Raw genomic sequence first — 142,967 nt, forward strand, 5'->3', positions numbered from 1 at the left:
GTTACTTCGTTAGTGTTATAAGAGTTACTTGATCAATGTTACAGGGTTTATTTCGTTAGTGTTATAGAGTTACCCGATCAATGTTAATGAGGTTACTCGGTCAGTATTACAGGAGTCACTCGGTCAGTGTTATAAGGGTTACTTTACTCTATTACAAGTCGTCACATATTGTGGCCAGCCGCACACAAGACGAGCTGATTTTTTCGAACATAATCGGATTGTTAGGAAAATAAAAAAATTGTATTTGAAGTCACGTGCAATGCACACTCTACATAAATAAATTCGTACACCATATTAGTAAAGTGATCTGAGTGTCTGCTCTGCAACACTATAATTTCCCGCCTACCTCAAGATTAACACTTCCATTTTTCCCGCTTTTCCCACAAAAACCTCAGAAACCCTAAAAAATGGGGCAAAAACACCAACAATCCACCGATTCAACTTCCGATTCCAAGAAGAAACGCCGAGTTGCAATCGCTCCAATCGGTAAGCTCAATCGCATTTCTGTCTCCTTAATTTCCCCTCTTTTTTCCGATACCATTTTTTTTTTTTTTTTGTAATTTTCACTAATTTTTTTTCTCTATTTTGTATTTTTTTTTATTCAAGATACTGGCGTTGAAGCAAATGAGTGCATTCAAATCTTCATGGGTATGTTTAATTTTCTTCTTTTAGATAAATTTAGCTCCTTTATTAATTTTATTGAACTGGGTTTTCTGTCAATTTTATGGAAAAAAATTGTATGAGGAGTTGAGTGGAACTGTAATACGGCTGCTATAGTGGATTGAAAATGAGTTGTTTTGACGAATTTTTAAGGAATTAGCTGTGTTATTTACCTAGTTAGGTCTTGGAATTGTGTTTTTGCTTATGAGAAATTTAAGGCTTTGGAGGTTATTTTAGGGTTTTAGAGAACAGTGTCTGTTAGTTACAGGTAATCTTCTTGAAAACTTTACGCTATGTTGATGTGTTAGTCTTCATTTTTGAGGAGTGTTGGAGTGTACTGAGAATTTATCGTCTATTTCGTAGGCGTATCCCTTAGGTCGGAATTTTTGACCAAGAAAGACCCTAGAGGGTTGGATATGCACTCTGATCTCCATTGTTGGGCTTTCGTTAGTTTCTTATCAACATTTGATGATAACAGAGTACTCTATGATGTGTGCTCTACAATTGCCTCTTATTTTGGGACTAGTGGGTGGATCTAAGCCTCGTGGTTATAGCCTCCAAAAACAAGAACTATTTACTGTGCTTTTAGGCTAGGTATTTTAAATCTCAATTCTCAATCTCCGAATATGTAGGTTTCATATTAAATTTTAAGTCTGGGTTAAAATCTTTTCGAGTCTGAGTTGTAGGGAAAGATCACAAATAATCTTGCAGCGGAAATAATATTTACTTTCCCTTTGTGTATAAACAAAATAGGTAACAATTATATCTCTATAACATAATAGATTAACTCACAAAGTGTTTATAAACTATAAACTAATGTTCGATAGATACTCTCAAATTTAAATTGTGTTTCTATTTATCAAAAATAATGTGATACAAATTTTATCTTAATTTACAATTAACAAATAATCTGATTACATATTTATAATCAGCCTATATCTAAATAACTAATGATGCAAATTATCGTTATATAATTTGCCATTGATTATTTCTTATTTTGCTACTACTCCTTTTTCTCTCCTTTTATTCCTCTTATTCTTTTTTTCTTCTTTCTTGTAAATTCTCCTTTATTTATTTTTAGCAAACTCTAATAATAAAGAGGAATATTATCCAACAAATCTCCCCCTTCTGACTTATTAGGAGATTATTGATAAACCTACTTCATCTCGACAAACATCAAGCTTTTGCATGGTCAATGTTTTTGTCATCATATTTGAACCATTGTGGTCGGTATGGATCTTTTCCAAATAACAGCTTGGCTTCAACGACTTCTCGTATCCAATGAAACCTTATGCCTATATGTTTGGAACGGGCATGGAAGATAAGATTTTTCGGCAGATGAATAGCACTTTGGCTATCACAGTAAAGTGTATACTTATCTTGTTTAATCCCTAACTCTTGTAGGAAATTCTTCATTCATGATAGCTCTTTACAAGCTTCTGTCACAGCAATATACTCGGCTTCCGTTGTTGATAATGCAACACATTTTTATAAACTTGACTGTCATGATATAGCTCCCCTTCAAAAGTCATATAGCCTGATACTGACTTTCGCGAATCAACATCATTTGCGATATTTGCATCTCCTTGACCAAAACATAAGCACATTTTTTATGTGCCCCGTAGATACCTTAGAATCCATTTTACACCTTCCCACCTACTGACAACACCTATCGAATAGGTCTCGTACAGACCATAGCATACATCAAACTACGAACTGCGGACGAATAAGGAAATTTATTCATCTCTTCTCTTTCTTTCTCACTTATAGGACATTGTTGAGAACTCAACTTAAAATGACTTGCAAGTGGAGAACTTACTAGTTTAGCCTTATGCATGTTAAACCTCTCAAGTAACTTCTCAATATATCTTTCCTGTGACAGCCATAACTTCTTATTTTTCCTGTCACATGAGATTTTTATACCTAGTATCTGTTTTGCTGGTCCTAAGTCTTTCATGGCAAAGAAGTTATTCATCACCCTTTTCAAGTTAGCGATTTTAGTGGTGTCGCGGCCAATAATTAGCATATCATTAACATGGAGGAGCAAAATAATAAAATCTCCCTCATGAAATCTTTTCATGAACACGCAATGATCTGATGTCGTCTTGTAATACTTATGATCCTTCATAAAGGATTCAAATTTTCGATACCATTGACGCGGAGCTTGTTTTAAACCATACAAGCTCTTATTCAAACGACATACCATGTGCTCACATCTAGTTGTTTAATTTTTAAATCCATGCATGCTGCCTTGCTGAGAATAACTCTTATTGACGACATTTTCACCACCGGTGAGAATATTTCTTTAAAGTCAATACTTTTCTTCTGACTAAACCCCTTCAACTAGTCTTGCTTTGTATCTTGGTTGCGGATTATTTTCTTATGAACACCCACTTATTCTTGAGTGGTCGTCGACCTTTTGGTAACCGTACCAAATCAAATGTATGATTCTCATGCAAGGATTTTATCTCGTCTTGCATGGCTTTAATCCACTCTTTTTGGTGAATATCTCTTAGAGCGCTCTCCACCTTCAGTAAGCCAACTAAAAGTCACCATTAGCAAATTTTGGTGGAAGTCGTCTATCTCTATTAGACCTTCTTAACTCTAATGGTGATGTCGGTTGACTTTCTTGTTGTGTCATTTGTTCCACATTCTCATTATTATCATCCTCGTCATCATCGTCGATGTTGTGAGGATGATTTTCTTGGTTTACATCTCCTTCGTGATTATCAACTACACTTGAGGAAGGAACTGGATTCATAATTATAGGCAATTCTTCTTGGGATGTTGTAGACTTTCCCAATTTTTGTATGTCTTTAATGGTTTGATTTTCGAAGAAGACCACATCTCTAATTTTGACAATTTTTCTTTCACAAGGACTCCATAACCTATAACCAAACTCATCTTCCGGATAGCCAAGAAAAATACATTGTTTTGTCTTGCTATCAAGTTTTGATCTCTCATCCCTCGGGATATGAACAAAGGAGAAAGATTGATCAAATGGGTTACCTTGCGTGAGATAACATCGAACGAACTTTTTCACCGATCGTACGATTCATTCTTTTTGCAATGCTATTTTGGGATAGTTTTCTCAAGCTTTATCCCATACTTCTTGCAGTATTCTTTAAATGGACCTCTATACTCACCACCATTATCAGATCGTACACATTTTAATTTCATGCTCATTTCTCTTTCTACTTTTGCATGAAACTCCTTGAATGCATTAAGGACTTGGTCTTTACTTTTCAAAAGATAGCCCCATACTTTCTGGAATGGTCATCAATAAATGTGACAAAATAAGATGCCCCACCAAAAGATTTTTCTGTCATAGAACATACATCTGTGTGAATCAAATCTAGAATACGTGGTCTTCTAGATGGTGGATTTCTTCGAAATGAAACTCTGTGTTGTTTTTCAGCTAAACAATCAACACAAGATTTCAAATGAACATCCTTCAAAGGAAGAAGTTTCTTTCGAGTGAGGATTTGCAATCCCTTCTCACTCATATGCCCGAGCCGCTTATGCCATAACTCGGTAGAACATTCTTCGACTACATTCAAATGTGTGTTGAGCTTCTCATTTGTGACATAAAGGGTTTGTTGCTTCTTTCCATGAGCAATGATTATCGAGCCTCTCGACAACTTGCACTTTCCATTAGAAAAGTGATTCGCATACCCTTTATTGTCAAGTTTGCCGGCTGAGATCAAATTCAGCCTTATATCTAGAACATGTCTAGCATCATGTAAAGTTAGCTTGCATCCTGCATTGATTTTCAAGCAAACATCTCCAATACCAATTATTTTGGAGGATCCATTATTTCCCATCCTCACAAAGCCAAGATCGCAGCTAGTGTACGATGTGAAGTAATCTTTATTTGCAGTTAGATGATCACCCAACTACAATCTTCATTTGTAAGGTTATATCATGAGTCATCACCTACAAAATAAACTTTGTCACCAACTGCTGTAGCCGTGACATTTTTCTTGTCTTCATTATCACTACTCTTGTCATTCTTTGATCGCATGTCCCTCTTCCATATTCGACATTCACTTTGCTTATGTCCTGCCTTGTGACAATAAAAGCAAGTGAACCTCTTCTTAGATTTCGATCTGTCTCTCGATTTATCTTGACTTTGGGAGCCTCTAAACATCGATCTCCCTCGACTTTCAACAATGTGTGCTTCAGTTTGATTATCTGTGGAGGCAAATTCTTTCCTTTTAGCTTCTTCATTGAACAAGCTATCTTTCACCATGTTAAGGGTGAGTTTACCATTCGGAGCCGAATTGCTCAATGAGATAACAAGAGTTTCCCAGCTACCGGGTAATGAGCTAAGGAGTAATAAGGCTTTGGCTTCATCATTTGTTAGCTGATTAATAATGCCTTGAAATTCATTCATGTGTTCTGCCATACTTTTACCTTCTTTGTATAGAAGACGAACCAACCTTCTTACCAATGTAGCTTTATTTAAAGTTGTCTTCCTCTCATACATTGACTCAAGCTTTGGAATATAGGCATTGGTATCATTAGCAACTTGTTGAAAAATACTTTGATCAATATGTTGTCGTATCAGCCCGACTGTCTTTCGATTCTCCAATTTCCATACAACTTCGGTTTTACTTTCCGGTTTATTTTCTTCCTCGATGGGTTTATACAAATCCTTACAATAAAAGATATCCTCCATTCGAGACTTCCACATGGAATAATTGGACGATGTCAATTTAATCATTCCCGATAAGCTTACCATCGAATCTTCCATTTTGTTTTATACAACGTGTATATATGTAAACGGCTCTGATACCAGACTGTTGGGAAAGATCATAAATAATCTTGTAGCGGAAATAATATTTACTTTCCCTTTGTGTACAAACAAAATAGGTAACAATTATATCTCTATAACATAATAGATTAACTCACAAAGTGTTTATAAACTATATACTAATATTCGATGGTATACTCTCAAATTTAAATTGTGTTTCTATTTATCAAAAATAATGTGATACAAATTCTATCTCAATTTACAATTAACAAATAATCTGATTACATATTTATAATCAGCCTATATCTAAATAACTAATGATGCAAATTATCGTTATATAATTTGCCATTGATTATTTCTTAATTTGCTACCACTCTCCTTCTTTTTCTCCTTTTATTCGTCTCATTCTTTTTCTCTTCTTTCTTGTAAATTCTCCTTTATTTATTTTTAGCAAACTCTAATAATGAGGAATATTATCCAACATGAGGACACAATTTTTACCAATAGTGGGAGTGAACTCAGCACTTTTAAGGCCTATGGCTATGGTACCAAAATAATTATAGTGACAATTGCTTGATTATGCTACTTATAAGAACTTATTTTACTCAAAAAGATATTTCAGCCTCGAGAAACCAAAGGCACATTTGATTGTGTAGGTTGCTACCAAAATGACATGAGGCTACAAGAAAAAGAGTGCCAACTTTATTTAGAAGAACGTTAAGTGTTTGTAGGTGTGAGTTAGCTTGTATTGTACGGTTATCTCTGTGTTTTTTTCCTTTTTCGTATTTGTATGGGCTGAAATCTTGTCTAGAGAATGCTTATTTTAAAACTTCCTGAATGGATTTTGGTCCATATGCATACTTACTAAAGAAGTAAAAAAGTTGATCAAACATACGTCTCTTTTTTGAAGGATTATCTTTCTTTCTAAATTTTATAAACTGTTCTGTCATTCCGTGTATTAATGATATAAACAAATTGATTGTGTCTTCTTGTTCCAATATGCCCTTTGCTCTAGATTATCTGTTTTTGTTCTCAAGATTACAAAATTTTAAAATGTCATACATGGGTGCTAGTTTCCTATGCCTTTCACCTAGATGGGTAAATTGTAATTGTCTTCCTCCTTTGTTGAGTAGGGAATATCCACATATCTTAACTTTAACTAGATCCAAACTCCTTTAGTAAGAAGAGCTTGCCATACTCTGTATCTATTCTTATTAACTTATTAAAAAATTATTTTTGGAAGCATGAATTTTAGATGTAGATTTTTGATTTATAGTGATTTTCCTCTTCTCGTGTAATGCCCTTAATCTAATTTTTGAAGTTTTTATCTGCAAATCAAATACATAGGAGTCAATCTGTAGAATGCTATCATCCTGATGAAAAGGGTTTGGAAAAGGAGTTCATCCTTTTTGCTTTCCCCCCTCCTACTTAGGCTCACTGTGCCTCTTTTGTCCTTTTGAATGAGTGATTTTTTCACCTACTGTTACTAGTTAGCTTCACATACTATTCATATCATCCTAAGTGAATTAGATTCTTTTGATTAGCTTTGTCTGACATATAGCACAACTAGAAGGTGTAAAGTAGTCAACTTGAGGCCTCATTTTCTGTTTTTGCGGAAAGGGTCACATGTAATATAGTCGTAGAGTGTGTAAAGAGGAGTGTAGGAAGAATGATTGGAAGACTTTTGTTAATGATATTCACTGGAGTTTTGTACAGGGTTTTACTTTATCTCTTTCTTTCTGTAGAAGAAAAATCAATTGATAAATTTCAGAAGCACTTTAGCTAATTTTCTATTAGGAAGAATGCCTTAGTTACATTACATGTTTAACCCCAAATTTAGAACCAGATTCACTGGATATTAATGTACTGACTATTATCTTCTTAAGATTGGAGATTTGGAGCATGATAGGTTATCATTCAAAAAGCAAATCATATACCCTTTATATTTTCGACTATAGCCATGTCTTAGTTTTGATTAGGAAATGGAGGCAATAAGAGAACAAACTTCTTGAGTGTTAGGCCAGAAATAAGTCAGCAAATGAGGATTCCTCCGACGTAAAAATTGCCAAGTACTACAATTGTCTAACTAAAAAACTGTTGTTAACAACCGTCTTTGCCTGCACTTTCTTTGGAAAACTTTGATGAAATCACAACTGCTGTTACTTGCATTTATTGTCTCTTCATTATCAGTCACTGACAAAATGAGATTTTGAAAAACTAATGAGAAGCTGGGTTACTGTAATTTAATAAAGCTTTGGAACATTTCATCATAATTATGATAGCATCATTAACCAAATATTTTGATGTACTATGTTGAACTATTAAAAGTTTAAAACACCAAATTAACTATTAATGGTGAGATTGGTGACATCTCTAGAATTTGAGACTTTTTATTATGAATACCTACACTCTCTTATTCAGGATTTGTGAGTCTATGACATGCTTTGATTGAACTGGCTGTTTCCTTTGTTTTGTGAATTCTAGTTGGCAGCAAAGACGAGGCAGAAGCTGGGACTGGCTATCAGATTGATCCTCTTGATCTGAATCACTTTTTTGATGATGATGGGAAAATTTACGGCTACCAAAGTTTAAAGGTGAGAGCTTTTAACCTAACCTGCTCATGGTTTAGCATTATTTGCAATGTTTTGCATTTTTTCTGATAAATTTTGTACAACCTTTTATTGTAGATTACAATTTGGGTTAGCAGTGTGTCATTTCATGTGTATACAGATATCACTTTTGAGAGCTCATCTGATGTAAGTCCTGTAAAATCTTTTTAGTTAGACTAGGCTTTGAAACTCTTTTGTTGTAGCACATGTAAAATTTTATACTCTCTTATGTATCTTGGTTTGCTGTTGCTTTGCTCATAGAGAGGGAAAGGCATTACAGACCTAAAAGCTGCTCTTCAGGTATTATTCACTGTATTTATTGAGAAGCAATGGCACTTGTGTAACTATGTGGTTTAATATGTTGATTCTCTTTCACAGGATATGTTTGCAGAAAATATTGTTGAGAAAAAGGACGACTTTTTTCAAACTTTCACAATAGAAAAGCATTACATCAGGTATCTATTAAGAAGCACTGTTCATTTGCGTTGAAATATGGAAATCTTCTCCAAGACTGTTTTCCATTATCTGATTGGGAAACACAGTTCTTTAATGGTCCATCTCATGTTGTTATGATCTCAGTTCAGTTATCTCCAAGGGAGAAGTACTGCTTCAAAATACCACTGATGGCAATGGTCATTCCCATGCAGATACTACTGATACACAGGTTCTTTCTTGTTCAAATTCCCCTATGTTTGCATAAAGGATCAGTTTGATACACTTTTTGCGTTTAGCGGTTATCAGCAGAATGTTTTGAACTTATAACCATAAATAAAGGCTAGAGTAGTCTCAATGCTGTTCACAATGTATTTGACTAATAAATGGTAAAAGCACAGGGGAGTTGGGAATGTTTACTGAGTTTTCAAACCAGGCCTTGGTAGGTAGGACTTGATTTGTACAATGTAACCTGGGTAAGTTATCTTAGTATCATCTCAAGTTTTTTGTTTTTTTGTGTAGCTCTCTGTCAATCCCATGTTTTTTTAACACCTTTTGGATTCCCTCACTTGTCTCCAGTCAGATCCTATGTCTCATTGTGGTTGACTTGCATTTCCTTTATCCTGCCCTAACAGCCTTCTCAATGTTGTATAATATTATAATTTACCTTCTCTTAGGTGATTCGCTTTGTCATGGGTGACATGACTGCTGGGCTTCTTTATAGCCGATTAGTGCCTCTTGTTCTTCTACTTGTCGATGGTAATTTTATCTTTCGTCTTGCTCTGCTGTCTTTATGAATTTTGATTGATTTGTTATCTTATGTTGGAGTATAATCTGTTATGTTTGTATGGGCAACAGGTAGCAATCCTATTGATGTTACGGATTCATGTTGGGAGATGTATGTCATTGTTCAGAAGATAGCTGACCCAGAGGGAGACCAAAGTAGATTGCTTGGTTTTGCAGCTGCTTATCGTTTTTACCATTACCCTGATACTTTACGGCTTCGACTTAGTCAGGTCTCTCTTTTATTTTGTACATCATTAACTGGCTAGAGCTAGACAAATTCAAATCTGCCAATACTGACTCAACATGTTATATTATTGTCCCAGGTACTTGTATTGCCTCCTTATCAACAGAAAGGGTATGGACGTCGCCTCTTGGAGATACTCAACAATGCTGCTATGTCTGAGAGTGTCTATGACTTGACAGTTGAAGAACCAGTGGATTCCTTACAACGTATTCAGTACTACATTGATGTACCACGCCTGCTCACTTGCAGTGCTGTGCAGTCTGCAGTTGATACTGCTGCTACACATCTAAAAGAAGCCAATTTGTCAAAGAGAACAGAGTCTTCTCAGCTCCTTCCACCATTAACAGCTGTTAATGAAGTGAGGAAGAGCTTAAAAATCAATAAGAAGCAATTTTTGAAATGCTGGGAGATTCTTCTGTATATTGCCCTAAATCCAGTTGACAAATACATGGAGAACTACAGGATCTACATCACAGATCAAGTGAAAGCTAGTGTGATTGGTAAGGATACAGGGACTAAAGGGAAGCAGGTAATTGACACCCCAAATGACTTTGGAGAAGATGCATTTGTTATGTACAAGCCTCAAGATTGTGAAGATGGTCACGTTGATGTTGATGTCCTTGATGAGGATCAAAAGAAACAGCAAGAGCAGCAGCTGCTTCAAATAGTTGATGAGAGGGTAAAAGAGATCCAATTGGTGGCTCAAAAGGTGTCAACTACTCAAGCATGAAGGTCTTATGTTCCTAGGCATTAAGTGAGTTTAAGGTGTTTGCTTTCCTCTGATTTAGCTAGAGTGTGGCAGAGACATTTCTTCTTTTGTTTCTCTCCTTTTAGTCAGCTGTATGATTGTACTAGATAGTCATTTTCAGTGATGTAGGATAATCCAGTTGTTTTACATGTTTATACTAACATGAGAAGGGAGCTGAGTCCATTGAGGGAAATTCTGACTTCCTAGTGCATGAAAATTACATATGAAGTGGAGTATTTTGGAAATTGAGTAAGGGCTCACACTTTGTTCACTTCATTTAACTGGTACAAATGTTATGTTCTATACAATTTGAGGGGGTTATTTGCCCATCAGTGGGATAAGTTTTGGGAAGTAGCATACATTTTGCAGCCCTTAATTATTATTACAGGTAGACTAACTCGTGTAGTAGTTAAGGTAAGTGTAAATTTGATCATCTATGGTTAGTTCGACAGTCCAATTTGATACAGGGATGCAAAATAATGCAGTGCTTGTAGAAGGCATCGATACATTACTCGCCAGTTGTCAGCAATTGTTTCCAGACGGACTCAGGCAAAGGCAGAAAACTAACTCAATTAGCCGTAGAAATTAATAGAGGGATTTATACCATCACTTAACAATTTACTCCATAGATGCTAAGTCTCATCCACAGGAAAGTGATGCTATTACTTTTACCAATTCAGAAGTGAATTTGTTGAGGCAAATTCAGAAGTGAATTTTCTGAATTTTCCCATCCAAAAGTAATGATAATTGAAGCATGATAACAGATGTTGAGCAATGATTCAGACATTTATGTTTCCAGGAAAATGGAAGCCTCATAGCAAAAGTATATGGATTAGTTAGTGATGGATTCAACGCCATTTGCAGATGGAGTAAGAATAACTAGAAGCTTTGCAGCAATTGATTTTTATTCAGAATATAAGTCATCCATTAGGCCTTTTTTTCTGCATTGAGATCCCTAGTGCCATTTTAGCAATGTAGACAAATTGAGAACGCATACAAGAGCGAGCAGGTTCAGGCGTTCAGCTTGAACACACTACTTTGTACTCCGTACAAGATTTATAAACATATAGGCATCATAACAAAACTAGCAAACAATCATTCTACGTCCAAGCCAAACAAATTGCATTCGGAAATTTGGACTGAATCTTGTAAGGTAAAACCATACAAGGCGTTGCTTCTCTGTTATGCAGACTACAAGGCTTCCACAGTGCAAAGTAAAAACCTAAACTTCTAACAAGCAGAATGACTATAATAGCTTCTAGCAGATACATGATCAATGATTGTATCTTCTTGGCAATAACATCGTCTTAAAACCGAAGTACTGTGCCTTTTATTGATTAACTTCATAATAACCATCTCAAATCCTTACATTATATAATGTTCATAAACTTTTGCATACATGAAAGTAAGTATCATCAAACAGAAGGCAATGCCGAAAATCGTGTTTTAAACATCCGGCAAGCAAGTATGAACGAACAAACGCAAAAATTCAAGGTATCATAACATCGAAATGATGAATATTTGTCAATCACAAGTTTGATTCGATTGATATAACCATTCTTTCCAATTTCAGTTCAATATCATAACATCGAAATGATGAATATTTGTCAATTACAAGTTTGATTCGATTGATATAACCATTCTTTCCAATTTCAGTTCAATATCATAGCAAGGACTTTCATCAAACATTTGATATGCACATCACAAACACATCAATTACCAGTTTACTACCATCAATTTCTCGTCAAATTGAACAGTACATAGCATTAGAATTCTCAATTAACAATCCTAAAAACACCAAATTTTAAAAATTGATGACGAATACGCAGTACCCAGAAACCCTAACCCTAAAATCCAAGCAACCCAGAAACCAAAATCACTCAAACTTCTTAACCATAGCAAGATCAGTAAGCATCTTCTCAATAGCTTCATCATCAAGATCCCTTCCTTTATCTTTAAGCGAAGGTACCATAGCAATGGCTTCTTCAACAGTTTCTGGGCAAAGGTTACCAAGAACAGCGAGCTCGAATTCGGCTAGTTGATGACGACTAAGAATCTCTCTAACCTGTCTTACAGCATCTGGGTTTTTGTAACGACTGAATCGCTTTACATATTGCAGAGATTTCTCGAAAACTTGGGGCATCTGATTCAAGGGATCATCTGAAACTTGCTGTAATTGTTCTAATCTGTGTTCAAGAATCATGGCTACTTCTCCATTCATCAAACACTTTGCTTTGACGAAATCTTCGCCCAATTTTAGCTCTGATGCATTCTCTTCTTCTTCTCCTGACATTTTGTAGGTTAGTGGAAAAAGAGAGGGTCTGCGAGAGGCAAGAAGATGTTAAATTGGTATAGCGCTTTCTCGCTCCGCACCCTTGTATTTATAGGGGTAGTGGAGTTTTTTTTTTTTTTTGGAATTGATTTTGGTAAGTTTATGCAGGATTAAACAATGGCAAAATTACAAGCATTGACACCAATTTTGGGGTGTTACAATTATTGACACCAACTTTGATTTAAAAAAACGTAAATAACATTAATAATACCTGAGTGGGGTCCACTTGCCATAAATTTATCATTTACCATATAAGTATCGTTTTTAATAATTTAAAACAGATTATTAAAACAGTAATTAAGTTTCATGTGTTAATTATGGTTTTATAAAAAAAGCCCCAAATTAAAATAACAAAACCCCAATTTTTTCTCTCTACTCTCTTCTTCAGCCATTCATCTTCTTTGTTGATTATTCTTCCTTTTGCTCTTCATTACTTATTTTTCCCATCCTTCATCATCATCTTTTGGTATAGATTTGAACTCAATGGTAGATTATTGTAAATTAGTATGCTATTTTTACCAAATTTGAAAGACAAACAATTTTTTTTGAAGCTGATAATTAGGCTCTGCTTGGAGCGCCTAAGTGGTAAGCTTTAAGAATTGGTTTTGTCTTTTTAGTTTACATTATTTAATTCATTAAACATTGATGAAAGTTTGGTCCTTTTAAGTGCAATTGTGAATCCGACCTAAGTTTGCAGCCATTTTTTTAAAAAAATTATGAATTATGTTTTGTTTGAATGGATTTTTATGTGTTGTTGGGTTGTGAAAATTTGTATTATGTGTTGTTAGATTTGATTTTGTTTCAATTTTGTATTGAATTATGCCTTCGTAGGTTGAAATAGGGAAAATATGAGAGCCTAAATGGATGTCAATAACTCATAATATGACCCACCTCGGCTCGGCTCTAATGGTACAAGAAAAAAATATACAGGTAGGAAACAGGCTGTAGCTCCTATACTTGTGTCATTGGGTGGGCGTGAACATGGTAGTGGACAAACGATAGACAAAGGGAATGGAATGGTTGAGGAAGACACCCACTATGAAACTGAATTGGATAGGGATTATTTGTCCACTTGTGACATATATGAGCATATAATAGAGAATCCATACAACGAGACTGAAATAGATATACATTTTGATTGGACTTCATCAGATGAAGGATGGTTACAATATAAGAGCAAACTTAGGGAGTATACACTTGCTAATCCAATAGCACATTATCAGTATGATGATCAAAACTCAAATTCTGAATATGAAAACTCTGAAGGTGAATATGAAACACCATACGAGAGTAATTCAGACCCTGATGACATACCCAAACAACAAAATTTACTCAAAGTTGATAGAATACCGAGTTTAGAAGCCTTGTATGGAGGGTTGGAATGAAGTTTAACTCACCTGAGCTCTTTAGAGAAATGGTAAAGAGATATGTTGTAATAGCTGGGTACAATATAAAGTGGACTAGAAATCTTAAGATGAAGAAATTGCAAGGCAGGGTGTTCATGGAGTATTTATGCTAGTTGGAATGGAGATAAGTCATCTTTTGTGGTGAAATCTGTTAATCCTAATCATTCATGCAATAGGCAAGATTTTGAAATTATCCAATGTAGGCCCAAATGGCTTGCTAGAGAATTCATGATGCAATACAAGATTGATCCTAATTGGTCCAAGAAAGCATTAACTAAAGTTGTCATGGAGAAATTTGGAGTGAAATTGGAAAGTTGGGCATGTTATAGAGTTAAAAAAGAGGCTCATAAGCTTCTACATGTTTTACATACTTACACTTCTGTTTTTTTGGTAATTACATACCAGGTTGGGCAACATGGAGTCGTTGATATGTCTTAAGCATCATCATCAGCACCATAAAAGTAACAACAATTTTTGGGAGAAATCATATTTCAATACATTAATTAAATATACTACTTAGCATAGTTACATCTTAACAACTTGGCATTCTGCCAAAAAATATTCAATAAAAATTAGAGCCAAAAGCAGTAGGTTGCTTAAAAAGTCACCTTTTCGGGATTTTTTTACGGCAACTCTTGAAGGTTTGCTACTTCAAAAACTTGACCCCTCTAACAAATTCTTAGAATGATGTGATTGATGACTTGCATACGGATGTTAAATTGGACACTACCATGGAATCACCTCCAAATAGTTTTAATTGTGGCTGTTAATTTGTAAAAGCAACAAAATTCACATGTTTAAACTCCTCACCATTTTTAATTTTTTCAATGTTGTCTCATAAAAAGTTAGGGTTCTTATGGAAAAAAAGAAGATGAAGATAGGAGAGCATAAGCAAAGAAAATGACTGAAGAAAGGAGGAGAGAGAAAAAATTGGGGTTTTGTTATTTTAATTTGGAGCTTTTTTTTTTAAACAATAATTAACGCATTACAATTAATTACTGATTTATTAATCTATTTCAAAATACTAAAAAAGATAGAAATACAGTAAGTAATAAGTATCTAGCAAGTGGACCCCACTTAGGCATTATTAATGTTTTTATGTTTTTTTTCAATTAAATTTGGTGTCAATATAACTAGTGGTACAAGTTAGCGTCAATAATTGTAACATCCCCCAAAGTTGGTGTCAATGGTTGTAATTTTTCCATTAAACAATTGGTAATTCCTCAAAAAAAAAAAAAAAATAAATAAATAAAACCACAATTGGTAAATAGGTTTTAAGGGCTTATTCTATTTGTATTATTATAAGTTAAGTTAAGTTAAGTTCAGAAAAAATAAGGTATTAATAAGGGTTGTTCAAGTACAAATTACAACTAAAATAAGTTTAGTTACGTTCAAATAAGTTCAGATAAGTTTAAATAAGTGAAAATCAAGTGAATAAAACACACCCTAAGAGATTATTAAGTTTCTGACCAAAAACAAAATCAAGTTAAATTGATTGAGAATTTGAGATGAAAAGTACCGGACCAAAAAAATTAAGAGCTAAGGTTTGGTCAAGGTTCTCCGTTTCTCACCATTATTTTTTAAAAAAAACTTACTTTTTTCTCTTTTTAATGTATTATATGTACTTTCTCTTTTTATTTTTTAATTACCGTAAAATTTGGTTTAAATAAACCTAGGCAGCCTCAATTAATTGTTGTTGTCACATTTTTTTTTTAACTTCGCCACTTCAATGGAGGAGGAAAGTAAAACCCTCGCAAATCTATCTATATTTTTTTTAAAACTCACATGTGATTGATATGTATCATCTCTTCCTTAGTATGAGGTGGTGCCACATGAACAATAACATGGCATAAATATTGTTATAAAAATTGATTGGGTTAATTAAAGATTTGATACATACACTTTAATTTTCATGAATGCTCATCACAACAAGAAATAATTTGCAAGCCATTTATTATTAACTAAAAATGTAAATAATTATTAAAAAAAAAAAACCCAAAAGGAATACAAAATTACTACGGAATACTCCTTATTCAAAATCAATTCTAATTCTCATCAAATAATCCCATTCTTTTCATCTCTTCATATTCTATTCATTTCACTTTAAATTACATTCATTTCACTTTAATTACATTCACTTCTCTTCAAATCCCATTCATTTAACTTTATATTGTATTCTTTTATCTTTAAATTACATTCATTTCTCTTTAATTTACATTCATTCACTTTTTAGTCATCAATAATTCACTTTAGTTTGTAACCAAAATTACATGTAACTAAACCCCCAAAGATTTCCAATTGTAGTTTTCAATTAGCTAGCCATCTATCCTTATAATATTCTTGTAACTCTAATAAACTCTTCATCTCCAAAGGCTTGCTATTTTTTCCTTACACAACTTGTTAATCACTTACTTTTTACCCTTTAATATCTAATTGGCTATGGGAACTTGGCCTTCAATAGTAGATATATTTTAATTTGGTTTTATACCTTTTTTTGTATGGTGTATTACAAGTTTGAGTAATTTGCGGTTATTGTCGACAGTTCATCACTATCATTAAATTGTCAAGGGAAACAAAATTGGTAAGTTGCCTAATTTTGTATTCTATTATTTAAGATGGTTTGATTGTGGTTTGCTGTTGTGCATGATATTCAAATTTTTATTCATGAAAATTTTTTTGTTGAACACTATTAACTCTTTTGGTAAAACTATATATTTAATTTAGTAAAAAGATAGAAATATCATCTAAATTATGTTACAAAGTTAATGTCTATAAAAGATTCAACAATTACTTTTAAATTGAATATTTCACACACGGTACAATCTTAGAAAAAAATTTAAATAATTTACGGTTGTTCAATGACCTTTAAGTTTGTTACAAGGGAACAATCTTAACTCTATCTTTCAAATCCAAAAAAATAAAATTGCTTACTCAAATTAAGAATCCGGGGCAACGCTCGGGGCCACAGACTAGTTAAAACAATAAAACACAAAAAACTAAGCAAACACTTTAATTTATTACTTCCCTTTGTAACCCTCCTTGTAACTCCCTTAACCTTTTTCTTTTTCCGAAACCTGTAACTTTCTTAACCTTGTTACATTCCTTTGTAACTTTTCTCATAATGGTGGCTTGGCTTCCTACTGTCATTGAAAAGGTACAAGTTTCATGTATAAATATTAAATATGTTGTATGGTAAATGGAAATAAATGGATATATAGAATAGGCGATCAATATTCACAATACATTTTTCATCTTTCATTCTTTCTTTTCCTCTATTTTATAACAAAAACTGCAATTTGATAAACAAATCTTGTTTATAAAAAAGATTAACCGGGGTAGTTAAGTAGCCCCTTTATTGATGGGCTACCAATCTGGGGCGAGGCAGCCCTAGTTTATCTATGTGATCAACATACTATGTGTATCAAATGGCATGAAGTAGCAACGTAATGTTTAGAGTGATAATCTGCAAATTACAATTTTAACTCAAGCTTATATTTCCTCAATTTCTTTTTAGTTGCATCACTTTTCTAAATGAAAGTTTCAAAGTAGTTGCATCACTTTTCTTTTTACGAGTAATCAATAAAGCCTCTTTATAATACAGTGAAATAAAAACGGAGGATGTAGAGTGAGCAGACAAAAACCTCTCTTTAGGCCTTGTTTAGTTCAACTTATTTTTACTTATTTTAGAAAATATAAGTTTCGATTAGATCAGATAAGAAAAAATAAGTTCAGATCAGACGTGGACAAAACAAGCCTAGAGATATCAAATGTTTTTGAGAAAGAAAGGTCATCTTAGTGAGAAGAACTGAAAAGTGGCAACCAACCATGGATGCTCTGCTAGCATCTTACGGCGACTCAGACTCAGACTCAGACTCGAACTCGTCAACACCAGTCTCAATTCCGCCTCAGAATCCACCGCCGTCGCAATCGCCATCGCCGTCACCGCTTCCTCCGCCTCCACTAGCTCTCCTCACCCCACCAAATTCTCTCCTTGGTAAGCAAAACCCCTCCTTTCTCCCACTCTCCAAACCATTCTATTCTTTCATGTATGCTGCTAATTCAAATTGGGTCAAATATAACGTATGCACACCAAGTGTTTGATGTTTTGTTTGCTATGTTTTAAAGGTATAATTGATAACTTGCAAACGGGTCAACCCGCAAGGGTTCGGAGCTTTCCCCATGTAGAAGGCAACTATGCTGTACATGTTTACATCCCAGGTGCACTCGATAGCTTGCATATGATCTGCATTCGTTAATTTTGTGTTTTATCTGTATTGATTGATTGTTTGTGAAATGGGATGTTAAATGCTTGATACTACATTGAAACTACTGCTTAAGATTACATGTATTTATAATTGAGTTTTTTTAATGTGGGGTTGTGAAATTACTGCATTATTTCCGCAGAAGAATGCAAATTTATCCCATAGAATGGTTACCCTGGTTAGGTAATCGAGACCATATGGGGATAACTTTTTTTTTTTTTTTTTTTTTTTATTTTTTTATCATGATAATTAGTTCTGAGGGGTTGGAACTTGGAAGGGAGTGGATAGGATCATTCTTGATTATATTGGCTAAATATTTACAAGTTATGTGATAGTTATTCCTAATTGTGAAGTGGTTGAAGATAAAATTTATTCTTTGTGAAATATGTGAGTAATGGCCTATTCTGTTCACCTTATTTTCACTTATTTCAGATCTAAGTTCAGTTAAGTTTAGATAAATTCGAGATAAGTGTAGGAAAAATAAGTTCAAGTTCATATAAGTTCACCTCATGAAAAATAAGGGTTACCCAAGTTCAAATTACAACTAAAATAAGTTCAGATAAAGTATGCTTGTTAATTTGATATATATGCTCGAATTATAAAACAGATGATGAGTATCTTGGACTATGTAAGGCTAACTTATTATAGCCACGAAATGCAAAAGGGACTTAAATATGTGAACAAATTTAACGTTGACCAAGAAAGCTATGCCGAACATATGTTTTATAAACTTGGTCACAAACACATGAAAAGAAGGGGCTTTGTCCCTCTCTTTCACAAAAAAAAAAAAAAAAAAAAAAAAGGAAAAAAAAAAAAAGACATGTGAAAAGGAAAACCATAGAAAGTTCTCCTAGCCCTTGCTCACCTTTACCTAGTTACAATTTATTGTTTATCAATTATGGGGATGTTTAAATGATAATGATATTTGGAACTTCATAAAACACCTTAATGAAGAAAAGTGGTTAGGAATCATCACTAACCTTAAGGTTGTACTTCTCTATATCGAAAGAGGATTTAGGATTATTATTCTAGATTTCTTAAAGGAGGAGTTTGGGGTGTTACATATGATATGTATGCTACCTTACCTTTGCTATTTTTGAAAGGTCTTTTTCATCTTAACCTTGTCCTCCTACTATTGCAAAGAGGTGATTTGTGTTAGATTTTTCACATTAAGCAAGAAGTGTGGATGGATTAACAGTTAAAATAGTCTATTGTAATTGAAAGTTAGAAAGTTTTCAATGAGAGACTGTTTGAACTTTGTTGAGAAAGGTTAGGTGAGTTAATTTAATAGTTGTGCCTTTTCTTTTTTCATTTGCTAAAATTAAGTATGTGAATTTGAGATGAATTATCTCTTGACGTTAGTATAACTTTAAGTGGTTACCATTATTACTGCAAGATTCCCATCGCCTTTTCATACTTTTATCGGACATATATGCAACATCTTCAAATGGATAGTTGGATACATGTAGTTGGTTGCTGATATTGTGATATGACCATGAAAAGAAGAGCAACCTAATCATGAAGTATTAACAAATCCAACATTTCTGTGCTCTGAGTAGTCGGAACTCGGAAACTAAGTTCTTGAAATTAATTGAACTCAATCAGAAAATACTCATACATAATGCAAAATTTTTGTTTACCTAAACGAACAAAAGGGTTTGTGGTGTTGTTTTGTTTGCGTAATTATCTTTTTTTGTCTTTGTAGTGTGCTAAACTTTCATTCTCTTCTTCCCTTTCTCTTAGGTCATTAACTCATTATGTTTTCTCAGACTTAGAATCTATTCCTGGACAGTTGACTTCATGTAGGGTATTTGTTAATTTTGGTTCTGTAGCCCTGATGGGTTAAATGCAACCCACCTTATTTTGCAGTAGCTGGCGCTGCCTTGGGGTTGGGCTGTAAACTAGGATTTCTGCATGTCTACGTGTTTGTAATTGTGATTGGTTGCAGATTTGGAGGCATTTGATTAATCCTGGTTTGGTATTGTATTGAAGTTGGTGGGTTCAAAAATCATAGAGCATAAAAAGTAGTCAAAGTGAAAGAATAGAAACCATAAAGAAGGAGATAGTGGAACTTTTGGTTTCAAGATGGTTGGTTGTATAGAACAATTTGAGTGAGAGACTCTATTAGCTCTATAATGTGAACTTTGATCGGCAGTCCGGCACATATATTTAGGTGATTAAATTGACTTTAAATAAGATTTAAGTGGGGTGGTTGGGGCATTAAAAATTTATAGGAAAAAAGCTAATAATTTAATGTAAATAAGGGCTGTAAGAAGAAAAAAGGAAGACAAGAGGAGCCAATGATAAGATGGTGGACTCTAAGGGATGCAAATGCTAAGGTTTTTCCAGAAAAGGTAATTAAGGAGGCGGATTGGGATGGAGATGTGGATCTAGATATGACTTGGTTACGAATGAAGAACTATTTCCTGAGAATGGCCAAAGAGGTCTTAGGGGAATCAAGGGGAAGGGCTTCGATACAGAGAGATACTTCATGGTGGAATGAAGAGGTGAAAGCAGTAATTAAGCAAAAAAGGGAATGTTATCTTGCCTTGGGAAAATGTAGAAGTGATGAAACCTTTGCAGCGTATAAAGAGGCTAAGAGTAAGGCAAAGACAGCTATTCGCCAAGCAAAAGAGAAGGCTTATCAGGAGGTTTATGAAAAGCTCGACTCCAAGGAGGGAGAAAAGATCATCTATAAGATGACAAAGAGAAGACAAGAGATAAGGAAGAATATTGACATGGTGAAGTGTGTTAAAGATGAGAACCAAATGGTCCTAGTACAAGAGGAGGACATCAAGGACAGGTGGAAGGGGTACTTCTATGAATTGTTTAATGGAAGTAATGAAGTTGTGAGAGGAGATACCTCCGTGAGTGATGAAGAAATCAACATGGAGTATGTGCGGAGGATTAAGAGAGTAGAGGTGGAGATTGCACTGAAGAAGATGAAGCCTATGAAGGCGGTTGGCCCTGATGGTGTACTGATAGAGGTGTGGAGGTGTTTGGGTAAGATTGGTATTGATTGGTTAATGGACCTTTTCACTAGATACGGACGGCTACAAGGATCCCGCAAGATTGGAGGAAGAGCACCTTGGTCCTGGACTATAAAAATAAAGGAGACGCTCAAGATTGTTCTAACTATCGAGGGATCAAGCTTATGAGCCACACTATGAAGTTGTGGGAAAGGGTGATTGAACATAGGTTGAGAGCATGCACAAGCATTTCGGATAGCCAATTTGGTTTTATGCCTGGGAGATCTACTATGGAAGCAATCCATTCGATAAGACAAATGATGGAGTTTTATAGGGTAAAGAAGAAGGATCTTCATATGGTCTTTATTGATTTAGAGAAGGTATATGACAAGGTGCCAAGAGAGGTACTTTAGTGGGCAATGTTGAAGAAAGGTATCCCACGAAGGTACGTGGACCTGGTTAAGGATATGTATCGAAATGTGTCAACAAATGTGAGGACATGTGAAGGTTGACAAAAGATTTCCCTATTACAATCGGATTGCATCAAGGATCTGGATTAAGCCCTTTTCTTTTTGCAACGGTTCTAGATGAAGTAACTAGACCAATTCAAGATGAGGTTCCATGGTGTATGTTGTTCGCAGATAATATCATTTTGGTGGATGAAACTAAGGATGGGGTTAATACTAAGTTGGAGCAATGGAGGCAAAGGTTGGAATTTAGAGGGTTTAAGCTAAGTCGGAGTAAGTCTGAATATTTGGTATGTCGTTTTGGTACTCAGAGGGGGACAAACAATGAAGTGGTGAGTTTGGATGGAAAGGATTTGACCATGAGTGAATGCTTTAAGTATCTTAGGTCGATCATCCAGAAGAATGGTGACATTGATCAAGACGTGGCTCACAAGATTAAGTCGGGGTGGCTTAAATGGAGAGTGGCCACGGGAGTGTTATGTGACCGAAGCATTCCCTTATAGTTGAAGGGAAAATTCTACACGACTGCCATAAGACTAGTGTTGCTCTATGGTACACAATGTTGGGCTTCTAAGAAGGAGCATATTAAAAAGATGGAGGTTACGGAAATGCGCATGTTAAGGTGGATGTGTGGGAACACTCTAAGAGATAGAATCAGAAATGAGGTTATTCGCAAGAAAGTAGGTGGCAGACGTTGGTTTGGGCATGTAAGACGGAGACGGAGACCCGAAGGTGCACCGGTGCGAAGAGTGGAAGAGTGGGACCATGGAGGGGTTAAACGAGGGAGAGGGAGACCGAAAATGACTTGGTTGGGAGGAGTTAGGAAGGATATGAAGTTTATGGATTTGCATGAGGATGAAGCATTGGATCGTAAGGGATGGAGGAGGAAGATTTATGTCGATGACTACACGGAATAATCAAATTTGGTTCATGTTAGCCGACCCCACTTATGGGATTAAGGCTTTGATTGATTGATTGAAGGGTTGTGAGAGGGAAAGAAATAATAAAAAGTAGTATTGGGTTTGAGTAGGGATCATGAGAGGATTAAAATGTAGTTGTTTGCCAAAAATAAAAGTGTAATACTTATTTTTAAGAACGTGTCTGATAAGTGTAACCAGTACAGCTCAAGTAAACCCTAAATCTTGTCCTCAAAGGGGCTAAGGCCCTGTTCTTTTGAGCTACTCTACTCGCTGAGTTTTGCTCTGTTAAAATAATAATAAATATTTAAAGATAATAATAATTAATATTTTTAATAATAATAATAATAAATAATAATAATAATAATAATAATAATTAACATTTAACATTTAATAATAATAATAATAATTAATATTTAATAATAATAACTAATATTTAAAGATAATAATAATAATTAATATTTAATAATAACAATAACAATAATAATAAAAATTAATAATTAATATTTAATAATAATAATAATAATAATAAAAATTAAGATTTAGTATTTAATAATAATAATAATAAAAATTAATATTTAATATTTAATAATAATAACTAATATTTAAAGATAATAATAATAATAATTAATATTTAATAATAATAATAATAATAATAATAATAATAATAATAAATATAAAATCTGTTCTGCTCTGTTTTGCTCAGAAGCTCAAAAGAACAGGGCCTAAGTAAACCACATTATGTACGATTTTTAGTTTTTCACCTTCTGACAGGCTCGGGCAGGTTGAACTAATGTTTGTATTGCTCCCTGCGTTTCCACCATAGACATAAGTGGATGGTTCTTGATTGGGTGTATAATATGGAAAGTATGCTTTTTTGTTGCCTGCTTAGCCAGTGGTAGATTTCGTAAATTAGTAATTAGGTATAAAATGAGTCTTTGCTGTCTGAGGGTTCACATGCAAGTCATCTCATTGGTGTTTTTTTTTTTTTGTTGATTCTATATCTACTTTTCATTTTTGATAGTAACTACTGACACTCAATATAGAATAATTTCCTTGTAGTTTTTATACCACAACCAGCAAGGAAAGAGGCATCCCAGTTCGTTAAAAAAGTTTCATCAAATGTTCCTGGTCTACATGTCATTGATGCTGACATCCCACTTAAAAATATTTCAAATGATGATCAGAAGCTTGAAGACATTGCTTTAGGGAGAGAATTTCATATTAGTTTAGGAAGAACTGTCCCTATCAGGGTGCATCAAATAGATTCAGTGGTCACCATGCTTCGACAAAAGTTGCAAATTCAAAAACGGTTAGCCATTTATTTCTTGTTTAGTGTTGTTTCATGCACAATAAGCATACATTATTGTAATTGTCCTCTTGAGTATGTGCATCTGATTTTTTTTTGGGTCAGGTATTGGATTGATTTCAATAAATGGGAGGTTTTTGTCAATGACGATCATACACGGGCCTTTCTTTCATTAGAAGTCACTACAAGAGGTTTGCCGGAGGTAACTTTTAACTGTTTTATATATTTTTTTTAAAAAGGATGCTTATATCCAGTCACCCCTTCCACCCTAAGATCAAAATAAGAGAAAGATAGCCAAAAAAATAAAACAGCAGTTAAAAGTTACCTCTGGCACAACTTTTGTATTCTTTTCAATAATTTAATACTATTATTCTTGGACAGACTGAAAGGAGACAAGGAGTGCTCTTTTAGTTTACTCTTCCTAGTCTGTGGATTGTCTACTTTCCTTCCTATCTTCCTTCTCTTGTGGACTATATCTTCGTAGAACATTCGTTTTAGACAGAATCTTCTTGATTGGTAATTTAGGGAACTCATTATTTTATTTTCTATCCTTCAGAGTGTCTCCTTGAATGAGGCCCAGGACAGGAAGATGCTAGGAACTGACATAGCTAACAGCTCTAGCAATGGCTGAAAATTAATAAGAAGATGATGATATATATTGATGAGATGAGAATTACAATAAATCGAATGATAATTCCACTTTCGAGAGGTGGATTCTCTCCTAAGTATGAGCTTTCGAGAGGCTCACTCTCTCCCAATGACATACCTCTCAATATTCAACATGTGTTCTTTCCTCCTAATGAGACCTATTTATAGAAAATCACTCCTAACAAACATCTAGCTTATTCCCCAAGTTACTACTAATAGACTATGACTAGCAAGCCCTTCCCCCAAGCATTGATTCCTTGCAGAAGACTTGGTCTATGATACTTTGGTTGCTTCCACTGCCATTCTATCTTTTACCACGCTTAGAGGCTCTTAAATTGCAGCATTTCTCATTTTCTTCTTTTGGTTGGATGGCCTAGGTAACACATGAAGGTATTTATGTGACTATCTAGTTTTGTTCAATACATGTGACAAGTTGTAGGTTCAGAGATCTTACTAGGCTTTGTCTTGTCAGTTGAGTATTTAGTAGTGAGGAAATTCTTTTGTTTTTGCATTTTAATATTAGGAGTTACCTTTGGCTGACTTCTTAGTGTTTTCTATTGCACTTAATCATTTGCTGCTTCATTGAATGAGTTTTGGTCTAGTTTGGGGAAGCTCAATGCTTGTGAGACTATACGGGTCTGGAGGCTTTGCAAGGCGTTTTCTCGTGTGTACCTTTAATTTGGATGGTGAAATCAATTGGTTTGCATGGTGATGTGATGACTTATCTATTGGTGGTGTCTAGTTTGGGGAAGCTCAATGCTGGTGAGCTTGTACAGGTCTGGAGAAGGTGTATTCTCGCATGTACCTTTTTTAACTTATCTATGGAAGAGACTTATGCATTTGTTGGGATAAGGTGGGCAGGTCCACCTATTGTTTAGATAATTTGCAGGGTCATTAATGTGAGTTTTGGGAGGTGTGTAGGGCTAGAATTTTGAGGTAGTATGCTTTCTCGCTGTTTTATGGGTGGTTTGGTCGGAAAGGAATGGAAAGGTGTTCTAAAATTGTTTGTCCAGTCTAGCTGCTTTGAGGGATCGGTATTTATTTTTTTAGCTTCATTTTGGTTCTTGTTCATGGAGTTGTCCCTAATCTAACATGTTATTAAAAGGCTGTTTTGTTCTTTTTGCATGATTTTAATGGGCTTCTGGCTCCCCTCTTCCATTTTCATCTATCGTTCAAAATTTTCTTACCTAAAACAAATATTGGTTCAAAGACAAATTTAGTGGATATTGGAAAAGCCAGAATCCTTTAGCTGATGATATGAATGAGGATTTTTTCATCTAGTTCAAGTGATGGATTCTAGGATTGGACAAGTGCCTATTATGAACTATGCAGAGTATGTAGCTTTTAGCTTTTATAATTAATTTCCATTAAAGCCTGGTCTGGGATGCTATATGCCTATCTTCTTCTCTAGACAAAGAAATAGGATGCCAGGAAATTTATGAGCTGTGGTTAGAAGTTTGGTGGAGATACGTATGAATGTATGATGCTTTGGATGTGTGGCCATAAAAGAAAGGATCGGCTGAGGGTCAAGATATTAGAAAAAGGGTGAAATCTATTAAAAGCAAAATGAGGGAGAATTGCCCAAGGTGGTTTGGCTATGTAAGATGGATATCAAGTGAGGCTTTGGTAAGGAAGCTTGAAGAGTGGCAAAGTGATGGGGTCGTGAGGGGTACGGAAGACCTAAGAAAACTTGGAGGAGGGTGATTGGAAGTGATATGAGCCTTTTGGGGATTGAGAAAGTATTGTTGTTGGATAGAGTGGAGTGAAGGGAGAAAATCTATGCGGAGGACACGTCATGACTATAGATATATACGGAGTTCAATTTTCTCTTACCTAAACTAATTGTGTTTTGCAAACTATACTTACTTTCCTTTGTTAAGCTTTTCTCAGGCATGTTTTTCTTCTCATTATATCTCCCCTTAGCCTCTTTTATAAAACTTTCTCAAATTTTATTTTTACATCCTTTTGTGAGTTTTCACTTTACATTGCCCTCGTTTTTCACCCACTATAATTTTTCTAGTTATTTCATCTAGTTGCTGTTGTGTTTGGAAGTTTAGAGGGCATATGTCATCCTTTTAAGTTCTAACAGTTTCTACGCACTCCATTCCTTTGGAAGATGCCCTAAGTTTGTTAAGGATAATAACTAGATGTTGATCTATATGTCTATATACTTGTGATTGAAAGTCAAGTTCTTCTGTGCATTGTTTGAGCCGTAGAAAACAAATATGGTGGCTTCTACTCCTTTCATTCTTAGTTTGCAAACAATGAATTAATTATCTTAAATAACTTATGATATGTACTACATTTCAAAGGACACAACATTGTTGGTTGTTGAAACTTAAATATATTGATGTAATTCAATCGCGGAATTGATCTGTATTTTCCATTAGCTAGTTGCCTTTTCACATGATAGAGGCAGTGTTGACCTTGTCTTCATTGTTACAGATAACAAAGCAGATTCAAGCTGTTAACGAAGCCTACAGGCTACACAATCTTCCTGAATTTTACAAGGTTTAACTTAGTCAATGTTCATTTTAAGTTTACAAGGCCTGATATGTGCAGTCTGAGGCTATTTCTTAATTCATTTTCTTTTGATGAGCTACTGAGGCTGGATACGTATTGCAGGATCCTCGACCTCATATATCATTAACATGGGCTTCTGGTGATACAAGTGACTTACTGCGAAGAGTAGTAGAAGAGGCAAAGAAACATCCTGATGGCAGGAATTCATTACAGAAACGGGTTTTCACTGCTAAATTCAGTGGTATAGAGTGCAAAATAGGCAGTAAAACCTATAAAATCTGTAAATTGCCAGATGAATGAGAATTTTCGGTCAATTGGATGCTCATGGGGCTCACCATAGAGAGCACATGTTCATAATTTAAAGTTTAAATTGAAACACATGATGTAGGGCCTGTTTAGAAGTGCAGTTTGTTCAAGCCCTTTGTTATTATTGCATATTACTGTATTAGGTACTCAGTTACAAGGAATGAAGGAAATGTGTCCGTCTTGTAAGTTGGATTATTCTTAAACTCTTTTTATTACTCAATTTTAGTAAAATACGTAGTAATGTAGTTTAGGAGAATTTGACACAAACTATTACTGTACTAATTTAAGAAATCAGATTTTTACTACCTTTGTTTCTTTTATTTGCAACAAAAAGGTATTTTACGTGAGACATTAAAAATACTCGTACTCCACATGCAATTATTGTTTGATTTGTTTCTTGGCAAAGGGAGAACTTGGTATCAAATTGAGAGATTTGATTGCCATGTTTAAGATTAGAATATTTGATAAATTAATTATCTGTAAAAATGAATAGGAAATGCCAACTATTGGATGTTCAGTTTGTCGTTGAATTATTGGATACAATATTATCACTCCGCAGCTATTAATATTTGATTTTATTTTAAAAGAAAGAGATGTTTTAGATCCTAATAATGTATGAAATGATTGATAAGAGATACTTTTTGAAACCAATAATAAAGAGATTTTAAAATGCACGACAAGTTTAATGAGGGAAAATTAAGTTCATTATGCAGGAAATATGACAGATGATTAAGAATTTCTAAATACATGATGAGGTTGATGGCGCAGGATTCTTGCCGATAGATATGGACTGTTATTGAGATGGGATGCAACCTCTAATTTGCGTTCATAAAGTATTTAATAAAGTGGGTAGTTTTATCAAGATATGGACTGTCTTAGAATGTCCTATTAAAAGTGGGTAGTTTTATCAAATCACGCCTATTTAATAAAGTATTATGTGTAATTAGCACGTAATGTGTATAATAATACATCATCAAAACTTATTTATTGAAAATGTTCAATGTATGCAAAACATTTTGTAAGAAGTTGGCGAAAGATCAAGAACTGTGAAAGGAGAATCAAGCATCGTGTGTGCAGTGTGGTTAGCTTGTTACCAGTATAAAGTATCATTTATGCCTCTAATTAATCAACAATTCAATTTTTACCCAAATATAAAACATCAAACACTTACAAATATTTTATTCATACTATTAATATTTGGATAATGATATGTAGACTTTGTAACTGGGTTACAAATAAGCATTTTTTTATACTTCCTCCGTTTTTTTTAAATGCCTCAATTTGACTTTTGCACTGTTTACATGTCATGTTTGACTTATTTTTTTAGCTATTATAAAATAAATAAATGTTATTATGTAATATATCATTAGATTCGTCACAATGCCTGTTTTTAATATAATGTTGTTACAATTTTTACTAATAAACAGTTAAAGATATTAATGGTCAAAGTAATGTCTTGGAAAATGTGCCGGTCAAACCGATGCATTAAAAAAAAAACATGAGTATTAAATTAGAAATACACAACAAATCACGCATAAATTTCCATAATAAATGTAATAACACGATTTATCTCATTAAGTTAATCCTTATCAGACTTATCTCTATTACTTATAACACGACTCATTAGCACCAAAAATATTCATTCGTTCATGATACCAGCCCAATGAAGTTGGGATCAGCCTCATTTAACATTTTTTTTTTTTTATATATTTTCTACAAAATTTGAAAAGATAAAAGCTAACAAATGTTTTGAAGTGTTAAAATAAATGAATTAAAAGTAAAAATATTAAATTAAAATAAACTTTAATTTTAGGAAAATATATTAAATGGTTATATGAGGTCGTTGATTTGGATTTAAGGAAAATCCATTTAAAAATGACCATTAACCTTAAAAATTCAGCTTTATAGTGCTCACTACTTACTGGTCACTACTCCCACAGTCCCACAGGCCAGAGTCCCACGTTATTTATATACTCTACGTTTCTCACGACTCTCAATTTTATTTTCACCACACAAACACAAACACAAACACAAAAACTCAATCAACTCTTCATTAATGGCGGGAACTCAAGGCAAAGTCATCACATGCAAAGGTATTTTCTCTTTCTTCTCCTCCTTGTATTCCTGCACAATTCATACATTTCAATGGCTGAAAATGGTGTTGATCTCTGTGAATCAATTGTTCAGCGGCGGTGGCCTGGGAACCCAACAAGCCTCTCTCAATTGAAGATGTCGAGGTTGCGCCACCGCAAGCCGGCGAAGTTCGAATCAAAATTCTCTTCACTGCTCTTTGTCACACCGATGCTTACACTTGGAGTGGCAAGGTCTATTTTCTTCTCCTTAGTCGATTTTAATCATCCATCAATTTAGGGCTTTTGTTGTTGAATTTATTATGATTATGAACTTATTGATTATGCTGACGGATTTGGATTTCCCCAATTGAATATTGCATGGTTGGTAATAAATTTTTTAGGGTATTTTTTAATTATTTCAAAATTGGCGATGTTGGTTTGAAAAGTCTTGGCTTTTGATTTGAATATTCGAAACCTTTGTCCAATATGCTGCCTTCCCTGAATTGTAATGTACCGCGATTCGCGATGTATATTTTGACCTCTGTAAACCCTGTTGTTGTGGTTGCTAATTTTGCTTTAAAGTGGAAGAGTAGATCAAAGTAGGAACTATGTTACTCAAACTTGGGGTCAAAAATTAATCGTAAGGTGGATTAATAGAATAACTTATGGCTGTTTTTATGGAGTTTTTCCCTCCATTTTTCTACTCCCTTTGTCGTAGTACTTTGTCACTTAAGACTTAAGTGGAATGTACTTGAAACCCAACTAATAGGGGATATCATTTGATGCATGCAATTAGATGTCAATGTATTTTGGAAAAAACTTAGATTATATTCATGGAATTGGTGGCTCAATGCAACCAAATGTTTTGAAAGTATAAGATATATGGGCATCAACTTGTTGACATTTTACGATTTAGGACATTTAGTAACTTATGAGGGTCTTCTATGAAATGTCTGATAGCTAATTTTATTCATGGATTTTTGAGGGTTGGGCTCTGGTAATTTGGGCTGGATAGTTATGGTTTTCACTATTGAAGAGTCCTGCGTTTGCAGTGCATAGAACTTAATTTGTAATAATATGGTCTTTGGTAATTGTTACCTAAATAAACTTATGGTGTCACAGGATCCTGAAGGTCTCTTCCCATGTATCCTTGGTCATGAAGCTGCAGGGTATGTGCTTCTATGAATTTGTGGATTTTTCATCGATCTTTTTATAGTCGTCTTGATCCAAGTTCGTCTAAATTTAATTGATGCAGAATTGTGGAGAGTGTTGGTGAAGGTGTTACAGAAGTGCAACCTGGAGACCATGTTATTCCATGCTACCAAGCTGAGTGCAGAGAGTGCAAATTCTGCAAGTCAGGGAAGACGAACCTCTGTGGAAAAATTAGGACAGCTACTGGAGCTGGAGTTATGATGAATGACCGTCAGAGTCGTTTTTCTGTCAAGGGGAAACCTATTTACCACTTCATGGGAACCTCAACATTTTCTCAATACACTGTGGTACATGATGTTAGTGTTGCAAAAATTGATCCACAAGCTCCTTTGGACAAAGTCTGCCTTCTTGGTTGTGGTGTATCTACTGGTAAGATGCTTTTTGCTTGTTACTATTCACTAGCATTACATGCTCTTCTTGTTACATCTCTAATTTGATCTGTTGGTTAATGAGAGTTAGCCTTTTTTGTATCCCTTGACTTCTGTTACATATATCTCTGTCACTATATAAAATACAAATAACATGTTAACGTACTGTCTCAGATTAGTTCAGAATTTAGAAGACAAAGTGTGTTAATTGTAATTGTGATTATGATTTACAAGTATTCCATAATATTCCTGACTGAATTTAGAAGACATTTCTTGTTAATGCAAGATTGTCCGAGTTTTACTTGGTATTAGCAATCTAGCCAAATCCTAGCCTTCATTTGACTGAAAATCATTTAATTCTACTTTTTGTTAAGGGATTCTGTTATTTGTTATGATTTAGGCTAGCTTTACCATTTGGCTATTTAATCCATTAGTTTTTCTATTCGCTAGGGATTGTTGCATTTAGGAACAAGGAGCCAACAAAGAGGCTTTGATGCTTATCTATATGGACTTTTCAGGACTTTATGCTGAGAATACTTGGTTATTACCTTTTTTTTGCTCCTCTCTCTTCTTGTAGTGCTTGCTTCTATCTTTGTCATTGATACATCAAATATCTCTCCTCCTCTCCTCTCTTCCCCAGACTAGGGTCCATATTAGAGGGGAAGCATCCTTTTTAATAAATTCGATATTTCTGCAGGTCTTGGGGCTGTCTGGAACACTGCAAAGGTAGAGCCAGGATCCAATGTTGCTATTTTTGGTCTTGGAACTGTGGGCCTTGCTGTAAGTTTCCAGTGAACCTCTTTATGTTAATTCGAGTGAGTTTTGCTCTCTTCTAACTGATTAATTGATGATCTAACTGGATAATGCATCAACAGGTTGCAGAGGGTGCTAAGGCTGCAGGTGCTTCACGGATCATCGGTATAGATATTGATCCCAAGAAGTTTGATGTAGGTATTGTCTTCATTCTTTAGTCCAGATTGTCAATATCTCATCCATTTTATTTGCCTGGCATTGTTAATGCCTATTGCATATCTAGTGCCGCCCCTGTGGGATTCCTTTCTGGAATAGGGGTAAATGATTACATTCTTGAATGAAATGATCTAATATCATTTGATTGCTGCATTGTGTTGTCTACATTCCTAAGTTTCTTCTACACAAATTATGGACGTGCCACTTGTCCCATTATAGCCTTCTAAATTCCATTCCATAGAGGAAGGTCAAATGTTTTATAAATCCATTCCAATACTTTCAATCTTTCAATAATCTTATGATGCATGTACTGAACTACTGATCTGAGTTCTGTCTGTCTGTCGGCTGGTAGCCTGGTACTTTATGTCTGTTTCATGAAGTATCCTAGTTCTTTCAGAAGTTTTTGCTGGTTCTTTTGTCTTTTTAAGACACCTTTTCTACTACACTTGAAGCAAATGTGGGTACGGTATTTTAATTTTTGGATGATGTTGTAAATAGCTAGTGTACAAAAAAATTTGCTACTCTCCTGGAATTTGTTGTTCCGATGCTAATTTGACATTCTATTGTTTAGTGTGGACTTTAGCTTTAACTCTTAAGGTATACTTAGCAGGTGTTTAGCCTGTTCCTACTTCTAAGTTAAAGGAAAATTTAGAAGAGTATGATGTTGAATTGATTTTTGTGCAGAGTATATGCAATTTTTCCAGTAATTTGCTTTCTTTATAATTTTTGCCGGTTGGTGAAATCGTGCTAATTTATATTTCCAGAAAGAATTTTAGCAGTATCTGCGATGTTCTTAAACTTCTTATTTTCCTTGTGATGGATAGCTTTTTTGCACATTCTAGTTTTGTACATTGACCTTTTTGCGCAGACCCGTGGTACCGAACTTGAATGTTTTATATGGCATTTAAAATTCCGTAGTGCAGATTTATTTTGCAACCTTTTTACTCGGGGTTAAGAATTATTGAGCTCATCTTTTAGATAAGACTAACTCAAATTTTTTTTTTTTTTTTTTTCCCAAATTCAATGTTGCAGCTAAGAATTTTGGAGTTACAGAGTTTGTGAATCCAAAGGATTATGACAAACCTATACAACAAGTGATTGTGGATCAAACTGATGGAGGAGTTGACTACAGCTTTGAGTGCATCGGAAATGTTTCAGTGATGAGGGCTGCCTTGGAGTGTTGTCATAAAGTAAGTTTGCAGCTAGATTGCGTCTTATCTTTTTATGCCATCTACTCACAGGTATATAGATTGAAGATTTCACTCATTTGCTTGGGCAAAATCTATGCAGGGGTGGGGAACATCAGTCATTGTGGGTGTTGCAGCCTCTGGTCAGGAGATTTCTACTCGTCCTTTCCAACTGGTGACTGGTCGTGTTTGGAAGGGGACAGCCTTTGGTGGTTTTAAGAGCCGATCTCAAGTACCTTGGCTTGTAGAGAAGTATCTAAAGAAGGTGAGTAAATAAATTTAACCAATTACTTGATATTTTTACAAACCAATGTGAGACTTCTCAATATCTGTTCACCTTTGCATTTTTGCAGGAGATCAAGGTTGATGAGTACATAACTCATAGCTTGAACCTCACAGATATCAACAAGGCTTTTGATCTCATGCACGAAGGTGGTTGTCTCCGATGTGTGTTGGCAGCTCATGAATAAATCGACTGTTGAATCACTTATATGTGGCATGGCTATGATTTTCTATGATGTCTACCCTAGCTGTCGTATGTTTTTCTCAGTGATGTAAGAGATGAAACAGGGGAAAAACGATACATGTTGAACCCTTTCGAGTTTTGAGGTATCTTTGCATCCTTTCTAAACCGAATTTTCAGCACCTGATCATCAAGTACTAAATATAAAGCAAGTTTGCATTGTTCAGAACAATATATGCCAATTTATGCAATTAAATGTTTTGACCTTTTGACAGCATCTGTAACATATTTCACCCTTGATTCATGTGCTGATACCCTCATTCCAGAATTAGTCATCACATCATCCCATTTGCTAATAAATATAATTAAAGGTTTACTTCGTAATACGATTTTATGAATATTACAAAAGATTATGGACCCATTGTTTTGCTAGCTGAACAATCGAACATGCCGATGTCCTGTAACTAGTACTGTGTAATGATCATTACGCGATTGACTTGGTAGTTGACTTGACTGATCAAACAAGTAATAATCAATCAATTACAAGTAACAAAATTCATTACGTCTAGCATCAAAGTTGTAGTGCATCTGCCAAAATTTGTTAATTGTTTGAGCAAGTTTTTCCACTTGTTTTTCTGTTTGTGACCAACTTTTTCTAAAATATGGCCAATCACATACCGTGTAGGCCTGATTAGTACCGATACGGGCATCAAATGATGGCGAAATTTGACCCTATCCAAATTGGCTCTAGTAGTATAAGAAAGTAATTAGAAAATTGACACTAAAGTTTAGTTAAATTAAATTATGGAAATTCAATTTATTATCAAACGAATCTTGATCGGTTTAAGAATAATAAAATATCATGAAATTTAATTCAAGTAAAATAAGTGGACAAAATATATACACCATATTAAAGTATTAATTATAAATTAAAGATAAAAATGTTTTTCCACATAAAATCCATACGATATAGTATATCCATTATGGTTTTTCAAAAAAAAAAAAAAAAAAAAAAGTATATCCATTATGTAAAAGAATAAAGGATTTTTATTTTTTTGGGTAATGTAATTGCAAACAAATACAAAATACATTGACATAATCTTACATTAGATTAAACTTTTATGATCAGATAATATTCCTTCAGCATAAAATTTTAAATTTTTATTAACTTATTGACTCGTGTGTGAACAACTAACTTTGTGATATCAACCAATTATGAAAGTGTCCTTTATGTGATTAGTTATTACTTCTAGAGTTTCTCCTAATTCGAATTGAAGTCGAATTAGGTTAATTCAGACCAATCTTGTCCAATAGTTCTTGACAACATTAAAGAAAAAAAATAGGTAAATAAATATCTTAACATATGACGGTTGCATATGACCATATTACCGTCTGAGTGCATTACATATTTCTGTTATAATCACGGATCATAATTGTAACAAACAGCATCTATCTTTATATAAATAAACATTGCCCTCATTGAAACCTTTTTCCAACACCCCCTATTTCTTGTTTTTTGGTGACCTCGCATTTATTGTACCTCAATAATTATACACATATATAAATTCTATTCTATTCAACATAATAACCAAAGAACCTTACTTTTTTGAAAAAATAAAAAGATGGGAGGGTGGCACTCTTTGCAACTTAAAGTTTTGTATGAAGTTCTAGGATGGGTTGCATTTGTTGCTTGGTCTATTAGTTTTTATCCTCAAGTTATCTTGAATTTTCGACGAAAAAGGTTTGTTTTTTATTTTCAAGATCTTTATTTGTATGTTATATTTGAGCTTTAAGAATACTCTATCGGTCTCTAAAAGTTCCTTTTGATGTTTTTGTATGAATGTTAATTTGGCAGTGTGGTGGGACTAAATTTCGACTTTGTGATATTAAACTTGACGAAACACTCATCGTATTTGATATACAATGCGGTGCTCTTCTTTAGCGCGGCTGTTCAGGCTCAATATCGTCACAAGTACGGGTCTAACCAGGTTTGTATATATTCATGTTCCCTCTTTTTCTTCCCTTCTCGCGTTTTTTCTTGTTCGCGGGGTTATTGCATGTTCTTGAACCAACACTCGTAACTCTAGCTGCACAATAAACATAAAGACTGCTAGATCTATCAATTTATTTCTCCATTAGTATGTCCTATTAATACAACTCATTGTAAATAAATTTATCTAACCTTTTAAAATATATCCTATTATAATTACATATACCGTAAATATAAATTCTAATATCAATATTCTATGATAACCATAGTTCTACAAAAGATTCATGCTAGTCCGAGAAAACATTAAACTCTTTTTTTTTTCTTTTTTTTTTATCGTCACTATCTTTAATTTTCACTGTTTTTCAAGTCATCTTAGGCCACTCACTTTAGCCCTCCTCTAGCATTAATTTAAGCCCTGTTTTAGAATTCTTCTTACAAGTGGAGAGTAAATTTAGTCATAGACTTGCAATTTTAGATATGCCATTTTTATAGGTACTAGGTAGTTGCATTCTTGTGTAAGACGGGCGTACAATTGGCATTTTGTAAGTTGTCACGATTTATATCATGTATAGATAACCTTGACGGGTTGGGTCATGACACTCATGAGGGGACCTAAAGTGGAATCGATAAGAGTTGACTTTTGTCGCGGTCTTATTGTATACACCCATATTATGTAATAATGTGAACCTATGTTAATATTGTATACAGATGATACCAGTTGCTGCAAATGATGTTGCATTCTCTTCACATGCAGTCCTCTTGACTGCATTTACCCTCTTTCAGATTTTCATCTATGAGGTAAATGACCGAAAAATTAACTGTGATTTTTTATCTACCCTTAAATCAAATTACTGGTGGTATAACATTTGGTTTACATGCAGAGGAAGAATCAGAGATTTTCAAAAATTGCAATTGGGATTGTCTGCATTATATGGTTGTCTGCCGCGGTTTGTGTATTTGTAGGCATTCACAGACATTCATGGCTCTGGTTGATCAATGTTTTCAAGTAAGATGACAAGCTACTATGTTTTCATTTGTTTATAACTTGATTTTTTCAACTTGTACATTTGTTTATTTTCCTTTAATGGTGTTATAACATGTACACATTCTATTATTTTGCAGCACTATTCAGGTTACTATGACAGTCATCAAATACGTGCCACAGGTCAGTATTTATGTACTTCTTTCGCAATTAATCATGATGTCGCCTTAATCCTTTCTTGGTTTTATGGTTTATCAACTTACTAATGACTTGTGATATTGTTAGACTCTGTCTTGTACAATATTAATATAATTCTAATCAAATTTCAGTTTAGTGAAGATTGATGTTAATATCAATCAATTATATGCAGGCTGTCATGAACTTTCGACTAAAAAGCACTGATGGTTTCAGCATTGGAAATATTTTACTTGATTTGCTGGGAGGTGTGACAAATTATGGTCAAATGGCTATGCAATCTATTGATCAGAGTAAGTCATGGAGTGTTTTGGTTTCGCGCCATGTACTGTCATTAGTCCTGATTGTTAAATCTCTGTGGATTCGTATTAACGTTTAGTATGATCTTTTCTTGCAGAATCATGGGTCAATTTCTATGGAAATATAGGAAAAACTCTACTATCTTTGGTATGATCTGTTCTTTTATTTTATTCTCAATTTCACTACACCTTGATTTACAACCCACATAATTATTCTGATTCATTAAACTCGAATTCAGCATACAATCATTATTATCAACAATTTTCAACATATAAGCAGCTAAGTTAGTAAGAATTTGTGTGCGTTTTATCTTCAACTCTTTGTACCTAACTGTTTTGTGACTGCACAGGTTTCGATCTTCTTCGACATTCTATTCATCATTCAACATTATGTACTCTACCCAGCAAGTAAAAAGAAGGAGAAGCTCCCTATTCAAGCCCCAAGTTCAGAAAGAAGCTAAGCTAATTGTCATTATTTATCAAGTATACTTTAGCATTCAAACAAACTAAAGCAGACCTTTGTTTTAAGAGATTAGAGAAACAGTGCAGCTTTTGTTGTAAAGAATAACTATATATATTTATATATATATATATAACAATATATACTGTGAAATTTGCATAATTTGATGAATGATTTATCCGTGATTAGCGATATAAATTCAAGTGTTATGAGTGTTAAGACAAACACATTAGCTGGATCGGAGGTCATACATCGACTAATTGTCTAATTGTAATCCATATAAACGGTTGTAATTTTAATGAATCGAGGTTGTATGTTGTGCTATAAATAATGAAATTCATCCTATACACGTGTCATTAACAATTTAACACCCTATCTAAATAAAAAAATATAATAAAAAAAAAACCCAACTAAAATCACAAATATTAACAAATCCAATATAATATGCTTCAATCCAGCCCCTAATCGAATAACTTTTTATAGAGGATTCGAACCCCCACCACTGAGAGAGGGGGGGGGGGGTTGAGGGATGGAATCTCCTATGTCCTCTTATTATATTATTATTATTACATATAACCTTGTATATATATGTAATTTAGACTATTATCGGCCATTATTAGGGTCCAAAAATCCGAGTTGAATGATTGAAATAAGATTTTGGAAAGATAATTAATTTTTATGATAATTAAAGTTAAATAAGAAGAAGCATACTGGAACTATCTCATTTTTTAAAACAAGTTGGTAACTCTTTCCCTTTATGAAAAGTAAGGCGAAGTTAAGGAAAGTATGATATTATTATCAATGAAGATCAAGGAGTGGAGGGAATGAGGAATGGTCAATCTCTTCATCTTCCCTCGAGTGACGGGGTTCAATTCTCACCCCTAACCTAAAATAGGAGATTAGGAGGGCACCCATATGACACGGAAAATTTCATATGAAGTGAAATTTTGAGCTTTTTTTTTTTTTTTTTTTTTTTAATATTTATTTTGAAAGTAAAGCATGATTCTATTTATTTATTTATTTTTTATGATGTGATTGTAGCTACTACTTTATGAAATGGTTAACTGCAATGTGATTGTGTGATTAGCTTATTTTAAGCATTATTTCTTGCTTTGTTCAAATAAAAAAAAAAAGCATTATTTCTTGCTTATTGATTATTTTGTGATTTAATTTTGTTATTTGATATGGGAGCATTAAACTCATTAATTTTGGAAACCTTAGATAAGCAAGAAGTTTATTAATTCTTTCATAGATTGAAAATGGATGTTTTGGGAAAGTATCATGACAATATTTGCAAACTTTTTTTTTTTTTTTTTTTTTTTTTGGGGAGGAATACACTATTTGCAAACTTATCAAGAGTTGATGTATACTTTACTTTATGTCGACAAGTTGTGATATTAATAAATTTTAAGGCATAATATTTAAGAAATTTTGACTTTTAACGCCACAAAAAATACATGAAAATAGTTTTTAACACTGTAAAAAATAAAAATAAAAAGTTTATTTTAACACCACAAAAAAATGTTAAAAATTTACTTCTACCACCACTTAACAAATTCTTGGATGAAATCTGTTACACAATGTCTATGTATACTTTTGGAGCATTTACTTAATAATGTCAAACATTTTCTGAATTATGTTAAAGTTAATTTTGGAGGTTTTTTTTTTTTTTTTTAAACCAAATCATTAAGGTTATTTAAGTAATTTATCTTGAAAAGGTCCTTATAAAAGAATTTATGAAATTATTATTTTTTATTATAATTAAAGTTCATTGTCAACGTGTCCTTACAAAAATATTCATCGTCAAATAAAAGGTTAATCATTGCCCGTTGGGTACTTAGTCGCTTACTAGCTCATTTGATATAAACCCATTTTCTTCCTTTCAGAAAAAATAAAACCATCTTCTTCTTTACAAAATTACAACGTTCTTTTCAAAATTTTGAAAATTGTGCTGAAAGTTAATGATGGCGTTGGAAGAATATTTCAAGACTTATGTTGAAAAGTTTCAAATTTTAATGGGAGCGACTAACAAGAAGGAGCCATTGAATTGGGTTCCGAAAGGTGAAATAAATGTGAGTTCAGGGTCTTCAACGCTTGCTGAAATAGTGATGGTCTGGGTATTCAAAAATCACCTCCTTTCCTCATTAATCCGTATTTAAATACAGGGGCGGATCTAAGTTCAAAGCAAAGGGGTCAATTGACCCCACTTGTCTTTAACTAAAAATTATTTTTATAAAAATATTTCTAAAATGGAGAAATAATGATTTATTTAGCATTGAAATATTTAATATAAGAATAATAGTATGCTAATTTTAAGTAATGTATCAATACACATAATTATATGAGCTAATTATGTGCAATATAATATTTACGTAGTTACACATAATTTTTTATTTAATAAATAATTACACGTAATTTGTTAATGCATAAAGTTTAGGCCAAATTAGAAAATAACACCAAAAAAAAACCCTGATTTTGATAATAACACCACAAAAGAAAAAAAAGTTTTATTATAACACAACCAAAAATCCCAAAATTTTGGTTTCACCACCCATTAACGGATTTTTGGATGGAAACCGTTAGTGGGGCCCGCCATGTACACGTGTCAGTTGTTTATTGGTTTTAAAAAAAGAAAAATAGAAAAAAAAAACCTAACCGCCTAACCCAGCAAGCCACCCCACCGGCACCACTTGCCCCAGCCGCCGCCGCCGCTGGCAACTCTTAACACCCGCCGTCGACAACCCCTCTCCCCATCCCATCCCGACCTTCGGCACCGCCAGAAACACGCCGAGCCACCAACGAAATCCAGCCCTAGCCTTGAAACACGCCACCACTAACGATCCCAGCCCCAACCTTGAAATACGCCACCCATCCACCAACGAAAACCGACAACGGCCGAAAACCACGAAAACTAACAATCGAAAACCACCCGAAATCGACCATGGAAACGACCAGACCATGGGAACCCTTCACCCTCAAACGACCAAAATCGAGCATGGAAACCCAGAATGGTCGATTTCAATGGCCGATTGGGCCGTTCAAGGGTGGAGGAAAAGGGGGGTCGGGTGCGCGGTGGTCAGGTTGGGTTTTGCGGTGGTTTGATGGGCTTAGGGTGGTTTTCGGGTAGGGGGAAGGGAGGAAGTGGTGGAGTCGGCGATTATAGGGTGGTAATTGGGCTGGTTCGCCGGTTTTTGTGGGGGCAGGAGGTTCCGGCGGCTAGGGCAGGTGGTGCCGGTAGTGGGGCTGGTTGGGTTAGGGGTTAGGTTTTTTTTTTTTTTTTTTTTTAATTTATTCACTTAAACCAATAGACACTTGACAAGTGTCTGTTGTGGGCCCCACTAACGGTTCCAAAAAATCCGTTAGTGGATGGTGAAACCAAAATTTTGGGATTTTTGGTGGTGTTATAATAAAACCTTTTTTTTTTTTGGTGTTATTATTAAAATCCGAGGTTTTTTTGGGTGTTATTTTCTAATTTGGCCTAAATTTTAATATTATTTGTTTTAATTTATTTTTCATATCTTAATAACTAATTTTATTTCAACAATAATACCAGTGGATTACACAAGCTTAAGTTTATATATTATATAAATATATTAGAGTTACCGTATTAATCTATAAACATAAATAACATATATAAATTTAAGTAATGATTTACAAAACAAAATTGTACTCATAATTATTTTCATAGCAAAAAACATCGTTATTTCTCAATAAATTATATTTGTTTTGTAAGTAATTAGGAAAATGCATTTAAATGTTTTGTTAAATGATTTATATCAATAAATTATTTTATTTGATTCAAATTTAATTTTAATATTTTGAACCCACTTAAAAAATATGCTAGATTCACCACTATTTAAAGAATCTGGTAGAGTATATAGATTCTGTGGTTTCTTTGGAAGGCGTTCCGGATTTGATTCGCCGAATGTTTGCGAACGAGTTATGTCATTTCAGACAGTTGGATTCTATAAGTTTAAGCTTTTTTTCGTAAAATTTCCTCAAGAAATTTGGATTAGAGACTTCCGTAATATCCAAGAACAAGACTTTTTGGCTGCGTTTTAGTTGATTGATACAGAAAATTTAAAGGGTAATTTCTTTATTTTCTTGTTTGTTTGATTATTTTTTTTTATTTATTTTTTTAATTTTAAATTAATAGTATTGTTTTTGTTTTGGTTTAGGTACTGAAGTTGGATAGTTGTCTAATGTTCAATGACAATGTTGGAGAGATTCTTTGTAAAAAGACCTTTGAAAGTCTTACTCTGTCCTACATGGGTTGGAAGAATTTTCACTCAAGGATGAAAGGTCTTATATCTCTGAATTTGGGTAAATGTTGGATTACTAAGGATTTAATTGGGGAATTAACCGATCAATTTGGCTTAGCATTGTCTAAAATATATTTGGACTCTTGCACTTTTGAAAGTATTGATAGTCTAGTTGCATTAAGGAATTTCTCTAGTTTGACAGTATCCCTGAGTGATATTCCCAAGTTATGCGACCAAACTTTAGCATTGTTTTTGACTTCCAGTAACACCAACCTGCAGATTCTTAAGTTGAATGATTGTTGGTGAGTTTTTTTTTTTTTCTTCTTTCCTTTTTGTAGTAAGTTACTATATTAATGTTAATTTTATGTGCTAACTTACAGGGAAATTACTGATGAGGGTATTAAGCTAGTTTCAATAAAGTGTCGCAATTTAATCGAGTTTCAAGTTTCTGCATTGTGAACTTTGATTTCAGCTTTCAGTCTGCTACCTGGTAGATAATCCTTAGATTTTCCTGTTTTTTCTGAGAAAAAAACTTGTGAAAACTTGTCTAATACGTAGTCTTTGTTTGTTATAACAGCGATGAGGCCATCGCGGCCTACGTTCACTGTGCTGGCGAGAGGTTGATTAAACTTAATCTCAATACTACTTTAACAGTAGGTTATCATACTGCAAACGAATTGCAACGAACTGTGGGAATCTAAGATTCTTGGACTTGTCGTTTTGCGACAGTTTGATTAACCGAGATTTGGGTATAATTGCTGACAGATGACCTTCACTCGAGATGCTTATCTATCTAGGATGTAACCAGGTATGTTGATGCTTTGTTATTGTCTAATATTTTGATCTCATCTTGAGGCTAAAAGATTTCCATTGTCATGCAAGTTTCGGGCTTGATGTGCATATTCACACTTTTGTCTCACACTAGTTGTGCCACACATAAAGCATGTGGTACCCCAAGATATTGCAATTGCGTTTACTATTAATTCTTTTTTTTAATTACATCACTTTCCTAAAAGGAAATTTTAAATTAGTTGCATCACTTTTCATTTTAGCTAATAATTTCTCTCTATCTCTCTCCTATATGGGCCCCATTTATTTTTTTCTCTCTACCTCTACTCCAAAAATGGTGTACTTAAATACAAAAGGGTTGTTGTATTTGCAAGATTACGCAAGCTGGTTTATAGGCCATGCATCTGTCCTGTTTCCGGATTCGCAAATATGGATCCGTACACGTATATTGCCCGAGCACGATCCAACTCTTTTAAGCTCGTTTCGAGCTCCACATATTTTAAGCACAGCTCCTTAACACTATCATCAAACATCCCCTTTTTAGCTATTGCATCTTCGAACATCTCCCTCGTCTTCGCAACTCCAAATATCTCAGCAGCTTTTATAGGATCATCGTACACCTTCGCATCATCAAAATTACGAAATTTCGATTAAGTACGAAATCAATTGCAAATTATATACTCCCTTCATCCCATAATAATATAGTTCATGTTTTTCTATTTTGGAAATATAAAATGTTGTTCCTATTTTCATTTTTGGTTAGTATATAAAGACCTTTATACACTCATTTTTTTTTACTTTATTCATTGTGCTTCCTACATTACCCTTGAATTTTGCACATGCCTTGTACTATTTTCCACTTTCTCTCCCTAATTTTTGTTTATAATTGTATTTTTCACTTTTATTAATGTACTTCATCTATTTTCTCTTCCTATTTCTTAAATACTTTGACAAAACACAATCAGGAACTATTTTATGGGACAGAGGGAGTATTGAATTTATTCCACAATTACATCAACAAAGTTTAATCTCGATTGTTTAATTCCAAAATCACAGCACTTACAATTAGAAACATAGGCCAAAAGGTTTTGAAATTATTCCAGAAATTACATCAACAAATTCCAAAATCACAGCACTCTCAATTACAAACATCATAACCAAATAATTTGAAATCATAACAAAAAAATGTCATAAGATTTTAATAAATATAGAAAAATAACCAAATCAGCATCAATTAGATCATAAAATTAAACACAATCAAGTATCAAAATTAAACACTTACATTGATATCTTGGTTTTTAGGCTGTTCCATCGCTAACTTTCGTCGTCTGATTGATAGAACTATGTCGTACGCTGTTAATTGGGAGAGAGTAATGAATATTACCAACAACGTCGTTTATAATTTAACTTTAAACACTAGGGTTTGCTTGGAGAGGAGTAATTCTTACTTCGTATTATAGGAGAATCGGATTTGTAAATAAAAGGTTGGGCCTTCCGGATACAGTTAAAAAAAAAAAATTGGGGCACGAGGCGTCGAGGCAGGCAATTTACCATATGTACATATGGGTATAAAACTTAACAATTTTTTGCCATATAACGATGTAAGTATATTTTTTTTATCAACGACGACATATGAGTATATAACTTAACAGGCAGTGACATATGGGTATAACTAAACAAACGTCAAGACAATAACCTATTTTTTCATCGGAACATACGCATACACTACAAACTCTTTATTTTTCATTGCTTTCGGCTTCTTTTATTTTTAAAACCCTTTGATTGTGCAATTTTTTTTATTTTCATGCCTAATTAACCATACTTCCCTACAATCTTATGAATTAAGGGCTTTTTTAGTTCACCTTATGGTCTTGTTAGATTCATGTTAATGTGTATTTTATTAATATGTAATTTTTATAATTTTTTTCATTACATAATTAAAGATATTTAGCGATAAAAAACCGCACATAAAACGATATTCTAATCTGAACTTATTTTTTTTAGAAATAAGTACAAATAAAATGAATTAAACAAGGCTTAAGAAGAAAGAAGATTTAACAATGAAGGGAAGAAAAAAGAAAGTGAGAAGAAGACTTGGACATTGATTTAAGGGCCATGAAAGTCACAATTTTTATTTTTATTTTAAAGAAGTGCCTAAGAACACTAATTTTCATTGATTAATGATCAAAATTATACGAAATCTACTTCTTTCAAACAAAAAAAAATAATAAAAAAAATTTATAAATCTACACTAATTTTTTTTTTGGCAAAGTCACAAATTCTTGTTTTCAATTATAAGTTAAAATGGTAGGTAAAACTCTTGTCAAAAAATAAAATAAAATGGTAGGTAAGACTTTTGTCAAAAAATAAAATAAAATAAAATGGTAGGTAAGATATCTTTAGAATTCCAAAAAAATATTTTCTCAAATTTACATTTTATACCTCCAATAAGAAAAAACCCTAACATATTCCCTCATTCATATTGAATAAACCTAATTATTATTTTTAAAACACTAATATTTTTGTAACTTAATACCAGATGCGTGTATCTAAATTCAAAGTAACGATATCAATTTGATCCCACATATTTTTAATAAAAAATTCTTATTAAAAGTATGTATAATATGAATAAATAATGTTTTTTTTTTTCATATTGAATTATAAATTATAAAAATGATAATGTGCATAGGTTGAGTAATATATCAATAGTTCAATACAAATAATTATATGCGTTAACTATGTACAATATTTATATATACGTATTTTTACATAATTTGTTAATTTATAAATAACTCCATGTTATAAATTTTTCATATCTTATTAATTAATTTATATCAATTATAGTACTGATGCATTACACAAGTTTAGATTTTGTCTGTTGAGGAGAGATCGATCAAACTCAATCTATGTACTACTGTATTAGTAGGTTATCATACTGCAAATGCTATTACAACAACATGTTCGTATCTCAAATTCTTAGACTTGTAACTTCACTTGAGATACTTGTAAATCTCAGATGTAAACAGATATTTTCATGTCTTATTGCAATGGTGTTATACTAATTTATATTTCGTATTTAAAGGTTTGTAAGTAATCTTGTTTGAATCTTTTCTTAGCAACAAAGCTAATGTGCGCAGCCATTGCAATTAGAATGTTATTGATAAGGAGAAGTTTGTCTGCTAGGGAGTAAGTGATTTTTTAACTGAGCATCAAAGAGGGCTAAATAAGAGGGCAAGTTAAAATATCTAGCTAGTTAATATGACTAAGGGTGGTTTGGGAAATGAGAACGAGTCATTTAAGTGAATCTAAGGGTATAAATCTAAAAATGAAGGGTCTGAATCAAGAGATGGGCTTGAATTTGGGGGTGGTGGCTCCTCATAGCGTTTGAGGCACTCAAATATCCTAAAGGAAGATGAAATTCCCGCAAGTAGTAGTGAAAATGTATGAGGCTCCATATCTAAAGATCTTTAGTTACATGAGTGACTCTCCATTTCCAACTCTTTTTCCAATGCCTTCCGTTACTTTAGCAGCTGTTTTGATCATGCTCTTGGAGATTGTCTACAAACCATCCCTTTAATTTGCACATTGAGTATTGAATCCTTGTATTTTGATCTCATCATGAGGCTAAAAGATTTCCATTCTCATGCAAATTTCGGGCTTGATGTGCAAGGGAGACAAATGTTAAGAGCTTCAATGTTTCTAAGTCCAACAATTGTAACCGTTGGTTGGTACACCCGGGCATACCATGTGCATGGTGCACCCGGATCAAGATTAGTTTTATAAAAAACAAGTAGAAAAAACATAACTTATATTTGTAATGAACATCATGACTTTAAAAGAACAAAGCATTGAAATATAAAGAACGTGATAGTTTTGGTGAAATAATTTTTAAAGAAGGTAAAAGATAATTACCAATAGATTTTTACCATGTATTTAATGTCAAATCATTTCAAAATATTTAGTTTTTTTATAATTTCTCTCTCTAAAATTATTTTATCAAGATTTCATTTTCAAATTTCAAAATTTAAAATTTGAAATTCATTTTCAAAATTTCAAATTCAATATTTTTTATTTTGTTCTCTTTCTTTTTTAAAAAAAATTCTCTAAAAAACCAATTATATATTTTTTTCACCAATTTTTTATTTTTTATTTTTATTTTTATATTTTGTTATAATATTCATCTTGGCCATGTGTGTTTATTATAATGTTTATTATATGATTTTTAAATGTCCATGTTCTTTAATTGTAATTTTAATGTACCTTTATTGTCACACAATGTCCATTACTTATTGTGAAATGTTCTCTAAATTTTGTTTGAACATGTTGGGTAATATAGATAATGTTCAATAAATAATATTATCATGTTCTTTATTAATATAGCGAATGTTCTTTAGATTTATTTGAAAATCAATCATCAATAGAAGAGGTGCCAAAAGTATATCGTCTTTATCAACCTTTATGATCCTGATTTCAAAAAATATATACACACACAATTAGATGATAATTTTTTGAAGAAAATACGCAATTAGATGAACATAGTTTGTAACATAAAGAACATAGTTCACATCCAAAGAACATAGTTTGTGACTATAAAGAACATATAGTTTAGACCCAAAGAACATATTAACTAAACTTAACACACAAAAAAAAAAAAAAAAAAAAAAAAAAACCCTCAATGAACGTATTCATTCCAATTGAAAAAATGAATATGGATTAAAAAAACTGATAAAAGAACATTTATCCCAATCTGAAAGAACTTCATCTTCAACCTCCGAAAATAACACAAATTTAAAAAAAAAAAAAAAAAAAACTAAAATAATTAAAAAAAAACTTACATTTTCTTTCAATGATGAATCCGTTAACATCCATGAACAAATATAATAATCTATAAACATCATCAATAACAAATTTATGAAATATAATTGAAAAAAATAATTTAAAACTACCTTCACATTTGGTGACAAAATCTAAAATAAATTATCATTTGTCAAAAACATCATTCTGGTGATCATCAAGTGCAAATCGACAATCATACATCGTGACAAAATTCACCATGAGCCATCTTTTTCTCTTTAAAAAATTTATTTCTTTCCCTTAAAATTTTATTTTTCTCTTTATGAACAATTATGGATATAGGAAGCTAAAATTATGGAAAAAAAATAACAAAGAGTGTAATTTTAGGAAACTGACTTTTCTTTTTTTTTTTTTTTCTTTTTTTTAATGGCAATTTCCATCCTCGTGTACCATAAGCATGGTACACCTTGGTGTACCATGTAAATTTCACAATAAGTGTAGGTCCATCACCAAATACTAACAAATCCAATATAAATGCTTCAATTCAACCCCTAACTAAATAAATTTTCATCACTAAAGAAAATAAAAACTATAGAACAAAATTAACATAATAATTCAAATCAAAGTTTTTCTTCTATGATCATAATTTATCAAGCTTGGAATTGTACACCAGGAGGGTCATCTCCACCCATATAAGACGACCATTTTTTCGTCTTCTCATCAAAATCTTCATCATAAGCAAATCCACCATGACTTGTAAGATCCATTCCATTCATCTCCTCTTCCGATGTAATCCTCAACAATCTCAACTTATGCAACACATAAAACAAACTTCCCATTGTTACACTAACCCATGCACATATGGTCAAGATTTGTACTACATGGGCCGCCAAGAGCCGCCCCCCACCGCCCATTAAGAGGCCGTAGGAGGTGGCAGGGCGTGCCGGATACACTTCTTGGAGGTACTCTTTCTTGGCAAACAAGGATGTGAAGATTATGCCCCATGTACCACACCCTCCGTGGAGTTGTAGGGCTTCTAAGGGATCGTCGTAGTTGAATTTTTCTGCTAGGATGTTGCATGTTATTAGGACCATGGCTGCAACCACCCCACATATGCAGGCTGCCCATGGGTCTACCACTGCGCATCCACCTGTTATGGCGGCAAATCCTCCGAGTAGGCCGTTGCATACGTCGGTTACGTTCCAATGTCCAACTAGAATCCTGTGTAATGTGTGTAAATGGTAGAAGATAAACAATAGGTCAATTAATACTAGTATACTATTGTAATTAATGATTAAACTTGGATATTGTATATAGTTCAAGCGAATAAAACTTAATTAGGATATGGTCCCAATAAATACATAATTACTGGTATTTGTTACGAAGTACAAATTTATCAAATACTTTAATTTTCCATTTCAAGATCGGGTGTATGTTAATAACATATTCTTTTTTTTTTTTTTCATACTTGGGGGCTTTTGCCTTTTTCTATGCATCATTAAAATAAACAAACATATTTGTTTTTGTCCGTTTTATAATGCTCTTAACATATCTAATTTATTTCATTTTTGACAAACTATTGTCCACTTAATAACTTTTAGTTCTTGTGCAAATAGTAAAAGAACTTTATGTAGTGGAAATAGTATGTTAAGCTTATAAAAACCATGTAACTATTTTTTCATATATAGTTCATACATTATAAACAATTTAGATATTCAATATATATATATATATATATATATATATATATATATATATATATATATATATATATATAGTTGTAAGATTTAAACTTAAGTTGTCCAGCCATATAATTGAAGTTTTACAGCCTAATGTATTAATTTCATGCCTCAAATTACTAAATTAGGATGTATAATTGCAATACGCATTATGTGCTACATTGCTACCTTATAAAGGTTGATTACTTAATTATTGTTGTATTTGCAGTATGATTTAATCACAATTCAAGAATATGCGGTATAATTTGGCATGAAATAGAATACCCTTGTTATTATTGTGTTTCTTCATGTAAATTTTATTTATGCACGAAACACAAGTCCAAAAAATATTAAAATAGCTCAAAATAATGTCAAAATATTACCTTTTTCCAAACAAAGTAGTGAGGGCAGCCGTTGCACCCGCAAGAGTAGTAGTAACAGCAGTCCTCCCTACGGCGCTCCACTGCCCATACACCGCCCCGCTTTCGCCATACGCCTTCGCAATTGTCAAAAACGAACCCGGGTTAAACCCGTACCACCCGAACCACAACAAAAAAGTCCCTAAAACAACCAATGAAGCATTATGCCCTTTAAGGGACACCCCTTTACCTTTATGATCAAACCTTCCAATCCTAGGACCTTCAATGAACGCCCCCCAAAACCCAGCCACGGCTCCAACCAAGTGCACCACCCCTGACCCGGCAAAGTCGATAACCCCCGTCCCAAACAAAAGGTTCTCCGACGTTACGAAGGCGCTACCCCACCCGTCATTAGACCAAAACCAATGCGCCACAACGGGGTACACGAACCCCGTTAGTAGGCTCGAGTAGGCTAAGTAGGATACGAACTGAGTACGCTCCGCTATTGAGCCGGAGGTAATCCCGGCTGCAGCGATAGCGAAGCAGTACTGAAAAAGAAAGTAATTGTAATCATAAGATTGGTGAAAATCTGGTATTGTCGAAAGCGCGAAAAAGCGGCTTCCTATGAAAGGGTTTGATGGGGAGCCGAAAGCGAAGGCAAAACCAAAGAGGTAAAAGAAGACAGCCCCGGTAGCGGCGTCGAGGACGTTGGTGAGGAGGATGTTCATGGTGTTTTTAGCGCGGACTGAGCCAGCGCAAAGCATGGCGAAGCCGAGTTGCATGGAGAAGACAAGGTAGGCTGAGAAAAGGAGGTAAACGGCGTTGATTGCTGTGGTTGCATCGGTTGTTAAGGCGGTGTTGGTGGTGAGTTGTTGGCAGATGTAGTCTGCTGCGGCGGAGGAGTTGAGGAGTGGGGTCAGGATGGTGGTGGAGCATCCGAGTGGCGTTGCCATTGCGAAAGGAGGCCGAGGCCGAGGAGGAGGAGAAAGAGGAGGCGCAAGGATCTGGGGTTTGTTGGATAGATTAATAATAGGTCAAAGATTCATGGAATCATGTATGATTCTTGCCAACTCAAAATCAAGTGTTTAGGTTAAGAATCTTAATTAATATTACTATGTTTAGAAGTTATATAACTGGAACACGAGTGTTGATTTATTGGCACATGGTGCTACCATATTGCAACTTGTATAGTTCAATACTTATCGTTGTAGTATGACACTTTCGGTCACATTTATTAATCAATTTATATCTTATTGGGTCTAAAAAATATCATGATTCATTAATATAAAGGTAATTTGATCTTATGTCGTAAATATTGATCTTAAAACATTACCAATAAAATAATTAATGACACTTAGTCAAAAAAAAAAAAAAAAACCTATGTTTATTTTAGCTAATATTGTTCATTACATTGAAAATTATGATAGTATTTTATTAAAATTATATCTTGCACCAAATTAAAATTGAAACTCAACAAACCAAGTCAAGGAACAAAGTAATCGAGTTCAATTCAATTTTTCTAATTAACTTAATCTACATCTACCACCCTTTTTTTTTTGTTCTTAGAAATTTTTTATAATTGCTTAATTTTTTTTTAACACTATAAGGAGCCGTTTGGTTTGCAAAGTGGAATTGGAATGGAATGGGGAAAGGGTATGGAGGATAATAGAATGAAATCCTTGAAATTTGCTATGTTGTTTGTTTTAATAACAAAGAGAAACAAATCCCACTAGTTCCGCCACCACACCACCACCACACAACCACCTAATTCATTAACTTTCCACCTTTCCAGCTACCATCCATCCCCCAAAACCACTCACTGCACCTCCCTCACCATTCGCCGCCTTATGCCAGCCCCCCCCCCCCACCCTTGCGCAGCTCATCCCTCCCCTAAAAAACCTGTACCTAGCAAAAACTCCGATACACTAGCAAGTAAAGGCCGAAGACCAAATCCTCCACCATCATCATAGTAAAGCTCGTAACTCCCTCCACCAGCAGTAACAGCGGCATCTGATTCCGATGGGGCCCGCAAAACAATTACCGAATTAAATGGTAACCGGTCACCACCATCTGTCCGACTCCGGCGAACTCCAGGGCTAGAGGAGAAAGATTCACAAGAAGAAGCAAAGTTCGAGTTCAAATTAGGGTTTCCTCCGGCCATGTACATACTACAGCCGGAAAACGACGTCGTCGGGAGTTGGCGAGAGGAGAGGAAGAAAGTTGAGACGGAAGCGGTCGACAGATCTAAGTGGAGGGGGAGGGTTATGCGTGGGTGAGGGAATGATTTTCGGGTGAGAGGAGGGGCGGCGAGGTTCCGGTGAAGGGCGGCGAGGATCGGGGGATGGCGGCGACATTCCGGTGAGGGGCGGCGAAGTTCCGGTGAGAAGTGGGTGAGGGTGGCTGATGATGTGGGTACGGTGGTGGTTGGGGAAAGGGAATGGGAAAGGCTAGGGGGGTGGGGAATGAGAGTAAAAGGTTTTTGGGTAATCAAATGGGAAAGGGAATGATTGAAATGAAAAGAAAAAAAAAAAACAACAACAAAGGGAATAATTCCCATGGAATCCCATTCCCCTTGATTATTACTGCAAACCAAACAGCCCCTAATTGCTTAATTTAAATGTCTCAAATTCATATTATGAATCTATTCGTATACAAAGTATTTTATATACGTGTCTCTCCTCTTTTCTTCTCTCTTCCTCGCTTTTAGGGTTTCTCCTAAATCTTGGCCGTTTAGGCCGGACATAGTCCAATTTTTCTGGAAATTAGACTATTTTTGAGCCTTTTTCCTTTAATTTTCTTTAGTTTTAATTATTTAGATTTCAATAAATCTACACGAGTAGTGTAGATATTCCTCTGTCTCCCTATAGTGGAGTCGTTAGTTTTTGTTAGTTTAGTTGTTTGTTTATATTTAAGGCATATATTTTCACCATTAATTGATGATTGAACTTCAATTATATTCATTTAAAAAAAAATTAAATTAAAACAAGTGTCACAAAACAAAGTAAAAAAAAATAAATTAAAATTACCAAAATAACAAGAAACATAATAAAAATACAAATTTATAGCCTTTGTTCTTCAAAAGCCGTAATTTATTTAATTCTTAATTATTTTTTCGAGGTAGTCTATATAGAACTCTGCAAATTCCAGAGTAGTATCACCGTGATCAAATTAAAATCACCTTCGTCATCCTCGTTCACAATATTTGTTTAAACATTCTTTACTTTTTGCTTAATTAATTGGTTGTTATAAAATTGTATAAGATGTTTTGGTGTATGACACACACGAGACCAATGATCTTTTCCTGCACAACAGTAGCATATATTTGTCGTATCTTCACCTTTTTCATTTTCATGCTTGTTACCATCTTTATTGTCCTACTTCTAGTGAGAGTTTGTGGGCTCTTCAAATAACCACCATGATCATATCCACATCCATGTCCGTAACTATAGCCCCAACCCCCTATTGGCATGATCTTAATCCCTTAGTCTTTTTCCCATACGTGGTGTTACATTTGCTTCAGGGAATGGAGTACACAGTATCAGGCTGACATGATCATGATTTTTCTTTAGGAGCTCATTGTTTAGCTCGGTCACAAGGAGACAAGATACTATTTAAAAATTTATCTTGGCTTGTGATGGCTGAAGTATTAACTTGCCTAGTGAACAATAAATATATGAACATTATTATGAAAAATTTGTTCGCTCTTTAATGAATGTCCACATGAAATTTTCAACTATTTTTTTTTTATTGAACTGGGATAGATAATAGCCTAATCAGTCATACCAAACTAAGAAGTTATTGCTTGATTCAATCATATTGAATTTTGTGTAGTACAAACTAGTGTAAAATCTTTATTTGATTTAATATGTCATTTTTTATAATTTGACTTTTTTAATTAGACATTTCGTGACTTTATATTAATTTTGAATTTATTTACTATTTAAAAAAATGGTGAAGTGGCCAGAAAATCCGAGTTTATCTCATTAATAAATAGGAATTGTGAATTGTTTATCTGACAAAGTTGTAAATAAATGTATGATTTTTTCACTATTCCTAGGTGAATCCACTAATTGAAATAGCCGTTTTACTCAAAATTGCCACTTGAAATAGTGTATTTGAGAAAGAAAAAAAAAAAAAAAAAACCACTCTTTCAATTAGCGTTTTAATTGCCTGTAATTTTAAAATTTTGCCCCTTAATAAATAAAATGCTTCATATGTTTACCAAGAAGATAGAGGCCTTGTTTGGTAATTGGTTTGACTACCTGGTTATATTAGCAAGTTTGACTAGCTAATTATGTAAAAGTGTTTGGTAAATAGCTGTTAATTGTTAAATGTATTAGAGTATTTAATACCTAAAAAGTTTATTGTTTAATAAGGAAGGTTTTTTAGATAAGTTAACTATTTACCAAACACCCAAATTAAATTTTTAACATGGTCAAACACTCAAACCTTTGATAAAGGATAAAGGCTAAATACTGTAAAAGCTTTTCAAAAAGCTCTTACTCCCTCCATTTTTTTAAGTGTCCCACTTCCCATAAACGACCTTTTTTCTTAAGTGCCCCATTACCAAAAGTGGAAGCTCTACTCATATTATATATTATTTTTCTCTCTTCCTTTTAATCCCACTATCATTTATAATATTTTATCCCTTTCACATAATTCCTAGTGGTTCTCATTCATATTTCTCTCTTTTACTTTTCTAAATTTTTTATTCCTAACCATACCACTTATATACTATTATTTTACCTAAAACTATGGGCCCAAGGGTATAGGGTACTTAAAAAAAACGGAGGGAGTACCAAACAAGACCAAACTGTGGCTCCCTCCAATGTTTGCAAGATTTTTTTTTAAAACAGTAGAAAGTAATAATGTTTCTAGAGAATTTATAGTGATTTTCCTAAGTAATGTATACTTATCTTTTAATGGCAACTAATTTTTAAAGTTGTCACTACATACCCCCTTTCCTTTCCTTATTGCTCTTCTTTACAACAGTCTCTCTAGTAAACTCTCTCTCTCTCTAAAATCACTATTTTAGAAACTATTTCCTACAATAACATAAATTAATTCCTTATATACATTGGTTTAAAAACTATTTCCCACAATACCGTCCACGCAAACTCGGTTTCAAGCTTTGGTATGTGCAAGTGTAAAACCACTAGCAAATTGTTGGCGGTTTTAGCTAATATAGAACCTCTAATGGTATTAGAGGTTCTGTGCATATACTTGCATGGAACCTCTAATGGTATTAGCGATTCTTTATATAAAATCTCTAAAACTGGTTCTATATAAACAATTGCTAATACCATTAGCAAATCTATATATAGGAAAATTTAACAACAACAAATCAACATTTGCTTCGTTCTTTCAAAATGGACCAACCTTTAAATCTTTCCAAAATAAACACAAGTTTGTACTCTTTCTCCCATTGCAAACCAAGCAGGTCACTTGACCTATTATACCATGTTACAATCCACGTGTCATTTCCTCATAGGGTTTTTTTTTTAATATTTTTAATTTTTAAAAATTTTGATAATTAGAAAAAAATATTAATTTTTATTTTTAAAATCTAATAATTAAAAAAAAAAACACCTTCCTTTTCCCACCATTGTCAGTCCCCCTCCCCTGCCGACGATCGGCGCCCAACACATCATGATTTGAACTTGACCCTGGTTGATTCAAGGAACCACCATGAGGCAGCAATGGAAGCAATGGGGCTCGATTGAAAGCAAGATTTGAACCGAAATTTGATATAGGTTCTTTGGGTGAAATTGATTTTGCTTGGCCTTGATTTTGTGATTGCAGGGGAGTCTGTTGCGGGTTGAGGTGTTGCTAGCCGCGCGACAAGCGACGGGTTAGAGTGAGATGAGGGAGGTTAGAGCATTGATTATGTGGGCTGTTGCATGGCTGCAATATTGATGCGGTATTGGTGTGAAAGATGTGGTTGACTGGTGGTGTTGTTGGGTGTGATTGGTGGCGATTTTGGGTTGTGGCTAGAGAAGGAGTGCGTGGTGAATGGTGGTAAGGCATGGGATGTGAGTGTTGCGACATGTTGGTGGTCATTTGTGGATAATTAAGAGGTGAATTATGGTGTAGGAGGGTGGTTTCGAGAAGGTGGTTTAGGGTTCGAGGGTGGGGTCGCCGACGCTAGGGGTAGAGGTGTACATAAACAGGACCGGATCTGAAAACCGACTCAAACCGGACTTGATCCAGACTTGTAGATTCAAGTCCGGTCCCGATCCATGAAATTCAGGGATTCCGGTTCCAGTCTAAAACCGGGGGTTTCGGGTCCGGACCTGAAACCCGGTAAAATTGTGTTTAAAAATTTCAAAAGTCAAAACAAAAAATCAGTTTCTCCATACTCATTCCTCCTTCCTCCATATTCTTCGCTCTGAAAAGTTGGGTGCCCTTTCTCTCTCCTCTTTCACACCTCTAATTTTAGGGTTTCAATTTCAAATGTAAACGATTTAATTTGCGATTTGGAGTTGCAATTGCAGGTGAGAGTTCGCAATCGCAGGGATGAAGTTCGTAGGGAAGGTGCAGGTGGCGGCAAAGATAGGTGTTTCAGGGGGTTTCGAGTTCAAGGGTGGGTGTTTCAGGGTTTCGGTTGGGTTTCGACAGGAAAGGTGGGGTTTCGATGGGTTGGGTGGGTTTTGACGGGGTGGGTTTGCCATAATTTATGGTGGAGAAAGGAAGGAGGAAAAAGAAAGGGAGGGGTGGGTTGTCGGAAGTTTGGTGGTGGAGGGGAGGGAGTGATTTGTGGGTAAGGGAGAGGGGGATGGGTGGGTTTTGGGATGGGGGAAGGAATAGGTTTTCGATGGTGGGCCTCAGAACGGAAAAATTTCGGTGGTAGAGATAGGGGTTTGAGGGTTGCCGGAGGTGGAGGTGTGGTGGGCGGAGGTCTGGCCGGAAATGGAGCCTACTTTCATGGAGGCGGAAAAGGAAGAAGAAGAATGGGAAAAAATGATTTATTTTTTTTTTAATATAAAAGTTTAATTATTTTAAAAAAAATTACAAAGCAGGTCTGTTCAGGTCCAAACCCGGATCGGACCTGATTGTTCAGGTTTAACCAGAACCGGACCTGTTGAATCAGGTCCGATCTCCGATCCTCAAAATTCACTAATTTAGGTTCCAGTCCCAACAGGTCCGGTCCAGTTTTGGACCGATGTACATCCCTAGCTAGGGTTGGGTTGGGCGCTGGCCGCTGACAGACGGAGGGAGGAGGGGTGGCTGGCAGTGGGGTCAGGGGAGGAGGGGCTGACAGTGGATTAGGGGTTTGAGTTTTTATTTTATTTAATTTTATTAACTTAAAAAAGATAATTAAAGGAAAATAAAAAAAAAGTGACCGGTTATTCAGGTCACAAGTCATTTGAGTTTACTAAGAGAGATCAAATACCAACTTGTGTTTATTTTGGAAAGATTTAAAAGTTGGTCCATTTTGGAAGAACGAAGCTAAGGTTGATTTGTTGTTGTTAAATTTTCCTATTATATAATCTAGCAGAAGTGAAAGCTAAAGTAAACGAGGTAGTTTTAACTTAGAACCGCTAATGGGCATAGAAACTCTAATGGTATTAGTGGTTCTATGCATAGAACTCTAATGTTATTATTAGCGTTTCTTTTTTTTTTGAAACATTATTATTAGCGCTTTTATATATCGCTAACATTGTTAGCGATTTTATATTTTCAAATTCCAAACCTAGGAACCAATCATAAGAGACGGTATTGTGGAAAATAGTTTTTAAACGGACTTATATAAGAAATTAATTTGTATTTTAGCAATATTGAGAAATTGCTCGAGAAAAAGAGAAAGACCATTTCTCAGATTCTCTCTCTTCATTTCTTCGGCATTGCTGCTCCTTCGTCAATCTTTCATCAACTCTTCGGTATGCCTTTCTCTCAATTCTTCTCTACTTTTTTTTTTTCTCATCAATCCTTTTCATCTTCCCTATCTTTTTCCTTTTTTTTTTTGTTGTTGATTTTTCTACCCTTTTCTAAAATGTAATAATTTTTTATTGATACTTAATTTGTGTATGATCATTAATTGATGTTATATTTTGATACTTGATGCAAATAATTGGGGGAATTGACTTATATGCTTGAATTTTAACCATTTTTTGCTTCTTTGCTGTTTCTATCTCACTATGAAGGGAATTTTTTTCAAAATTTGACTATTTTATTGTTTGAAAATCCATTGATATCAATTTAATTTGGGAAATAGTTGGTATGTATGAATTAGCAATTTAGCATACTCTGATTATTATACCTGATTAATATTATACTTCTGTCCAAACAAAATTGTGGGTATTTTTAATTATTATATTGTGTGACCTTTTTTATTTATTCTTGAAATGAAGTATTTTTATCTTGATGGAGATATGATTCTAATGGAGTTTGATGGTTTTTGGGTCCAATTTAGTACAAGAAGCTGAATTTTGGGTTAAGTTAGGCTATTATTAAGCTGTGAAATCACTGAGTTTGATTGATTATGTGGTGAACTCAGAATTGGAGTGTAGGACTAAAACTGTGTGTAACTTATTGCCAGTATCCGAGTTTATGATTATAGGAAGGTGTGGTGTAATTGAATTACTACACAGAGCTGTTGATTTTCCTATTCGATTTTTGTTTTCCCGGGTTTTCGGTCAATGCTGGATATGTTATTAAATCTGTTTGTAGCTTGCCGGCAGTGGAAAAGAATACTTGATGTAGGAAAAGCATAAAAGAGGGTGTCTTATGGATTAATTCTTGGTAGTGGGACTAGATTTTCCTTCATGTTTTCGATCTTGTGGTCAGTGATTCTTAATGAAGTGTGGCACTTTAGACTTGCTAATTAAGAGAAGTCTTTGATGCTAACACATCTTACTAATTGTGGGAGTACTTGGTACAGGTGACTCATGGCTTCTACATTCCGTGCATTTTTGAACAGCCCTGTTGGTCCTAAAACAACTCATTTTTGGGGGCCTGTTGCAAATTGGGGATTTGTTGTCGCTGTATGCTTCTAAACTTTTGTTTTGGACTTGTTGACATTTTCTCTTCAGATGTAAGGATAATTTTATACGCATTTCTTATCTGAAGTTTACCAATGAAATTATTTGTATGATTGCTGGAGTATATAGGGGCTTGTGGACATGAATAAACCCCCTGAAAAGATATCAGGCAACATGACTTCAGGTTGACATTTCTGGCTTTGTTGCGTTGTTGATTCTAAGCTTTAAGCGTATTTCAAGATAATTTGATTTTTATGTTGTCATTTTCCGGTCTGCAGCAATGTGTGTTTACTCTGCATTATTCATGAGGTTTGCATGGATGGTACAGCCTCGCAACTATCTACTTCTGGCATGCCATGCTTCAAATGAAACTGTGCAGCTATACCAACTTTCCAGATGGGCAAGGGCTAATGGGTAAGGTTTCTGAATTTCCGCAGCTTCTAGAATTCCATGTATACTTTATTCTGCCCTTCATTGTCAAATAATTTTAGGTCATTCTTTGTTTATTGATTTCATATCCACTCTTATTAGGGGTTGAGATAGGGTGAGATTATGTAACCGATGTCCGCACACTTATTTTTATTGGATCTTTAATTTCTTGTTGAGAAGTAAAGGCTACCTTGTGCCGGGTTTGAATGTATTTCTAGTTTGCTTGCAATTTCATGAAACTTGTTCAAGGACCAGACCTCCCCTCCCCTGGAGCTCTGTTGTCACATGTTCAATGGTTCTGTGTACTCTCTATTTCGAGATTTTTGACCTTGTGCACTATGAGATCAGTTGGTGCTTGACTGGTTGGAAAGGGTGTGGTGTTATGCATATCTTTTGTAAACTTGAGTTTTACAGTTACTAGGAATTTACAGAAAATCTCATGTTCAACCATTAATGCCACTGTCTTTCAGTCTATCCACTTCAGCTGGATTCTGGGGCTAGCCAGGTCTCGGAATATTTTAGGGTCAAGATGCAAGTAGAACACAATTACCAACTGGTACCTGGCTCTACTTGTTGAATTGATCAGTCCGGACAAATGGCCCTTACCTTTGTAAAGCTTAGTGATGTAACTTGATGTTCACCAACTAGTAGGTACTGTTGCTTGATCTATCCTGTACTTCCTGCTTGCCTATGTGAAGAGTTAGTCTGTTTGTACGTGTCTAATCTTATACATATAAGACAGGAACAGTGGATTGCTTGTATGAATTGACTAACACATATTTGTCTTTTTCCCATTTCTTCTATGAACGAGTCTTCTCTCTGTCATGATGTTCGTATATACAATATGGGATTAAAAAAGTTATGACGATATCATCTATATTTTTTCGTCATCACGCTTAATGCTTAGAACTTTTGGAAGAATTTTCAAGGTCACAACTTTTTGTCATTTGTATATTCAGCTTTCTACAAGCTTAAGTAATGCCACAAAAGCACTCAATATTTTTTCCTTTGCTATTAGCTTCCAATATTTCTCAGGTAGTTACCCAACATTGGCAGTTTTCTGCTAGGGATTTACACATCTTCATTGTTAGTTGATATACACATCTTCATTGTTTGGACACTGGGCTAACTGCTGATTCATCTCTTCTTTTGTGTTTTATGCTTAAGTAAAGGCCAAGAAACAACTTCAATCTAACAATTTCCATTCATCTCTTATGATAGGTACTTGTCATCAAAAAAAGAGGAAAGCACTGAACTGTGATTTTGTCTTTTCACTAGGGTGCTGATCTTCATATTTCCTTAATGGCATCTTGTTTGAGCGATAGAAACATTTGATTGTATACTACCTAAACACAAACTGTAGGTGATTGCACCAGAAATGTATCAATTAGTCCAAAATTATTATGTTACATCTTTCACATGGTTTGCTACTCTTTCTGGATGGAAACATGATGTTACATTTTAACTCTTGTAACAATACTATCACCCTTTAATGAAAAGGTCATGAACAAGTTTATTGCTCCATATGTTACAAGTTTACAGGCACGGGTAACACCAATTTATCTCTCCATGGATTTTGCTACAGCTTTAAACCAAGAAATTCTGATGAAATTTGAGAAACACACCATCCAAATTAGTAGTTTTTGTATAATGTCAGGATATCTGACTTGCTATGTTGATGGTTTGACGCCTTCATCCAAATTATTTTGGACATGCTCAATAAACAGAAATAAAATAATGCCAGTAATAAAATAGCTCAACTATCATTGTCTTTTCATGAAATCATACAAAATTTTTATACAAGTAGCTAAATTGTGAAGGGTTGGGACAATGTGTCTAATTCCGGATGGAGGGATTAGGATTGAAAAATATGATATTGCGGATGGAGGGATTAGGATTGAAATTTATAGATATAAGTCTATTTGTGCTTTAGATCATGATTGTTACTGATGCAGTTTCCAATATAGCACATTGATGCTCTGAAGAATGTCCAGTTATAGATCATAAACACAAACATACATGCAGGTATTCCATATTTAATCGTGTATTGGCGTTTTCAATCGTTAGTACATGTAGAGCAGCCTTCATGGAGACTGGAGAGGCTTTTACACAACTTCCAAAACTTGACAACAAACTACCATTTATGCAGTCACTTAATGAAAGAAAATAGGGCTAGAACCTGAAACCATTAACTTACCTAGGCATTGAGTACCTACACTAACAAAATCAAGAATTGATAACATATCTCTAAAAATTAAAAGAAAATTGTGTTTTCATGTTACATACAATGATCCATGGCACCGCCTAAGTAATAACTACTTAAGAATCATAACTCCATTTGCACTAGTACATGGTTGGCCTTTTGTCATCTTCATACAGGATTCCTTGAGCATTGCTACTTAAATAGTTAAATGTAATGATCCATCTAAAAGAAACGCAGCCACTGTCTCTTCAGACCTTAAGTACATCGACTGGAAAATAGTCTAATTCAGGCAGTATCTTCACCAGGCACCTGAGGGAGTGCCCATTTGCCAGATTTAAATTTGTTGTAGAAGGCGGAGCTTTTGGACACTATGTAAAAAACTGCATGTACCAACAATGAATTAGCCAAGGTAAGGAAAAGAAAATGCAAAGTTTTGATTTTTTAAGACAACTAGCACGTAGCAGCAACCCTGCCTTCTCACCCTCTTTGCCATTCAAATACAGATTTTTACGCACTGCCACCCGTCCCCTTTTACTCAAATGTTTGAAATATGTTTAGCAAGTAGAAGAATGGTAAGGAATGTACCTGGTATGCCAGGAATAACAAGATTTGGCTCCTTCAGAATATCATGAAGTGTCCTTTTTTTGTTGACTTTTACCCATCTGGACGGGCCTTTACCTGGCAAGTAATCACATAATTGAAGATGGCTGTCATAAGCTCTATGTATCTTACAAAACCCCAACAAAACACAAATTGAATGTTTAGAGGGGAAGAAAGCACTCAGCTGCAGTGACATTCTGCCCCCAAAAAAATGAATTACCATTTTAAAAAGTAAATGCATGAAATTCAAAGTAATTCATAACAGTCAACCTACATCTCCATTGCAAGTACCAATGATAAACTACAAACAAATTTCGAGGATTTAGCTGATGTACTCTAGCACTAAATTGAATACACAAAGCACGACATAATTGCTGATCTAGTGTGTAAAATTTTACTTTATTCCGATAATTAAATGATAAGCTGTAAATTATACAATACCTGTAGGGCTCCCATAATTTGAAGAATCTTTTTCTTCATCAATGCTCACTGCACCAGCACCTGGAGTACCTTCCAAAAGATAATGCAAAATGCGTGTCTTTGACAAGCAAACTGATGAGCCAACCTAAGGTTTACAGCATCAGTCATTGGTATCCATAATTCACCATTGGAATATGCACAGACCAAAGAACCATAAGACAGACAGTCAGATACTACTCTACTAGGACATATATGCCAGACCAACCATTATACATCTATGTAAAGTTAGTCCACTGGTTGTCACATTGCTATGCAGCAGTCCTGCATAGGTTCAATTCTTCTACATTCTGTAGAGCACCTTAAGTACAGGGTACCAAATCAAAAACCTTATCTAGAAAATACCCACATCGTACCAACTACCAAATGCAGTGACATTGGAAAACAAAAAATCTATATAGAAAAATTGTACGATATGGTGGATATTTACTCTGTCAAAATGTCAAAACATTTCAACAAGTATAGTGAAGTTTGCTGAGTAACCAGAGTCCAGAGAAACAGTTCATATTTTCCATAAACAGCCAAAACAAAAGACAGGACCAATAATTAGATAAGCAACTATTTTAATGTCCTTCGGAAAGCAATAAGGGAAAGGAAGATAGATCACCTCATAGTATAATTCAATATTTTCACGAGTGTACACATTTTCCTTATCCCATGGCAGTGGAGGACAATCTTCTGAAAACATGTTTCTATGCTAAGGAAATTACAAACACTTAAAATGAGATTAAGATTCGCAAAATTAAAAAAAAATAATGGCAGCATCCGAAGAAATTTCAGGTATATTACTGAAGTGATCCCCAATTAGACATCAAGGAAAAAGACCAGGGTATCCACAAACGATCCTATCCTCCAAAACCTCCATTATGAATTCGAATGTGATGAACTTACCATGAAAATGTCAAGCAAATTGATAAAGTCGCAATATCATGGATTTATATTATGCATTAAATATGTGCAAAAGAAGCTAGAAACAAAACAAACATATATAAGAAAGCAACAAAGGATATTATATCTAGGTGGGATGAAAACATGTCTGTCTCACAAAAGTCTTCAATTATGTCACTGGACATAACCTCTGGATAGAGAAGAACCACTGGCCAATGAAGAATCTTGCTCTTGTCTAGATCTGGTTTCTTAAGTCCAGTAAGTTCACGAAACATTGCTTTGCCAATTTTCAATCCTCTATCTTCAAAGGCAGAAAGAAGGTCCTGCACATTCGATATTAAGAATCTGCCAACTCAGAAAACACCCCTTCATTCAAAAACAACAGGTATAACTGTATACCTTAGCGCCTCTCAAAGCTTTGGAAACTTCAGCCTCATGCTTCTCACGTTCCGCCAATTTCCCACTAGCAAGCTTCACCAGCTTTTTTAGGTCTTCATTATCAGAAGACAGTTCAAGTCCTTGTTCACAATATGTTATAGCCTCTTTCAACATATCTAAAGCAAACGAAGCTTTAGCAGCACGATATATTGCCTATAGTCCAATACATTAAACAAGATGTCATAAGCTTCAACAAGCAAAACCCATTTTTCAAACATTACTACAAACAAGGGGGTGGCAAACCTTAACATTTGTCGGAGAAAGCTTAACGGCCTGCTCAGCATCCTCGAAAGCACGCCTGTTATTTCCTAATAAAAGATTTACATGGGCTCTATTCGCAAATAAAATCGATGTCTCTGATTCACCTAAACCCTTCTGATTTATAGCTCTAGTGTAACAATCAATAGCATCCTTGTAATGCTTCTTCCCCTTCCTAACATACTCATTGCCCTCATCCTAAAAAACACCCAACAGTAAATATAGCATAAAAATAATTATCCTTCCGAATTTTATTAATTTAGGCCAACTTTCACATTTTTCAATGCACAAGAAACAACAAAAACAAGCACAAATTGAATGAGTTTAGTTTTTCAATCTATGAACACTAAAGTTGATTTACTAACTTTTCTTTTTTTTTTTTTTTTTTTTGTGAGACAATCACCAAAACGAAGAGAGTAGCAATTAGAATTAGAGATTAAGGTTCCAAACAAACAAATAAAATCAATTAGAAAATTAGTTGAAGATAAATTAATACTAACTGGGTATTTCAGAACATAAATCAACAAAATATATATATACATACAGCATCAATCATTCAAGTATAATAATAATCTGCAACATAAAGTTTGAAATTACAGAAATTAAAAGTAAAGAAGAAAAGGGTAGAAAGAGGGAAAGAGAAAGAACCTTAAGTTCAAGAGCAGTAGAAACTTTGAGGGCAGCAATGGCAGCTAAATCAGCCTTTTCATTCTCTGTTTGGGGTTCAGAATTTGAGTCTAACCACAACGCCATTGTTGAGCAAAAAGTTTCTTAACAAAATTCTGGCAAGTGTTACAGAGGTCCAACAAACATACATATCGATACATTTGGTAAATGCCCTTGGAGACTCGGTCTAGTTTGGGAGTTTGGCAATTGGCATTCACTTGCCGGCCCGGTCCTCTGGCTAGACCCGACCCAACCTGTTTAGGCTCAAATTTCGAGTCTGGTTTATTTTTGGCCTAAAATAGCGGGTTATGGTTAATTTTTATAACCCAAAGTTGCCCAAATTTTTAGCTATATATATATACTACCTCCGTTTCATAGAGAAAAAATGCCTAATCGTTGCAAATGATATGAAACGGATGTAGTATATAAGAACCCTCCTATATATAAGAATCAATCTTAGTCATTTATTAGTTTTGATCTAACCATCTAAAATCATCCTTTAGTAATGACATTTTTGTAATTATGTACAATTTTTTTACGGATTTTTCACCAAATACCACTGAGTTAATGCGTAATTCACCATATACCACACAAAATTTTCTAATTCACCAAATACCACTTAGTTAATGTACATTAACACAAAATGCCAATTTTTGGTAACTGCTATTGATGTCGTTAGTAATTAAGGTTAATTGTGCCACGTGGCAGCTTGTAATGGGTTGTTATTAATATTATTTAATTACTTAAATAAAAAATTTAAAAAAAAACAGCCACCTTCTCTCTCTCCTCTGACCGAACACCCAGACCACCACCAACGCCCAAACCACCACCCAGACCACCAACCCAGAACCCCAAACGCCCAAAACACCGCCCAGACCACCCACCCACGATCTTTCCTCTGACCGAACAATCTCCTACTCAACCATCCGCGCCGACGACTCCCTTCCTCGCTCCGACGCCCCACCCAATACAACGCCCTAGAGACCTAACCCTCCCTCCTCAAATTTGCCAGAATACCCCCAAATCTGACGCAACACGCCACCAAGGCAGCCCGTAAGTCAGCCCTAGTTGCTAGAAAAGCCCCCAAATCTTGACATGACCCATGAAAAGGTTTCTTTAATGGCGGCAATGAAGAGAGAAAACCGAGAAAAATCAACCATAAAATCGAGCGAAATCAAACCCTAAAATCGAGCGAAACCAAACCCTAAAGCTTTGAGAATAGAAGAAACCCATGATGTTCAACCTTCATCTCGAAACCCTAATTATCTGATTTCGTTTTGGGAGGAATGATTGAGAATTTGGGGATTCTTCGAGGAGGAGGTTTTGGGGTTGAGGGAGTTGGTTTCGAGGAAGGGGTTGGTGGTTTAGGGGGCAGGAGAGGCGCGACAAGGGGAGGCCAGTGCATCGACGACTGGGGGATTCTGATCGGATTCCGTGCCGGCGAGAGATGTCGGGATAAGGTGGTGGTGGCTATTTTTTTTTTATTTTTTTTAAGTAATTAAATAGTATTAATAAGAACCAATTACAAGCTGCCACGTGGCACACTTAACCTTAATTACTAACGGCGTTAACGATATTTTCCCAAAATGGCATTTTGTGTTAATGTACATTAACTGAGTGGTATTTGGTGAATTAGAAAATTTAGTGTGGTATATGGTGAATTACGCATTAACTCAGTGGTATTTGGTGAAAAATCCGATTTTTTTTTATTACCTTTCTAACAAAATACCCTAAATCTCAAGATAATGTTTTTCTCTCCTCAACATTTTCTCTCTCCTCAGCATCTTCTCTCTCCTCAAAAACTCAAAAGTACTCAATCTTCATCAACGAATTCATACTCTGGTAAGTTTATCAATTCCTAAAGAATTCTGATTCCATTTTATTCCTTGTTTTTTCTCGATTTTTTTCCAGATTTCTTTCCGGATATTGCATGCAATTTTTTTTCGATTCTTCTATCTTTTTTGGTGATTATTTAGTTTTTTATTTTTTTATTTTTGTTTGTACTTTCATTAATTTAGAGTTTACATCTTTAGATTTCTTCATTTTTATTTTCAATTTGTTTGTTTTTTTTATTTGAGATTTTTCACGTTTTTTTTTTTTTTTTTGCGATTTTCCTTATTTTGTTTGTACTTTCATCAATTTAGAGTTTACATCTTTAGATTTCTTCGTTTTTATTTTCAATTTGTTTGTTTTAATTTTCGATTTTTTTGTTTTTGATTTTTTTTTTCTAGATTTTTTTTTTTTTTTGCGAATTTGCTTGAGTTTTTTTCCCCCTAATTTCATCAATTTCGCCTTCTAGTTTTCTAATTTTTTTTATTTGCTTGAATTTTATTGGATTTTAATTTCAGGTTGCTTTTTTGCTACAATTTGTGTTTTTGAAATTAAGTTTTTGCATATTCATGGATTTAAATGGTGTTGAACCTAATTCTCCTTCTTCCTCTGTAACTCATTTAGGTAATTTTATTGTTTTTAATGCTTTAATTTCAATTTACTTACATGTTCTAAACTTTACTTACATGTCCTAAAGTTTCTTTACTGTGTTCTAAAGTTTATTAGTAATGTTCTAAAGTTTTCTCTGTATGTTCTAAAGTTTTATTTCTATGTATCTCTCTCTCTTTATTTTTTTAAGTTTATTTTTACGTTCTACTTTTTTCTTTATATTCTAAAACTTTCATTGTATGTTCTATATACTTTCTATTTTAAATTTTACTTTTTATGTTCTAATGTTTACTTTCATGTTTCAATGTATTTTTGTATGTTCTAATGCAGTTGGTATTATTTATCATACTCCCGAGGTTGATGGATCATGTAGTCCTAGCGATACCACTAAGGAATGGATTCCAATTGTTCCCAAGGAGTTAAAACCCAGTGTGGGGATGATATTTAAAGATCCCGAGGAGGGTCTTAGTTTTTACAAAGCATATGCAAATGCTGCTGGGTTTACTTCTAGGAAATCTACTACTAAAAGGAAGAAGAATAACAAAGATGTAATTACTTTTCAATATGGAGTTTGCAATAAGAAAGGTTTTAAGGCAATAAGAAAATCTATTGCTCGACAAACTGTTGATGAAGAAGGAAAAGTTCGTATTACTAGGAAATGTTTAGTCACTCGCGTAGGATGCAATGCTCACATATGTATGAGATATGAGGACGGAAAGTATGTTGTTACTCATTTCAAAGAAGAACATAATTATCCTTTATATACTCCAAATTGTGCAAAATTTCAGAAGGATAATAGAAAATTGCATATTATGCATAAAAAGTTGATTGTTGATAATTCATTTATTCTTATGTGCTAAATAATGTTTTCTTTGTTATGATTTATTATGTTCTAAAGTTTATCCTTAATCATAGTAATTTTTTGTTTCTCTTTTTAAACAGGCAAATGTTGGTCTTGTGAGGTCTTATACTATGGTGAAAGAATTAGATTGATCACATGATTATGTTGGTGCATCTAAACAAGATTTCAAAAAAATTTATAGAGATTTCAAAAATATCAGATGCCCAAATATTTGTGGATAATTTTCAAAATAAGAAATTGCTATGGAGTGCATTTTTCTTTGACTATGATGTTGATGAAGAAGATAAACTTTGTAGAGCTTTATGGGCTGATCCTATTTGTCGGAAAAATTATGCACTTTTTGGTGATATGGTTTCTTTTGGTACCACTTTCAAAACAAACAGTTGATGTTCTAAATATATATTTCTTTCATAATCTTAACTAATATTTATTGTGTTCTTATATTCTAAATATATACTTTTACATCCTAATTTTTTAAACATATGTTCTTATATTCTAAACATTATGCCTTATTGTCTTGTGTTCATAAGAAAATATCCATCATTTTATGATATTCTAAACATATATGTCTTATGTTCTAAACTATGTATATCTTATGTTCTAAACATATATGTTGATGTTCTAAACATATATGCCTTATGTTCTAAAATATATCTATCATGCTTTTATGTTTTAAAACTTTATGCTCTTGTCACTACAAGAAATAGGCCGTTTTTTAACGGAATTGTTCCGACGGACGGACGAAATTTCCGTCTGAAATTTTGAATTTTCCGACGGAATTTGAGTCTGTCGAAAAATTCCGCCAGAAAAGGTTTGTTGCGACGGAAAATCCCTCGGAATATTTCTGACGGATTTTTTTCCCTCGAGAATTTCCTGCTTCTGACGGAATATTCCATCGGAAAATTTATTCCGACGGAATATTCCGTCGGAAGCTGTAAATACCGAAGGATAAAAATCCGTCGAAAAATAATAAATTTCCGATGGATTTTAAACATTTTCCGACGGAATTCTAACTTTTTAAAAAAAAAATAATAAAAAAAAAAACTAAACCCTAAAAAACGGTCCTCAAGCCCTATTCATTTCTCTTTCCTCTCCTCCTCCCTCTCCGCCTCTCTTTCTCCCTCCTCTCCTCTCTTCTCTTCTTCTCTTTCTCTCTCCTCTCCTCACTTCTCTGGTTCTCCTTCCCTCGTTCTTTCCCCTTCTCTTTTTCTCATTTTCCTTCTCTATCTTCTTCGATCTCCTCCTTCTCTCCTCTTCTTTCCCCTTTTCTGACCACCACTCTAACGACGACACAACAACGACAATAACCACACCACCACGCAACGACAATAACAACAACAACCACACCAGCAGCAACGACACCACCGCAACGACAACAACGACACCAGCACGCAGCAACGACAACAACAACATTAGATCTAGTTTTTTTTTTAAAAAACTATTCTGATTATAATTAATTTTTGATATAATTGTAATGTTTTTTTATTAATTTAAGAAGATAATTGTATATTTTATTTATTTTGTTCGATTTCAATTGATTTTGTTTATTTTTTTTTTCGATTTTTTGGTTTGGATCTGGGTTTGATTTTTTGGTTTTTGTTTCGATTTGGTTTGTACAATTTGGGTGTTCTGGATTTTTTTGCGTTTTTTCTAGGTGGGTGGGTTAGGGGGTTGGTTAGGTGGTCTGGGTGGGTGAGGTGGTGGTTTTTTCTGGGTAGGTGGGGTGGGTTCGGTTTGGTTAGGGTGGGGTGGGTTCGGTTTGGTTAGGTGGGGTGGGTGTGGGTAGGGTGGTCTGGGTGGGTGTGGGTGGGGTGGTCTAGGGTGGGTGTGGGTGGGGTTTTTCTGGGAAGGGTGTGGTAGGTGTGGGTTGGGGGTGGGGGTTGTTCTGGGCAGGTGGGGTGGGTGTGGGGTTGGTGGGGGTGGGGGTGGTCTGGATGGGTGTGGGTGGGGGTTGTTCTGGGCAGGTGGGGTGGGTGTGGGTAAGGGTGGTCTGGGTGGGTGTGGGTGGGGGTGGTCTGGGTGGTGGGGGTTGTTCTGGGCAAGTGGGGTGGGTGTGGGTAGGGGTTTTTCTGGGTCGGGTGGGGCTTTTTTTATTGACTTTTTCGACGGAAAATTCCGTCGGAATGTACCTCTTCCAACGGAAAATTCCGTCGGAAACCTCTCCAACTCCAACGGAAAATTCCGTCGGAAACCTCTCCAACTCCGACGGAAATTTTCGTCGAAACATTGCGACGGATTTTCAATTAAAGTCTAAAAAAGCGCCGACAGAAATAAATCTGTCGGAAAATAGCCTTCCGACGGAAATCCGTCCCTTCCTACAAAGGTGTTTACGACAGACTGATTCCGACTGAATTCCGTCGGAAGGCCAGTTTTCGACGGAATTTCCGTTGTTTCCGACGGATTTTTTCCGTATCAAGCTGTTTTCTTGTAGTGTGTGTTTTACACTTTATGCTTCGTGTTTTCGACCAATATCCATCATGTTATGATGTTCTAAACATTATGTATGTCTTGTGCTCTAAACATTATGTCTATATGTTCTAAAGTTTACTTATTAGGTTTTAAAGTTTCATTCTATATTCTAAATTTATTATTTATGTGTTCTAGAGTAATTCACTATGTTCTAAAGTAACTATGTTATTGACAAGTTTAATAATTAAAGTAAATTACTATACTCTAAAGTTTATCCTTAATGTTTTAAAGTTTATCTCTATGTTCTAAAACTTTTAGGTTCTTAAGTTTACCCTTATGTTCTAATATTTTCTGCATATATAATTTTTGTATGTTACAGAGATAATATGATCTTTGGTCCATTTACTGGAGTTGATCACCATAAGAAATATGTTACTTTTGCGGCTTCTTTTGTAGCTCACGAAGATATACCTTCTTTTGAATGGGTTTCTTAATACTTTTCTTAAAGCCATGGGAAATAATGAGCCTGTTTATTTGATTTCCGATCAAGACCCTGTAATGAGAGTTGTTTTTCGTAATGTTTTTCAAACTACAGAACATAAGTTTTGTATGTGGCATATTATGAAAATGGTGCCAATAGTTTAAAAAATAAGTCATTCAACATAATTTAATTTTAAAATACTCATTCGACTAAAGTACTAAACAACTCTTTCACGTGATATTCAATGTTTAAATTTTTGTAAAGACATGAAATAAGAAGAAAATAACTATATTTTGGTAAAACTTTGTTCACAATAGTTTTAGAATTTTTTTAATTAAATATATTGCTAATTTAATAATGAAAATTACAATATATCGTGCATGGCACGAGACCTAACCTAGTTCATCCATCAAAGATACACAACCTATAATTATTTAATTGAATTATTGTTATCTATAATTATTAGTATCATTATTGTTATTGTTATTATTGTAGCTTTAACTATCTCCTAATTTGGTAAAATATCAAGATTTTTTTGGATTTTGATATATATTGATTATTTCCACTTTAATAATTGTACACTTTGATATGCTACCAAAATAAGAACTTAGAGAGATACTCTCTCCATTTCAAAATAATAAGACACAAATACAAAGTTATATCGCACTTGTCAATGCACTATTTTGACCATTAATATAAATAATTAAATATTAGTAATAAAAATATTAATGTCATAAAATATTATATTAATACCTACTTAATAACATTTTATTTGATTTAAAAGACCTATGCAAAAGTCAATCAAATTATGTCAATAATTCAGAAATAGATTATATATATATATATATAGTCTTGTAGGCCTTGTCAGTGAGCTTCAAGCCCTCAACCAAAAGCTTCTAAACAAATAATTATTTATATTATTTTGTGAGAGTGTTGGATTATAATTATTTTAGGTACTTAATTATAAATCAATAATCATCTTCAACTAGCAAAATGCTGCCTTTCATTGCTCATTTTAGTCATATACACTTAATTATATTGCTTTACATCAATGCAGGTTTGCAAGTTATACAATGGTTCAAGCACAAAAGATGTTGGTCTATGCATTTCTTTCATTATTCCTTCTATCAAATTTTCCCACTAATTCCCGGTGTAGAGGGCTTTTCGAAAAAGATAGACCAGATCAAGTTGCCAAGACAATTAAGGTACTTTTCAAGGTCTTTAACAAATTTGAAACTATTTTATAATGTATAACAAAAACAACACCTTTTAAATGTATATTTGGGTGCACATAGAAGTAGCTGCACGGGGTAGTTTTTTGCTCATTTAATTTACATGGTATTTGTTTTTTCTTGTTTGATATAATTTATTTTGCTAAGTTTAAAATTTTAAAATGAACTAAAATATTAAATAAGCAAAAAAATCCTTGAGTGCATTTTACACCCGCATGTATATGTATATAAAAAATTTACGTAAAAAGTATTCATACTTCGTTATTAAAAATAAAATTGATTATGCTTTTCTCCAAAAAAAAAAAAAAAAAGGTATTGTCGTATGCTTGAAGTAATTAAAATTGATTCAGCTAATTATAATATATCTTTTAATTGTAAAAAAAATTAAATGTCTTACACTGGATAAATAAATCTTAATTTCATATACTCCCTCCATCCCAGATTAATTGACACGTTAGAGTTCTTTTCACTATTCATATATTAATTATGAGTATAATTTTTTGATGAATTTAATAAAAACATATTTTATCATCAAATATATTATTAGACAGGATTTAATATAAAGTTTCATAATATAAATTTTTTTTTGTTATTTTTTATTAATATTTAATTAAATAAATAAGATTAAATTAGTGCATTGACATGTGTGCAAAGTTTGACTATATCAGTTATTCGGCTTATTATTAACAAGTACAAATATGTTTTTCAGACAGAATATGGAGATATATATGATTGCATAGACTTTTACAAGCAACCAGCATTTAATCATCCTCTCTTAAAAATTCACAATTTTTATCTAGAGGTATGATATGTTAACTTTAAATTCTTAATTAATACTTCCTCATTTGTTCCTGTTCATTTGTCCCATTTGCCTGTTTGACGTATATTTTGAATATTTGAGTAGACAAGATCGAGTTCTACTCCTAAGGTGGTTGACAACAATGCTAACTCTTGGAGCAAGAATGAAATGTCACTACTAGAAATGTTCCGTTTTAAGGATGGAGGGTGCCCTTCAGGAACTGTTCCTATAAGAAGAGTCAATAATCATCACACTAATTGGAAATACCCAGAGCAAGACGTTTCAGGAGTAGTTGTAAGTTTTTCCATTTTTTTGAGGAAATTTAGCCAAGTGATATTGACATTCAATTATTTTTTTTATTTATTTATTATTTTATTTATTGAAGAAGTAGTTATATTTTGGTAAAACTCGTAGGCAAAAATCTAAAATAAGCAATAAACATCTCAATATGTATACAAATTAACCTATCGACTGATCATCCCAACAATAATACATGTATCAATCATGCGTGGAGGTTTTAAATTTTGTACTCTCTAAGATAGAATTGTAGTCTATTATTAATCAATCCGACTACATTAAAATTACTGTAATTGATGATATATTGAAATATGCGATGAGTACTAAATTAATTATACATTGAAATATGCGGTGAGTAATTGCATGAATTTATTTCATGTGTAGTTTGCGTTGGGTCAAACCAAAAACGATCCCTCAAAGAAATATTATGGAGCTTACGGAGAAATCAGCGTTTGGAACCCACAAGTTAAACCAAACCAGTATACTTCTGCTGAAATAATACTTAGAGGTGGTAATGACGCTATTATCGCGGGTTGGACAGTAAGTTTTTTTTTTCAAATATAAATTTGATTATTCTTGAATTAAAAATGATCATTATTGGTAGTAACTTAAGATGGAAAATCAAGTTACCATTTTCTTTACTTTTTTCCAATGCAAGGTTAATCCAGTGAAATACGGCGACAATCAAACAAGGTTCTTCATTTACGCAAACGTAAGATATATAGCAAAATGTGACTTCGAGTAATTATTTTACTTAGGGATAGTTTGTTACCAATATATGTCAATATGAATTGAAGTCCAAATTACTTATTGATTAACTAATCAATCAACGATTTTATCATGATCAATTTACAGGCAGGCGATAAACATTGTTTCGACTCAGAATGTGGATTTGTAGTAACAAGATCAGATATTCCCCTCAACTTTGTAATGTCTCCATTATCCAACATTACAGGACCAATTTACGCAAGCTCTTTCTTTGTCTATCAGGTAACGTGTGTAAATATTCTACATACAGAGTACAACACATACACATACACATACGACATACTTTATCTGTTTCACTAAAATGGTTACACGTTACTTTTTACGTACATAATGACGATACATATTAAATCCCGTACATCAGGATGAGAAGAATGGGAATTATTATCTCCAAGAAGGAAAGGACAACGTCGAACTCGGGTTTTGGCCGAAGGATATATTCGTAGGGCTAGCAAATGGTGCAACATATGCAGGATGTGGAGGAGAAGTAAAAACTGAAGGCACTGTAAAACCTATAGATGCACCAGTTATGGGAGCAGGGACATATCCTGATGTACTTCCAGAAAAGACGAATTTCGCGTATTGCAAATTCCAAGTGGTAGATGAGGCTCATAATATTGTCACAACTCCAGATCTTGAAGAGTTTACAAATAATAAAGAGTATAATGCTGTTGTTACAAATCAGGAAAATGCTAAATTTATTTACTTTGGTGGACCTTTTCCTGTTAATGTTTAGTTTGATGTACTTTGAATGAAAACTAATAAAATTTTATTTAGCTTTGGATGATTATCATTGTGTGCCTTGAATTATGAGCAGTATAATATGCTTGGATTAGTCTCCAATCATTTATCTAATTTGAAAAATTCATTTGTTAATTATGACATAATTTTGATTTTTTTTTGTAATTTTCATATTAATTTACAAAATTCATTTTTTATTATTACTGAAATAAAAAAATAATTCATAAATTCGTTATGAGAATATTAAATAGTTGACAGAGTTCGAAGACTCGCGAAACTTTTCACCCTGTTCTTGTTGACAGAGTTCGAAGACTCGCGAGTGAATGTATTTCAGCCTCGGAGAGAATTTATTGAGTGCTTAGAGCAAAACAGAAGAGCAGCCCCAAGTCTTGGCAAGCTCCTCCAGAAGGAGTTATTAAACTCAATTGTGATGCGTCCCTATGTGATGATGGTTGGGTTGGGCTAGGGGTGGTAGCACGAGACAGCCAAGGCGAGGTCTTGTTTGCTGCTTGTAGACGCTCCAGAGCTTATTGGTCTCCCATCATAGCTGAATGCAAAGCGGTGTTAATGGCCTCTCGACTTGCGAAGCGCTATGGGTTCAAGGATGTTGTGATTGAGTCTGATTGCCAAGATTTGGTTGGAAGGTTATGCAAAGGTTCCATATTTCTCACTGATCTCGATGGCTTAATTGAGGATGTGCTTAAGTTTTGTAATTTTTTTAACTCTATCTCTTGGAGTCATGTTAAACGGGAGGGTAATAGTGTAGCTCATCATTTAGCCCGTATTGTGCCTTTTGGTTGTGAACAAGTATGGGAGAACCATAATCCTTATGAGGTCTCCCCGTATGTATTGATGGACAAATTATCAATCTAAGGCATACCATCCGTTTTCCTCAAAAAAAAAGAATATTAAATAGTAAAAAGTAAATTTTAAAAATTAAAAAAAAAAACATTTATAATTAATTTTGACATAAAAAATAGATAAAAAATCAGCCAATAAAAAATTAGTATAATGATAGTCATATTACCATAGAATTTTCGGAAAAAAAAAAAAAAGGAAAGGACAGAGGAGGGAACAAAAATAGTTTATGACCATTCTTGCTATGTTCCATCTATCACATTTTTTTTACCAGTATAATTTGTTAATTACATTGACAATTATGGAGTTATGAGTTGTGGCCTAAGGGACTAGGTTATGTTTAGCAAAAGCCTGATAATTTAGAAATACACCATTATCTATGTTATTAATTAAATTCTAATTTGAATTATATTTTTTGTGCAGTTGAGGTCTAGTTCTACACCTAAAATGGGCACCAACAATAATACTAACTCTTGGACCAAGATTGAAAAATCACTATTGGACATAATCCGCTTTAAGGATGGAGGATGCCCTTCAGGAACTGTGCCTATAAGAAGAGTGAATAATTATGAGACTAAATCCAGTTATCGTGAACATAGCGTTTCAGGAACTGTTGTAAGTTATTCCTCCCAAATTAATTACTCTCTTTGTCTCTAAATATGTATTATGCGTTGACCCATATACCATATTATTATGTATATAGTATGGTTCATTCTTAAATCAATAACGTAATATTAAAACAGATCCCTCCAAAACTCCCCTCCTCTTTTAGCAAAAAAAATCTTTTATTTTTGAAATATTTGTATAATACAATTATAATAAAAATTATTCCAAATCTTATATATTATCTTTACATAAAATTTATTTCTTTTTATTTAGTGTTCTTAAATTAATTTTTCTATACACATTTACCAAAAATATTATTCCAACTTTTTTTTTAATTATAGAAAAAGTAAGCCACTGATTTAGCTACCAGATACTATCATTACCGTCTAGACACCTAGGCGGAGTATTATTGAATTTTTCTCAAAAAATAATAATAAAATTGATTTATATAATTGATATTAAGAAAATACTTTAAAACATCACTTTAATTTTTTTCCAAATACCTCTAATATGTTGTTTCTTAGACTGATGGAGTATTAGATATGACTATAAAATAAATGTTGTGTTCAACAACTATATCATAGGTATATATCTAGGAAAATGTGAAATATCAATCAATTGTTTTGTTACATTAATATCTTAGTGAATACAAAAAAATTATTATCGTTTGCTGAATTATAGACACGTATTCTTTTTTTCGATAAATAGTTATCATCTACAAATAAAATTTTAAGCTAATAAACAAATAATGATCAAACTACAATTATTGGATACCAAACACATTTTTATATAATAACTAAAAACGACGATATCATGTAGAGCATCAATTCATAAAATGAAAATGTAATATTAATAATATAGGTTAGTGCTGCCTAATTGTGGATTATAATTGCCTTTAATGATCCTAGTAGTATTTATTTTCATTGAAATTATTTTATTGGATATAAAGGTGATATATTATTTGTAATTTATATATTTACATGTATGTTGTGCTAATAGTTTCAATAGATTTTATTCTATTGTTTGATTAATATTTTCATGTTTATTAAAAAACATTTATAATTAAGTCTTTAGTCACTAGATTGTATAGTTTTATTGAGAAATAATATACATCATTATTGTAATATAATGTATACTACTTTTAAATATTTTCAACACAAATATAATCAACAATAATTTTTTTTTCTCAATTGTAGTTTTAATAATTTTTGTCTTACTCTTTTATTTTTCTATATGCATCGCATTTGTTTATTCCACATAAGTTGCCTCATTTTTGTATTATGTCACAATTAATGATGGAAAAAGATTATTATTACTATTGTGCATCGCACGACCACTAATCTAGTATATATATAAAGGTTAGCCAAATTAACCCAAATACTTATACGTTCTCTAAATATATATCCCTCATTATATATATAGTGTCAGAGCTTTCTAATCAAGGTGAGCCGAATTCATCCAAATACTCATACAATAATGTAGTTTTGGACAAACTAGTGTAAAAATGGCAATAAGTTTTAAGTGGACATACTTATGAACATTGATGATACGGGTATTCATCTATTCCTACATGATTAATTGTAGCTTCAATATTGTACCACCAAGTCGAACAAGTCGCAATAGTAATACTTACAAATTTTCAAATGGTTATATAATAAAGTTCCAAATTTTAGTTCGGTTTAAAATAGAATTGTGGCTTATTATCAAGTCCGTCTTAGAGCCACGTACTAATCTTCTCACTGAGCTCCGAGATAGTCACCTGAGCAGTAAATCTCTGAACTCACTGTGAGAAACGTTTTTGTTTCTCACAGTGGCAATTTCGTAAATAAAATGTACCACCGTGACTAAAGTGGTACAATTTTATCATTCATTTCGTAAATATAATGTACCACCGTGACTTCACAAGCCTTCCATAACACCGCGGCAAATCTAAAGAACATTCTTGATACAGTTCCTGCAGATCCTCAATCAAAATTCGGCATGGAATCATGTTGTCCTTGGCATACAATCTCTTTCTCAATGTTCAGTAAGGCACATTTTATACCAGGATCATCTATATCCACATTAAGGCACTCACATATAAAGTCGCGACTCTTTGAGTCCTGAAGACTCAAAACGGGTAGATGCCTCGAGAAATCACTAAAATAATAATTATTTCGGTGATCGTCTAGTTCAATTGGTTTGATCATGACTATCATCTCGAAATCTTCTTGTACGAAAAACAAATCAATACATGCAGTTAACCGATCTTGTGGACAGAGGGTGCAACAAAGTCGTCGTAGGTTACGTAGGTGTAGACACCTGATTGTGTCTCCCCAAAAACCAAACCCAGTGATGAGTACCTTTCACATCTTTGATTATCGAGTTAGGTAAAGAGTTGAAGAGTCTCGTGAATTTCCCTTTATCTTTGACCATTTCTAACCTTTCTTTAAATGTTTTAAGCTAAAATCATTTATTTCGTATCTTTAAACCCAAAATAGTTCATTTCGTGTCATTAAAAATCTTTCATTTCGTGTCATCTTTATAAAAACGTCCAAACTAGTTTATTTTGGTCCATAATCTGGGTCCAATAATTGTATAGTTGGATGGGGTTGAAAATATTTTTTCAACTATATATTATAAGCCCAAATCCGAGTTATAATGAAAAAGTTATGGCCAGAATACTAAATCGAGCCCAAACCGAACCTTACCTATGACTCAATGACCATGTGGAGGGTCCATTAACCTTAAACGTCATTCCTAAGTCCCTTAGGATTTATTATTAGCTTCTAGAATCCTCTAGAAGGTTCTAATTTATCCTGATTTTGAAAGATAAAAATTTAAGAATTTTACTTCGGATAAAACACTTGTTTTTCAATAGATTTAATTCTGGTAAAACTAGAATACGTACGGAAATACGATTAATCCAATTTGATTGGAAGTCAGATTCCGTACGGATTCTATCTTTTGAAAAATATCGCTAAGCGATAGAAATATCGCGCCGCGACGGAAACCTGTTTCACTCCGAGTTGGATTCTGACTCTTTTATGATCTTTCGACCCTCTTTTTTCTTATAAATAAAGGTCTTTTTACCCCGTTTTCAATCATCAACAAGCTTGATCACCAACAATAATCATCTAATCCCTCTCTCTAAGCTAAAAGCTTTCTCTCTCTCTCTCTTTTTTAGCCTAGCCTAAACACATCCCAACACACATCCTTCATACTTTTCTAAACAAACACCATACGTCCTTTGTGATACTTGAATACTCCAAGCCCTTCTCGTAGTTGCCTTCGGCCTCGACGTAAAAGGTTGATAGTTCTGAGGGTTGGTCCCAAATCTATATTTCAATTATTCTTATTTGATTTATTTGGTTTATTTTATTTAATCTTTTTTTAAGTTACTAACGTGTTTATTGTTTTGATAGAAAGATACGAGGCATCAAAGTGAGTAGATCTACTATCTTAACTATTCTTTTGATATAGAAATCATGCTTAGAATATTATTTTAATTCCTAGTATCATATTAGGATGCTTTTATGATTTCTAGTATCATGTTAGGGTGTTGTTTTAATATTTCTAATATCATGCTTTCTAGTATCATGTTTAGGTTAATGCTTTGATTATGATTTTTAGTGACATGCTAGGTGTTTCGGGGTTTTCTGATGTCCTGCGGGAGAGTTACAATTCCGAAACTGGAACCGGACGCCTGTACCTGCAAAACAAACGGATGCTCCGGATGATTGGAGATCCGCCTCCGACGGTCAAGTTAGTACTTGATTAAAGAGTAATTAATGCGGAAATTAAAGTGATTGGGTCTCTCTAGGTGAGAGAGTTTAATGTGTGTAATCTGCGTGATTTGCGTAATCTCCCTTAATGAGGATTAAGGGAGGTATTTATAACCTCGGGAAACGTGCCAATCTAGGTTTAGGTTAACCTTGGGCTGATTGGGCTTCCCTCGGAAGTTGGGCCTAGGTGACCGGTTATCCCAGGTGTCATGGGAAGGACACGTGTCGTGTCGTAATTGGTCCATAGTGGACGGATCATTGCTTGACACGTGGCAGGCTCCTATTGGCCCATGTGACGGACACATGGCGGAACCTGATTGGTCCACTTGTCAGATGGTGATTGGTGGGGAAAAATCCCCTAATCACTAGGGTTTGTTATTAATCCGTTCAGTATCATGCCTAGGATCTTGCTAATAATGTTTTGATGATATTATTATGATGGTGATTGTTGTGTCAATAATAATTACATTGCTTGATTATTCATGATTCATTGCTATTGCTTGATCATGCCCTTTTTACAGGTTTAAAGGAAATTTGTACTTGAAATCACGCCTAATAAGATAATTAATAATTTGATTTAGGCTAATATGATTTTAATTCAAGTGATCGCCAATAATAGATTTATTTGTGCATTAATAATCAACCAACGTATATTAAACAGGTTTAGGGCTAACTTATTGTATGTATGTTGATCGGAAAGCCCACATGAATATTATAAGAATTAAGTAGAGGCCGATTTAGGGCGGGTCCAATCTCTTTTAGATTGGATTCGTACCATCATTTTCGAATATCCAGTCATGGTTCCGGATCACTATGGAGTTAGCGATCTCCGTGATCGTGAATGGGGTGTAACCTTCACACCCGTGACGAACATGAAATTTCGTTGGAAAAATCAAAATTTCCGACGGATTTATGTTCCGTCGGATATTTCCGACGAATTCAACAAATCCGTCAGAAATCCGACGGAAATAAATTCCGTCGGAATATATGTGCTTTCTGACGGAATTTTCCGTCGGAATTTACAATTTCCAACGGAATTTTCCATCGGAATATAATTAAAAAAAATTAAAACCTTTTTTACCAAACCCTACTCAATAAAACGCATACCCATGCATCCCCTTCTATTTCCGCCTCTCTTTCTTCTCTCCTCTGCTCCTTCTCTTTCTCTCTCCTCTTCTCCTTCTCTCTCTCTCCTCTTTTCTCCTTTGTTCTCCTTCTTTTTCTGTCCCTCTTTATCCTTCGTTCTCCTTCTTTCTCTGTTCCTTCGTTCTCCTTCTTTTTGTGTTCCTCTTTCTCCTTCGTTCTCTTTCCTCTTTTCCTCTTTCTGGTGTTCTCTTTTTCTCCATTTACGTTCTCTTTTTCTTCTTCATTTTTTCTTTTTCCTCGAATTTTCGACAACAAACGAATTTGTGTGGGCTGGTGGTCGTTAACAAAAAAATAATTATGGTGTATATGGTCAAATTCAACCATAAAAATTCCAAATCTGGAGTTTTTATGGTCGAATTTAACCATATAATCCCAATTTCGAGGTTTTGGAGGTGGAATTGACGGTATTTCCTCGTTTTCTTTCTATTAATTTGGTTTGATTTTTTTATTTTTTATTATTGTGGGTTGATTTCGATTTTGTGTGGTTAATGTTTGATTTCGTTGATTAATTTGAGTTTATTTTTGTTGATTTCGTTATTTTTTTGTTTAATTTTATAGGTTGATTTCGTTGTGTTTTGCTTGGTTGTTTAATTATCCGATGGAACAGTATCCGTCGAAATTTTCCGACGGATTTTTCCGGGTGCCGGAATTTTCGTCGAAAAAGGGCGTTTTACCTACAAAAGGGTTTCCGACAACCGGTTCCGACGGAATTCAGGGTGATTCCGAATTTTTCAGTAGAAAATGGCCTGTTTTCTAGTAGTGTTTATCTCTAGCTTCTTTCCCTTTGGACGCCACCATGCTTAAATGTATGATCACAGTGGGGCTCAAAGTTGATGTTTGAAATATTTCCTACAGTAGGGGTCGTGGGCGTGAGTAGCATGCAAGTGAAAACAACATAAAAGTATGTATTTGCCACTAAGGACACGCTTGGATTGAGGGAAATGTATTACTAGAGTAATAAAAGTCAAACTAAGCAAAATGAAAGTGAATATAGGGAAGAAGGAGATAGTGATGGTGTGATTGTAAGGAAATTTATGTACTGATGGTGTAGTATGAGGTGAAGAAATAGGGTAATAGTTACACTAGGGGGAGGATGGGTAACTATTACCCTCATTATGAGGATAATAATTCCCCATCTCTCTCTTTTCCTTATGACACAAAAACTTTATTTCATTTGTAAACAACTTGTCTCCTAAAACAACCCCTCTAATTACTTATATTTTTTCAAGTTTGACTTTTACTACCCCCTAATATATTACCCTCAATCCAAGCATGGCCTAAGAGTATATTCATTCACTAGTTCGATTTCATTGCCATGGAGTTGGTACCTTCTTCGAAGGCAATTCGACTCACCAATGTAAGACAACAACGGCATAACATCTAAATCCTCCATACCCTCAAAGACTGATTTTGAAATATTTAATTAACGTATTATGATCAAGACAAAATAATTATAAAAAAAAAAAAAAAAAAAAAAAAATCTAGAAGAAAGTATCACGCATAAAAGATAGTAATAACAAATTAATTTACAAGAAAAACAAAGGATGAAATTAATTAGAATGAAACAAAAACTCTAACCTTTGCTCCAAAGCTATGATCAGAGGAATAGAGGATTATTTAGCCACGACCTCCAAGTATTTTTAAACCCAAAAAAAACTAAGCTCTGACTTTTGTAAATTATAAACCTCTTTTTCATATAACAGAATGTGAAAAAGGAAGAGAGAGTCAAATTTTTTATTTTTAGGCTTTTTATAAAAGAATAATAAATAAATAAACATAAATTGTTTTAGAAAAATAAAGTAGAGTTTAAGAGGGAAAATTCCCTCCAAAACAAATAATAGATACTCCGTAATAGATATAAACTAGGTTATCCCCGTGCAATGCACAATAAAAATTAATCTTTCTTGTAATTTATGTTCTGTTGCATTATATTGTATGTAAAGATTCTAATTAGATATAAAAATAATTTACATTTAAGGATATATATAAACCACATTATTTACAGTTAAGAATTGAAATAGTCAAAAGAATTTAAGGAATGCATATTAATGAAATCTTAAGAAAAAAAATACATAGTATATAATTAGCACCAATGCTTCAAAAAATATAATTAGCACCAATGTCATCAAAATTATTATTTTAGCTTCTAGCAATTAACAGTTTGTATAGTAGTTTGTAGAAGCATCTATTTGATATTTTAGTCAAAATTCATAAGTAGTTTTCAAATTATTAAAAACAGAGTAGTTTAGCTTTAAAAAAAATTAAAAAAAAAAAATAATGATGATGTCGTTAAAGCATTTAGGAGGGAAATTTTGTTATGAGAAAGCGACATGTGTACAAATTTAGAGAAAGATGATGTCAGCATATTTTGTTTTAGTATTAGTTAAACTAATACTAAAACAAAACATGCTGACATCATTAAAGGACACATGTCAACTTCTTATGAAATTTTTTCCCGCCTAAACTATTTTTGACATCATCCTTATTTTTCTCTATTTTTCCCCATAAGTTTCACGACTAAATAAATATAGTAGTTCTTTCAAAGTTAATTTATGAGATTATGATTACACATTTTTCAAATCTAATATATTGAAATAAAGTAGGCATTTTTGGAGAGCATTTGGAGCGTCACGTAAGAAATATACTTATTTCGACCAATAAGAAGAAATATTTGTATTTTATTTTTGAATTAAAAAATTATGTCCACCTAGATAAAAGTAACGAATTAGATTTGATATATCTAAAATTTTAATGCCACGTAGATTATAATCCACGTATTAAATTATTTTAATGAAAAAAATAAAGAAAAACTATAGGAAAAGATAAATTTATTAATTCAATACTACGAGTATAAGAAATCCAAAAAAAATATACTAAAAAATATTTAAATGATAAACGCTTATAACAAAGTTTCGTACCTATCATTATAAGATAAATTTTGATAGTATTTATGATAAAAAATACAAATTGTTCGTTAATTATAATTAAATTAAAATTTGTGATACCTACCATTATAAATTGGCACATCATACGACACAAACAAAATTTCGTATCAATAAAAAACCCCATCAAGCGAATTTTGTATTAGTAATTTTGTGTTAATTTTTGGTCATCAATGGCCGCGTAATTTTTAGCTTAATTTTTAAAATCCTATGTTTAAATTAGTATTTCTAATTATTACTTACATTGTATTAATTTGGGATACTCAACGATCATATGTTTATGTTTTATTTACTAAATGTTTTTTTAAATGCAGATCTAAGAAATCATACGACAAAAATAAAATTTCTTATCAATTCAAAACTCCATCAAGCGAATTTTGTGTTAGTAATTTTGTATTAGTTTTATGTCATTAATGCCCGGGTAATTTTTAAAATCTTAGGTTTAAATTTATATTTGTAATTATTAGTTACATTGTATTTATTTAGGATACTTAACGATAATTTGTTTATGTAATGGCATACGATTAGATGTTGTATACTTAATATACGGATGGCTTTGGTTATTTTTGGAGATGATGAAAAAATTCCAATGCATAAATTTGATTTTATATCGCAACAATTTTTCATTTATTGGTAAATATATTGATTTATTTTATATAAATGTAAAGATTTAATTTATATCAATTTCAGTTTGGCTAACCTTTCACGGTTCAATTTATCCATTGATGTAGTAGGTTGGTTGTGGACGAGGTTTGTGATTCTATCGAAATAAAAGATATGGTAAAACAATGAATAATGATTTAGGATTTAAATTATTAAAAATTTATCATTTCACATTAAATATTTTATATAACGGGAAAAAATATCATATTTACAATTTATTTATACTTAATAAATTCATGATAAATTATAGTAAAGAAAAAAATACTAAACTTTTGTAATTTTGTCTGAAATTATTAAATACAATAAATCAAATAATTAAAAATCTTAGATGAAAAAACCGTGCATCGCCATATTTCCATCTAGTAAAGAATATTGACAACCATTTTAAACAAATAATAGCTATTTAATCAGTGCAACGCACGGGACTAAACTAGTCTATAACTATAATAAAATAATTACCGCTGATATCATTATTATCGACATGTCAACCTCTCATAAATTTCCCACCAAAATATTAGTTACATCATTTTTTTTTTCAAGATAATTTGAAAATAGTATATTAATTATATTGACTAACTATATAATTTCCAATGGACTAAAAATATAAACTTTATCTTTCACCTACTCCATACATTTTATATAGACTATATGAATTTTGGTTTCTACTCTTTATTAATATATTGTACTATTTTGCTTAAATAATTTAGGAATAATTTATACTACGTATTATACACAAATAAGCCAAAAAATTATTGCTATGTGTCAAAAAAAAATTTTAAAAAAAATTCTTATAAACAGTCTTCAACCGACTCCCCCAACAAGGGGACACCCTTGGTGGGCTTCGAACCTTTCACCCTCTTTTTGGAGTTGTGTTTATGCATATACTGACTCTTTTCTTCTTTTTTAGATGGGCGCTCCAAGAGGTTCTTCTTCCCAACAGCCGGACCCCAAGGCCCGGAGGACGACTGTTGCGAGCTCTCCTGGTTCTGCCAGGAAACATGCGGCGGCTGAGAAACAGCCGGCCACTTCTTCTAAAACTCCAGTTGGGCCACCTAGAAGTATGAAATTGTCCTTGTAAATTTTAGACTTGCTCCCTCCTTTACTAGGTCTAATCCGTTTGTTTATGCTTGATGCAGCCGGCCCTCAGGAGCCTGACTTGGTCGAAGTGGCCAAGTCTATGATCAAAGTCGTTCCTCCAGCTGAAAGGGAGGCGGTCAGGGGTGTCGGCACCCTTGACCTAGACGGGATTGCAGGGGTCCTTGCTGAGGTATACTTAGCATATTTTTGAGTATTTGAATTCCAGGACGCCTGTTTTCTTTTTTGTTTGGAAACTGACGCCTGTTCCCCTTTTTACTTAGGCCCTGCTCCGAGTGAACGGCCTTCGCAAGCCGCTTGACCGGAAGAACAAAGAGGTAAAGGCTGCAAAAGCTATGGCCGCCTCTGACTGTGATAAGGCAATGTTTCAAATTGCCCAAAATGAAGTTCTGACCATTGATATTCTTTATTATCAGGCGCAGGTAGGGGTGTACACCGGTCCAAAACCGGACCGGACCTGGACCGGACCTGTTTGGACCGGAGACCTGAATTGGGTAATTATGAGGACCGGGGACCGGACCTGAATTAACAGGTCCGGTTCCGGGCCAGACCTGAAAAATCAGGTCCGGTCCGGGTTGGGACCTGAATGGACCTGTTTTGTGTCTTTTTCGTTTTTTTTTTTAATACAAAACCTGTTGGACCTGCATATGGACCTGTTTTGTGATTTTTAGACCTGTTGCATAATTTAATAATTACATACAAACCAAAATTATCAATTACAAAACTACATAAAGTCTATAAAGTCCCGATTCTCAAACACCAAAAATACAAATGAGTCCACCGAAAATACAAATAAGTCCACGAAAACTCAGTTTCAATTTTTCAGAGTTTGGTTTTCTTCTTTTTTTTTTTTTTTTAATTACGATTTTCCCGGGTTTCAGGTCCGGACCTGAAAACCCCGGGTTTGGACCGGGTCCGGACCGGGATCGGGAACCTGGATTTTTAAGAGCCGGGACCGGACCTGAATCAACAGGTCCGGGTCAGGTCCGGTCCGGTTCAGGTCGGTTCAGGTCCGGTTTCAGGTCCGGGCCAATTTTTGTACACCCCTAGGCGCAGGCTACCGCCGCTATCCGGGCTCAGTTAGAGGCGGCCCAGAAGAGGAATAGCGAGCTAGAGGCGACCATCAACAACCTCAAGGCCGAGCTGAGACCTCTTCGCCAAAAGATGTCCTCATACGAAACCTTGGAGAAATTCTTGGCGAGCGTAAAGGAACGCCTGGTGACCCAGGAGAAGAGTCTTACTCAGGAGCTCTCGGAAAAGGCCAACAAGAAAAGAAAGAGCTGGTCCGGGAGATGATGGAAGACTCTGCTCAAATCCAGCGCATGACTTAGGGCCGCCTCTTCCCCAATGCCGACTTTGCCTCATGGGAAAAAACGTACCGCCAGTGTTCTGATAGATATAATCAAGAGATCCTGGCGGCTGCTGAGGAAGAGGCGTTGGAGGAGGAGGAGCAGCCGGTAGTGGCGCTTGTGCCGCTTGGGGGTAATGCATCAAAGAAGGATGCAGCTGAAGCCGAGTCCAGCAAGAAGAGTGTTGACCAGGCGGCAGCTGCTAATATTGAAGATCTGCCCCCTTCTTAAGCTTTATGTCTTCTTTCCATGGCCTGCGTGCCGTTTGTTTGTATTTACCCGGCCAGGGGGCCGGGGCTCTGAATATTTTGCCGGTCTTTAATGACCGGCTTTTTTTAATGAATATTTTTGTTTTGCTTCAAATTTGTTTAAGTATTGAATATTCTGATATCCAATTGTACACTATACCGACTGTTTTACATGGCCGATAGTTGCAGACAGGTACGGATAGTTAGTCACGCCGCCTATGCCCCTGGACGACTGGTTGTCTGTTTCCAGGCTAGACGATCAGTCGGCCATTTATCCAATCGGTATTCGAACCATTTTAAAGACTGGATCCCCTTTAGGCAGGCGGTCCTGTCATTTGTAAAATTAACCAAGTAGGAAAGTTGTTTCCTACTTGTCATGCTTTTAGGCTAGAGACTTTAGGCCGTCTAGGCCGACTGTTTCCCGCCATATTTAATCTAGTGTGAACAGGTGCTGTATGAACACCTTTTTAGTTTCATACTAAATTTTTAAGGAGTGACCAAGTAAACATGATTGTTACCTAGTCGCCAAGTAACTGAGTAGTAGAGGTATCAAGCGGTGGGTACCGGTTGTTCCCCTTTATTCGCCAATGTTTGTTGGCTTTTAACTCATAGGTTGTTAACCTAGCAGAAGTAGTGGTTGAGAGCCCCTGTTTGCTAAAAACAGGCGGACGACTCATACCTTTTAGGCTCCATACTAAGTTTGAGAGAGTGACTATGAGTTAACTTTGGTGTTACTCAGTCGCCGTCACTCCTGCTTGAGTAGTAAAGGTACCAGGCGGCGGAGGCCGGCTGAACCTTTTGATTCGCCAATGTTTGTTGGCTATTAACTCAAGAGGTACCCCCTGCATTTATCCCAAGTAATACAGGCGGTCATCTGACTCAGATGCCAACTGCTACCACTGGTTTGGTTAGTGATAGAGTTATCCTTGTCTCAAAAACGGCTACGTGGTTTCCCTTGGTGACAGTCGTATAGGTGCCGTGTAATTAGTTTATAGAGCAATGTTCCACCCAAAAGGGAGCTGCTCTCTGCGACGAATTTCATCCGGAGGGATGCCGCCGGACGCCTGCTATGATGTTGGGACAGGTCGAATTAGTTTAAAGATTGGATCAGTTGGCTTGGCGCCTGGACTGATCAATCGGCTTGTGGAATTGGTTAGTTCTTGGTGAACGTAGGTGCTAAGTAAGAGGAGGGTAGACGCCTGTTTAGGCACAGGGTCGGCCAGGCCCTAATCATTTTTAGCTAAGTATAAGGGGGGTGGCTGTGTGCTTTGGAACCAGTCGGCCCTCTTCTATGGAGAGTAGCCGACTATATATCCAGACGGCATGCCCCTATGGTGATAGAGTAAAATATTCAATGGAGAGTAGCCGACTGTAAAGGTACAGGCGGCATGCCCCTCTTAATTAAGAATAAAAATTAAACATGGAGAGTAGCCGACTGTTTGTCAGTAGGCATGCCCCTCTTAAGTAAAAATGAAAACTGAGTATGGAGAGTAGCCGACTGTTTGTTAGTAGGCGTGCCCCTCTTAGTACAAAATTGAATATTAAGTATGCAAACTTTTATTAAGTAGCCCTTGACTATTTATATCATTCAAAAGAAATATTTCTTAAGATTATCTGCATTCCAAGTTCGAGGCAACGGTTGGCCGTCTGGTGTTTTCAGACGGTAGGTACCGTCCCTGACCTCTTCACAGATTCGGTAGGGTCCTTTTCCCAGTTGGGAGTTAGTTTGCCAGACTCATTAGCCCTTCCAACTGCTTCCATTTTTCTAAGTACAAAGTCCCCCACTTTGAGTGGACGCCTGTGTACTTTTTTGTTGTATGATCTAGTCATTCTCAGGCGGTAAATTTCATGGCGCAAGACAGCATTGCCCCTCCTTTCAGGAAGTGAGTCTAATGCCAGGCACATGGCTTCCCAGTTTGCCTCTTCGTCATATAGCATTACTCGAAGAGTCGGCTCGTAGTGTTCTATTGGAAGAACAGCTTCCGCACCATAAGTTAGGAGGAATGAAGTTTCTCCAGTCGCCCCTTTTTCAGTCGTCCTAATGGCCCAGAGAACATGTGGTAATTCATCCGCCCATAGGCCGCCTGCTCGTTCAATCTTTTTCTTGAGACTGTCTGAGATGATTTTATTAAAGGCTTCTACCTGGTCGTTTGCTTGTGGACGGCCGACAGATGCAAAGTAGTGTGCAATTCCTTGGTCACCCAACCAGCTTTTGAGAACAGGCGTCTCAAATTGGGGACCATTATCAAAAACCATAGACATGGGAACCCCGAACCGAGTGATGACATTTTTCCAAATGAATGAAATTACATCCTTCGTCTTGATTCCCTTTACAGCCTCCGCCTCTACCCATTTAGTGAAGTAGTCGACGGCAACAAGTATGTACCTCCTTCCGCCTGTAGCAGGCGTATATGGACCCAGAATATCCATGCCCCACTTAGCAAACGGTAGTGGGCTATGAATGGTAGTGAGGTCAGTAGCCGGACGGTGAATTAGTTTGCCAAACCTTTGGCACTTGTCACATTTTTTCACCATCTCCATCGCATCTGCTTCTAAAGTAGGCCAAAAGTAGCCCTGCCGCCTTGCCCGTTGAGCAAGCGTCCTACCGCCTATATGGGAAGCACAGTAACCAGAGTGAAGATCGTCCAGTATCTCTCGCCCCTTTTCTCGAGTAACACACTTTAAGAAGGGTTGAAGGTACCCCCTTTTGTGAAGTTCTCCCTTTATTATTTCAAAACTGGTTGCTCGTTTTTTCAGTGCTGCCGCCTATTGATGATCATCCGGCAGGGTACCATTTGTCAGATATGCCCTGATTGGATCCATCCAGGTTGAGCTTCTGTCTAAGATTCCAATAGGTTCTTCCTCAATGCTTCTCCTCTCCATTACTTCCCAAAAAAACAGTTCGAGGAGTATCACAGGAGGCGGATGATGCTAATTTTGAAAGTGCATCCGCCTGGTTGTTTTCTGATCTCGGCACTTGGGTCAGATGGAAATCCTCAAGGGAGCTGACTGCTTGTCGGACCGCCTGTAAATACTTGATCATGGCCGGATGGGTTGCTTCGTATTCGCCATTGTACTGACTCACTATCAATTGTGAATCGGAACAGGCGTCTATTTTTCTTGCTCCTGCCGCCTTGCACATGCGGATTCCGGCTAGTAAAGCTTCATATTGTGCCTCATTGTTTGAGGCCTGAAAACTGAAGCGTAAAGCATACTCGTACCTGTCGCCCTCTGGCGACTGACATATGACTCCTGCTCCACAACCATTTGAAGTAGAGCTTCCATCCACATATACCTTCCAGACTTGGTCTGTAACTTGATAGTCAGGAGGACGAGTCATCTCAACAATAAAGTCAGCAAAGGCTTTCCCCTTCACTACTTTTCTAGGCTCGAAAGTAACTTCGAGGCTCAGTATTTCTATGGCCCATTTGATCATTCGGCCTGACGACTCCATGATGATCAGTGGCCGCTTGATAGGTTGGTCTGTATATACGACGACTGCATGTGCCAAAAAGTAGGGCTTCAATTTTTTAACAGCCATGAAGAGTGCAAGACCAAATTTCTCCACTAAGGGATACCTCAACTCGGCATTTTTCAGTACATGACTGACAAAGTAGACCGGGAGCTGACAGTCGTCTCTTTCAGCAAGGAGAACAGCGCTTAACGCATGATCAGAGACGGCCAGGTACATGTAGAGTACTTCTTTGGGCAAAGGGCTGACCAGCCTCGGCAAGGAATGCAAGTGAACTTTCAATTTCTGGAAGGCCGCCTCAGCATCCGGCCCCCATTCAAACCTTGCCTTTTTCTTAATTGCCTGGAAAAAGTATAGGCATTTGTCGCCTGATCGGCTTAGAAATCTTCCCAAGGCCGCCAGACAACCTGATAACTTCTGAACCTCTCGGATGGTACGAGGCGACTGCATGTCGATGACCGCCTGCACCTTCTCAGGGTTCGCCTCTATTCCTCTCTGATTGATAAGGAATCCGAGAAATTTCCCAGACTCAACTCCAAAGACACATTTCTTGGGATTGAGCATGACATGGTGCCGCCTGAGTGTGGCGAAAGTTTCTTGGAGGTCCGACAGATGATCTTTCTGAAGTTTAGACTTGACAATCATATCATCAATATATGCCTCGACATTTCTCCCAATCTGATCAAAGAACACAGTGTTTATCATTCGCTGGAAAGTGGCCGGGGCATTCTTAAGTCCAAACGGCATGACCGTGTAACAGTATAACCCCTGATCAGTGACGAAGGCCGTCTTCTCCTGATAATTCTCCCATAAAGGAATTTGATGGAAACCAGAGTAGGCGTCCATAAAGCTCATCAAAGCATGGCCGGCTGTTGAGTCGACCAGGTTATCAATTTTAGGCAGAGGGTAACTGTCTTTGGGGCACGCCTTGTTTAAGTCTGTGTAGTCTACACACATTCGCCAGGTGCCATTCGCCTTTTTAACAAGCACCACATTTGCAACCCAGTCTGGGAAGTAACAATGCCGAATGAACCCTGCATCAAGTAATTTTTTAACTTCGGCGGCTGCCGCCTGACTTCTTTCTTCGCCATGGTTCCACTTCTTCTGCCGTACCGGCTTCTTTTTCGGATCCACGGCCAGTTTATGTACCGCCAGATCAGGACTAATGTCTGGCATTTCATGGACTTCGAATGCAAAGATGTCCTTGTATTCTTTCAATAGTTTGTGAAAGTCGTCACCCAGGTCCCTTAGAGCAGTCGTCCCAACCTTGATTGTTCTGTCAGGACGCGAGTCATCTAACATCAGGTCCGTATGCTCACCAGCTGGCTGAGGGCGGAATTCATCCGACCGCTCCTCTGCCAATGATTGCTATTTTCTGTCTTTTCTTGCGGCCCCTGTCTGGGATGCCTTTCTCTTCTTGCCGCCTGCTTCTTGAACAGGCGCACTCTCCTTGACATTGTCAAGGTCTATTTTTTCACCGCTCGACATAGTGGCCATAACAGTGGGCTTGACATCCGAGAGATAGCACTCTCGGGCCATCCTCTGATCTCCCCTTAGGGACCCGACTGTTCCATTATCCCTCTCAAACTTGAGCAACATAAGAGATGGGATTATAACAGCCTTGGAATTATTCAGGGTTGGTCGTCCCAGAATCATGTTGTAGGCCGAGAGTTCTTCTACTACCAGGAACCGGACTACCATATGTCGTCCTTCCCCTTTTTCGCCCAGGCGGATGGGTAAATCCACTCGTCCCACTGGGTGGACGACTCCTCCTCCAAACCCTACTAAAGGGTGGGATGCCGGATGTATGCAATCAGTCTGATATTTTAGTTTCGACAGACATTTGCTACTGATGAGATCTGAGGAGCTTCCGGCATCTATGAGGATTCGGCCAACTCTCTGGTTGGCCACTTTACATTCAATAACGATAGGGTCGTCATGCGGCCCTCTTACCCCTCCTAGATCTTCTTCAGTGATGACAATCTCAGGAAATGAATATTTGGAGGGTCGTTCTTGGTGAACGGAATTTACATCTAACCGTCTGATATTGTCTTTGTTGCCCCTAATAGTGGGGCCGCCTCCTGAGAAGCCGCTTGCAATGGTGTAGACGACTGCATCATCTGTATCGGAGCTGTCGGCCTGTTGATTCTTTTTGGTCGACTGCTTTTTCGAGGAAGTGTTCCCCGTAGATTTCTTGACATAAGTGTCAAGATCACCTTGCTCAGCCAGGCGGTCCAGATATCGCATGAGACTGATGCATTCATTGGTGTGATGACCAACATCTTCATGATAATCACAGAATTTTTCTTGGTTCCGATTGTTTGCAGAACCCTTCATGGGGACCGGCTTATCAATTGAGATCCGTCCCTTGATTTCCTTTAGGATAAATTGGCTATCCTTGTTAAACATATACTTTGGGGAGTATGGTTTGAATTCTTTTTTCTTCTTCTTGGACGGCTGTTTAAAAGAATCAGTTGCCCAGACCTCTTTTCTCTTCTCGTCTTTGTTTGACGACTGCTTCTGTCGTCCTTCTCTTTTGTCGGACCTTTTCCCGTCTGACTGTTTTACCGTACTACAAAGATCAGCCGCCTGTATATAGGCTTCCGCTTCAATCAAGGCCTCTTGAAGAGTCGCCACCCTCTTTCGGACCAAATCAAATTTGAAGGTCGACCCGTCTTGAGACCTCTGAAAAAGTCAGTATAGGCTACTTCATCCGGTAACCCTTGAATCTGTATTCTCATCAGGTTAAACCGCCTGATGTAAGAACGAAGCCCCTCTTTCTCGCCCTGCTGAATTGTTCCTAAATCAAGGGTCGTCTTCTTCGCAGGGATGTTCATGGCGAAGTTGGAGGTGAATAAGTAAGCAAGCGTCTTGAAGTTATTTACACAACCAGTCGGCAGGTTGCCGAACCATTGTTGTGCGATTCCTTTGAGAGTCGCTGGGAAACACTTGCACCAAGTGGGATCATCCAACCCTTGAAGGTACATCAGGTTGGTGAATGCCATCAGATGGTCTTCTGGGTTAGTAGTGCCGTCATAGGCGCCTACTAATACATTTTTCACTTTGGCCGGCTGAGCGGCTTCAGTAATTTCCTTGGAGAAGGCCGACGGCTGTTCACCAAGTCTAAGCAACCGTAGCTGCCAGTCCATAGGTTGGACATTTTTTGCTGCATGTCCACCAAACGGAGGTGGCTGTAAAAAATAATGTTGTTGCGGTACAAACGGTAAGTTTGGTACCGCCTGGTCGCTATGAAAGCCGGACTGACGGGAGGTGCCGCCTGACTGACTCTCATGATACGACTGAGTATGCCTCATCGAGGTATTTCGCAGACTGTCTTGGAAGTTTGAAGTAGAGGCCGACTCTGACAATCGGTCACTCTTCTTCTGTTCTAGCAGTAGCCGAGCGTCTGTGTATGTTTTCCTCGACCCGTCCGCCTGAATATGACGAACAGGTTTCCTATTTCCTGGAGTAGGAAAACGGTATTTTGTGAAATCAAGGGCAGGTGGCTCCCACTTCCTAGATTTAGGATGAGGGGTCGCCTCTCGCCCTTGAACTGGCTTCCTCTTCCGTGAAGTGGAGGGTTTCTTAGCCGACTACTCCTTGTCCAGAGCAGGCGGCTTCTTGTTGATCAACTCTTGAATTTCTCCCTTGAAGTCCCTCATGAAGGTCATGAGTTCGTTCCTTGTGATGGGAGCAGACCCATCAGTCGGCTGCTGCCGAACAGGCGGTGCGCCTGCTGGCTCGCTTCCAGTTTGAAGATGTTCCCGTTCCCTCCTTTTGGTATGACGGGTACGTCGGGCCCTTAGGGTCCCGTCTGAAGCTGTGTGAGCTTCAACTTCAAATTCATTCTCAGTATCGTGGTCCGACTGAACTAGAGGGTCGTCCAGGGGACGTCTCTCTTCAGGAGCCGGTACAAACGTGGATGCCATCTCAGAAGTACTCTCCCCACAGACGGCGCCAAAATGTTTCAGGGTTTTCTGATGTCCTGCGGGAAAGTTACAATTCCGAGACTGGAACCGGACGCCTGTACCTGTAAAACAAACGGATGCTCCGGATGATTGGAGATCCGCCTCCGACGGTCAAGTTAGTACTTGATTAAGGAGTAATTAATGCGGAAATTAAAGTGATTGGGTCTCTCTAGGTGAGAGAGTTTAATGTGTGTAATCTGCGTGATTTGCGTAATCTCCCTTAATGAGGATTAAGGGAGGTATTTATAACCTCGGGAAACGTGCCAATCTAGGTTTAGGTTAACCTTGGGCTAATTGGGCTTCCCTCGGAAGTTGGGCCTAGGTGACCGGTTATCCCAGGTGTCATGGGAAGGACACGTGTCGTGTCGTAATTGGTCCATAGTGGACGGATCATTGCTTGACACGTGGCAGGCTCCTATTGGCCCATGTGACGGACACATGGCGGAACCTGATTGGTCCACTTGTCAGATGGTGATTGGTGGGGAAAAATCCCCTAATCACTAGGGTTTGTTATTAATCCGTTCAGTATCATGCCTAGGATCTTGCTAATAATGTTTTGATGATATTATTATGATGGTGATTGTTGTGTCAATAATAATTACATTGCTTGATTATTCATGATTCATTGCTATTGCTTGATCATGCCCTTTTTACAGGTTTAAAGGAAATTTGTACTTGAAATCACGCCTAATAAGATAATTAATAATTTGATTTAGGCTAATATGATTTTAATTCAAGTGATCGCCAATAATAGATTTATTTGTGCATTAATAATCAACCAACGTATATTAAACAGGTTTAGGGCTAACTTATTGTATGTATGTTGATCGGAAAGCCCACATGAATATTATAAGAATTAAGTAGAGGCCGATTTAGGGCGGGTCCAATCTCTTTTAGATTGGATTCGTACCATCATTTTCGAATATCCAGTCATGGTTCCGGATCACTATGGAGTTAGCGATCTCCGTGATCGTGAATGGGGTGTAACCTTCACACCCGTGACGAACATGAAATTTCGTTGGAAAAATCAAAATTTCCGACGGATTTATGTTCCGTCGGATATTTCCGACGAATTCAACAAATCCGTCAGAAATCCGACGGAAATAAATTCCGTCGGAATATATGTGCTTTCTGACGGAATTTTCCGTCGGAATTTACAATTTCCAACGGAATTTTCCATCGGAATATAATTAAAAAAAATTAAAACCTTTTTTACCAAACCCTACTCAATAAAACGCATACCCATGCATCCCCTTCTATTTCCGCCTCTCTTTCTTCTCTCCTCTGCTCCTTCTCTTTCTCTCTCCTCTTCTCCTTCTCTCTCTCTCCTCTTTTCTCCTTTGTTCTCCTTCTTTTTCTGTCCCTCTTTATCCTTCGTTCTCCTTCTTTCTCTGTTCCTTCGTTCTCCTTCTTTTTGTGTTCCTCTTTCTCCTTCGTTCTCTTTCCTCTTTTCCTCTTTCTGGTGTTCTCTTTTTCTCCATTTACGTTCTCTTTTTCTTCTTCATTTTTTCTTTTTCCTCGAATTTTCGACAACAAACGAATTTGTGTGGGCTGGTGGTCGTTAACAAAAAAATAATTATGGTGTATATGGTCAAATTCAACCATAAAAATTCCAAATCTGGAGTTTTTATGGTCGAATTTAACCATATAATCCCAATTTCGAGGTTTTGGAGGTGGAATTGACGGTATTTCCTCGTTTTCTTTCTATTAATTTGGTTTGATTTTTTTATTTTTTATTATTGTGGGTTGATTTCGATTTTGTGTGGTTAATGTTTGATTTCGTTGATTAATTTGAGTTTATTTTTGTTGATTTCGTTATTTTTTTGTTTAATTTTATAGGTTGATTTCGTTGTGTTTTGCTTGGTTGTTTAATTATCCGATGGAACGGTATCCGTCGAAATTTTCCGACGGATTTTTCCGGGTGCCGGAATTTTCGTCGAAAAAGGGCGTTTTACCTACAAAAGGGTTTCCGACAACCGGTTCCGACGGAATTCAGGGTGATTCCGAATTTTTCAGTAGAAAATGGCCTGTTTTCTAGTAGTGTTTATCTCTAGCTTCTTTCCCTTTGGACGCCACCATGCTTAAATGTATGATCACAGTGGGGCTCAAAGTTGATGTTTGAAATATTTCCTACAGTAGGGGTCGTGGGCGTGAGTAGCATGCAAGTGAAAACAACATAAAAGTATGTATTTGCCACTAAGGACACGCTTGGATTGAGGGAAATGTATTACTAGAGTAATAAAAGTCAAACTAAGCAAAATGAAAGTGAATATAGGGAAGAAGGAGATAGTGATGGTGTGATTGTAAGGAAATTTATGTACTGATGGTGTAGTATGAGGTGAAGAAATAGGGTAATAGTTACACTAGGGGGAGGATGGGTAACTATTACCCTCATTATGAGGATAATAATTCCCCATCTCTCTCTTTTCCTTATGACACAAAAACTTTATTTCATTTGTAAACAACTTGTCTCCTAAAACAACCCCTCTAATTACTTATATTTTTTCAAGTTTGACTTTTACTACCCCCTAATATATTACCCTCAATCCAAGCATGGCCTAAGAGTATATTCATTCACTAGTTCGATTTCATTGCCATGGAGTTGGTACCTTCTTCGAAGGCAATTCGACTCACCAATGTAAGACAACAACGGCATAACATCTAAATCCTCCATACCCTCAAAGACTGATTTTGAAATATTTAATTAACGTATTATGATCAAGACAAAATAATTATAAAAAAAAAAAAAAAAATCTAGAAGAAAGTATCACGCATAAAAGATAGTAATAACAAATTAATTTACAAGAAAAACAAAGGATGAAATTAATTAGAATGAAACAAAAACTCTAACCTTTGCTCCAAAGCTATGATCAGAGGAATAGAGGATTATTTAGCCACGACCTCCAAGTATTTTTAAACCCAAAAAAAACTAAGCTCTGACTTTTGTAAATTATAAACCTCTTTTTCATATAACAGAATGTGAAAAAGGAAGAGAGAGTCAAATTTTTTATTTTTAGGCTTTTTATAAAAGAATAATAAATAAATAAACATAAATTGTTTTAGAAAAATAAAGTAGAGTTTAAGAGGGAAAATTCCCTCCAAAACAAATAATAGATACTCCGTAATAGATATAAACTAGGTTATTCCCGTGCAATGCACAATAAGAATTAATCTTTCTTGTAATTTATGTTCTGTTGCATTATATTGTATGTAAAGATTCTAATTAGATATAAAAATAATTTACATTTAAGGATATATATAAACCACATTATTTACAGTTAAGAATTGAAATAGTCAAAAGAATTTAAGGAATGCATATTAATGAAATCTTAAGAAAAAAAATACATAGTATATAATTAGCACCAATGCTTCAAAAAATATAATTAGCACCAATGTCATCAAAATTATTATTTTAGCTTCTAGCAATTAACAGTTTGTATAGTAGTTTGTAGAAGCATCTATTTGATATTTTAGTCAAAATTCATAAGTAGTTTTCAAATTATTAAAAACAGAGTAGTTTAGCTTTAAAAAAAATTAAAAAAAAAATAATGATGATGTCGTTAAAGCATTTAGGAGGGAAATTTTGTTATGAGAAAGCGACATGTGTACAAATTTAGAGAAAGATGATGTCAGCATATTTTGTTTTAGTATTAGTTAAACTAATACTAAAACAAAACATGCTGACATCATTAAAGGACACATGTCAACTTCTTATGAAATTTTTTCCCGCCTAAACTATTTTTGACATCATCCTTATTTTTCTCTATTTTTCCCCATAAGTTTCACGACTAAATAAATATAGTAGTTCTTTCAAAGTTAATTTATGAGATTATGATTACACATTTTTCAAATCTAATATATTGAAATAAAGTAGGCATTTTTGGAGAGCATTCGGAGCGTCACGTAAGAAATATACTTATTTCGACCAATAAGAAGAAATATTTGTATTTTATTTTTGAATTAAAAAATTATGTCTCCACCTAGATAAAAGTAACGAATTAGATTTGATATATCTAAAATTTTAATGCCACGTAGATTATAATCCACGTATTAAATTATTTTAATGAAAAAAATAAAGAAAAACTATAGGAAAAGATAAATTTATTAATTCAATACTACGAGTATAAGAAATCCAAAAAAAATATACTAAAAAATATTTAAATGATAAACGCTTATAACAAAGTTTCGTACCTATCATTATAAGATAAATTTTGATAGTATTTATGATAAAAAATACAAATTGTTCGTTAATTATAATTAAATTAAAATTTGTGATACCTACCATTATAAATTGGCACATCATACGACACAAACAAAATTTCGTATCAATAAAAAACCCCATCAAGCGAATTTGTATTAGTAATTTTGTGTTAATTTTTGGTCATCAATGGCCGCGTAATTTTTAGCTTAATTTTTAAAATCCTATGTTTAAATTAGTATTTCTAATTATTACTTACATTGTATTAATTTGGGATACTCAACGATCATATGTTTATGTTTTATTTACTAAATGTTTTTTTAAATGCAGATCTAAGAAATCATACGACAAAAATAAAATTTCTTATCAATTCAAAACTCCATCAAGCGAATTTTGTGTTAGTAATTTTGTATTAGTTTTATGTCATTAATGCCCGGGTAATTTTTAAAATCTTAGGTTTAAATTTATATTTGTAATTATTAGTTACATTGTATTTATTTAGGATACTTAACGATAATTTGTTTATGTAATGGCATACGATTAGATGTTGTATACTTAATATACGGATGGCTTTGGTTATTTTTGGAGATGATGAAAAAATTCCAATGCATAAATTTGATTTTATATCGCAACAATTTTTCATTTATTGGTAAATATATTGATTTATTTTATATAAATGTAAAGATTTAATTTATATCAATTTCAGTTTGGCTAACCTTTCACGGTTCAATTTATCCATTGATGTAGTAGGTTGGTTGTGGACGAGGTTTGTGATTCTATCGAAATAAAAGATATGGTAAAACAATGAATAATGATTTAGGATTTAAATTATTAAAAATTTATCATTTCACATTAAATATTTTATATAACGGGAAAAAATATCATATTTACAATTTATTTATACTTAATAAATTCATGATAAATTATAGTAAAGAAAAAAATACTAAACTTTTGTAATTTTGTCTGAAATTATTAAATACAATAAATCAAATAATTAAAAATCTTAGATGAAAAAACCGTGCATCGCCATAGTTCCATCTAGTAAAGAATATTGACAACCATTTTAAACAAATAATAGCTATTTAATCAGTGCAACGCACGGGACTAAACTAGTCTATAACTATAATAAAATAATTACCGCTGATATCATTATTATCGACATGTCAACCTCTCATAAATTTCCCACCAAAATATTAGTTACATCATTTTTTTTTTCAAGATAATTTGAAAATAGTATATTAATTATATTGACTAACTATATAATTTCCAATGGACTAAAAATATAAACTTTATCTTTCACCTACTCCATACATTTTATATAGACTATATGAATTTTGGTTTCTACTCTTTATTAATATATTGTACTATTTTGCTTAAATAATTTAGGAATAATTTATACTACGTATTATACACAAATAAGCCAAAAAATTATTGCTAAAATTGTGTCAAAAAAAAAATTTAAAAAAAAATTCTTATAAACACTGGTAAATAATAATTAAACCACAATATACATGATGAATGAAAAAGAATATTTTCACTCGAATCTAGATTTACCCAGAAGGTTAACCAGTTTGAACACAAAAAAAAAAAAAAAAAATATATATATATATATATATATATATATATATATATATATATATATATATATATATAATTCCAGCCTACAACTTCGGTCCAATCACTTGACCCAAAATGGGTAAACCTGAGAACAGCCCGACCATTAAACTTAACATTTTAAATTAATAAAAAAAAAAAAAAAAAAAAAAAAAAAAAAAAAAAAAAACACTAATATTAGTGACTGAACCTCCTTAGTCCTTCCTTAAGACATTAAACCTGATAGTCAAACGAAGTCTTCCTCAACACCTTGAACTTTCAACGTTTTCAAATTATTAACGAGATTTTTTTTAAAAAAAAAAAAAAATAGCTTTTGGACCAAAGAAACATCAGTTGCAGAAATAGTTGGTATATCATGCATTCATGTTAGTTGGTTGCAGAAATAGTTGGTATATCATGCATTCATGCTGCAGGCCTTAAGCACGCAAGATCAAGTTAGTTAGTTCAGCTTCAACATCTAATTTGGTACAAACTCTTAAATAAACCTGGTTCACACTAATTTATTAGGGACCATGTCTACGCAAGTTTTTTCCATAATTTGGTTGTTGATGATTTTCCGGATTAGAACCCGACAATGAAGAAGAGAGCTGCTACCTAGAGAGGTAAATTTAAGGACATTTCGACCATTATAAGGTATCGGCGAAATTCTACTTCTCAAAATTCCGAAAATAATTCAGATAATGAGACGTGAATTTACCATGCCAATTTAATCAATACAAATAGTATCAACATATGACAAAAGCTAATGAGCGCTCTCGGGGCATTAGATAAGAGAATTAAAAGTGGAAATATTAGAGTAAAACTAACATTAATTACACCGAACAACGCGTGATTTTGTCAGACATTCCTAACTTAATACTATTTTCACCAATATAATTATTCCTTATCTAACGCCCCGGGGCGCTCGTTAGCAAGATCCTCAACATATATACCACATTGAACTACTTGTTGATCCTTTTCAAAAAAAAAATCTTGATCATAACATTTTATAACGAAAAAAAGAAAACTCAGTAATAAAACTTAAAATGTAAACAAAATAAGAAATGTAATCTTGTCTCTGAGTTATGCGCTTCAACCACATGAACCTTCTGGTTGCGTATATAAACATAAAACCAGAGACCCATAAATAAAATTGACTCTAAACTGACTTTCTCAAGCTTGTTCTCCCTTTGGACAAGGCCCTCTCTAGTGAACAAATGTGCAAAAATTCCGTAATTGCATATGACCTATACTCCATGAGGCTCATCATATGCCGCATAGGCTCCCAAAATAATAATCATAAATGGGAGTGCAGAAAAGTCGAATGAGCCTGCGGCTTACAGAGAAGGTAACATGCCACCAAGAGAGATAATGATTCTGCAACAAACTAATAATAGTTCTCATGCAAGCCTTGGGTCAAGACAGACAATAACAGGTAGTAGACAGTCAATTTGTAATCTGTTGCACAAATGACCAGTAGGCAAATTTTAGCCCTTCTTAGAAAGAATGCACAGATCTTGATGACCAAACACCAAGGTAGCCTCAAACATTACAAAGGAGATCACTCGTTCTGTGATCAACACAAAATTACTACGGATCATGTAACCACAACGGTTTCTTCAATTGTTTTCTACTTATATAACATTTCAATTGGGTGACATTGAACAATGGCCACTTGGCCAGACCCTTGAGCCTCTTACAATAGCTCATGAACTCAGCCTTCGAAAGATAGATATCAAGATAAAAGCAGAGGTAACAACTAACACACACATATGGCAGGTTAATCCAGCATTTTAAACTTCTGTACAGTGGTTTAAAAGGCTTCAGGAGACAAGTTCATCAGCTCTGTGTTCAACTATACAAAAACAGCTGCAGTTGACTTCTTATAATCCCTAGATACAAACTAGGTATATTTTTTCAGCTCTACTTATATAAAGTAATGTTGCAGACATGGAAGCTTACAGTCATGAACGAGCCAACCCTTTCCATGAAGTCTCAAAATCAAAATAGAGCATACCTGCATCAACTGGAGCAGGCACTGAAGCTTGGTTGTTCATATCCAACAAGAAAGAGTCCTGTGAACCAAGAATGTCACTGCCATCATGGTCCCAGTTCTCAAAATCAAATTCAATTGATTCTGTATTATCCAGTACATTCCGCTCTATTGTTGGTAAATATTCATTCACAGGCACTCCACCTTGAACTACGAAATTCTCTGCTGCAGGCAGTTGGCAGCTCTTTGAAACAGTGTTCAGTGCATTAGAAGCGCTACATGATAACATTGGGCCAGAATAACTTTGTTCTGCAGAAGGATGGCTCCTCTGAGTTATACTGCTTAAAACGTCAGGGGTACTGCAGGACAAGTTTGGGCCAGAAATAGTCTGAGTAACTGCTGATTGTATTTCACTGCATAGTGTAATGTTGCTTTGTGCATCAGTATTACAAGGAAGAACCAGACCAGAAACATTTTGGGTTTGGTTCAAGGATGTATAAGCAAAGGGGCCGTTACTTGCAATAGCAGCAGAATGACCTCCATGGAAATGTGAAGTCGGTGTATGCGGACTAGGCTGACTATATCCTTGCAACTGCAAAGGTGATGTACCAGGAGATATACTGCTTGGTAGACAAAAACTGGGATTTACATCCAAGTGAAGTGATGACACCGTTGAGTTAGTGGAATTGTTTTCAGCAAGGTTTTCAGTTAACTGCTGATTAGGCAGATGCTGTAGGTACGCTACACTAACATTTTTTGGTGCACGATAAGCAGGCCGATTAGTAACCACAGGTCTACTTGTTAATCCAGACCTCTTGAACATAGCACGGGAAGCAACCACTCTATTGCCCTGGACTTGGGTATTACTGGTACAGTTCCGGAGAAGTCCCCCAGAAATCAGATGTGGCTGGAATCTATTTGATGCTACAGCGATACTAGATCGCTGACTCCTAATAATATTAGGGAGGCCAAATGTTGAGGGCACCCCACAGGCAGATGTCGGATTCACAAGTGAATTAGTTCCTGACGGAATTTGTTGCAATTGAGGAAGCTGGTTCAAAGAACCAAAACCAGGCTTGGTAATTGGAATGGGAGGTGAAGGGTTCTTCAATTGCCTGAATTTTTTCCTTGCAAGCTTCCAGAATTCTTCCTTATCAGTAGCATGACAATGATCACTACTTGAAGCTCCAGAGCCCCAAAGGGAACATGGAGCAAGTGAGTCGCAAACATAGCAATGGCACTGCATTCCATCAAGGCGAAATCACGCTCCGCAAAATTACAATGAAGAGCAAACAAATGTAAAAGAAAACCAAAGCATAAGGGTAATCTAACCATTTCGCAGCGGCTTTCATGTGAAGAAGAACTGAAAGGAAATTTGGCACAGAGATGTCGTGGATGAGGATAATCTCTGCATGCAACCTGCAAAAGAGTGCAAGCATGAGAATTCTATTCATTGGGAATGAGAACGGAAGACGTTTATGCTTCATGGAGAACACCACAAAAAGATTGTCATTCATTAAGATCCTTCCCTACAACCACACTTTTGTATCTATTCACTACAATATATTTCATGGCCCAGCTTCAATAAAAGCAATGTTTGTGAATGATCCCTTAAAAGTGTACAACACCAATGCACATACTACGGAGAATAATAGTTGCCAAACATCATAAGCATTGGGAGCTGCGAGTGTAAAAGCAATAACAATACTGCCAATTAAACCCCACAAAAGACAATGCTTTACATATAATCAGATGGAACTGCGCAAGGCATACCAATGCACTATTATGTGGTACCCAAACGCAACAACTCTCCGAAAAGAACTGCATGAGCCTGAAAACTGGATCTGCAAGAGCCAGCACACTATAAAGCATTGGTAGTCTGGCAAAAATTTACGACTAGCAACTGGACTGAGAAATTCTGTCAGCAATATAAGCAGAAAAAACAATCAAAGGGAGGGAGGGATGGAGCGGCAGGCTATCTCCAAAAAAGCACAATATTTACCAAATGAACTATAAAATATATATATATATATATATATATATATATATATATATATATATATATATATTGAGCGAGAATAACCCCATAGAATTCATGATTGTTTAGAGATTGATAATTCTCACTCGAAAGGACCAACCAAATTCTCAAAAATGACAACAAAATAACAGCAAAGGCTAGTGATGGTAACTAGTCTATGAAAATTCTTCATCTACAGTCAGCCAAAAGCTGAGGAAGATATAGGCCACTATGCATATGCAAACAGCATAACATGGTCATACTTACATAACACCCAAATACAGCACATAAAGACCATATGACATTTATCAATTGAGAAATAGCTACGAAAACAAATTCCCAAGAATTCAGTTTCATAACACCCTGTACCTAACATTACAATAACATCAGCAACTTGACCAAATAATTCATAAGACCACTAAAATCACGTAGGGAAAACAATTTATCAACATAAGATAAGCAAGCTGATTACACTTCACAAACACTGTCAGAACAGTTATAAAATAATCTTTCCAAAATCTAAAAAAATCACACCAAAAATACCTTAGCTTATAAAAAAGGATACAACTAATAGAAACCACCAAAAAAACACAATTCCCTCAAATTACACTATAAACCTATCTCTAATAAAAGAATTTAGACTAAGTGAAGGACACCAAATTTCAACCAGAGTAATTCTTGTCAGTAATTAAAGCCAATAATATCAACATGAGAGAGAGGCAGGCTGAATCCAGAAAATGCACACCATTAGCAATATCAACGCTGAAATATATACCAGTTAACAGACCAACAAATTCCATCAACTAAACCTCCAAAAAAAAAAAAATGTATTGCTCATTCATTATATTCACAAGTCCAGTGCCAAAAGAATGCATAATTCTAGCTCAAACCCAACGAATTCTAAAGAAAACGCCAATAAATTGAAAGTGGAAGCTAGTGTCAAAGACCTCTACGTTTAATCCACGAAAAATCGTCAAAATATAAGGAACAAAAGGGCATGATATAAACCCCAACTATGCCTATGCAAGTAATGCAGCAATCATGACATCTTCAAACAATCATAAGATTCATAACAGCATCAATATAAAGCACACTCGGATAGCAAATGGGTAACATAACATGACACTTGAAACTCAGTCAAGTAGCACCCACTACCAAAAGTTCGACCAGCTAATTTGCCTGAATGTTCATAACATTCGAAATCAACAACCGAGATACATAATAAAATGTCAGATAAACAAACTGATCATAACCTACAACACCATATTAATTAGTCATCAAATTCCTTTTACAAATTCCAAAAGGCTGAATTCCCATCAAAAAATATAATTCCCTTGCATAATCCCATGAAACTACCTCTAATTCAATAATTCAACGCCAACATCAAAATTCAACCAACAAAAAGGTTAAAAAATCATAAAATTCATATACCTGACCCGTTTCGCCAACGATAAGCAAATCATCCGAATCTTCTTCGGACTCCTTAACCTCGTCTTTCGGTTTATCGGGATCACCTTCCAACACCACACAATCATCATCATCATCATCATCAATTCTAGGCATCAAAGTTTTAGCCTTTTTAGGCTTCTGTACTATAACTTCACCCACCACAACAACATCATCATCGTCATCAACAACAACCTTATCACCACCACCGCCTCCGCCGCCGCCGCTGTCGATGCCGTCACCTAAGTTGAAGATACCACCAATAGAAACAGGATCATCATCTTCAAGAAGCTTCGTAATCCAATCAAAATTGTCGGCGGTGGATGAATTGTCAAACCCCACTTCTTCATCAGAACTCAATTCAAGAATTAGGTTTCGGTCCATTGAAAATTTAATCGAAAGAGGGAGAATTTGGGGGAGAAATTTCGTGGGATTTTGTGGGATTTATGAGAATTGAAAAACCCATGAAGAAATTAGGTGAAGGAGAAAGAGAGAGTGAGAACTGAGAATTAAGGGGTTCAATTGTGAAGAAACCCTAGAAAACTGAAAGTGTACCAAAAATGGCATTTGGAAGGAGAGAGAACTCACGAGGTTCTTTTCAGTGTTGACTCCGTACAATCCGGTGAAATCGAACGCATGAATGGAAAAAAATGACGAAAAATTGACAAGAAAAAGGTTAGCGTGATCAGCACGTGATCTAAAGTATTTTTTGGGCTAAGTTTATATAAATGTTTATTTGATTGATTGGGCTTGTTAATTACAAGTATCATTTTGTGTTGTATCATTATATGCATAGCTTCATGGACGAGTTAAGCTAAAATACGGTCCCTGAACTATACCATTAGTTGCACATTTGGTCCCTCATCTATGAAAGAAGGCAAATTGGTCCCTCTTCCACCCTTGGCTAACCATTTCTAGTGGAGCAACATCTGAGTCAGCAAAGTTTAGGGATGTTTGTTGCCAACTAAGCCAAAGTTCAGGGACTTCTGTGGTTGACTCAGCATTAGTTTAGGGATTGCACTTCATTTTTACCAAAAGATTAGGGACCTGCATGCTTACATGGACATTTTAAGTTGAAAAAAAAAGGTAGTTTGAAGTTTAGGGGCTCTGAATTTAATCTGAAGGATTGTAACAGCAAAAAAAAAAAAAAATTCCAAAATACTTAAAAAACTAGTCGTAACACACAAAAGTGGCTATATATATTGCTGTTGGTAGTCATTAAAATCATCAAAAAAAATTAAGCAAAAATCCTTCCAACAAAAAAAAAAAAAAAAAAAAAAAAAAAAAAAAAAAACTGTTGCAGTGAAGAAGGAAGCTCCTGTCAAGGTATCTGCAATAAAATTAGTAATTAAGGTAATTAGGAGTTGTTCAAAATTAGAAGATTTAAGCAATATTAATATGTTTGTTGATGACAAGAAATGTCTAGACGTAGCAGTGGATCAAGTGGAAGTGGTCAAAGGTGTCATTGTGGGATAACAGTTTCAAAAACAAGGTCATGGACCAAAGATAACCCACGCAGAAGGTTTATAGCCTATCCTGATTATGATGCTGAAAGTAATAGAAGGAGATGCAAGTATTTCAAGTGGGTAGATGTGGAAGATCAAACTGATTGGCAAAAAGAAATAATATTAGGACTAATGGAAGATAAAAGAAGGTTGACTGTTGATGTTGAGGAACACAAGAAGAGGATGAATGAGGCAACTAAGTATGCAAGGAAGATGCAATCAGATTACATGATGTTAAAACTGAAAAGAGACAAGGGTTCAGGTGGCTATAAGTATGAATTTTGGGGTGTAGTTGTTGTAATAGCAGTAGTTTGGTGTTGGTATTTGTTTAAGAAAGTAGGCAAGTGATGTAATCATATGTAGTAAAAGTAAAACAAGCAATTAGGTAATGAAATGATAATTAATTAAATAAAGTTGTGGATTAACCTTAGGTTTTCTTCTTTGTTAGCTCCTGTTGCTTTTCCTTTGCTAATCCTTGCAATGCTTGACTTGAGATTGTCTGTTGTGGTTGAGATGCATACTCTGACTGTGACTGTGACATGGGATATTCTTAGGAGAAAGCATATATGGTTTGTTCACCTTCATTATCGGAATAAAATGCTGCTTGTCTTTGTCTTTGTTGATTGCTTGGTTGTATTCACATATTTATAAATAGAGTTAAAATTGTAGATTTAAAAAAGATGATGTAATGGGCATAAATAAATAGAGTAGTTGGTACTTACAGTAGCAATTCTTCGGTATCCATTGAGTAGGTGTAAATTCCCACTCCTCTGTTGTGCATGGGGACTGTGCTGGGAGTTAACCTAGGTTGTGTCTTGTTCTGATGATGAGCAATTCCACCAGCATTTGATTCCCTGGGGGTATTCTTGCAGGTTGTTTTATTGTGCCCTTGCACTCCACACAAACTACAATTCATTGCAACCCCTGTTTTCCTCAGTTTCCCTTTTTCAGTCACTTCCCCAACACTTGGATTTCTCTTTGTCTTAGGTCTGTGATTGACCTTTTTCAATGGAGGGGGAATGATTGTGTTCTGTGAAGTAGGCCACTCCTGTGGACCATTTAGGGGTTCAAGAAAAAAACTGTACGCATTTGCATAAGTTGATTTTCTGAAATATTCACTCGTATACTCTTCAGGTTCATCAACCTTCTTCCAAATGGCAACTATGGCATGTTTACAGGGAATGCCACTCACTTGCCAAGCATTGCAAGTGCAAGTTCTTTGTGCCAAGTTCACCACATACTTGCATTGAGTTGACCCATCCCTGACTCCATAGCTAAATCCCCCATCCCAAAAGGCATTCCAACCTCTAGCCCACACCTTATGCTTTTCTAACTGCTGCTTAATTATAGGGCAAAGTGGCTAACCATCATCCTTGAGCATGTCTCTCTTAGTGTGTAACCTCTCCATGAGACCTTCTCTTATGTCTTCTAACGTGGTTATGATTGGCTTGTGTCTCACCTTGAGTATATAAGCATTGAAGACCTCACTCATATTATTATCCACACTATCACATGAAGACAATAGGTGTGTAGAAAGCCCTACACCACTTCTTGTAGTTCCTGTTTAACAAATCAGTAGCTGCATCCTCAGATAGCTTTCTCATAGCATCAATTTGTTCAAGAAAACCATTTTCATTTGTGCTCTTTGCTATGAACCAAAATTGTTTCCTTAACTCTAAGCCACCCCCAAACACACTCCTAAAATTGCAATAGACATGTCTTGCACATACCCTTGTTTCTGCTTATGGAAACACCTCTGCAACAGCTGCAAGTAACCCTTTTTGTTGATCTGACATGAAGGTGTACCAAGCACCTTCATCAGTCCCTAGGTCAGCAGCCAAAAGATATAAGAACCAGCTCCAAGTTTCAGTCTTTTCAACTTCGACAATAGCCCAGGCAATAGGGAACATTTGATTATTCCCATCCCTACCAACTGCCACTAACAACTGCCCACCATAAGGTCCCTTAAGAAAACAGCCATCTAGGGAAATGAAAGGCTTGCACCCAGCTACAAAGCCTTTCCTTAATGCCTCAAAGCATATGTAAATCCTGTCAAAGACATTCCCATTCAATTTCAGCTTCACAGTGTTGGCCCTATTGCTCTTAAGTATCTCCTCTGCATACCTGGGAAGTAATTCATATTGTTCCTTATACTTCCCAATAATAATGGATTGGCCCCTCTTTCTAGCTCTGAAAGCCATGTACTTACTCACTCTAATACCCCAGTGATAGGCCGTCGTCGAGCCTACCAAAGATAATAATTCCTATCTTGGTCTCACTAACAATAGTAAGGGTAAGAAAGGGTCGAACCCAAGAGAGGCGTTGAATCAACCACCGAGTACTACCGTTTAAATAAGCTAAACGAATTCTAAATTGGGTTGGTTTTTAGTAACTTCTTCTAACACAATTCAACTAAGCTGAGAGGAGGTTAACAATATTAAGAGGAATCTAGGGCTTGGGTTATACCACTCAACTTCATCACAAATCACAATTAGCATGCAACAATCAAGGTAAATTAATGGGATAAATTAGGGGAAGTCATCTAAAGCACCCAACTACTCTCTCAAGCTAGAGGGATTACTTGAATCATGAATACGACCTACTCTCGTGGTTACATAGCATAAAACAAGTGTTAAAGCATAATCACGATGACATAAACATTCCCTTGACCGGTAATCCCTATTCTCATGGCATTTCGGGTCAATCAAGCATAAGGGAGCTAACTCAAGTTCATCTCTCGATCCTTCGTTGAGAAAGCTTGGATAAATAGTTCTAGCAATGGCCATATACAAGAACTAAGCAATTAAACCACTTAAGCTCAACTAATTAACATCCCACAACAACCAAATTAGCACATACAACAAGTAATTAGTGACTACATTGAGGGTTTTGCCCAAACCCTAGAATTTAGACTACTCACAATCCATGGGGGTTAAAGCAATTAAAGATTTCAAGCAATTCATGAACAAATTCAAACTAAGGATTAAGCTAATTAACAATCCAAAACATGCAAGAACTAGAAAATAATTAACAACAAAGTAAAGAGAAGTAGAAAAGATGAGTAAGAAATGGTTACTATGAAGCTTCAAGGTGAGCAACAATGGTGGATTTTGTCTTCTACAATGATTGAATTTGAATAATTCCAAGCTAATAATTGAGAACTAACTAATGATTTGAGAATTTAATGTTCTAAGACTACAAACTAAGAGAAAAGCTCTGAAAAACTGCCTCTCCCCTGAAAAACTGCCTCTAAAGGGGTATTTATATGACCCCCAAATAAAAAGGACGGAGAAAACAAGGAAAGAGTTCGACTGCAGGTCTGCACGGACGTGCCAGATTTTGCACGGACGTGCCAGATTTGGCACGGACGTGCAAGGCTAAGCACGGCCGTGCCAAGTTTGGCACGGACGTGCAGAGGGGGCAGAACTGAGGCAGAACGTACTGCTAAGAATCGAGCAGTTCCGCACGGACGTGCAGATATTGGCACGGACGTGCAGCTACATCTGCACGGACGTGCTTAATTTGGCACGTCCGTGCAGGCCTTGGCAGAATGTTCTGAGTTTCTGGAGCACTTCTGCACGGACGTGCAAAGTCTGGCACGGCCGTGCACCCTCTTCTGCACGGACGTGCCAGATTAAGCACGGCCGTGCAGGCCTTGGCAGCTTGCTGAAGCTTTCTGGAACCTCCTGCACGGACGTGCAAGGTCTGGCACGGCCGTGCAGGGTCTTCTAAACCCCTTTTTTCATCTTTTCTTCTATAATGCTCCTTTCCTTGGCTTCTTTCATCCATCTTCTTGCTTCTAACCTCGGCTTTGTATCCATGGGCTCCATTTGGTCGTTCTTTTGAACCTAGAATCTCAACAAAAACACCAACAACCCGTGAAGCATAGGATACACAAAAATTGCATAATAATAGAGTAAAAATGAACCAAAACGCAATTTATATCAAGTAAACTAGGTTCAAAACACCCTAAAATCGTATCAAATAGCAAGTTATCACCCAGTCTAACCATATTAGCTCCATTATGTCATGAAGCCTCATATAAGGGTTGACCTTAAACTGATTTTGGTAGGTCTCACCAATCCATCTTGCTGACATCTTCTTCACTCTTGGAGATCTACCACACTTATGCTGACTGACATGGGACTTGACTGTGAAATGAGTATTATTCCTATCCAAGAAGCCCATATTCTCCAAGGACACCCCTTAAGTTTGTTCTCACATTCTGCCCCTACCCTTTGTTTGTCATTTTTTGTGAAAGGTATGTTTCTGCCTAGCTTTATGGAATGATTTTTGACTGCCTGTTTAAATGCAGCAGGGTTGTCAAACTGTTGACAAGGGAAGAAGTCTTCTATGCACTCGTCATCCTTAGCTTTTGCAACCTTCCTAACCTTATTATTAGGGGGTGCAACTAAGTAACCACATTCATCATCATCCTCTGACTCATTAGGGCTCTCAATGTCACTAAACTCCTCAAAATATGTTCTTATCTCACCAAGGCCCTTTGATGCAGCTACCTTCCTAAGCATATCCAATTCATCTTCATAAGAATGTTGATTTTTTTTATCCATTGCAATTTCATCCCTAGCCTTCACAAACTCTTCATCATCCTCATCTGTTCCCTCTGTATCATAGTCTATGTTAGATTGGGTTGCCCTAGGAATTTGGGTTGGTTCAAAAACATTTTCATCAACTGTGAAAGGTTGGGTTACCCTAGGAGTTTGGATACGTTCACCAATAACCTCGGAAACATTGTTATCTATTAATAAGCTCATGAATTGTCCCCTTCTCCCATGATTGAACAATGGAGTGGCTGGTTGGTCATGTTCAGTGTAAACGTGAATCAGTTTGTATTCAAGGAGAAGAGACAAGAAAGGATCACAAAGCCTAATTTCAAAGCTTAAGTACCTAATGCCACTATTCAAATCTTTCCTGGGATCCAAAAAGTGGAGCTTCACAATGCAATGTCATTATAACCTAACCCCTCTATTAACCCTTTCACATAATGCCCATCTATATTATCAGGAAGGTTATCAAAAACATTTATCTTCCCACCTACATAGAATGCACTAGAAGAAATTTGCCATTCACCACCATGATGTACAACCAAACATGGTTTTAGATCCATTTCTGACAAAAGTAAACAACACCAAAATTAACAACCTAAGCAAGCAATAATTTCAACAAAGTCAATGAATCAATTCAAAGCATAATAAAAACTTGATCACATTGCAATATATAAAAACAGAATATTTTGGGTGGAGAAAAGGGGGTGAGCTTCCTCCAAAGCTTCCATACCTAGGTGAATGCATCTATTAGATATGACCGTTGATTTATTGCAACTCAAATTTTTAATAGATTGATTATAGCTCATCCACAAACCAAGGATTGAACTAAATAGATGATTTTTCAATTATTTTAATGTATTACAAAAAAAGGTAGCCTTACTGCTTTAGCATATACAGTAGTAAACATATTTAATTAGCATTATTGAAATAATAATGGTGGATCATATCATGCATGATCTATTCTCATCTAATTACAAACTTTAAAGCATAATTTAATAAGTTTAAGGTTATAAAAAGAGACAATAAGCTATCAGAATTTGATACGTTGATGATTAAACAAACATAAAAAAAAAACCAAAAAAAGACCCATATAATTTAATCTCAACATATAACAACAGAAACCTCATCAAAAAGAGAGATTCAATAATAATAATAATCAATTAGAACAATCAACTAACTAACAGAATTAACGGTAGTTTAGAAAATCATCACAACAAAAATTTGATCATCATCATCATCATTCATTCATTCTTAATTCATCAACAACAACTAGATATGGCCGTTGATTTATTGCAACTTAAATTTTTAAAAAACAGAGCATAACCAAACCCTAACCTACCCGTAAAATCGTTAGAAACCCTAACCCACAAAAATTCAATCTTTACCAATCACAATTACACACAATACCACAAAACAGCATAATCAAGCATATTTGAACCAAAATAAGCACAATTCCAGAAAGCCCCCCCCCTTTTTTTGGCAATAACATAGCAGGGTTTGATCATATAACTAAATGGAGATTAATTTTTAAGAAAACAGGATCGATGACCATACCTTGAGCAGATGTGAGTTTCGCCATCTTCGCTTTCTTCTGCTCCGAAGATTCACCAAATTCCCAGCCAGACATCATAAACAATGGAGTAATTACTTTGAAGATGAAGTGTGGGTTTTTTTTTGGTAACCTTCTAGAAGGCCCCTAAACTATAATACTCGTTCATTAATTAAAATGATAGAAGGTCCCTTAACTTTACTCCTTCATTAATTAAATGCCAACTCATACCCAGAAGGTCCTTAAACTTTGATTATTTTTTTATGTTTTTATTTTTTTTTGCCACATGGGCACTATAGTTCCTAAACTATGCTAACTCATCATTTTTTCACCGGAAAAGTCAGGTAAGGGTGGCAGAGGGACCAATTTGCTTCATTAGAAAGATGAGGGACCAAAATGCTACAAATACTATAGTTGAGGGACCATATTTATGCTTAACTCCTTCATGGACTGGATTCAATGGTATGTGCCTATGTGACTGTGGTTTGGTGGTTGATCCAAGTAAAAATGATGTTCTAAATCTAATAAGGTTAGCATAATTTAGGACTTTAGATTTGTACGATTCATTCTAATATGGATTCTACCTTCTTTTTTTTTTTTTTTTTAATGGATATGGATTCTACCTTATGAATATGAGTATGCATGCAAAATTGAATCGATTCAAACTGATGTGTGTTGAATAATCTGGTACAACTTGAATCATAACATATTCTGGATAATCGAATAGAAAGCATATTGAAAATGACCTACTCGACCTAAGCTAATTACAATTGGGATTGGTTTCTTTCTCATCATAAGCTAGTTTAAATAGATCTAAACTTGATCGAATTTGGAAAGATACAACTTGATCCATCTTTGAACCAAAAATCTTCTTATTCTAATATGATTCGTATTCACTTTGTACCGGAGTCGATAATCTCTTCACCTAAATAGAATCCAACCTGAATTTGAATTGAACAACCATTTACCAACGAACTCTAACTACAAGCATATCTTTATGAACTTATAAAGACTGAAGATGTCAGCTTGTATGTTCGGCTTGGCCTGGTCAAGTTGAAAACGAGTCATATAAGGCTAATTGTTAAACTAGTCAAAATCGACCTAAATTGAGGTTTTGAAGTGAATTATAGTTGATCTATTTTAGCTAGAGAAACAAGTTTAAATTAAACCTCTATCAATCTCAACTTTAATTAGAATTATTGAGATTTAAACTACAAGCTTGATTAAGGACAATTCAATTACTCTAAAGCAAATGTATATATTTTTCTTTTAGGAAAAAGCAAATGTGTATTTTTGAAATAGGAGAAATAGGTGGAGATTGTATGTTACTCTTCATATCATATATAAAGTTTTGGAAATGCCTAAGTCATACATATGATTGTCATCATCCTTTTACAAAGCAAAAGATCAATCTTCAAACAATGCCTCATTTTTGCAAATTTGGTCAGTCTAAAACAAAACACATGACTATAAAGTCACAACAACACAATTTTGCAAATTGCAACCACTCATTACTAGAGACATTAGCTGTGTTATTGACTAGTTTTTCATGTTGAACCAATATTCGCAAATGGAGTCAAATAACATATTACTTAATGGAAGTAGAAAAATAAGGGTTAGGGGATATAATATAGCAATATTGAGTACGATTTCTAAACTTTTTAGTTTTTTTTATCTATTTATTATCATATAGCAACACACGTGTTGACAATTAGCTGGTAGTTGTAGCTTATAATATTAGTTGACTTAACTAATTAGTAAATTTTTTTTTTTTTTTTTTTTTTTTTTTTTTTTTTTTAAAATAGTCCATTTGTTGTATGCATGTTCTATAACTTTGTGTTTTCTCAGTTTTTTTAAATCTTACTATTATTCTTCGAAGATATTTACAAACTTCAAATTTTCAAAAAATAATAACAAAGAAAAGAAAAAGAAGTACATAGCCATGTTTTGTACGGATTATTATCTTAAATTTATCTTCATATAAATTTTTAATTTAACAACCTTTTTTGGTAGCTAGAAAAAAAATAAGCACCAATTTTTATACAACTAACTTTTAGATTGAATAAGTATTCCGTTACATAATTAATACTCCACTATTTATTTATTTTTTGTGTCAAAAAAATATTATTAATGCTCCACTACGTATTAACAATTTTTTTTTTAATTGAATTAAAATTATTTTTATTAAATTTTAATTATTTTTATTAATATTCTATTATATTTGCTCGTTGAAATTATTAATTAAATTGGTCCATTAACATGGTATAGTTGTAAAACATAAAAAGTCGATATGATTCAAGTATATCGCACTATTCGCATGTCCACTGACGAGATAAGTGTGATCGCAAAACGTTTGACGGAGTAGCAGTTTTAAAACTTCTTAAATCGGACGTTTTATAAAAAATAACGTGAAAGATCAAAAAGCACAAACGGCAGCGTAGTTTAATGGAGAGGCAAATAAGAATTAAGCAGTTTCCAATAAATTCCCATTAAACCGGGTAACTGCCATGTGCCAGTTAATTTCCCCGCACGAAATGCTCCTTTTTTACTCTCACTCGCCATTTCAGCGCGTCATATTTAACTGCTTTCTTTTTCATAATCCTACGGTCGTGATTTAATCTAACAGATACATCCAACGCCTCAGATTAAAATAAGGAGTAGTAGTCAAGTAAGTGGGTCCCACAGTTTTTTCAGACAGTTGTGGTTACTGTTTAGATACCTTACTGCTAAGCATGTTTTAAGGGAGCTTCTATCACGTGCTAAGCTGCTGCTGCTCCCTTATCATTTTCATTTATCTTTATTTTTTAATTTTAGATTTAAATTATTGATATTAATTTATTATGGCTGCGTTTGGTCAAAGCATTTAGAACAACTTTTATGGATATCCTTAATTTTTTTTATATAGTTACAGAGTATTAAAATTGGTATTAGGTCTTTATTAGTATGGATTTTATAATAGGATGGATTATGTGGTCAAATTATCACCAAACTTTTATGTTTATTTATAGAAATTTCATCAAGTTTATAATATTGTTTTAAGTGTGTGTTGTCTAGTTAGGAGTGATTGGTCTAATTTCTAATGCATGGTTTGATTAACTAGTTTCTTCAAGGAGACAGTTGGAATTATGTTATGCAAATCTATGTTTTGATTTTAACATATCTGATCTTGCCGTTCTTGTTTACATAACATGTTAAAACAAATACTTTTAATTAGGAGCTAATATAAGGCATCCATTTAATTTTTGTTGGAAAGTATCTTACTAACCTACAATGGTGGAACATTGTCCTTAAATGTAATTTCATCCCCAATTATTAATGTTAAAAAATTATTCAATAGTCAATATCACGTATACAAAGAATGATCGGAGCTAACTAGATTTTATTAGTACTATATGAATAATTTGAAAGATATGATTTTGGGCTAAACTAGTATTGACATCATGACATGAACATTAGGCTCATTTCTGAAATTAAATTATGAATATACTAGGTATATATTACCATCACACATCATCGTCATTATCGCATTATAAAACACATCACCGTCATTAAATTGCATACTAAACAAATCGTTAAAGAATACTAATCATGTAAATTGCATAAATATCACGTAGTATGTTGCTTTGTACTATGTATAAGCATATTAATTTGTCTTTATGTTCATTCCTTAAAAATAAATTATCCTTTTTTGATTTGTCCCTTGAAATTTTGCCTAGTTTTCTTTTCCTTTAATTAAAATGGTGTGTCATAATTTTCATGTATAAACTATAACTCAAAGGAACAATAGTTAATTTAAGATTAGAAAATCAAAGGTGTCAATATTTGAACCAAAATGTAACCCTTTTTAGACATAGAAAATGACTTTCATATTCTAACACCTAAATCCAACTTTTTAGTACCAAAAATTAACCAATTTTAGCAACTAGTACAACAATACCATCTACTAATTACCCATCATTATCAACAACAATTTTTTTTTTTGGTTTTTTTCCCCCAAAATATCCTAATATCTAAAATAATTTTTATTTTCCAACGTGGCCATCAATTTTCCAAGTGACCAAGATCAACATTGGTTCTTGTGGGTCCCATTTGATCACCATAATTCATTTATTCACAAAACAACATTCTCTCAATTTCAAAGGTCTACCAACAACAAACTATTATCATTATCTTTTTTGAAACCAACTATTATCATTATTCTTTTGTTCCTAAATGATAATTAAAAGCTTCAAAATTGTATCTGTCTTAAACGATTACATCATTATATTTCGTGACTCTCCTTTATTGTCGAAATAAAAACAGAGTACACTAATAAAGTAATAATAATTAAAAAAAGTTCTCAATTGCTGAAACTAAGTCTTGACCTTTCTTTGCTTATTACATCCTTCCATTTTTGGCGACCTTTCCATTACCTCCTTCCCTCTTTCTTTTTTTCTCTCCAATTTTTTCCTACTTTTCCTTTCTATCTGAACTGAATCTCTGTTCAATAATCCTTAACCCTAGTAAACTTCAAAAAGGTATGTCAATTTAAACTTTCCATTTTTGTTAATTTTTTCCTGGGCATTTTTTTTTTGGTTTCCTCATTTGGCGGGTGTTGTAAATGCTGTAATATTTGTTGATTTATGATTTTAGTGATTACTTTTAAAATATAATTTGTACCCTTTGCAATTTTTTGTTCATGTTATTTCAATTTATTGCTTTGAAAAGTTAAATGTCTTGATTTCCTCATATGGGTATGTAGAAAATGACTAGATAGATGAATGTTTGATTGGATTTTTATTAGTTTTTGTATATAGTTAATATTCAATTTTCTGGGTTGTGTTGATTTCAATGTTGTTTATAATCTTTGACATACAGGAATTTGATCGTGCAAGTTACAAAAGGAAGTACCAACTTTTTTGTTTTCAATTTTTTGTCCAATTTCTGCTTGAGCAGTGTTTGGGTTGGAGGATCATAGGAGTCTTAGAGATACTCGAAAGTGAATCGGATTTTTTTATTTGGTGGGTCTGTTTTATTGCATAATTGGGTTGCAATAAATCATAGACTTGTTGATTCTGGTATAATCTGAAGAGGAGGAATTCTTGATTTGCTGATTTTAATGGTATTGGGTTTTGCCAACTGATATGGTAGTGATGAAGAATTTAGTACATGAATGACATAGGATGAGCTAAGATTTTAGTGAAATGGAGTTAAAAGGGGATGTTGATGTACCTGAAGAACGTCCATCTTCGCCGCTGTGGGTTTTGCACCAGATATCTGAGGAGGCAGTTAGGGTGGCAAATGAATACTTGAGTAGTGCGAACACATCACCAGTTTGGACGGGGCACAAACGAAGTCAGAGTGAAGTTGTAAACAATACACACCGGCGGAGTAATAGTTTCCAAAACTTAAAGTCTCAGATATCGAAAGCTTGGCGGTGGGGTGGGAATACACAGTATGAAAATGGAAAGTTTAGTTTCAATCCCGAGGTGCTGGCAAACCAGAAACGCCATTGGTATCAACTTCATACCCAAGTATGTTTATACTGTATCGTAATTTTTATTACATGATTAGTCTTTCTGTATGTATTATTTACCTCCTTTATAAAATTGATATGGTGGCTATGTGATGCAAAATATGAGGCTTTTCTTTGAAGAGGGAACTAAATAGGTTTAGACTCTAGAGCTTTTGCTCCAAATGGGAGGGTAAGGGTCAAAGACTGGGAACCAAGGTCTAAAAAATGAAACCACTCTATATTTCCCTATAAGCTGTCAAGTTGAGGTTGATGAAAATTGAATCATAGGTGGGGGCTCAATCAACGAGTTACCACACTTGATTTTTATGTCACAAGTATATATGAGTGTGCAATTACCCATTTTTATTCACCCTGCATTTCAATAATTCTGTGACCCCTTAGGATCTAAGAGCATTTATGGTGGACTAGTTGCTATAACTAGCTTATTTTTAAAGCAAGAATACCCTTTTAGTTTAGGTTAATATTTGTATGTTATGGTATGAGCCGTATGACAAATTATTGTTGGTGCAGATGATTTTCTTAAAAATTAATTTAATCATAATGATATATGGAAAAGTTTTTGTGCTGTGCATTTTCAAACAAATATGATTATAGGTTGATGATTTATGTATGTTGAGTTGATGACAGGGAAATTTAAGGTCTATATTAGTAGTATTTATAAGTTTATATTGTCATATTACACGTTTGCTTTGGAGTCTTTTTTCTTGTGGGTAGTCCTTGTAAATTATAATTGGGTGATTGCTGTTCATTTTCATATTGGAAGTATTGTAATTGCTGCTAACTAGCATTAGCTTTTCAAAGCATGAAAATCTGGCTTCCTTGTGTCTGCATTGTTGGTTTTCTGAAGACTCAAAATCCCTTAAAGATTGCTGTATCCTATGTCTCATGAAAGTTCTATCTTGTAGCACGTCTTCTAAAAGAATTTCAATGTATCTGTCATCTCAATATAATGCTGACCCCTCTGTCTTTCTCCACCTTAGAAGCCTAGCTTTGTTACTCTTCATCTTGAAGTTGCATCTTTATATCTTTCCAAATTCAACTTTCACATCTGCTAAAATAAGATTTAGTACCCCTTGTGACAGTCTTGCACGGTTTCAATTAATCTTCTTCTGCTTGGCCAGAAAAAAAGAAGCATAATATTTTTTCAGTTTTGATGAGCTTCCTCGGATTCATAGCTCACAAGATGTCCTTGCTTACTTCAGCCATTGTGGTGTGTAACCTTTGTGTTGATCTTGAATGGAATAGCTTAGATTCAATTATCTGATAGCTTTTCTTGTTTAACATTTACTACTATGTCCACAGACCTTGAAATCGAAAGATGGGAATAACCCTTTTGGGCTAAATTGGAAGACAGAAATTTTTGACTTAGGTATATGAGATTACACGTATTGGAGTTCAACAAAGTTTTGTGCAACTTGTTGGCCTTTCTTATACTCAAGCACTCTATAGTCTGTAACCATGTTGCCCATGTTTTTTTTTTTTTTTTTCCATGCGAAGTTGCTTCCTTTGGATTTTCTTTGAACTTCAAGTTGTGTATTGAGCAGAGCTGACTGATACTTTTGTCACTCCCTTGAGTCTCTACTGCAAAGCCACCTTTTTCATGGGGACTGCTTAACACATGAGCCCCCTCTCCCTCTTCTTGCAATTACCACTGGGTTCATTCTTTGTCATCTGTGTCATGAGGCTGTTCCTGGCTTAGACTGATTATAAGATGGTGACATGAATTATGATTGATTAAGTTTTTTGCTTATCTCTTGCTATGTTATGCTTCCCGCATTCGTAGGTAATTGCACCATTTAAAACAAAAGTGTCAAAATAGTAGCACCATTCCCTTATTTGGTAAATATATTATGGAATAAATATTATAGTGCCCCTCATAATTTCATTTTATTACCAACTCCCATGCCCCATCTTTACTTCCTCTCTCTCTCTCTCTCATCAGTCTTTACCCTCATCGTTCTCTCTAGCCAACAGTTACAACCACAGCAACCACTCTTGTTGTACCACCATCACCAAGTGTATTATCGATCATAGTTAACTATCAGCTGTAAATTCATCTTTTCCCACAGCTCCAACGACCGAAATCCACCACGAAAACCACTCTAAGCTTTTTTGTTTATGTTATTGGCGTGAGTAATTCATCAAAATTAGAGTGCTTGGTGTTTGGGTTTGACCTGAGGTCTTATATTAACCTTAACTGCACCACAAAGCACTTAATTTAGATGGTTTCTGTATAATTCATCACTAAATTAGGTGGTATTAGGGCATGAAATTTTGATGAGTGTGTTGGAATGGGGGGTGGTGGTGTGATATTGTGGTTAATACCTGTTTATAACATCAACTTTTTCATTTACATCTCAATTATGATTTGTGATCAACCTGATGAACATTTGAGGCGAAGTTTCACAGGTAGGACTAGGTAGGAGTTTCATAGAAGGAAATTAGGAGATAAATTTGCAATCAATTATATTTGAGATTTGTTGCATGTGTCGGAATCTGGATCTGCTTATGTCCATTTTCCTCTATCTTTAAACATGTCAGTATACATGAACTGGGTTGGTGCAAGTAGCATAGGTGAGTACTGGACTCATTGGAGATGTATCTGGTTAAAGGGATGGCTCTTTTTATTATTATTGGTTTTCAATATACCTCTTGAATTATTTACTTTTCTATTTGAAATAATTTGAATTGGCCATAGTAAAGGCAGAGTTTTTCTGGGCATATAGTTTATGACTGGAATGCTGCTTTCTTGTCTTGATTGAAAGTTGTTAAAGATAAAACAATGTGCTCGTAGGGTCAGCCAGGTTGAAAAATTAAGTATGCTGCCAGCTTGATGTTTTTCCTTAGCTCTAGTTTGTTCCTTCCACCTTCATGGTGTGAAGGGGGAAGGTCAGGGTGGTAGTAAACTGTGTTTTCAGTATTTCACTTATGCTGTTCATGGACGTTTTTTTTTAATCGTACTTTCTCATTTGGTCTTAAATAACTTGCACCATGTGGCTTCCTCAGGATCGAACCCAATATCAGGAGCCCACTTCATTATTTGAACACTTCATAGTTACAGGTCTACATCCTGATGCTAATCTTGAAGCTGTCGAGAATGCCTTTGCTAGAAAGAAAAAGTGGGAGACAGGAGTGGCTAAATCAGAAGAACTGAATGGAAGATCCTTGAATTATCGTGGTCCCTCGTCTCCTGTGCTGGATCCTCAGGTTTGATCCTGATTAATTATATGTATCATTTACTTGCTTAGTTGCTTATTCCTTTAGAGAATTCAAGGTCTACCGATATATCCGTAAAAATGAAGTAGGGTAATATTGGGACAATGCAAGCCCAAGATACATTTTTAGAATTTGCATGGACATGTTTAACTTATGGTTGTGATTGTATGTAATGATGTTTCTTTTGTGTGCAGATAATTTTCAAATATCCGCCTGGGAAGAGACTGCCTATGCGTGTTAAGGATTTATGTGCATTTACTTTCCCCGGAGGTGTCAAGGTTTTCATGCATCTCATGATTAATATTTTGATTTTGCATTTGAGTTATTTCTGTCTGAATTAATGCAGCTTGTTTGATTTCATGAAATGTAAATTTTAGTTTTGCTTAGAATATTGTATCAGAACTTGCAGCATGCTTTCTCTATGACAATAGTTTCCTTTTAGTGTTTTTTATTTTTTATATAAAAACTTTATATACTACTTTGCTATAATTAGTCATCTAATGAAGTATGATTTTGATACTTGTTTATGTACCAGTTATCTTTGACCTCTTAACTAAAGTATTAAAACAAGTTGAATAGAACACACTTGACCTATGACCTTATCAACATTGTTCTTAGAAGACGGCCTGTTATAGTTTTGTTTGCTATTGCCTAAAGTTTTGGTACTTTCAATGCTTTCTTTGAAAGGAAATTTATGGCAAGTTTCTGAAAGATCCAAAAGTTTAAAAATCAAATGATATTAAACTTCAAGTGCTTCTTGAATTTCAATATGAAGGAGAGTTTTGGTTAGTCTGCTGAGGGATATAAAAGATCAGAAGATGGCTACCTGGTCTTAGAGGTTAGTGTGGTTTCCATTTCACTAGGCATATGAGAATATCATGGCAGCAAGGCAACAAGGCCAACACTATTCTTCTTGCTAGATTAAATTGTTGGCACTGGTGTTTTGGAGCTGAATGTCACTTTCATCTGAAGCTCTGTTGACGTGTGATGGAATCATACAATATCAACTAGCATTAAGTTTTCTTTAGTGACCTTGATTTGTTTTCTCCATGATGTTGTATGGTAAATTTTTATTAATTCTTTCTTTTTCTATTGTCATCATCATTGTGCAATGATTAGAATGTCACTATGGGAATTTCCTTTGCTTATTATAGTATTGGTGTGCCTCTTGTAATATATTTTTGTTTGTTCAACTACAGGCTCGGCTAATGGAGAGAAGTCCATCCCTGAGCGATTTGAATTCACTTGTTTATGGGCAGGTAGGTTCTGTATTCTTGTTATGTTGTTACTGAAAATTGGTATCTCATGCACTCGTTTATACTCCAAGTCTCCAAGGGCTAATGATGATTGCTGACTTTATATTATTTCTTGTAGTTTTGACATTTTATTAGTTACACAATCTTTCGTTTATTATTGTTTGAAATGAAGTTTAATCAATGTCACCTGTAAAATCCACATTAGCCGCGTTATTTGAGGACCCACTCTTATGCGTGGAACTTAGGTTAAATTTGCCTTCTGTTTGTTTTCTCATTTCTAACCAAAATTTTGAAGTATAACATAGCTGGCCTTTAAGTGCAGTAGAATTATTGTAAAAAAGGTGAATAAATGCACTCAGCACCTGTAATTGCAGTTAGTCTCTTTTAGAGGACTTTAATCACTTTGATATGCAAAAAGAGATGACCCCCAGGCTCGTAGCCATGTAAGCACAGGAGACAGACATCAGGGGAAGTGCATATGAGGGTTGTTGAATCTGCATTTTATCACTAGTGTAGCCTTTACAAATATGTTGTTCATGCAAAGGTCTCCTATTTGACAGCTTCTACTTCCAATTGTAAGTGGCCAAGGGGAAAGGGTGTTGCATGTTTGAGATCGTTGTAAATGATTGGAGATGTTACCAATGAATAAATGCCATACAAATTGCCAATATGCTATTACTAGGAAAATGAAGTCCATCACCATATCAACAAGTCCATCTCTCTTGTACTTCTATTTCTCATGAAAAGAAAAATTGCTTGAAAAGTATGATCCTTCTTTTTGATGGGCTATGAAAGGGGGCATTATGAAAATTCAAAGATGGTGAAGATGAGGGACAAATGTGAAAAGAGAATACTCTTTTGTCCACAGAGACTTCTATCATGATCTAATTTAGCCTGCTAACTCATCTAAAACCTAGCCATTGGGAAAAATATAGAATATGTTTGGGTTACCAACATCCATGGGCTTGAGTAGCAGGATTTAATCTCTGCCACTTTGTTACACCTTTTCATGGGTTCTTCTTTTTCTTTATTACTCAATTTCATAAGTAATCGAGAGGGGATATTGCCATTTGCCACAATCATTTTATGATAAAAAAATAGCCTATCTCTTCATAAAACTGGTAGTTTTGCAGACTACCACTTTGTTTAGATATCTAGAAGGCAAAAGAAAATGAGGGAAAGAGAAGGAAGAGGGGAAAAGTAAGGTAGGGGAAGGTGGAGCTGTATTATTCCTCCAAATCTTCCCAATTTTGGAGGGATTGTGTTTATTAAGGAGGAAGCGAAAATGGATTCTTTCATGTCCCTCTCCTTTCGACCCACGACCTCTTATCCAAACAAGGGAACGTGTACCCCTCTCCCCTCGTTCCTCCCCTCCCTTTCTCTCCATTCCTCTTATCCTAGCAAAGTGTATTTCTTCATTGGAATATCCATAAATTCTTGTTAGATGGAGAGAATATTTATGATTCTTGAGATTTTAATGGAATGAAAATATTCAGATGGGAGATGACACAGTATCCTATCTTTACCTTAAGTCATCAACCCATCACCTTTCTCTCATTTTAGCCCTTATAACCTCCTTGGCCATTATTCACTAAGATTTATAGTAAAAACTCAATCCTTCATCCACTTACTCTAACTAGATCAAAAACGAATTGCCTTTTATGAAAAACCAACTAATCCTCTAGTTTACGTTAATACAAAATAAATTACACATCCATACCTCAATGCTTAGCATTGCCAACCATCTCATAGCTATGCAATGAGAATTGCCTGGAAAAAACTGTGCCTCGGATAGATTTTACTTTTTTCCCACCATTGGAAGTAACCATTTAAGCCTTAGGATTATCACCGTATTAAAGATAGCAGAATAATTGGCTACCCCTCATAAACCCCTTGAGAGACTAAAACACCCCCTCTGATGTACGTTTGTCTTCATTTATTAAGTAAAATCTTTTTCATTGATATTAGTGATCTATTAAGAACATGGGTAATAGATGTGTGTATATTGGGAACAATCCCTCCAGTATCAGAAGCCATTTATATGAGATGATGTATGTAAAATCATGTGGCTTAGGGTGTACTGTACTTTTATGCTCATAATTGAGTTTGAGGGTTGATGTGAAAGGCTAATTGCAATAGGAAGGTGGGTGAGAGAAGAGAGAATAGAGTCATATTACTATAGCTATAGAGGAGAGTGAGAGTTATGTATGTTCGTGTGCAAATAGTTATTCCTCTTCATAAATAATCTGATGCCAAAATTTAATGCTGGCACATTTTGCTTTATATGGCCACAAAGGCTTACTGTGGTGATTGGTGCGAAGGCTGATAGAACTACAACTTGATTTATGCTTTTTTAGTTGCTTCTAACATTAATATATATTGTATTTGCAACTGTTTATGTAACACACCATAGAAAATCTATCCTAGCTAATTTTAATATTTTTTATTTTTCAGGAGCATATGGGTAGGGATGATTTGGCATTTGTTTTCTCATTGAAGGTAAAACCATTAAAGTCAGAAGTAAGACGTGTTTGCAGAATTGTTTCTAGTTAAAGTACAATGCAAGTTACAACTTGGAAATTGAATATATCGTTATCTTTACCCCTTCCCCCCACCAAATATTTTGAAAGCGTTATCGTATGTATGCTTGATCAATAATAATATTTCTTGTGAAGAAATGATCTAAAAAATGGCTATTATAGTAATTTAACAGGATACCATCGTATCATGCTTTGTTTATTGATATTACTTCACTTTGGGGCCTGGATCTGTTAATGGGAAGCTGCAAAATATGGTGACAATTTTTTTTTCCAGAGAAATACAACATTCATAAACAGGATTTTCAATAAGGTTTCACAACTTTCAACAGTATAATGGCACAGCTTAATTGAAATATTAGCAGACAAGCTATAGAATTGGTTTATCTTCGCCACAAATGGACTCAAAATTCTGTTGGTTTTCTTATACTTGCTTGCCTGATGAACCAAATTTGAGGTTGAAAAATGTTAGTATTATGGTAAAGCTGTACCAATTGAAATATCTCTTTGTTATATTGTGTTCAAGATCTTTTTGGAGTTTTCTTTTCATTAAATTTGAATGTGAGCATCTCTAGTATTATTTTCCATACTGAGCTTTTATTATACATTGCTTATTCTTTTGAACCATTTTCTTTATTTATTTTTTGTTAGTCGAGCATCTTCTTTGGTTTATTGTCAGTTCTTTATTGGGGGGGGGGGTGGTTGACATTCGATTCTGAGTTATCTTGTCTTGAATTAGGCTGCAGATAATGGAACACTATATGGTGTTTGCCTGCATGTACCAGAAATTGTTCAGAGGCTACCTGCCATCTTGGGTTCTTCATCACCCTTGTGTAATCCATCTGTTGGAGGCAGTCGGTTTCTGGTTTCCGCACCCCGCTGCTACTGTTTGCTTACTAGAGTTCCTTTCTTTGAGCTGCACTACGAGATGCTCAACAGGTTAGGATATATCTACTGGACTCAGTTGGTTTCTGAATGTGAAAACTGAGAACAATATCACCTCCCATGTTCTATTCTATGCATTCTGCTTGTCCAGTTTGTGCAATTGAATTCTTTGTCTTTTATGGCAGTATCATTTCACAGGAGCGTTTGAATCGTATAACGCGGTTTGTTAATGAAATGAGTCTTTGTGGCTACTCTCCCTCCCCCTCTCCTTCAAGGGGACCATATGGAAATCTTGACTCGCCTAGTAAGGAAACAGAGTGGATGTCGTCAGCGATTCCTGTTGATAGTGCAATAGCCCTCACTGCTGCTGCTGCTGGTATTATAACTGAAGATGAGATCTCATCTGCGTCTTCAAAAATTGGGGAAACTCTATCTCCATCAAATGGGAGCGAGGCCTCAGATTTTGGTCCTTCTAAAGAGATAGACCAGGAAGGGAAAAGAAGTCTACAAGATTCTGATGATCTTGCTTCTGATGCATCTGAATGCTGTGCTAATGGTTTTGCTAGACCATTAGAGAATTACGAGAATGGTACTTGCTCACCTGAGGCTATCTTGTCATCCCAGGCTGATAATCTCAAGCTGGAGAGAAGCAATAGTTCTCTGTCTTTGTATAGGTATAACAGCTTACATTGTAATAATGAGTTAGATACTATAAGCCAGGTTATCCTGATAACATTCATGCACCTCCCAAGATCTCACTTGCATCATGTTTTGAGTCCTTGCATGTATACCCACTGTGGTAAAATTGCCATAAATTCAGCACAATCTATAATCATATTGGTCTGTTTTGACAGTTCAGTGAGAAGCATGGATGAAGATGATTGTTTTTCAAACCAGGATAGTGATTACTCAGGCGATTTCATGAGTATGGAATGGGCTAAGGTTTGTTTACCTTGTTCATTCTCTAAACGAAGACCTTTACTTGTAATCTGTGGTAGTTGTCTTTTGTGGTTTAAAAGAAGTTTGATCTTTTGTATTGCTCTCTTACAGGAGAATAAGAATGATTTGCTACAGATAGTTTGCACTTATGGTTCTCTTCCTATTCCTCCACGGGGGAACGAAGTAGTTTTTCAGCCACTTGAGCACCTGCAGGCCATCCAGTACAGACGCTGTTCGGATTCTGATCTTGGTATAGATGAAGTTTCGTTAGACGTAGAGTTGTGTGATCCAGTTAAATCTGCTGAGGTATGCTTTTTTCATGGATTTACTTTGTCAGGAGTAGCTTATATAAAAAATTGTTTGTCTTAGTGGTGTTGTGACTTTCAGGCCAATGCAAGATTAGCAGCTGCAGAGGAAGCTGTTGCATTATCTGTTTGGACCACTGCTACCATCTGTCGAGTGCTTTCTCTCGATAGTGTATGTATATGCTGACTTATCCTTGCTTGTTGGGCTTTGGTTGATAAATTAAAGTGATAAGTTCTGTATAACTATCCCACGCTTCATTCATTTTATTAATTGTCCGTATTACGGCGATCTAGAAGATTCAGTATATAATGGGAGACCAAACAAACTTTCATGTAGAGATTTATGTGTAAATTAGTAATAATTACATAAAAGATTTTGTTATAATTTATAAACATGTGATAAAGTAAGTGATTAAGTAATTTTCAAATTTCTTTATTATGAAATCGTTGCATAGAAATAGCATCCCTCCTCCCCTTTGATCTCATTTTGTCTGTATTTTTATATTTGACGTTTATATTGATTATTATATTTCTTTGAGAAAACATTGATTATTATATGAATACTAAATATATTGATTATTATATGAATACTAAAAATTCGGTGCTATTTTTTTATTCATGGACATCTTTTTCTGCTGCGCATTGTATTTCTGGCTGTACATTGGTTTATTTCTATTTTTATTTATTTTTATTTTTTCATTTTTTTATGACGCCTATATTTTTTAACATACTGATACCTTTTATTGCTTTATTCATAACTCTCACCATCTACAATCTTTCTTTCAGATCTTGGCTTTGCTTACTGGAGTATTGTTGGAGAAGCAATTGGTTGTATATGGATCTAATCTGGTAAACTATATTTGTAAATTCTATTCTATCGTTTTCATTTGTTTGAGGATTAAACCTTTTTCCGATTTCCCTACATTGTTCCCTTATATTTTGGGGTTGATTGAAGTGCCTTTAATTTGTGGTGTCTAATTACTAACCCGATTTTGCTAAAGTCTAGCTCTACTGGCTTGTATCTTGACTCTTGGCTCACTCGATCTTGAAACTTTGGATGCTATTGTGTACCTTAGGAAATTGTAAGCAACCTTACTTAAAAGGATTTTGGTGTGAAATTGTTTTTACATTAGAAAAAAAGAGTACTACATATTAAGGCCCTATTATCTTCACCTTATTTTGCTAAATTGTAGTTATTTTTGCTAAACTGTAATTGTTTTTACTGAATTGAAGTTAATTTTACTAGTTTGAAACAACTTTTACTGATTCTCTATTAAATTTCTTTTTAAAGTTATTGATTTTTACTGTGCTGAAATTATTTTTACTAAAATGAACTTATTTTTATTGAATTGAAATTATTTTATTGAATTTTATTTTTGTAAGATGAAGAACAGGGCCTTAGAAGGAATAGTGAAAAATAAAAGCAACTAGAAAGATAAGATGGCTTCACAACAAACACCTAATGATTGTAATGATAGAATAGTGATGTCAAATCTTTGAGATATGTCTTTCTTAAGACTATTTTCTTCACAATTAAACCAGCTTCAAGTTTTCTAATTTTCCATTCTGATGTCCACCTAAAAGAGAACTCATAATATGTAATTACTGAAATGATTGTTATGTTACTGATGTACTCCCTCCATATTTAATTGATTTCTTTATTTCTCCAGACACGGAGTTTTAGGAGGAATAGCAGAAAGTATTATTTTATGATTGAAGTGGGGTTGGTTGAAGATTAAAAAAAACGTGATAAAGCAAAAGTGGGTATTCGTGGGGAGGAGAGAATATAAATATGATGAGGGGACCACTAGTGGGGAGGACAATAGTAAAATATTGCTCAAAGTTTCCAAAAAAGAAAATGGAGCAATTAATTAAATATGGCCGCAAAAGGAAAATTGAGCAATTTTTTAAATACGGTCGCAAAAGGAAAATGGAGCAATTACTTAAATTCGGAGGGAGTATAATACATAGTTTCAGGATTTCTAGAATAGCTTTTGTAGTGAAATGAGAATCTATCCGGGCTTTGTACTGGAAGGGTTAAATGAAGGGCAAGATTCGACTTCCTTTTTCTGAAAACTTGAAAAGAGAGAAGTTCAGTGCTTAGAGAGATCTACATCATTTCTCCACACCAACACTAAAGAACTATGATCACTGTGCTACCATAATATATTTGTAGCAATAAGGTTTTGTGGAGTATCGATTTCAAACTATAGTCTCATTTCTTGTTTTGATCATTCAAGGTTTTATGGATTGGGTCAATTCCGGGGTGGCTGTGTGGGGCAATCTGGGAAGAGACCTTCAGTGAGGTGCTTGTAATATAGAGTGTGGGCGACAACCTGTTAACTTGAATGGGTTTTCCTGAAATTGTATCCCTCTTTCTTTTAAGTTCCAAGCCTTCAGTGAACCTTTCTATTCTATATTTGACTGTAAACATTGCTGGTGGTTGATGGTAACATCATATAAGGTGATGAATAACAAGTAGGATTTAGGGAAGAATACAAATTTTGATTATAGCTACTTGATTAGTGTGGTTTATCCTGAGATCTTAAGTGTCTTCTTGAGTTTGAAGCGTGTTTCTTTGCACTGTAGAATCATGCAAAGTGTGTCCTATATCTCAAGTGTTTTTAACACCAGCATTGCTCAGAGTTTATTACCATTCTGTTATTTGTGGATATGAAAAATTGACAATGTTATCTTAATTTTGTTTATGAATGATAATGGGAACATATAAATACTAATCTGCCCTGTACATTTACTCTGGACCTGTTATGCGACATTTTGTATCATACAAACTTTGAGACATCACGTAAACGCAAAGAAGTTAGCTCTTCGATATTCTTGTGTTTTTTTGTTAAATATGAGCTGTTTATCTGTTACTGCTTCCTCACCGCTATATTTGACTTTTGCAGGGTGTTCTGTCAGCTGTAGTTCTGTCCATCATCCCTATGATTCGTCCATTTGAATGGCAAAGTCTATTTCTATCAGTAAGTGGATGATATTTAAAAATCACCAGTCCATTTCACTTCATTTTGTGATTTACCATGGAATTACTCGCTTTCATAACATCTTCCTGCATCTATCCCTGTTCCATATATTTTGATCACAATGTCAGTCCAAGGGAAAAAGAGTTGGGCAGGGGAAACATCCTGAGCATATGTTTCATGATATATATCTTGACAAGTATCTCATAAAAGTGGAACTGCAAGATGATTAATTTTTCAAACTAATTAAATATTTATGTAATGGAAATCGCATGGTATCAGATGTTAGAAGACTTGGCCCAAGAACTTTTCAAATTCTATGGCAAATTTCTTTCTCTTCAAATTAATATGTCCTGTGTCTTTGTGTTGGTCTCCAAGGCCCACCTTTGACTATTTATATCTTTAGTTAAAATTTTGAATAATTGATGGCACAAAAACTGAGATTTTATCATATACATTGTGAGTAATAAATATATGGGATTGAAGTGGATGAACTTTGAACAAAAAAACAATTTGGGAAATCTGTGTCCGAATGTAGATGAGGACTAAGGCAGATAATCTCATGCCCTTAGCTGTCATATAGCTATGTTATCTACAAATCAAGCAAAGTCAAGTGCTGTTCAGATCCTGGCATTTTATAGCTAACCATTGTTGATTGCTAATTAGTAATAACATCAAGGGCATCTTAATGTAGGTCATGAGATTGTGATTAAATGATTTTATTTTGCTAAGCATTGTGGATCACATCTAATTGTTGTTTTTTCTGATATTATCATCGCTGCAGATTCTCCCTGTGAAGATGCTTGATTTTCTTGATGCTCCTGTACCTTACATTGTAAGTCAATTGCATTTAGCCTTCACATTCTAGTTTTGTAATTAGTCTTGATGCATCTGTTTCAGGATTTTCGTTAGAATGCACAAGTTACAAAAAGGTGCTTGTTCATTGATATTGACTATTGCATTGTCTTGCTTTTTCATTAGATTCTGTTTCATATTAAATTCCTTGCTTTCTGACGCTATTGCATATTAAATGCCTTGCTTTAATTGTGAGATGGTATTGTTCATCATGACTCATTTTTGAGTTTCTAATAGTGCGGGCCGCGGGGGTAATATTTTTTTTTTATGGAAGTTAGGCTGAGGAGAAACCCTCAAGAGTAGCATTAGGGTGTGTTAAAGATTTTCTCCTCTCAGAGTTTCTAATAGGAAGTTGTGTGTAGGTAAATATTGATTTGTGCATCTTTCGATTCTCATTTCCAAAAGTCTTCACCCGCCTCTCGTTCTGTAGCTTACTTTTGCAGAAAGCCATGGTCCTTAAGAAGATAAGTCATTGTGAGTACATGTTTAGGTAGGGTCAACAATAATCTATGGACAAATACATGCACGCAAATACGCAATGTGTACAGTGATGTATATGAAACCATTTTTCAACATTGTAAGGTGGCTGTGTGTGGTGCAAGTTGTTTGTGATCTGGGTCTGGTTTCTTCATCACCCAATTTGGTGCATTGGAGGTTACTGAAGTTTTAGTGGGAATAAGGGGAAGTTGATTTTAAGATATCAGGATGTCTTGCTGTTAGTTAAATTCTGTGGCTAGAGCGAAATGGTATGATGTTTAGCTATAATTTACAGGCAATGCTATTTGTGGTGCACTTTACTTCAGTTTGGCGCATTTTCGTGGGGGTTTCCTTAGGTCTCCCCTGAGATAATATCAAGCATGGTTGGCAGTGGCACATTATTTCTTGTACTACGTGTATTGTCTAGAGTTTTTATTTTATTTTATTTTATTTTTGATTTTTTTTAGATAGGAGAATTGTTAGGGTCTTTACCTGTAAATGGCTTGACTCAACCCCCTCAAAATTCCAGTGTTTTAGGTAGTGAACTTTATTTAGAAGGTGAGGGTTCCTTTTAAAGAGAGTGATTTTTTGTGGTCTTTGGCAGTGGATCGGATTAATGCTATTGACATGCTTAGGTTTTTTCAGCAGAAATTTGTATGCTTTGCTGGATGTTCACATGTATTTCTACATTGTGACGTGGCAAGTTATCTCTAGAGGATGTTGTTTGTTTTGCTGGAGGAATCTTGGGTTTTATTCTTTAGAGGTTGTGGATTTGCTGCAGATCAGATTTTGAGGGTTTTGTAAGGTTGTAGAGAAGTTGTTGTGACACAATGTTTGTATGGCAGTCATGCGGCGTGTGTAGCTACAGCAAAGCTCAGGGGTATTTTTAGAACTTTTCAATCATTATGGGACAAAGTCACTTATTTAGCTTTGTTATGAGCTAAGGTGACTGAAGATTCTGAGAGTTACTAAATGGGGAGGTTCTAAGAAGCTGGGTTAATATGTAATTTTGGTTTCTGTTTAGGGGACAACTTTTCCTCTTTGTTTTTATAAAACTTAACATTTAATGCCTTGGTATGGATTGCTATCCTTAGGAAACCAGAACAGAATGCCATCCTATTTCTTTGGGGCCATCCTATTTCTTTGGTAGCTTCTCCTCTATCAATACTCTCCATATTTTTTTTTTGGTTTGTTTAAGAATTCGATGTATTGACTTGTTAGGTAAGAGTGTTAGTTTCGTGTGTTATTAATTTTCTGGATTGATGTATGTCTTTAAACATTGCAACTTGTCATCCTGATGAAGCTCTATTTTATTCTGGTTTGCAGGTTGGTCTAAAGAATAAACCAGCAGACTTGAAGATTAAGACTTCTAATCTTGTCCTTGTTAATGTGGCAAAGGACCAGGTTTGCACTCTTTTTTAGATGTTAACGTAAATACATTTGTGTTAAGCATGTCATGGTATCTGATTGGAAATATCTAAGTTGTTAAGCCATGAAAATCTTATGTTGTTGCTAGGGCTGTTTGTTTAAAACATTTACTCGTGGTAACAATGGTCTATGTGTTTATATTGTGCTGGCCGTGAAAGCTGCAGGTGGAAGTTGTAATGAACTGATTTTCGGGGTTTATATTTCTGATTTTAAAATGCAAGTGAATAAAGATTAAAGCTTGAATATTGACTGAAAATGGCAGAAGGTTTACAAAATGATAGGTTTAATAGCTTGAGGCTATCACTCTTTAACAATGGCTTGAGGCCATAACTCTCTAGGTTTCCCTTCAATACAATTTTCTGCCTATTTTTTTCCTTTTCCCCTCTCTCTATTTTTACTAAAGCTAAAGACTCTAACCTAATAATACTAGACTACCAATATTGCCCCCCTTAGGTTAAGTCTATTACAGAAGTAAAGTATTTGATAAAGAATCGAGTTCCTGTGTAGTTTAGTTGACAAATGTATTAACTAAAACTCAAATCGGAGTAAATAAAAGAATGGAATGGAGTGGCTGATGAAAATATTGACAAAACACCCAGAGAGTTAGTTTTTCACTGATAACGGGAGTCCTTTTTCACATTTGAATGTTTATGCAGGTAAAAATGTGTTCCTTGCCCTTGCTACCTCGACGAAAGGAACTCTATTCTGAACTTCGTCCAATTCATACTGCATTGGCTGGTCATTATATGATGGCTGAAAAGCACCCTGTATATAAGTGCAGTGAGGAGCAGGTACTTTCTCTTTTTTTCTAAAACAGCCAAGTGTGGTTGTGATATATGATACTTCGTATGATTTTTTTTTTTTTTTTTTTTTTTTTTTTTTTTTTTTTGACGGGAGATATGATACGTGCTTTTGTCTTATGGAAGGTCATTACAATAGAAAACACACGCATGCTGGGGATCTTCTAACTCGTCTTGTGTCCTATCTTGCCACATTATCTTTTTAGATAGATCATTTACCATTTAGCTTAAAATAATCTTTCCTAAGTTGCTGATGTGTCAATAATGAGAAGAGGATGAGGTATCAAATGGGGCATATGATCAGTCCCTCACCCTAGTCGTACTTGTCAAAAGAGGGACACAGTAATAGTCGTAAAAGTTCCTGTGGATGTTGTAAGAAACTTTTGTAAGATTTGTAAATTGAAGCAACTTATGTTCATCTTCTACCAAGTGATGAATATTCAAAGAAACAATTTTTTAGACCAGCTAGAAGAAGGAAAGGACACAGTAGTAGAGTTGCATAGTCCTTTGGTTTAAGGAACATACTCACTCATAACTAAAAAAAAAACTAGAAATAAGATAGGCCCACCGACTTTCAATACCGACCAAGCAAGGGTTAACGCTGTAGTCAGGGAGTTGCCGGTAGTCTTTGGTAAAGAGGCAATAAAGCAGAGCTAGGAAAGGGAGACTAAAAGAAGCTTTTTAAGCGCGCTCTGAATGTTATCATCTGCATTGTTGATTTGTACTGGTGATTAGAGTTGGTGGAGCTTTTATGTAGCAATCATGATTTTCCTGTGTGACATGAGAGCCTGAGTCGTTGATCAAACTTTTCAAGTTCTTAATTAATTAGGTTAACATAAACCTGAAACAACATTAGTTGGGCTAAGTTTAGGCCAGGAACTTAATGATAGCTTTTCAAATTTAATTATCTTTAGCTTGAGGATTTTCTTTGATACTAGGGAGAAGTTCATGGGAAGCATCACCCAGCTGTAGACTCTAGCTAATACTTGATTTCTTTTCTGGCTCAAAATAAGACTTAGGATTCGTCTCAAGATTGCAAAAAGAAGGATATTAAAAATAATTCACCTGTATTTGGGATTTTTCTGTTTTTGTTGTTCATTATGAGCTCAGTTTATATTGTGAAGTCCAGGACAATCCTCATTTCCCATTTTTCCCCAATTAGATGGAAAATTATTCTCATTAATATCCTCATTCCCCCCTATTAGATGGAATATAGCTCTTATTCATTGTTTCCTTCAAAAAAAAAAAAAAAAAAAAGATAAAAAGATAAAAATCCATAAATGGGCAACATAGGCCGGGTTGGAGTTCCAAGTTAAGTAGTTCTTTTTCATATCATAGTCCTTGGCCTATTAGTTGGATGAGTAAAGATCAGAGGGGTAATACGAACCTAACCTATGCATCATGTTTGCTAGCTTCACTTTTTTACATATATTCAGTGATCTGCATGTCTGTAGGCACAGAAGATTAGATTTATGCCCCTTATACATATATAATTGCCTAGAGCCTTTCTCTTTAAAACCCTTTCTTGTAAACACATTGACTAGCATGCTACTCCATGTTTCCATATCTAGTACGAGACCTTTAATCCATAAGGTTCCAAGAACAAAAACTTCTCTACTGGTGTCTCGTTCTGGTACGTGGTAAATGGATTTTGCTCTGTGCATACATTATGTGTTCATGATGAGTGAAACATAGAATAAAGTTTCTTGTCTGAGATTCTAGTCATATTCTATAGGCTATTTTAAATTTCTAGATGAATTTGCAGGCTGAAGCTGCCACACGATTTGTAGACGTCATGAAGAGATACATGGAGTCCCTATGTGCAGATTTAAGGTCCAATACAATCACCAGTGTACAATCAAACAACGATCGAGTGAGTGAAACTCTATTAAATTTATGCAGTTAGGCGGGTGAACTATAGGGTTGAATGATAATATGAAATAGCAACAAGGATCTTAATTCTCGTGCTGTACATGCAGGTCTCGCTACTTCTAAAGGATAGTTTTATTGATTCCTTTTCTAGCAGAGACCGGCCATTCATTAAGGTTTGTCCTTTTGAGCCCTTTGTATCAAATCAGTTTGCATCTTATTGTAGACTTTGGTTTCTTAGTTCTGGTAGTTCTGTCATAACCTTCATTGTTTAGCCTCTCTTTTTCAGGCATTATAAAAGTCAATTTAAATTTAATGTTGACCAGTACATACATAAATCCATTGCTTATGCTCTTTGGTTTTGGCTTTGCAGCTGTTTGTAGACACACAAATGTTTTCAGTATTATCAGACTCTCGTTTGGCAACCTTTGAGCACGAGACGTCATAATTTAGACGCAGAAAAGCAGGCAAGATAGAAAAATATGCTGATGCTCCCTTGTCAAGCTATCAGGCAGTTACTTGCAGTTAGATAGGTCTCTTGGTGTTTGTAGGTAGTACATGGTTAGGTTTACTCTTTTATTCTCACTTTTTCTTTTTTTATGGGTTGGGGGGTTGACAAACAGCTAGATCTGCATAGTTTCTAGCTGCTGCTATTTGGAAAGAAAGGAAAGAAAATCTGTAACATAGTCTCATAGCCCAAGTATAAATATATGCTATTCAGGGAAGTTAAATCCCTATATTCATTTGGAAAATTGTCTGAGCCGCAATCAAGCGCCTGTGGTTCTACCTAATGTAAATGTTATTTATCTATCCAATAAAATTTGGTTTGATCTTTCACATATTGGTGTGTTGTCTTACTGATCGAGGAACACTTTAGGTCATCTTAGTGATTGAATGTAGTGTTATTTGCAATCTTGAAAACTGAGGTTCTTTTCTACACCTGGTTATCAGTTTGACAGAATATGAATATACAGTAACTGCTTCTTCGTTAGCTGCCAATGCCTATGATAATGCTAGTCCAACTCTTTTTTTTTTCTTTTTTTTTTTAAATATATTCCTTAATAATATTTGATTGCCATCCATTACCACTCGAGGGGATGGTCTTCATCATTAACATGATACATCCATCACAATGAAAGTTATTCACTATAGGTCGTAATTATAACGACTACCACGAGCTGTAAAAGTATAATTTATAATACATCTACATTAGAATAAACACGGTATTACTCTTTCTGCATTTAATTAATTGCATCACTTTGACATTGGAATTTTAATGATGAAGAAAAGGAACTTGGTAGAGTTAGTAACAGTGTTTTCAACATTTTTTGAATCATACGACATTTAAGATCATAGCATTCTGGAGAGCAGAGGTTCGTGACTTTATCTTATCAGGAAAATACAAACTAAACTATAATAGGCGGCTCATATCAACTTTATATGCTTTTATTATACCTTCTGCTTTTTCTTCTTCACTCTTACAGCAAATACAACATTAGCTACAAGTCTACAAGGCTGAAAAGTGCAGAAAGACCAACATGTACAATTCAGTAATTCACTATGCTAAGCTTCAGAATGTGAAAATATGTAATCTGTTAATGTGGGAAGTACAGAGCCCTTTTTTTTACCCCTTTTGTTATAAGTGAGCGCCTTGTATTTGCCTTTAAAATCTGGCGATTAATAAAGCTACGCATTTTCACATTCATTTGATGATATAGCACAACACATTAGGTTCATCACTCTTCATCTTCCTTATCAGAATCTGCAAATACAGTCTTGGGCTGGGTCTCAGCGTAAGCTGGAGCAATAAACTTTGGATCTTTTTCTGCAGCATCTGCATACTTCAGTATAGCTTCTCTAGGGTCTTCATCCATCCATGTTTCTTTCAACATACCTCCTTGCTGCAAAGGGAATTCAGGTCAATTCTCAAACAGAAATGTCAAGGACCGAAATAATTTAGACTCATAGAAGCCATCCTTACCTTGAGGAGATATTGCGTTAATAAGCTACCCGAAGATGTACCAGTCCTCCCTCCATGGCCAGGTCCAGTCATAGGGAGCTCTGGTTTGTGGGATTTTACTGGGTCCTTCAGTATCTTCTGTCTCTGACGTTTGCGGCTTGGTTGATCTCTGAACATGGGAAGTGCATGAGGGTTGTGTATAGCTGGCTGCACTTCAAAGTCATCCACTGATTTCATCCTTGGGGCACGAGCAACACACACAAGAGCACCTCTCTCACTCATGTTTGGATCATACAGAACGTGTGTCCCTCCTTGGCTTTTATTTCCAGCAGTAGCGAAAACCTAAACACAAATATTTGAGGTTTAAAGATTATAGTTTTGCTTTTTATAGTGTTTTTTTTTTTTTTTCCTTATCCAAACAAGCTACTCTTCTGTATTATTGTAACAAGGTCAAACTTGATTCTCATAATGCAATTTATATCACACCCTTGGTAATTCCTTCATAATTAATTAAAGTAACAAGTGTGGGAAAGTGAGCATACCTGATTCAGCTTCGGGTGCCAAGCACACTGTACAACACTGCACGATGGAGAAATGCCAACCTTTGACGCTAATTCAAGTTTATCCCTATCATAAAAGCACAGCAACCCTCCAGTAGGGCTATCTCTCTCTACAGATGTACCAGTCAAGATAAGCTGCTCATCCGGACTTAATGCGATGTTTGTTTGAGCATAGTGGTTTTGCAATTCCTCAAACACCTTCAGAGATTGCTTCATTTGACGCAAGTCCCAAACCTGTAGTTTACGATTTGACAAAGTATGAGGATAAGATGAATTAGATATGTAGGTTCGAAAAAGCAGGTAAGCATTCATAAAAACAAGTAAAACTTAAATAACCTTTAGTGTGCCATCAAAACTTCTAGAAAACAGATGACGTTTATCACTTGAAAATCTCAACCCAGTAATATCATCTGAATGAGCGTTCTCAACACGAATATCTGGTCTGCTTCCCCATCCAGGCTTGAGGTTCCATATCTATAGGTTACATAAGCATTAACAATGCTGAAAGAGGAATGTAATTTTATATAGGAAAATTTGTCAAAAATAAGCCAACCTTTACTTGGTTAGCTTAAAATAAGTCAACTTTTCGATTAAATAAAAGTAAGTTGAATTTTAAAGGTATTTACTTTAAATAAGTCAATTGACCTACAACCTATCAAACAGGTCACTTTCTTTTACATTCTTAAATTAAAAATTGTGTAAATTAATTAAATAGTAAAAACACTTAAAAAAAATAAAAATTAACTATCCCTTCTTTTGACCAGCCCCAATCACCATCCCACCCCCACCGACCACCACACGGACCACCTCCTCCACCTCAATACTTTTCTTTCTCTGCCCTCTCGCCAGCCTGCCCTCTCCCAGGCCCTTTCGCTTCTCTCTCCCTGAACCGCAGCTGACCCCTTTTTCTTTCCCCTCCCTAAACGCCGGCATTCGTCGGCCAGACAACTAAACCCACCTGAAATAATCCACTGTACCCACCTTTAATCCTACCCTAACCACCAAAACATCACCATATCTAAGACTAAACCAAACCTTAACCATCGAACCTCACTCCATCCACCCCGAAAAACCCAACACTCACCTAATAAGACCCCACCTTGAAAATTCGAAAACAAAATGGAGTAGAAGAGCAGAAACAGTGGTGGGATGGGAGAGACAAAAAGGGATCTCCGGTGACCGGTAGGTGGGAGGATGATCGGCGGTGACCGGTGGGTGGGAGGAAGATCGGCGGTGGCTCGGCTAAAATGCTGTTGCAGGCGCAGCACAGTGGGGTTGGGGGTTGCTCAGCAGAGGTGGAGGAATTTTTTTAATTTTTTAAAAAATATATTAATTAAAATTTAAATTTAATAATAAAATTTTAAAAATGATCAATTATATTATGACATGTGGCATATTTAACCTAAACAACCGATTAACTCCAAAACTACCAGGTCATGACTCATTTTCGAAAGATATCATATAAAGGTTGACTTATTTTTAGTTAATGAAAAGGTTGGCTTATTTTGAGCTAATCACGCAAAGGTTGACTTATTTTTGACAAATTTTCCTTTTATATATATTATTTATTATTTTTTTTAAAATGCAGCAGCACAACTATGGACTTAAGAAAATGAACAAGCAAGTGACATGTACCTGAATAGATCCATCTCCTATTCCACCAGCAATGCTATTTCCATCACGTTCCCATGCACATGTAGTTACTGGGACTCTCCCAGGCCTTGCGAGCTTTGGCTTAATTACCTATACAACAAGAGGGTTAAAACTGAAATTAGAAGTTTTACAGTTAGAACAAACGGCATTCAAAGCAGCAAAGATAACACTTAACCCAAGGTGATATACATCACTTAACCCAAAAGATTTTGATATCGATACACAAGGTTCTTTGTATCTCACAACCAAGAGGTTGTGGGATCAAACCCCACTAGTGACACTTTTGGGTGGGGATTCCCTTACCCTTCCCCCCCAATTCCAAAGTGCCTAGCCCGTGAACCAGGGACGAGAAGACCTGTGCGAGGTTCTGGCCCGGTAGGGCCCTTCTCCTTGAAAAAAAAAATCTTAAAATACGTTATTATTGTATATTGAGGTAAAATTACATTATAATAGCTTTCAAAAGGAATAAGCCAAAATCGAGTAAATAGGGCCTAGGGGGAATTCTCACTGGTAACCCTTTTCTTTTGACTTTTTTCATTGGAAGTCAATTACTATTTTAATTCTCTTTGGTAGCCCTGAACTAAAAAAAATTCAGGGCTACCAATATCATCACTTTCATCTCTCACCAAAAAATTACACTATTGCGTGCATCGTATCCAACTATCCTTATTTTCCTCTCCCTTACAATATCATCACTTTCATCTCTCACAAAAAAAAAAAAAAAAAACCATATTGAATGATACTACTAGTAAAGTACTACCTAGAAGAGTGATATAAGCGGAGATCGTTTCTTTCCATTTTTTGTCACTGTTGTTGAGGATGTTCTTGCAATCTTGCCTTCTTGAATGACAGTGATCATTCAAATTTACCCTTTTTATTGATTTTGCTTTTGATTTGATTTAATAATAGTTTCAGAGCTTTTGATTTGACTCGTTAAATATAAAAATAAATTACAAGTTCAGACTCAAAAGCCGATGCCAGAATCTAAGGCAACGCCTCCGACTTCTAGGGCTAGATAGAGGAGATAGAGGTGGGTGGTGAGAGTTTAAGGATTGAGGTTTCGAGGAGTGAGAGCTGATTTTGGGGTGGTGGTGGATAAAGTGGTTGGGAGGGTATTAAAGGAAGAAGGGAGGTGAAAATGGTGAGTCAGGTGATGGAACAAGAAAGAGATGACGATGGATGAGGAAATAACGTATTTCTGCTGGAGTAGAGCGAATGTGAAGGTTTGTTAATGGTAGAAAATTTGGGCTTGAGGGGAGAGAGGGGGTAGGGATGAGAATGAGTTAACTATAGTCAGTTACAGTTCAGTTTAACAGACTTTTAACCAAGAAACCACCGTTAATGCCACGATTGAGAAATTTAATAAGTTCAAGGCTACTAAGTACTAACTATAAAAAATGAAAAAAAATGGTCACCAATGTAAAAGGTCAAAAGTAATGAGCTACCAATGAGAATTTCTTAAAAAAAATACAGTATAATTTATCAACGTAAATCATGATTCACAACACTTGAAAAAAATTTAGGCACACAAAGCAAAGTGACAGATAATTGGAAAAGTGGAATAAAAGGCAATTAGGATGATCAAAAAGTTGGAAACCATATTATATTGTATCATGGTTTCTAAAGACTGGAAAATAGTATTTAGCACCCACCCCAACCCCCCCCCCCCCCAAAAAAAAAAAAAAACTAAAACTTTAGCAAGCATTCAAGTAAAACACGTGAATTCACACACACTCACACACCAACACCCACAAAAACACATGAATTCAAGTAAATATTAGCACCTGCTTTAAATAAACACATGAAATCAAGTAAATATTAGAACCTGCTTTTGGGATTTGAAATCATTTACATCCCATACACGAAGTGAACCATCTTCAGATGATGTTAAGACTGTCTCCTTTTTATTTGGGTGCCACTCTCCACAAGTTATACCAGATATGTGACCCTTAGTATTCTTAAGATCACGTATATACATATCACCCTTTACAAACTCGCCAATAGTAAGCCCATCACGGTCATAAATCTGACATAAGAGAATGTATTTTCATTAGAGATATCAGCATATAAGAAACCAATGACCATAAATTTAGAGTAAGCAGAGCAAAGTAAAACCTTAGCTTGAGCAGAGCCGGTAACACACAAAAAGAATCCAGCTGTAGGACTCCAACTCAGTGAGCGAACTTGGTGACCTTCAGATGGTTCCAATTGTCTAAATGAAGCTAAATCTCGTTTCATGCCTTGAAAATCGTACATACGTACTGTATAATCATAACTACCAGAAAGAACTCTT

General features: G+C 35.0%; 13 protein-coding genes across 15 annotated transcripts in view; 7 read left to right on the plus strand and 6 right to left on the minus strand.

Annotated features, from left to right (window-relative positions):
• Window positions 1-306: 306 nt before the first annotated feature.
• LOC110689681 (histone acetyltransferase type B catalytic subunit-like) lies at window positions 307-10,576 on the plus strand. The gene is made up of 10 exons (XM_021866460.1): window positions 307-486; window positions 607-648; window positions 7,901-8,010; window positions 8,104-8,172; window positions 8,287-8,325; window positions 8,404-8,480; window positions 8,605-8,689; window positions 9,135-9,216; window positions 9,316-9,473; window positions 9,567-10,576. The coding sequence occupies exons 1-10, from the start codon at window positions 408-410 to the stop codon at window positions 10,215-10,217; spliced, it is 1,392 nt and encodes a 463-aa protein (XP_021722152.1). The 5' UTR covers window positions 307-407; the 3' UTR covers window positions 10,218-10,576.
• A 1,256-nt stretch (window positions 10,577-11,832) lies between these two features.
• On the minus strand, window positions 11,833-14,881 carry LOC110689682 (DNA-directed RNA polymerase II subunit 4-like). Its single transcript, XM_021866461.1, has 2 exons — window positions 14,582-14,881; window positions 11,833-12,556 (listed from the first exon to the last, which is right to left on the minus strand). The coding sequence occupies exon 2, from the start codon at window positions 12,526-12,528 to the stop codon at window positions 12,112-12,114; it is 417 nt and encodes a 138-aa protein (XP_021722153.1). The 5' UTR covers window positions 12,529-12,556; window positions 14,582-14,881; the 3' UTR covers window positions 11,833-12,111.
• Window positions 14,882-17,608: 2,727 nt separating this feature from the next.
• On the plus strand, window positions 17,609-27,679 carry LOC110689683 (U6 snRNA phosphodiesterase-like). Its single transcript, XM_021866462.1, has 6 exons — window positions 17,609-17,967; window positions 18,099-18,191; window positions 23,651-23,900; window positions 24,003-24,099; window positions 26,991-27,056; window positions 27,171-27,679. Exons 1-6 carry the CDS (start codon window positions 17,799-17,801, stop codon window positions 27,366-27,368), a joined length of 873 nt encoding a protein of 290 aa, XP_021722154.1. The 5' UTR covers window positions 17,609-17,798; the 3' UTR covers window positions 27,369-27,679.
• Window positions 27,680-29,317: 1,638 nt separating this feature from the next.
• LOC110689684 (alcohol dehydrogenase class-3) lies at window positions 29,318-33,922 on the plus strand. Its single transcript, XM_021866463.1, has 9 exons — window positions 29,318-29,467; window positions 29,562-29,698; window positions 30,569-30,615; window positions 30,702-31,027; window positions 31,724-31,806; window positions 31,902-31,977; window positions 33,028-33,185; window positions 33,286-33,447; window positions 33,536-33,922. The coding sequence occupies exons 1-9, from the start codon at window positions 29,431-29,433 to the stop codon at window positions 33,650-33,652; spliced, it is 1,143 nt and encodes a 380-aa protein (XP_021722155.1). The 5' UTR covers window positions 29,318-29,430; the 3' UTR covers window positions 33,653-33,922.
• A 1,095-nt stretch (window positions 33,923-35,017) lies between these two features.
• On the plus strand, window positions 35,018-37,763 carry LOC110689685 (cystinosin homolog). Its single transcript, XM_021866464.1, has 8 exons — window positions 35,018-35,386; window positions 35,501-35,633; window positions 36,344-36,433; window positions 36,517-36,641; window positions 36,758-36,800; window positions 36,988-37,105; window positions 37,210-37,259; window positions 37,462-37,763. The coding sequence occupies exons 1-8, from the start codon at window positions 35,268-35,270 to the stop codon at window positions 37,570-37,572; spliced, it is 789 nt and encodes a 262-aa protein (XP_021722156.1). The 5' UTR covers window positions 35,018-35,267; the 3' UTR covers window positions 37,573-37,763.
• Window positions 37,764-47,819: 10,056 nt separating this feature from the next.
• LOC110689920 (ammonium transporter 1 member 1-like) lies at window positions 47,820-50,588 on the minus strand. Its single transcript, XM_021866746.1, has 2 exons — window positions 49,518-50,588; window positions 47,820-48,637 (listed from the first exon to the last, which is right to left on the minus strand). The coding sequence occupies exons 1-2, from the start codon at window positions 50,444-50,446 to the stop codon at window positions 48,067-48,069; spliced, it is 1,500 nt and encodes a 499-aa protein (XP_021722438.1). The 5' UTR covers window positions 50,447-50,588; the 3' UTR covers window positions 47,820-48,066.
• A 6,650-nt stretch (window positions 50,589-57,238) lies between these two features.
• On the plus strand, window positions 57,239-60,427 carry LOC110689686 (mitochondrial pyruvate carrier 1). The gene is made up of 5 exons (XM_021866465.1): window positions 57,239-57,373; window positions 58,375-58,477; window positions 58,604-58,658; window positions 58,753-58,888; window positions 60,125-60,427. The coding sequence occupies exons 2-5, from the start codon at window positions 58,382-58,384 to the stop codon at window positions 60,162-60,164; spliced, it is 327 nt and encodes a 108-aa protein (XP_021722157.1). The 5' UTR covers window positions 57,239-57,373; window positions 58,375-58,381; the 3' UTR covers window positions 60,165-60,427.
• A 502-nt stretch (window positions 60,428-60,929) lies between these two features.
• LOC110689687 (tetratricopeptide repeat protein 4 homolog) lies at window positions 60,930-64,601 on the minus strand. The gene is made up of 8 exons (XM_021866466.1): window positions 64,416-64,601; window positions 63,753-63,965; window positions 63,471-63,662; window positions 63,194-63,394; window positions 62,791-62,871; window positions 62,148-62,271; window positions 61,692-61,784; window positions 60,930-61,486 (listed from the first exon to the last, which is right to left on the minus strand). Exons 1-8 carry the CDS (start codon window positions 64,518-64,520, stop codon window positions 61,392-61,394), a joined length of 1,104 nt encoding a protein of 367 aa, XP_021722158.1. The 5' UTR covers window positions 64,521-64,601; the 3' UTR covers window positions 60,930-61,391.
• An 8,875-nt stretch (window positions 64,602-73,476) lies between these two features.
• On the plus strand, window positions 73,477-74,496 carry LOC110689921. Its single transcript, XM_021866747.1, has 2 exons — window positions 73,477-73,942; window positions 74,082-74,496. The coding sequence occupies exons 1-2, from the start codon at window positions 73,793-73,795 to the stop codon at window positions 74,451-74,453; spliced, it is 522 nt and encodes a 173-aa protein (XP_021722439.1). The 5' UTR covers window positions 73,477-73,792; the 3' UTR covers window positions 74,454-74,496.
• Window positions 74,497-101,837: 27,341 nt separating this feature from the next.
• Window positions 101,838-106,463, minus strand: LOC110689688. Of its 2 annotated transcripts, XM_021866468.1 has the most exons (4): window positions 105,802-105,897; window positions 104,127-104,197; window positions 103,686-103,772; window positions 101,838-103,593 (listed from the first exon to the last, which is right to left on the minus strand). In XM_021866468.1, exons 2-4 carry the CDS (start codon window positions 104,178-104,180, stop codon window positions 102,325-102,327), a joined length of 1,410 nt encoding a protein of 469 aa, XP_021722160.1. In that variant the 5' UTR covers window positions 104,181-104,197; window positions 105,802-105,897; the 3' UTR covers window positions 101,838-102,324. The 2 variants fall into 2 exon arrangements, with proteins under 2 accessions (XP_021722160.1, XP_021722159.1); XM_021866467.1 differs by lacking the exon at window positions 104,127-104,197 and having other exon boundaries at window positions 105,802-106,463.
• Window positions 106,464-108,039: 1,576 nt separating this feature from the next.
• LOC110689850 lies at window positions 108,040-109,522 on the minus strand. The gene is made up of 2 exons (XM_021866682.1): window positions 109,076-109,522; window positions 108,040-108,657 (listed from the first exon to the last, which is right to left on the minus strand). The coding sequence occupies exons 1-2, from the start codon at window positions 109,520-109,522 to the stop codon at window positions 108,040-108,042; spliced, it is 1,065 nt and encodes a 354-aa protein (XP_021722374.1).
• Window positions 109,523-117,700: 8,178 nt separating this feature from the next.
• Window positions 117,701-137,340, plus strand: LOC110689689. Of its 2 annotated transcripts, XM_021866469.1 has the most exons (19): window positions 117,701-117,955; window positions 118,296-118,951; window positions 121,960-122,160; window positions 122,364-122,447; window positions 123,369-123,428; window positions 125,880-125,924; window positions 126,702-126,901; window positions 127,033-127,521; window positions 127,702-127,789; window positions 127,898-128,092; window positions 128,174-128,263; window positions 128,878-128,940; window positions 131,001-131,075; window positions 131,857-131,907; window positions 133,731-133,808; window positions 134,489-134,623; window positions 136,398-136,505; window positions 136,612-136,677; window positions 136,875-137,340. In XM_021866469.1, the coding sequence occupies exons 2-19, from the start codon at window positions 118,622-118,624 to the stop codon at window positions 136,947-136,949; spliced, it is 2,433 nt and encodes an 810-aa protein (XP_021722161.1). In that variant the 5' UTR covers window positions 117,701-117,955; window positions 118,296-118,621; the 3' UTR covers window positions 136,950-137,340. The 2 variants fall into 2 exon arrangements, with proteins under 2 accessions (XP_021722161.1, XP_021722162.1); XM_021866470.1 differs by lacking the exon at window positions 117,701-117,955 and having other exon boundaries at window positions 118,856-118,951; window positions 122,015-122,160.
• Window positions 137,341-137,926: 586 nt separating this feature from the next.
• Window positions 137,927-142,967, minus strand: part of LOC110689690 (WD repeat-containing protein 70-like) — a 6,519-nt gene continuing 1,478 nt past the window's right edge. Inside the window, exons 2-8 of the mRNA XM_021866471.1 lie at window positions 142,790-142,967; window positions 142,500-142,700; window positions 140,657-140,764; window positions 139,358-139,495; window positions 139,004-139,255; window positions 138,483-138,803; window positions 137,927-138,402 (exon numbers count right to left, since the gene is read on the minus strand). The exon at window positions 142,790-142,967 is cut by the window's right edge and continues 35 nt beyond it. Of these exons, the coding sequence (XP_021722163.1) occupies window positions 138,238-138,402; window positions 138,483-138,803; window positions 139,004-139,255; window positions 139,358-139,495; window positions 140,657-140,764; window positions 142,500-142,700; window positions 142,790-142,967 (1,363 nt within the window). The 3' untranslated portion in view covers window positions 137,927-138,237. The remainder of the gene's footprint in view (window positions 138,403-138,482; window positions 138,804-139,003; window positions 139,256-139,357; window positions 139,496-140,656; window positions 140,765-142,499; window positions 142,701-142,789) is intronic.

The sequence above is a fragment of the Chenopodium quinoa genome, unplaced genomic scaffold (assembly GCF_001683475.1).
Source record: "Chenopodium quinoa cultivar QQ74 unplaced genomic scaffold, ASM168347v1, whole genome shotgun sequence".
Taxonomy (NCBI): domain Eukaryota; kingdom Viridiplantae; phylum Streptophyta; class Magnoliopsida; order Caryophyllales; family Amaranthaceae; genus Chenopodium; species Chenopodium quinoa.

Coding starts and splice junctions, on each gene's coding strand:
- LOC110689685 (XM_021866464.1), top strand. CDS start 35,268: ATGGGAGGGTGGCACTCTTTGCAACTTAAAGTTTTGTATGAAGTTCTA. Junction 37,106..37,209: donor TATGCAATCTATTGATCAGA/GTAAGTCATGGA, acceptor CTTTTCTTGCAG/AATCATGGGTCAATTTCTAT. Junction 37,260..37,461: donor GAAAAACTCTACTATCTTTG/GTATGATCTGTT, acceptor GTGACTGCACAG/GTTTCGATCTTCTTCGACAT.
- LOC110689921 (XM_021866747.1), top strand. CDS start 73,793: ATGATCAATTTACAGGCAGGCGATAAACATTGTTTCGACTCAGAATGT. Junction 73,943..74,081: donor GCTCTTTCTTTGTCTATCAG/GTAACGTGTGTA, acceptor CCCGTACATCAG/GATGAGAAGAATGGGAATTA.
- LOC110689688 (XM_021866467.1), bottom strand. CDS start 106,200: ATGGACCGAAACCTAATTCTTGAATTGAGTTCTGATGAAGAAGTGGGG. Junction 103,773..105,801: donor TCGTTGGCGAAACGGGTCAG/GTATATGAATTT, acceptor ACTCTTTTGCAG/GTTGCATGCAGAGATTATCC. Junction 103,594..103,685: donor ATGAAAGCCGCTGCGAAATG/GTTAGATTACCC, acceptor GATGGAATGCAG/TGCCATTGCTATGTTTGCGA.
- LOC110689689 (XM_021866469.1), top strand. CDS start 118,622: ATGGAGTTAAAAGGGGATGTTGATGTACCTGAAGAACGTCCATCTTCG. Junction 127,522..127,701: donor AGTTCTCTGTCTTTGTATAG/GTATAACAGCTT, acceptor CTGTTTTGACAG/TTCAGTGAGAAGCATGGATG. Junction 134,624..136,397: donor ATAAGTGCAGTGAGGAGCAG/GTACTTTCTCTT, acceptor ATGAATTTGCAG/GCTGAAGCTGCCACACGATT.
- LOC110689687 (XM_021866466.1), bottom strand. CDS start 64,520: ATGGCGTTGTGGTTAGACTCAAATTCTGAACCCCAAACAGAGAATGAA. Junction 63,663..63,752: donor TTTCTCCGACAAATGTTAAG/GTTTGCCACCCC, acceptor ATTGGACTATAG/GCAATATATCGTGCTGCTAA. Junction 63,395..63,470: donor AAGCTTTGAGAGGCGCTAAG/GTATACAGTTAT, acceptor TCGAATGTGCAG/GACCTTCTTTCTGCCTTTGA.
- LOC110689920 (XM_021866746.1), bottom strand. CDS start 50,446: ATGGCAACGCCACTCGGATGCTCCACCACCATCCTGACCCCACTCCTC. Junction 48,638..49,517: donor ACTACTTTGTTTGGAAAAAG/GTAATATTTTGA, acceptor CACATTACACAG/GATTCTAGTTGGACATTGGA.
- LOC110689682 (XM_021866461.1), bottom strand. CDS start 12,528: ATGTCAGGAGAAGAAGAAGAGAATGCATCAGAGCTAAAATTGGGCGAA.
- LOC110689683 (XM_021866462.1), top strand. CDS start 17,799: ATGGATGCTCTGCTAGCATCTTACGGCGACTCAGACTCAGACTCAGAC. Junction 17,968..18,098: donor CCCACCAAATTCTCTCCTTG/GTAAGCAAAACC, acceptor TATGTTTTAAAG/GTATAATTGATAACTTGCAA. Junction 24,100..26,990: donor CTACAAGAGGTTTGCCGGAG/GTAACTTTTAAC, acceptor TCATTGTTACAG/ATAACAAAGCAGATTCAAGC.
- LOC110689681 (XM_021866460.1), top strand. CDS start 408: ATGGGGCAAAAACACCAACAATCCACCGATTCAACTTCCGATTCCAAG. Junction 487..606: donor AGTTGCAATCGCTCCAATCG/GTAAGCTCAATC, acceptor TTTTTATTCAAG/ATACTGGCGTTGAAGCAAAT. Junction 8,011..8,103: donor ACGGCTACCAAAGTTTAAAG/GTGAGAGCTTTT, acceptor CTTTTATTGTAG/ATTACAATTTGGGTTAGCAG.
- LOC110689686 (XM_021866465.1), top strand. CDS start 58,382: ATGGCTTCTACATTCCGTGCATTTTTGAACAGCCCTGTTGGTCCTAAA. Junction 58,659..58,752: donor ATCAGGCAACATGACTTCAG/GTTGACATTTCT, acceptor TCCGGTCTGCAG/CAATGTGTGTTTACTCTGCA. Junction 58,889..60,124: donor AGATGGGCAAGGGCTAATGG/GTAAGGTTTCTG, acceptor CTCTTATGATAG/GTACTTGTCATCAAAAAAAG.
- LOC110689684 (XM_021866463.1), top strand. CDS start 29,431: ATGGCGGGAACTCAAGGCAAAGTCATCACATGCAAAG. Junction 30,616..30,701: donor CTTGGTCATGAAGCTGCAGG/GTATGTGCTTCT, acceptor TAATTGATGCAG/AATTGTGGAGAGTGTTGGTG. Junction 31,028..31,723: donor TGGTTGTGGTGTATCTACTG/GTAAGATGCTTT, acceptor ATATTTCTGCAG/GTCTTGGGGCTGTCTGGAAC.
- LOC110689850 (XM_021866682.1), bottom strand. CDS start 109,522: ATGGCTTTCAGAGCTAGAAAGAGGGGCCAATCCATTATTATTGGGAAG. Junction 108,658..109,075: donor TACTTGCAGCTGTTGCAGAG/GTGTTTCCATAA, acceptor ATAATTAAGCAG/CAGTTAGAAAAGCATAAGGT.